This window comes from Salmo salar, chromosome ssa22 (assembly GCF_905237065.1).
Source record: "Salmo salar chromosome ssa22, Ssal_v3.1, whole genome shotgun sequence".
NCBI classification, from domain to species: Eukaryota; Metazoa; Chordata; class Actinopteri; order Salmoniformes; family Salmonidae; genus Salmo; species Salmo salar.
In genome coordinates, this window is record NC_059463.1 from 28,701,972 (window position 1) to 28,840,000 (window position 138,029).

Below are 138,029 nucleotides of genomic sequence, written 5' to 3' on the forward strand. Positions count from 1 at the left end.
ATGAATGAAAGATTAACAAGTAGGTGCACACTCTTGCCTGCATCTAGCTGATCTAGTCCAACAGCTTCAAACGGTATGTTTATTCCCGTTTCGTTCCGTTTGCTTCCGCTTAAGAAACGTTTTTCAACAGAGTCAGCAGAATGAATACACCACTGATCACAAAATATTTCTCTAATTTCTTCAAAAATGAGAGAATTTGTTCAAAACTGTTCAACTATTGCCTTTCTCGCTCTCTGAGTCAACTACTCACCACATTCCATGCACTGCAGTGCTAGATAGCTGTAGCTTATGCTTTCAGTGCTAGATTCATTCTCCGATCATTTGATTGGGTGGACAACATGTCAGTTCATGCTGCAAGAGCTCCGATAGGTGTCATAATTACTGTGTAAGTCTATGGAAGGGGGTTAGAACCACGAGCCTCCTAGGTTTTGTATTGAAGTCAATGTGCCCAGAGGAGGACGGAAGCTAGCTGTCCACCATGGTGCTACCCTAAACAGTGCTGTTGAGGCTACTGTAGACCTTCCTTGCAGTGTGTTTAATCAATTGTTTTGTATAGTTTTAGTTTTATCTAAAAAGGATCACATTAATGTTTCACAATAAAATAGAATAAATGAAATTCACTGAGGAGGATGGTCCTCCCCTTCCTCCTCTGAGGAGCCTCCACTAACATAGAGACACACTTCCTCACACACACAAACACACACCGTTAGTAATAATAAATTGCTCTCTGGCTGTACTCTGATTTATCCAGAGCTCTGCCCCACTGTAAATCTAAATACTCTACCTGACACTTACATTACACACTGCTTATCATGATTTTTCCATTCATGACACAGAACACTCATCAGCAACAACATTAAAGATGGGAGCAACACATTCAATACTAGTCTTGCCTTCCATACTGTTCAATATCTTCATTTTGCCAAACAACTACACCTCCATGACAAAAAAATATGTAATTACAGAGTATCGATACAGACATAAATTGGGCCAATAAATCACTGTTTGCTGGTGTGAAACGGTTTACTTGAGCGTGTCGGCAGAATTAGAACCTGAGAATTCAGTGAGAAACCCTCTCAGTATGCTTGACCATATTCCTCAGCTGAGGAGGAGGGAAGAGCAAGGAATGGGCAGCCAGAGAGGGAAAGAGAGAAGGGTGTAAGAGGAGAGAAAAATGAAGGGAGAGAAGGAAGGAGTGGATGAACTGGAAGAAGAGGAGAGTTGGTGTAGGATAGAATGGGATGAATGAACACAGAGACTAAGACTGAAGTAGAGAAGTAAAGTAGACATATTTGGTTGGAGAGAGGAGGCAAGACGTGAAGAGCAAGGGGATGGAGAGAGTTAGAGAGAAGGCGGGAGGGGGTGAAAGGGGGATGGAGGGAGTGGGGAGCATAGGCGGATGACAAATTGTGATTAATAGATGGTGTCCGGGGAAGCAGTGTAGAGCGTTGCTCATTAATAGAGAGAATTAGAGAGGCTATGTAACTCAATCTGCACACTGCCACTTGCAATCAGGGACCATAATCAGATATACACACAGGCAGAGGTGCATGCACACACACGTAGGCCTACGTGTGTGTGTGTGTGTGTGTGTGTGTGCGCAAGAGCTCCCAGGCACACGCAGATACATACAGTTGAAGTCGGAAGTTTACATGCACCTTAGCCAAATACATTTCAACTCAGTTTTTCACAATTCCTGACATTTAATCCTAGTAAAAAGTCCCTGTCTTAGGTCAGTTTGGATCACCACTTTATTTTCAGAAATGTCAGAATAATAATAGTTGGTCTGAAGTTTACATACACTCAATTAGTATTTGGTAGCATTGCCTTTAAATTGTTTAACTTGGTTCAAACATTTCGGGTAGCCTTCCACATGCTTCCTACAATAAGTTGGGTGAATTTTGGCCCATTCCTCCTGACAGGTGCTGCTGTAACTGAGTCAGGTTTGTAGGCCTCCTTGCTCACACACGCTTTTTCAGTTCTGCCCACAAATTTGTTACAGGATTGAGGTCAGGTCTTTGTGATGGCCACTCCAATACCTTGCCTTTGCTGTCCTTAAGCCATTTTGCCACAACTTTGGAAGTATGCGTGGGGTCATTGTCCATTTGGAAGACCCATTTGCGACCAAGCTTTAACTTCCTGACTGATGTCTTGAGATATTGCTTCAATATATCCACATAATTTTGCTTCCTCATGATGCCATCTATTTTGTGAAGTGCACCAGTCCCTCCTGCAGCAAAGCACCCCCACAACATGATGCTGCCACCCCTGTGCTTCATGGTTGGGATGGTGTTCTTCGGCTTGCAAGCCTCCCCCTTTTTCCTCCAAACATAACGATGGTCATTATGGCCAAACAGTTATATTTTTGTTTCATCAGAGCAGAGGACATTTCTCCAAAAAGTAATATCTTTGTCCCCATGTGCAGTTGCAAACCGTAGTCTGGCTTTTTTATGGCGGTTTTGGAGCAGTGGCTTCTTCCTTGCTGAGCGGCCTTTCAGTTTATGTCGATATAGGACTCGTTTTACTGTGGATATAGATTTTGTACCTGTTTCCTCCAGCATCTTCATAAAGTCCTTTGCTATTGTTCTGGGATTGATTTGCACTTTTCGCACCAAAGTACGCGTCTCCTTCCTGAGCGGTATGATGGCTGCGTGGTCCATGTGTTTATACTTGCGTACTATTGTTTGTACAGATGAACGTGGTACCTTCAGGCATTTGGAAATTGCTCCCAAGGATGAACCAGACTTGTGGCGGTCCACAATTATTTTCTGAGGTCTTGGCTGATTTCTTTTGATTTTCCCATGATGTCAAGCAAAGAGGCACTGACTTTGAAGATAGGCCTTGAAATACATCCACAGGTACACCTCCAATTGACTCAAATTATGTCAATTAGCCTATCAGAAGCTTCTAAAGCCATTACATCATTTTCTGGAATGTTCCAAGCTGTTTAAAGGCACAGTCAACTTAGTGTATGTAAACTTCTGACCCACTGGAATTGTGATACAGTGAATTCTAAGTGAAATAATCTGTTTGTAAACAATTGTTGGAAAAATGACTTGTGTCATGTACAAAGTAGATGTCCTAACCGATTTGCCAAAACTATAGGTTGTTAACAAGGAATTTGTGGAGTGGTTGAAAAACTATTTTTAATGACTCCAACCTAAGTTTATGTAAACTTCCGACTTCAACTGCACACGCACGCACGCACGCACGCACACACACACACACACACACATATAGAAACGCTTGGTCAGTCTAAAAAATATGTCAAAGCCTTGCTATAGACAACATGCCTGCACTGTATTTCAATCTCCCTCCCTCTCAATCCCTTTCTGTCTCTCAAGCTTTTGGTTCAGGTCAGGCCCTTTCCAAAGATAATCATTTAGCCTGGGTGCCATCTCTGCAACACACACAGTGGTAACTCCCAGATAACATGTTGGCTTCCTGTTCGAGACCTGATTGGTTTGTTGATTGTTTGTTTTTAAGAGGAGGTCGAAGACAACTCCACACACCTCAGGGGTCTCTCTCTCAACTTCCTATTCATCCTAATGACAATTTTGGAAAGTTACTGAACATCAATTTTGTACCAATAACTTGCTTAACATAATCTCTTTTATATCGAGCAATTCTAAAATGACAGTCTCAGTGTTAGGAGATACAGTACAGCCTACTCAGGCAGTTAAGGATGTTAGTCAATTGTACAAAAGAATGTCCCACCTGAGACTTGACCCAGCAGCCCTCTGGTGCTCCATCCATTCACCTGGCGGGAAGGCCATCCTATCAGTCATCACCAGTCAGACACGTGAAGGCCAGAGGATAAGTGGTGGAATCTAACGGTCATATTACAGGACAAACACCAGTGTCCCCCTATTCCAGCTAATCATGACCACACTGTAGGGTCCACTGACTTTCTGCACAACCTGTATTCCCTTAAATCGGTAAGACTCTCTTTGGTCTAGCTTTTAGGTGAATATTGAGAAAGGTATTATGAGTATCCATGTGTTGTCAGGTGTGTACACCTTAGAGCAGTTTATTATTTAATAATGACATAAAGAAGACTCAGAGGATTGCGATATGATTGTCGATATCCCCATCTAGAAATAGTATGATATTCAAACGTTTAGTTTTATCTGCTGTTGGAATGGACAGTTCTCCCTGAATGGTGAATGACTTCAATAATCATCAAAACAAGATTTATTTAGCATATTTAAACATTTTAACCATACTAACAGTTAGTGGTGCATGTAAGAGACACATATTACAAGATAAATATATAAATCACAGACTTCTTTATTCATCAGCTCAGTTCATATTTTATAAAGCTCTCAAAAAAGCGAATTCTCTGTCAATTGTCTTCGGCCTCCTGGCATCATTTAAACCTGGGGCAGTCAGTCAGGTCAGCAGCTACATACAGTGCCTTTGGAAAGTATTCAGAGCCCTTGATTTTTCCACATTTTGTTAGGTTACAGCCTTATTCTAAAATTGATTAAATCGTTTTTTTCCCCCTCATTAATCTACACACAATACCCAATAATAACAAAGCATTTTTGCTATTTCAAAAATAAATATCATATTAACATAAGTATTCAGATGCTTTACTCAAGACTTTGTTAAAGCATTTGGCAGCGATTACAGCCTCGATTCTTCTTGGGTATGATGCTACAAGCTTGGCACACCTGTATTTTGGGAGTTTCTCCCATTCTTCTCTGCAGATGCTCTCAAGCTCTGTCAGGTTGGATGGGGAATATTGCTGCACAGATCTTTTCAGGTCTCTCCAGAGATGTTTGATCGGACTCAAGTACGTGCTCTGACTGGGCCACTCAAGGACATTCAGAGACTTGTCCTGAAGCCACTCCTGTGTTGTCTTGGCTGTGTGCTTAGGGTCGTTGTCCTGTTGGAAGATCAACCCTCGCCGAGGTCTGAGGTCCTGAGTGTTCTGGAGCAGGTTTTGATCGAGGATCTCTCTGTACTTTGCTCCGTTCATCTTTACCTCGATCCTGACTAATCTCCCAGTCCTTGACACTGAAAAACATCCCCAAAGCATAATGTTTCCATACTTCACCAGTAGGGATGGTGTCAGGTTTCCTCCAGATGTGACGCTTGGCATTCAGGTCAAAGAGTTTAATCTTGGTTTCATCAGTCCAGAGAATCTTGTTTCTCATGGTCTGATAATCTTTAGGTGCCTTTTGGCAAACTCCAAGCGGGCTTTCATAGCCCTAATTGGTGTAGTGCTGCAGAGATGGTTGTCCTTCTGGAAGGTTCTCCCATCGCCACAAAGGAACTCTGGAGATCTGTCAGAGTGACCATCGGGTTCTTGGTCACCTCCCTGACCAAGGCCCTTCTCCCCCGATTGCTCAGTTTGGCCGGGCAGCCAGCTTTAGAAAGAGTCTAGGTTGTTCCAAACTTCTTCATTTAAGAATAATGGAGGCAATGGTGTTCTTGGAGACCTTCAATGCTGCAGACATTTTTTGGTACACTTCCCCAGATCTGTGCCTCGACACAATCCTGTCTCGGAGTTCTAAGGACAATTCCTTCGACCTCAAATCGGTAAGACTCTCTTGGCTTGTTTTTTGCTCTGACATGCACTGTCAACTGTGGGACCTCACATAGACAGGTGTGTGCCTTTCTAAATCATGTCCAATCAATTGAATTTACCACAGGTGGACTCCAATCAAGTTGTAGAAACATTTCAAGGATTATCAATGGAAACAGGATGCACCTGAGCTCAATTTCGAGTCTCATAGAAAAGGGTCGGAATACTTATGTAAATAAGGTATCTGTTTTTTGATTTTAATAAATTAGCAAAAATGTCTAAAAACCTGTTTTCACTTTGCCATTATGGCGTATTGTGTGTAGATTGCTGAGGAAATTGTTTTATTTAATAAATTTTAGAATAAGGCTGTAACGTAACAAAATGTGACAAAAGTCAAGGAGTCTGAATACTTTCAGAAGGCACAGCACATGCTCTGCATGTGCACACACCACACAAGAGTGCACACGCATGCGCACACACACAAAGGACCAGACATAATACTGAAACACTTTGTAAATCTGTCCTTAAACCTATGGAGACTAACATGTGTCACTCCCTTTATGAAGTTACACTCATACATGTCCTCTTATCTATGATATATTATCTATTTTATAATGCAGATGGATCTAGCATAGTTTTCTCTGGTTTACTCTCAGCTCTCTTGTTATTTGTCTAGAGCATGACCAATATATCGTTTCCCCGATATTATCGACTGGTATTGGTCTTTTACAGATATATTGATAACCAGTTTATAATTCCACCAATAACCGATATTTAATAAATAGGATGAAAAAAGGTTTCTCATTGCTTATCTGAACACTTGGGACCATTTTCATGTGTCATTATTGTCACAATGTATGAAATCAACATTTGAAGCATATTTCTTGGACAATTGCTCTTTTGGATAGCAATTTATGAGAATTCAGTATAGAAAATGTTTACATTTCCCATTTCCCAGCTGAAAACGGGAATATCGGCAGATATAGTGGAATCTGTATGTTTTGTCCCACCAACAAATCGTAATCGGACCCAAAAAACCCATATCGGTCATGCTCTAGTTTTTGTCTTCCTGCATATGCTAATGTGACCAGAGGCTTGTCTGGCGCCCAGCGGCTCAGGCAGCTGACAGTATGCATCCTGGGGAGTGATCTATTGATCCATATTCAATATGTGTTTCACTTTCTCCCTCACTAAAGTTGGCCGATGAATAACTAAAGTGTAGAACTGACAGTACATTCCACACTTAGGCCACAAAAGGCTGAAAACAGCCCAGATGCTAGTTTGGATTGTGTGTGAACGAAAGGCCTGAGGCCAGTCTTGTTAGATTTTCTCCACAAACAAATTTACTCAGACGTAATTATTTTCAATCAATTTCATTGGCAAACATGGTTTAATGGACTTTATTTATTTTTACAAAAATATGTTCTCTACATTAGAGGCTTTTTGAAAATGAAAATGTCCCGAAACAGTCAGAGTGTGAAGCAGGGTGATATGGCACAACGAAAAACTGTCAAGATTACAAAGAATAAAGAAGATTGTCCAGTTGCAATGATGTGCAGTCATGGTAGGCAGGCTAGGCAGTGTTTACCCTGTGATAATCCCCCATCAAAATTATTTTATGAAAAGCCAAATAAAAAAAATACAATTACTGTATATAAAAATTGTCATTGGTTTTTCTTTTATAATGTTTTTTTTCTTTTTTTGAAACGGGTGATTTTTATGCTCAAAATCAAAAAATGTGCCTAAACTGCATCAAAACCTTGGGAAAGGCGCCAGGGCATTCATGCCTTTTGTTCCATCCATTCAAATTGTTGATGCGCACGGCCATTCCTGACTCCAGTCACTGTTAATGGACAGAGTCAGATGCTTTGCCTAGCTTGAAGTAGCTTCATTCGTTGCATTGTGCCGATTTCATATTTTGCGCATGCATATTGCCTGAACATGTTGTATGGGTATTAAACTGGGGTAAGCTCTGCACATTTGGGCGTGTCCAATTTGGCGTTTGAATCCCTTGAACTGAAGGAAGCTAGCTGATGTAATGATGGCGACGGAGAGGATGGCTGCCGTTTTATTGGCTCTTAACCAACCGTGCTATTTGTTAGATTTTTCGTATTGTTTGTAACTTATTTTGTACATAATGTTGCTGCTACCGTCTCTTATGACCGAAAAGAGCTTCTGGACATCATAACAGTGATTACTCATCTCGAACTGGACAAAGAATTTTTCTTTAATGAGTCGGACGGGAAGGATATACTCCAAACACCCGAACAGGCCCTCATCCATGACATTCGCAGGAGAAAGAAACTGAGATTTCACGGAAAGAGATCGGGGTACCTTGTGAGGACCAGGCAACGAATGGCTAATCTGCCTTTGCCATCCGTACTGTTAGCCAATGTTCAATCGTTGGAAAATAAATGGGACAAACTAAAAGTACGTATATCCTACCAACGGGACATTAAAAACTGTAATATCTTATGTTTCACCGAGTCGTGGCTGAACGACGACATTAATAACATACAGCTGGCGGGTTATACACTGTATCGGCAGGATAAAACAGCAGCCTCTGGTAAGACACGGGGCAACGACCTATGTATATTTGTAAACAACAGCTGGAGTATGACATCTAGGGAATTCTCGAGGTTTTGCTCGCCTGAGGTAGAGTATCTCATGATAAGCTGTAGACAATACTATCTATCTAGAGAGTTTTCATCTGTATTTTTCGTAGCTGTCTACAAAACCACCACAGACCGATGCTGGCACTAAAACCCACACTCATTGAGCTGTATACCGCCATAAGCAAACAGGAAAACGCTTATCCAGAGGCGGCGCTCCTAGTGGCCGGGGACTTTCATGCAGGGAAACTTAAATCAGTTTTACCTAATATCTATCAGCATGTTAAATGTGCAACCAGAGATAAAAAAACTCAAGACCACCTTTACTCCACACACAAAGGCGTGTACAAAGGTCTCACTTGCACTGCATTTGGCAAATCTGACCATAATTCTATGCTCCTGATTCCTGCTTACAAGCAAAAATTAAAGCAGGAAGCACAAGTGACTCGATCTATAAAAAAGTGGTCAGATGAAGCAGATGCTCAGGTACAGACTGTTTTGATAGCACAGACTGGAATATGTTCCGGGATTCTTCCGATGGCATTGAGGAGTACACCACATCAGTCACTGGCTTCATCAATAATTGCATCGATGACGTCGTCCCCACAGTGACTGTACGTACATACCCCAACCAGAAGCGATGGATGAGGCAACATTCGCACTGAGCTAAAGGGTAGGGCTGCCGCTTTCAAGGAGCGGAACTCTAACCCGGAAGCTTACAAGAAATCCCACTATGTCTTTCGACGAACCATCAAACTGGCAAAGCGTCAATACAGGACTAAGATTGAATCGTACTACACCGGCTCCAACGCTCGTCGGATGTGGCGGGGCTTGCAAACTATTACAGACTACAAAGGGAAGCACACCCGAGAGCTGCCCAGTAACATGAGCCTACCAGATGAGCTAAATAACTTCTATCCTCGCTTCGAGGCAAGTAACACTGAAACATGCATGAGAGCATCAGCTGTTCCGGACGACTGTGTGATCACGCTTTCCGCAGCCAATGTGAGCAAGACTTTTAAACAGCTGAACATTCACAAGGCCGCAGGGCCAGACGGATTACCAGGACGTGTACTCTGAGCATGCGCTGACCAACTGGCAAGTGTATTCACTGACATTTTCAACCTCTCCCTGTCTGAGTCTGTAATACCAACATGTTTCAAGCAGACCACCATAGTCCCTGTGCCCAAGAACACTAAGGTAACCTGCCTAAATGACTACCGACGTGTAGCACTCACATCTGCAGCCATGAAATGCTTTGCAAGGCTGGTCATGGCTCACATCAATACCATTATCCCAGAAACCCTAGACCCACTCCAATTTGCATACCGCCCCAACAGATCCACAGATGATGCCATCTCTACTGCCCTTTCCCACCTGGACAAAAGGAACACCTATGTGAGAATGCTATTCATTGACTACAGCTCAGCGTTCAACACCATAGTGCCCACAAAGCTCATCACTAAGCTAAGGACCCTGGGACTAAACACCTCCCTCTGCAACTGGATCCTGGACTTCCTGACGGGCCTCCCCAGGTGGTAAGGGTAGGTAACAACACATCTGCCACGCTGATTCCCCCCCCCCCGTACTCCCTGTTCACTCATGACTGCACGGCCAGGCACGACTCCAACACCATCATTAAGTTTGCCAATGACAGAACAGTGGTAGGCCTGATCACTGACAACGATGAGACAGCCTATAGGGAGGAGGTCAGAGACCTCAGCATGTGATGCAAGGTCAACAACCTCTCCCTCAACGTGATCAAGACAAAGGAGATGATTGTGAACTACAAGAAAAGGAGGACAGAGCATGCCCCAATTCTTATTGACGTGGCTGTAGTGGAGCAGGTTGAGAGCTTCAAGTTCCTTGGCGTCTACATCACAGGTAGGTTTTACAGCTGCACCATCGAGAGCATCCTGACGGGTTGCATCAATGCCCGGTATGGCAACTGCTCTGCCTCCGACCGCAAGGCACTACAGAGGGTACTGGGTACGGCCCAGTACATCACTGGGGCCAAGCTTCCTGCCATTCAGGACCTCTATACCAGGCGGTGTCAGACGAAGGCCCTAAAAATTGTCAAAAACTCCAGCCACCCTAGTCATAGGCTGTTCTCTCTGCACCCACACGTAGCCAAGTCTAGGTCCAAGAGGCTTCTAAACAGCTTCTACTCCCAAACCATAAGACTCCTGAACATCTAATCAAATGGCTACCCAGACTATTTGCATTGCCCCCCCCTTTCTATGCTGCTGCTACACTCTTTTATTATTTATGCATAGTCACTTTAATAACTCTACCTACATGTACATATTACCTCAATTACCTCAACACCGGTGCCCCCGCACATTGACTCTGTACCGGTACCCCCTGTGTATAGCCACGGTGTTGTTATTTCACTGCTGCTCTTCAATTATTTGTTCTTTTTATCTTTTACTTTTTTTGTATTTTCTTAAAACTGCATTGTTGGTTAAAGGCTTGTAAGTAAGCAAATCACTCAGGTCTACACCTGTTGTATTCGGCGCATGTGACAAATAACATTTGACTTGAGCTAACGAGCAAAAACAACCTCACAAATGGACATTATACTGCATATTAAACATTTTCCAAGTTGGAATAATGGAATGCGCCGTTTGAAGGGTTTGAAGAGTGGAGCGTCAACTATAATGAAAGTTATAAGACCAGACAGAGGCAGCACACAGGAGCTCTACGTGAGGCAGCATACAGGAGCAGGCAACCACCATCTCCCTCATTGCTAGCTGTCGGCAGGCTAACTGTGAGTACTAGGGTGTATTCATTCTGCCAATTCTGTTGCAAAACGTTTCTTAAATGGAAGCAAAGGGGACGAATTGGGCCGGGACTTACCTAAATGTGTCTAATAGAAACTCTTGTTTTAGTCCAAAAAACGTTCAGTTTTGCAACAGAATCGGCTAAATGAAAACCCCCCCTGGACTGTCCACTTGTCAGAAATGTCATTACCAATTAATACTTTTTACCCAGTCTTTTACACATCTTGGAAATTTACTTGGCTTCGACAAGATGGATGTGACTAACTACAACGATTCAGTGTGCGTGGCTGCATGGGGGCGCACTAGAGCGGAAGGATTCTTCTCTCCGACTGGCTGGATGCCCTAATGGATGGAGCAGACTACCTGTGCTACCAGCTACTGTTTGTGTGTGTTTGTCTTTTTGTGTCAGTGTGAAAATGGAACCGAAGGAGGCCTTGGGGATGCGTCTCCCACACGACCGTGGTTCTTCTGTGTCCATGCATAATAAAATAATGGACATGGGGTTCTGTTGTGACTTCTGCAACACTGTCACCAAGATATTCAGCATGAAGGACAGACAAATAGACTTAATTTACAAGTTAAGGTAGGCCTAATACATTTTCCTTTGCAATTTGGGGATTAGACTACTGTTGAATGAACATGAGAATAGACAACATCCCTTTGATCAATCAATCAAATGTATTTATAAATCCCTTCTTACATCAGCTGATGTCACAAAGTGCGTAACAGAAACCCAGCCTAAAACCCCAAACAGCAAGCAATGCAGGTGTAGAAGCACTTCATTTATCAAGCTAGAATTGTGTTTTGATGAGACACTTTTCTGACGTTTTTAACGGAATTTTTCTCTAATTTCGATTGTTGATATCGTCATTTTGTTAGAATCTTATTTAATATATACACTCAGTATTCCAAACATTAAGAACACTTGCTCTCCTAACCCTGAGACTGACCAAGTGAATCCAGGTGAAAGCTATGATTCCTTATTGATGTCACTTGTTAAAATAAATCCACTTTAAATCAGTGTAGATGAAGGGGAGGAGACAGGTTAAAGAAGGATTTCTAAGCCTTGAGACAATTGAGACATGGATTGTGTATGTGTGCCATTCAGAGGGTGAATGGGCAAGAGAAAACATGTAAGTGCCTTTGAACGGGGTATGGTAGTAGGTGACAGGCGCAATGGTTTGTATCAAGAACTGCAGCGCTGTTGGGTTTTTCACTCTCAGCAGTTTCCCGTGTATATCAAGAATGGTCCACCACCCGAAAGGACATCCAGCCAATTTGACACAACTGTGGGAAGCATTGGAGTCAACATGGGCCAGCATCCCTGTGGAATGCATTCGAAACCTTGTAGAGTACATGCCCCAACAAATTTATTAGGAAGGTGTTCCTAAGGTTTGGTATACTCAGTGTATGTGTGTGTAATAATATTTCACATAATATTATTATTATTATTATTATTGTGTGTGTATATTAAGCGTGTGTATCTTGGCTACATTGGTATTTACATTTGGTGACATTTTTTTGTCAATTTCTTTTAATAGCCACTCAGGTTTTTGGAGCCATCTGTTGTATGGATGAACTTGGGCTTCATCAAGGTTTATTTGTGAATAAATCTGGCTTGGATAATAGCCAGTGCCTACCCAGCCACCGACTTCACTGCACGTCACTGGCCTGTTGACATTAACAGAGACATCTGAAGGGGCTAAAGGTATAGAATAGGTTGAGAAACAAAGAGAGAAGGAACGAATGAAAGAGTGCGAGAGAGCAAAAGAAAAACGGGAGGTTGTCAGTAGCAATGTGTCTTTCACCACTAATGAGATCTGAAAGCTGGAGAAACACAGAAGCACTGACAACAGCCCTGAGAACACCACTCTCCTCCTTTCACCCTCTCCGTCTCTCTCTCACACACATACACACACAGTTTGTCATTCTTCACACCGTGTCTCAGTCTCACATCAGTACATCTCCTATCCACATCACTCTCTTTTCACCTACCCACCCACCACCAAGAAAACTTAAAATGTAATACAAAGATATAGCCCTTGAACATGACTCTCAGTTCCATTACATTACACATAACAGTAATTGGATGAAGGCGTCTTCTGTAGGGGAACCTTTTGTTAAGATCTCAGATGCTTGGTCTGAACATTAACATGCATCGCTTGAGGTATGGTTTTGGAAGCATAATAACCTTATCTTTCATATCAGCAAGAAATATATTTTTTTAAACAAAAGGTTAACTTGATACACACCTTGATAGGGTTACGGTTAGTGTTCCCACATGGCCATATCTCCATGTTACAGTGCTTGTTTACGGAAAACAGACGGCAGATAAGCGGCGACCATCTGTGCTAATTAGCCATCTAGCATGCTCCGAACACCTGTGTGTATGCGTAACTCGGGAAGTGTAGCGGAAGTGTAGTATCGTCGGATGGAGCCACTCATAGCTGTATGGATCTGTGCAAAACTGCTACAGTAAGTGTTATCTTTTTTATTTGAAGGATTCTTTCTCACTGATGAAAGATCAGGGCCAAATGTTTCGAAAGCCTTATTGAAAGTGATTATTATTGACATTTGTAAACGTTAAAACACAGTGTTAGGATTGTAGTTCACATGAGACAGTCATGGGTGAAGCTAATGGCTGAAAACTGTAGGGAGAAGGCAGGATGCCGCCTAGAGTTAGAGCTAACAAAGATTCTGCTATGTATCTGCTCATATCTTTAACAAGAAATGGTTTCGAAAATGCACTAGGCAGAAAAAAAACACCTTGTAGAAAAAACACCATGAGAGGTTGGGTGAAATAAGACCTTGATAAAGGGATGTTTTAGTCATTACAATCCTGTGAAGTTATCATAATCATAATATAATCATTTGTATTCACACTACACACACTTTTCTTTTCTCCATGTGAAGTAAGACAAAATCTAAATGTCTCTATTGCGGTGATGACAAGAGGCGATAGGGGACATAATGGTTGCCTAAACAGTCATGTCACTAGTACGTGAGAGTTCTATTCAGGCCATTTGGCCACTCACCTGTAGCTGATTGCTGCTCGTGCCTCGTGGCTTTTGCCCCATGTGTGACGAGCCGGAAATAATATATACACGAACTACTGTGTATGCTAACATTTTTGTTTATTCTAGAGCTAAGATAAGTTATAACGCACTTATAAGATCATAATGACACAGAAAGGCTACTAAGGTCATACAGAATGGGACGATGTGTAAGAGCGGAAAGAGGGAACATTGTGCGAGAGGGCGGGGGAGCAGAGCGCGCGACTGTCAAGAGGAGAGAGGAGGAAATCTAACAAGTGAGAAAACTGTTGCATTTTAGTAACGACGCGTATCAGTGGATAAAAATATGAAAATCTACAATAATTATCTTTAGAATATCTTGGAGCATAGAAAGGAAGTGAAAAGTTAATTAGGTAAGTGGTAGCCTAAGTCACTATTTTGTTCCGTCTGTCTGCATTGGGTGTTGATGGCCAACGAGTGAGTGACCTGTTACCCACTGACTGGAAAAATAATAGTCGGCATGCATAACGAGGATTCATTGTATTAAGAGAAAAACAAAAGTGAATTTGCTGTTAGTTTTCGAGTTCGTCGGACTATTCCAGAGCTTGACAACTCACGGAGACGACGGTGAGGATGCGCTGTCTTCACTGTTTTCTCGACCACGTTGAAAGTCTGCCTGCGCGAAACTGATCGGTTTATCTTCCCACAGCGTATCTCAGATCATCGACACTTCTATTGTGCAGCGAGGAGCAAAAGGTGAGCGATATAAAAAATATATATTTTTAAAGATTTGTTTGAAATAGCCTCTATCTCTCGGAGATATTTATATTTTCACTAGGCCAACATAAGAAACATGTATGTTCACATTAAATATCGGAATGTGTGTAATTAAAAATGCTTGAATAAAGTTATAAAGTTACTGATAATTAATTGAATATCCCATATGCTTTGCATAGACTACTATGCAAAGCACATTTTTGGTTTCAAATAATTTTTTAGGCCTGGCTGTTATTCATAATTGTATTATTACAATTAGTTTTGTTATTATTACAAAGATTAAGTAGTCTCACATGTATCCATGTATTGCACAAATGTAACCATTTTAAGTCTACTAGTTTTGAATCAAGTTACTCTACAGTAGTCGTACACATCTTTCATTTTCACATAAAATGACGAATTTAAACTATTTGTATTGATACCAACATTTAAACTCTGCTTTGCAGTAATTGTGTAAGTGATTAGATTTGTGTTAATGGTTAGATATCATCTACACTTCATTGTATCTTATGCATATGGTTGAGCTATAGTAATCAATGCAATTAATATAGTGAATAATATACTCTATTCATTTAGTAGGCCTAAATGTACATCAATCTGAAAATATATTTCCTTCCCCCAATAGAATGCTCCTGGCACAAGATGTCTGATTTACAGGCGAGCAGTGGAACCTTAGATATTCTCTGCTACGACTTAAACTCACCACAAAAAAAAACAGAGAAGCAAGTTTTTATGAGGAACAGAACATTTTCTCAATACTGTTTCGATAAATACTGACTTTTGAAAAAAATCACCTTCAAACAACCATATCTGAGAGGGGAATTTATTAGTCTACCCAAGAGGAAAACAGACCCAGGATTAAGCGATGAAAAATACATAGAAAAAGAGAAGCATAAGGAAGGAGGAATAGGAACAAATACAAGAGATTTAAGCGCTCTTTCATTCCTCTCCACTCATCCTTGGACCAGACAAGTGAGTGCCCTTCACTGAATGCCGTGGGTGAGATGGACTCCTTTGGGAATACTGGAGCAGACCCCACCTGACAGCTCTCCAACTGAGAAATATAAGGACATTCCACCAGGAGATCCTGCTGCCATTCTGGCTGAAAAATATTTATATTTTTAGAGAACCCTTTAGAACAATCTACACTCCATCCCAGGGAAAAACCTTGCATTTATCCTTCCAAAGAACTGGATGTGTGACTTAGTCAGTTTCAACCCATGTCTGTAACACTGAGCACTGAGAAGGTGTCCACACTCAACTGGCTGGTTTCACCTCTAGCCCTCTGAAAGAAAATAACATACTACATTTGATATCAGTGAGATCTTTACTGAAAAGAAGGATGAAGAAAGTGAATAAATATTGTTTTGCGGATTAAACGTTTTACCTTAAAAAATAAATGTGGAGAAAAAGGTGTTGACAAATTAGAGGATAAACCTAGAAAAACATTTTAAAAAATGAACGGAATGAAAACATGTTTTGTATTCTCTTCCTGACATTTGACTTCAACGACTCCTGACTTTGCGACATTGAGCTTTGCTCTTCCTTAAGTGTCCTATAGCATCTCATTCCTGTCTTTACGTTGAAATCTACAATATTTATAGGCTTTCCTCACAACCCTCCTACCTTTTCACTCTCCCTCATTTACATCTTATTTCCCTGAGGTAAAATTAACTACTTCACCCCCTACTCCCAGTGTAGAACCTCTCTGTCCCATCGCCTTTCCCCCCTTAGCCCCTCTCTCACTATCTTTCCCCCTAGTCCTGGTTTTCCCAGAGTTCATTCTGGCTGGCACCACCATTCCGGCCAAGGGGGAGGAGGACTTCCTCACGCTGGCCGCCTCCCGGCTCAGCCGCAGGAAACGTGTCATCGGGGCAGGAGTGGGCGTGGCCATGGTGCTGGTGCTGCTGGTCGCCATCCCCTTATTGGTTCACACCACCAAAGGGGGGGCGTCTGGAGGCGGGAGCACCCATTATGAGATGCTCGGCAGCTGCAAGATGGTGTGCGACTCTTTCACCCCCCCACAGGGCAGCCACGAGCTGACCGCTGTCTCCCCCCAACCCCCAGACTTCACAGGGAGAAGGGGCAAGTCTGGGTTTCGTGGGAGCCCTGGCCCCCCAGGCCCCAGAGGTCCCACAGGAGAACCAGGCAAGCCAGGCCCCCCTGGTCCCCCTGGCCCTGGCCCAGGGGGCTATGTCCCCTCCTTCTACAGCCCCAAGATCGCCTTCTACGCTGGCCTCCGCAAACAGCATGAAGGGACTGAGGTGTTGAGGTTTGACGACGTAGTGACCAATGTGGGGAACTACTATGAACCCAGTACTGGCAAGTTCACCTGCCCCCTACCTGGCATCTACTTCTTCACCTACCATGTCCTGATGAGGGGCGGAGATGGGACCAGCATGTGGGCCGACCTAAAAAAGAATGGACAGGTGAGACAGAGAGGAGTGTGTGTTGTTGTGTGTGTGATGAGCTAGACAGATGAGCACACAATTAATCCTACACTAAAAGTCAACAGTTCAGCTGATTTAGTCTAAGAACCCCTGATACACCTATGCCTTCTTGTATCACTTCTACTTCCATTATCCCATAATATGTGTTTCTTCTTGTCAGAAGCCTCTCTGAAACAGAGAAAGGGTTGTAATCGGGGTTTGGAACCAAAATTATTTTACAATGGTTTCGTTCCGAACAGAACCCCTAATTCTTTCATTCCGTTCCAGTGTTCCGACCAGAAAAGAAAGTTCTGAACTGGTTCGAAACCAAAAAAGTAACTGTTCATATAGTTCCTTTTCATACTTTTTCATACTTTTTTAAACCTATCAAATTAACATATATTTTTTTACAAAAATAGCTCCTTAATTTACTTCACCAGTTAGCACAAACAGAGAAGCTTGCTATGGGATGCGTAAGTTAGTTGTTTACATGTTTGATTGGTCAGATAAGTGCAGGCACGAGATGCAAATGAACTTTCACCAGTGGGGAGAGGGCGAGAGTTAGGAGTAAACATGGAGGGGGCTTGGCTTGAAGCGCTGAACATCATGACATGACGTGAACTGGAATGTGTTTAGGTTATAATTGGCATGATAACTTCACATAATTATATACCAGACATTAGGAATGTAACAGGAATAATGACATTATTAACCAGTTCTAAAGATTTGAAAGTAACGGTTCTGTTCTGGAAGACTACAGATCTTTCCAGGCTACCCAGCCACATCACTCTGGCCAAACTGACGTTTCTTCTCCACGATGAGTCTGCATTTGCCTCCCTCCCCTACGATATCTAGAATGCTAACACATTCTGACCATTCTGATTGGTCCCAGAAACCAATGGGTTGGGCCAGACCCGGCCTACATGGTGACGTTATCAACTTTGATACTCTGATTGGTTCAATTTCTTAGAGACGATCCAATCGCTGATTAATTTGCTTTGTACAACGCCCCTCATTTTGAAGTCACACAAACAACTTCTAGGATGGCAGATTCATACTGAATGTATGTAGAGATCGATAGAGTGGAATTCAGAGTGAGTTATCAGGCACCTAAAGTTCACTTTCATTACCGGTTCTGTTTCCGTTCCTTGAACAATTTAATTATTTTTCGGTTTTCGTTTCTGTTCCCTGAACCGGTTCCAAGCTCTGATTATAATAGGTATTTTGGAGTTGTATGCTTATGTGTCTTCATGCTCAGTCAGTAAAGCATGGCGCTTAGGTCATGGGTTCGATTCCCGTTGGGGCCACCCATACGTAAAACTTAGGCTCGCATGACTGTAAGTCGCTTCGGATAAAGTGTCATATTATTATATTATTGAAGGAAAAGGCTGAGAAATTTGGTATATATTTGCCCATTATCTTTTGAGTCAAAGTTAATTTGCAAGGTTTGTTAAGAGATTTAGAAGCCAGTTTGCCTAATTGAATATCCAAGTACCTTGAGACAATTTTTGTCTGGTAGGAAGCTTAACCAGAGGACCTACATTTTACACAAGTATACTCAGAGTATTATTGTTTAAACATGAAAGAACAGAGAAGTAGAACAGTGTAACGCTCACATATTCCAATCAACTAGGAAGTATGTTATGCCCTCACGTTCTAAACCTTCAACACTAACCATTTAACTTTTAGCTAGGCCGAATGACATGGGTTGAATGTTTCCATTTGGTATTCTATTATTGGTAAGATTGTGGGATGGCCATAAATAACAATGGCACATGTTTGAAGGATGAATTAGCAAAGCAATCTAGATTAAACATAAACATTTAAAACAAGGGAAGTTGAGGTAAAATAGATTATTTTGCAGACAAAGTAGAATGAGAATAAAATAACTCATCCAACATTTGTATAAGAACAAGTAAGCCCTCACTTAATAATTCAACAATCCATTTTCACGGGATATCATCAAAAGGCTTTTAAAAAAGTTCCCTAAAGATATAGTGAATTGCTCCTGGAGGACACAGAGAAAATGAAGGCCTAAAGTGCCTGAACGGCAAACTGCACACACCAAACTGGAATGGAATAGAAGACAAAAAGTGTAACACTTTGCTAGGTTCCACCTCCTGATTTGGGCAGCAGGAGAGAGAGAAGGCAGTGACAGCTATGCGATCAAGAGGATAACGATCCTCCATATTTCTGTGGAGTGACGCCAAAACGCAACAGCTGGCTACTGTCCTCTGAGGATCTCCGGCTTTAACATCAATAAATAAACAAGCAAAAAAATTTAAATAAATAATAGCCATCTGGAGATGACAAGCTTGAAGAATTAAACCCTGACTCTATTGAGGTTTCATTTTGACGTGTGTGGTGTGGAACAGAAGAGCTACACAGAGGGATTACCATAGAGGAATAGAATACGACTCACTTTGCATTGTGTTTGATGAAACACTGGTGGTTGATTTCTTTACACATAATTTACAAGCTGTGTAGTCAGGCAGCGGTGTGTTGCTAAGTCGACCTTGACCCTGATAGCTACTGCTTATTCAGGACAGATTGGTAGGCATCAACAACTTGAACCAATCCATCATAAAATCTCTATAAAACTGTCTTCAGGGGAAACGCTAAGTTTAGTATTTCTTACCTTTAATAAATTAGTACAAACAATTACAACTAAGGTTAGTTACACTTACACTATCTTCATCAGACAATTTTTACTGGGTTGAATGTATACCCCCAACCAAAGAACTCAAGTCCAGTCAAGCCCTTATGCACTATAGCCATAAAGGAAGGATGTTAGGGGTTTTGCATCGTGGTCTGGTCAAATTTCAAGTGTTGGCCTTAATGTAATACTGTATCTCAATCATCTAACCATCTCCCTGTAAATATAGGCAGAGTACATCTTACCATCTCCATTATATAAATGTTACCTACCCAATTGGTGGTGGAATGGATCTGAAGGCCCATGAACGCACCCTAAGTTACCATTCATTTTTATCCATTCATTTTGATCCTGTACCACCCTGGCACTTCGCCCAGCTTTCCCAATACACCCATAACACAGGCTTTTTATTTGACCAGGTCTATTAAGAGGTAGATTCCGCTCTGCCTCCCCGCTCATTGATTTGACAGGGTGTGAATAAAGTGCACAGTAAAGAAGACGGACAGGAAAATGCCAGGGATAATTGGTAGACCTTGTTTGTTGCGTGCTGTCACTGAAATTGTCATTCCTGTCCTGTACCAGCGTTAAATAATTCATGGCCTTTAGATTAGATCCTCTCCACTCCACTCCACCCCACCCCCCCCATCGCTTCTGGCTTGTCTATTGGCTTGCCCATTAATTATCTTTTCCATCAACTAAATTATTTAACCCAATTCAGTGCCCATCCCCCTTTCACAGGCCCACTCCACTTCGTGGTCCCACTTTGCAATGAATAGACAAGAGCTCTTATAGGGGAGCTAACTGATGGGATCAATTACAAAAACACAACCCTGGGAGAACATTGCATAGCCAACACTAGAGACCAACAGATCAACGTCAAAGTTACAGCAAGGAGTACCAATATCAATGTCAATGTTTGGTATTTGCCGTGTGTAGGCATACTGTTTGGATTGTGTCAGAAATCGAAAAATGTGATTTGTCTGTTGTAGCTCCCCCTCCCATGTCCCATTTGAGTTGTTGTACCTGTCCATCTGAGTATCCAGTCAATAACTCTAGTTTTAAACAAGGCAACAGCAAACATGTCGTCCCCCACAAAAATCCATTATGGTTGACCTAATGGGTCCCTGAGGCATATTTGTTCCTTATGAGGAGAGGGACCCTATGTACAGTGCATTTGTAAAGTATTCAAACCCCTTGACTTTTTACACATTTTGTTACATTACAGCCTTATTCTAAAATTGATTTAAAAAATGCTTCCTCATCAATCTACACACAATACCCCATAATGACAAAGCGAAAACAGGTTTATAGACATTTTTTTGCAAACAGAAATACCTTATTTACATAAGTATTCAGACCCTTTGCTATGAGACTCAAAATTGAGCTCAGGTGCATCCTGTTTCCATTGATCATCCTTGAGATGTTTATACAACTTGGTTGGAGTCCACCTGTGGTAAATTCAATTGATTGGGCATGATTTGGAAAGGTACACACCTGTCTATATAAGATCCCACAGTCCACTGTGGATGTCAGAACAAAAACCAAGCCATGAGGTCTAAGGAATTTTCCGTAGATCACCAAAACAGGATTTTGTTGAGGAACAGATCTGGGGAATTCTATCCTCCTGATTCCTGCTTACAAGCAAAAATTAAAGCAGGAAGCTCCAGTGACTCGGTCAATAAAAAACTGGTCAGATTAAGCAGATGCTAAACTACAGGACTGTTTTGCTAGCACAGACTGGAATATGTTCCAAGATTCTTCTGATGGCATTGAGGAGTACATCACATCAGTTACTGGCTTCATCAATAAGTGCGTCGATGATGTCGTCACCACAGTGACTGTACGTACATACCCCAACCAGAAGCCATGGATTACAGGCAACATCCACACTGAGCTAAAAGGTAGAGCTGCCGCTTTCAAGGAGTAGAACTCTAACCCGGAAGGTTATAAGAAATCACGTTATGCCCTCCGGCAAACAAACAGGCAAAGCGTCAATACAGGACTAAGATCGAATCGTACTACACCGGCTCCGACGCTCGTTGGATGTGGCAGGGCTTGCAAACTCTTACAGACTACAAAGGGAAGCACAGCCGAGAGCTGCCCAGTGACAAGAGCCTACCAGACGAGCTAAATTACTTCTATGCTTGCTTCGAGGCAAGTAACACTGAAACATGCATGAGAGCAACAGCTGTGACGACTGTGTGATCACGCTCTCTGCAGCCAATGTGAGCAAGACCTTTAAACAGGTCAACATTCACAGACATTACCAGGACGAGTTCTCCGAGCATACGCTGACCATCTGTCAAGTGTCTTCACTGACATTTTCAACCTCTCCCTGTCTGAGTCTGTAATACCCTAGAAGAAAATAAATGCACACTATTAAGGCGAGGTGCTGGCTAGCGGAGTAGAAAACTTGAAAATAAGGGAGAGGAGGACACACTAGGAGGACACACTAGGAGCTCAGATGCAAAAATGTAATATCCAACGTTTCGACAGCCAAGCTGTCTTCATCAGGGTATGAGTCTGTAATAACAACATGTTTCAAGCAGACCACCATAGTCCTTGTGCCCAAAGAAGCGAAGACTACCGAACCGTAGCCCTCACGTCTGTAGCCATGAAGTGCTTTGAAAGGCTGGTCATGGCTCACATCAACACCATTATCCCAGAAACTCTAGACCCATTCCAATTTGCATACCGCCCCAACAGATCCACAGATGATGCCATCTCTATTGCACTCCACACTGCCCTTTCCCACCTGGACAAAATAACACCTATGTGAGAATGTTATTCATTGACTACAGCTCAGCGTTCAATACCATAGGGCCCTCAAAGCTCATCATTAAGCTAAGGGCCCTGGGACTAAACACCTCCCTCTGCAACTGGATCCTGGACTTCCTGACGGCCTCCCCACGCTGATCCTCAGCACAGACCCCTCGGGTGCTTACTCAGTCCACTCCTGTACTCCATATTCACTCATGACTGCACAGCCAGGCACGACTCCAACACCATCATTAAGTTTGCCGATGACACAACAGTGGTAGGCCTGATCACCGACAATGATGAGACAGCCTATAGGGAGGAGGTCAGAGAAATGACTGTGTGGTGCAAGGACAGCAACCTCTCCCTCAATGTGATCAAGACAAAGGAGATGATTGTGAACTACAGGAAAAGGAGGACCGAGCATGCCCCCATTCTCATTGACGGGGCTGTAGGTTGAGAGCTTCAAGTTCCTTGGCTTCCACATCACCAACAAACTAGCATGGTCCAAGGACACCAGGACAATCGTGAAAAGGGCACGACATAACCTATTCCCCCTCAGGAGACTGAAAAGATTTGGCATGGGCCCTCAGATCTTCAAAAGGTTCTATAGCTGCCCCATCGAGAGCATCCTGACGTGTTGCTTCACTGCCTGGTATGGCAACTGGTCGGCCTCTGACCGAAAGGTACTACAGAGGGTAGTGCATACGGCCCAGTACATCACTGGGGCCATGCTTCCATCCATCCAGGTGTCAGAGGAAGGCCCTAAAAATTGTCAAAGACTCCATCCACCCTAGTTATAGACTGTTCTCTCTGCTACCGCATGGGAAGTGGTACTGGAGCACCAAGTCTAGGTCCAAGAGACTTCTAAACAGCTTCTGCCCCCAAGCCATAAGACTCCTGGACATCTAATCAAATGGCTATCCAGACTATTTGCACTGCCCCCCCACCCCTTACGCTGCTGCTACTCTCTGTTATTATCTATGCATAGTCACTTTAATAACTCTTCCTGCTGTACATGTACATATTTCCTCAATTACCTCGACACAACTGGTGCCCCCACACATTGACTCTGTACCAGTACCCCCTGTATATAGCCTCTCTATTGTTACTTTACTGCTGCTCTTTAATTATTTGTTACTTAAATTTCTTATTTTTTTGTAGGTATTTTTCTTAAATCTGCATTGTTGGTTAAGTAAGTAAGCATTCTACACCTGTTGTATTCGATGCATGTGACAAATACAATTTGATTTGATTTTATTCTTAAATGGAAGAAGTTTGGAACCACCAAGGCTCTTCTAAGAGCTGGCCGCCCAGCCAAACTGAGCAATCGGGGGAGAAGGGCCTTGGTCAGGGAGGTGACCAAGAACCCGATGGTCACTCTGACAGAGCTCCAGAGTTCCTCTTTGGAGATGGGAGAACCTTCCAGATTGACAATCATCTCTGCAGCACTCCACCAATCAGGCCTTTATGGTAGAGTGGCCAGCCGGAAGCTACTCCTCAGTAAAAGGCACATGACAGCCCACTTGGAGTTTGCCAAAAGGCACCTAAAGGACTCAGACCATGAGAAACAAGATTCTCTGGTTTGATGAAACCAATATTGAACCCTTTGGCCTGAATGCCAAGCGTCACATCTAGAGGAAATCTGGCACCATCCCTACGGTGAAGCATGGTGGTGGCAGCATCATGTTGCGGGGATGTTTTTCAGCAGCAGGGACTGGGAGACTAGTCAGGATCAAAGGAAAGATGAACGGAGCAAAGTACAGAGTTATCCTTGATGAAAACCTGCTCCAGAGCGCTCAGGTCCTCAGACTGGGGTGAAGGTTCACCTCCCAACAGGACACAGCCAAGACAACGCAGAAGTGGCTTCGGGACAAGTCTCTGAATGTCCTTGAGTGCCCAGTCGGAGCCCGGACTTTAACCCGATCGAACATCTCCTGAAAATAGCTGTGCAGTGACGCTCCCCATCCAACCTGACAGAGCTTGAGAGGATCTGCAGAGAAGAATGGGAGAAACTCCCCAAATACAGTAGCGTCATAACCAAGAAGACTCGAGGCTGTATTCGCTGCCAAAAGGGCTTCAACAAAGTACTGAGTAAAGGGTCTGAATATTTATGTAAATGTAATTTCAGTTTTTTATTTTAGTAACATTTGCAAAAATATTCCAACAACCTGTTTTTGCTTTGCCATTGTGGGGTATTGGGTGTAGATTGATGAGGGAAAAAAACTATTTTAGAACAAGGCTGTGACGTAACAAAATGTGGAAAAAGTCAAGGGGTCTGAATACTTTCCGAATGCAATGTACCTTCATGACTTTAAATCGGGGTGAGGGGCGTGATGTTTCAAAGTTAGTATTTTCCATCTCTTGTTATAGCGCCATCATCTGGCCAATCAGTATCATTTTGCAAAATAACGGATCTCTTTGGCAAGATGTTTCGGAAAAATCGGGCCAGTGGTGTCTGAGATATCGTGTTGGTTAGCTAGACTCATATCCCTGAGCTTGTGTGCCAAATTTCATCACTCTGATACTCTTGACTTTTTCTGCCAACTTTACCATACCACCAACTTTTTTCCGTCCCTTTTCTTGTATCTGAAAGGTATTGCCGGTATCAAAGCTAAAACATTTATTTCCGCCTAATGACCTAGTAATCATTTTGGTACATTTCTGTCGACGGCTTAGTATGAAACATAGCCGTAATGCTGTGGCAGCATTGGCACACACTACGCTCTTAAACTCTTGATGGTTGCGAGGCAGTGCCAGTTAACCATCCTCCTGCCAGCTCCCTAACTTTGCGAGGCATGTCACTTCTCCCATCTCTTTGCATAGCCCACTATTTTCTTAACCACAGAAGAATTACTGTGTGAATAAATATCACTGAATGACAAAAATATTGGAAGAAAATAGGCTAATGCAATTGAAGGCATGTATCAAATTGTTTCTTACTGAAACTCCCAAAGTTATCCAATTATTGTAATACATTTGAAGCAATAGGCTACCCGCCTGTCGTCAATTAGATTATAATTTCAGCATCGTTTTTATTGGGACAGCACTATTGCCCTGCTTTGAGACAAGCGTGGGGACTCGTCTTGATAAATCAATCGATGTCAGATTTTTGTTTTACCTGATTCTCTGTTTGGATATCGGTTAGGCTACAATTAGGCTGGGGAAATGTTAGCTAAGTTGAGGTGAGGGCTGCTCATGGTCATCTTGTCTAGTTGGCTCATTTATTAGAACATTTTGCCAGCATGTTATGGAGTTTAACAAGTGGATTATTTTGCTCTTCACTCCCAGTCGCTTAGTATCCTAGGCCTACTCCTGACCAAAAGCCTGTGACTTCACTGACTTGTCTCAATTAATGTGATTTTGTTTCACAGAATCTCCGTCTGTAGGCTATTTGGTGAATTGGTTTCTGGCTGGGCCAGTAAGTGGAGGTGGTATAGCTCATCTATCACTGATCAGAAACATTTAGCATACTATAATGTACCAGAAACCAAGTGTTGGCCTATTATTTTGCTCGATTACATATAGGCAACTCCAAAAGTCTGCAGAAATTATGAAATATGAACACAAGACTCGCTTTTGAAAATAGGATTGCTATTATTTTCTATGGGTATCATGATGAAGATATTGTCAATGTAAGACCCTATGCCTGCACCCTAACAAAGTGGAGTGGGGGTAGGAAAGAGAGTAATTGTGGCTCTTTTTCAAAATATCACTTTTTTATAAGACAGCGGTTCCACACATTCCAGTGACACAAGTTGTGTGGGAAAAATATTATTTGTGTTTTATTCTGTTGTATTCCATTATATTCTTACTACAAAATATATGTGTGTTAACTGTGATTGGGGTATTAATGAACAAAATAATGAACTATTGATGTCATTAATTTGGACATAACATAATTAAACCCAAAATATACCATTCTATTGTTTTGAAAATACATGTTATTAGTCTTATAATATTTCTTAGGACCTGCCTAAACAAATTAATAATGAATGTCTTTTTGATGGTGTATATTACTGCTGATACCACTCGTTGCCGACATGTTCACGGGAGATATAAAATGTATATACAGGCAAGAATGTGGTAACAATGGGCCTGTTTGTAAGGGCGTCATATAAACATGGCCCAATACATTTTAAGGCCAAAATACAGTAAATCCTATGTGAAAGCAGTAAGAGTCAAACAGATCAAGAGATATAAACACGTGACCGTTATAGCGCCACAGTGTGGTCGATATGAATGTTCTTGCATATGTTGAGTCTTGACAGTGTTTGCAACATGTGTGTTACAATACGAATATCCTTGACTGATTTATATGCATTTAAGTGCCAGACCACACCCATGTAATTGCTTATTGGTCAATAGCGGTTGTGTTGTTTTGGGTACTAGTATGGAAAATATTGACTTGAGAGAACTTTGTCCATAGATGCCACATGTTAAGTTTCGTGCAGATCGGTCTTACCGTGCCAGAAAAGTTGCGTTTTAAGTGTTTTTCACAAAATTCTAAATGGTGGAAAATCCATCATGGTGGAGCTAATGAGTCCCTGAGGCATATTGGTTCCTTGTGAGGAGAGGGACCTATGTACCGAATTTCATGACTTTAGGTCAATCGGGGTGAGGGGCTTGGCCTTTCAAAGTTAGCATTTTCAATCTCTTGTTATAGCGCCACCATCTGGCCAATCAGTGTAATGTTGTAAATTCCGTTTCTCTATGGCAAGATGCATCATTCACCCAAGTTTCATCAAAATCGGGCCAGTGCTGTCTGAGATATCGCATGTGACTAACGTACGAATGTACTAACGGACGGAGACAGATACAGTTCCCTCCCCGATTTTCATCGTGGGGGAGAATTATTATGTACTGTAAGTGTGATTTACATTGATGATAACTCAGAGGGCAGATCTAGGTGTGTGTTTTAAATTGTGTCATATTGACACAGAGATGCAGTTTATCCGCGGCACGTCAAAGGGAGGTGGGATTAAGACACAGCCGGGGGAGAGATGACTGTAAAGGGAAGCAGGCTGCAGAGAAGTGGGGCGACAGAGAGATCAAGAGAGGAGAGAGATGGATGGATAAACAGAGGAAAGCGGACATAGGGGGATGAGAGACACAGCTACAGCATGGCCAACATGAGAGGGTAGGATCAGATCAACATAAAGAAGACAGATGGATAGAATGAACGAAAGAGGGGAGATGGAGTGAAAGAGAACAAGGCCAGTGTAAGGACAGAAAGGTGGAAGAAGTTAAATGAATCAAAGACCTTATTGACAGTCGTAGATCTCTGAATATCTGATATTGCTAAATGGATGATGAATCCTTCACGTGTTCCTTGACATCTTGTCCAGTGTACCTTTTAGACATCTATGATTAGGAGGGAAATTACGTCTGATCCTCACAACTGACAAGCCTGCATACCCTACTGAGCCGTCAGATCTCTACTCTCCATGTTTCTTAAGCCACCAAACGATTTTTGTTAAAGCAAGTGACCTTTCCTATGAATTTATAATTTACAACCAATATAGATTTTGCCCTTTTGCGATGATGAGCTGGGAGTGGGATTATCATGAATATTTATAGCCGGTGCATGGATTGGTCATTTTGGGAGTGTCTAGGCCCATCCCTCATGTTGGCCGCATATTTCTTCTATGACTAATAGTTTATGATGAGTCCAGTGCAGAGCTGCTGCTAACCGATTTAGACCCAACATGTCTGCTCAGAAGCTTTGTGCCACTTGTGACACCATGTCCCCATTATAGGACTGTGGCATTTAGTTTGATTTGACCTATTGGAAAAAGAGACCTGGAGGACAGACCGAGCACTAATTAAGCCCAACACAACATTGGAACCGCTGCCCTGATTCCTGCTCACATGGCTCAACTCTTTGCACTTCTTCTCACAGAGGACATACAACTGGAGAGTTAGTGTATTTTCCATTCAGTTGGATAGTGCAGTGTCAATATAGGACATAATATGTCCTCTGCTCTGTTGGACCGGATCCCTTCTGAAGTGAACATGACTGTGTTTTCGTATCAGTGTTTTTGATACGAAAACACAGTCATGTTCACTTCAGAAGGGATCCGGTCCAACATCAACTCAATTAGCTCATTAATTAAGGATGCTAGTAGCTAGTAGCTCATTTCTGGGCAACTGTGTGACACATTGTGTGAAGCGCTATATCTTATTTAGTGGGCTTGATGTGTCCGCTGTCAGGATTAGTAGCTACTAATCACTGGGTTTCAGTGGAGGTGTTAGTTTAGAACAGCCTTCCAGATACTGTCTGCTACACAGGAATTAATGACTACATTTGTTTGGCCTTTCCGTTACTTGTCATCCAGCTTTTGTAAGACATACAGGTGACTTTGAAACTGTAACAGCAAAGCTTATATTTAATTGCATATTTATTACTCTTCCTGTACATTTATTGTATAACCATAAAAAACACAACTTTGCATTACATCACTACGTTATATAGTAGGGCACATTTTCCAAACGATGGTTCTTTTCATCATGGTCTGTTTCATAAGTCAGGGTGGCAGGGAGCTTAGTGGTTAGAGCATGGATGGGCAACTTTGATGGGGGGCGGGGGCCACACAATATCTGAACTCATCACGATGGGCACAGCGGCTCGCGGGTCTGTGTATCCACATCCATACCCACACATGCATTCAGAGCTGGCCCTAGCCTTTTGGGGGTCCTAAGTGAAATTTTGTTGGGGGTCACCTTCTGAGCAAAACATTTTAGCAGCCTCCCTCTTGACAGCAGAGAGAAAGTAAGGTTTAGAGTTAAATGTACACACTTTGCCATGGGGCAGAGAGAAGATTTTGCAATTGTATAACTAATATCAGGCAATTGCAATTATACTCGTTTTGCCATGTGTCAGTGAGAAAAATGTGCAGTTTTACAGCTAATTTCCTGCAATTCTATACGTTTTGCCATAGGGTGGATGGTGATGTTGTCAGACGATTGCTAGGAGTGGTGGTAGGAGTCAGGCGCAGAGAGCAGAGGTACGGAACTGTGTGTTTATTTTAATCCAAAAAAACACAACACGAACAACGCCAACACAAACGGCGTGGAAAAAATGCCAAGTGCCCAAAACAGGTGCACAGCCAGCCTACAATATCACAGTCGTAAATCGCCAGCACATCCAATGAAAAAACACAACCTGACGCTAAAATAATCCCGCACAACACTGGGCGGGCTAACCAGGCTTAAATAACCCAAATCAAAAGACAAATGAGGAACAGGTGCAAACAATAAGACAAACCAAACGAAAAGGAAAAAAGGATCAGCGGCGGCTAGTAGGTCGGTGACGACGACCGCCGAGCGCCGCCCGAGCAGGCAGGGGAGCCACCTTCGGTGGGATTCGTGACAGATGTTTGCCGTTTTTAATATGATATCTGAGTGAGAGTGACTAACAAAATCAAAGGGGAGTGAGTGAGAGTCACTAAAAGTCAATGGGGGCACCCTGGTCAGTAATTCGACAATGATTTCTACACGTTTAGATCGTCTAGCCAGCTAACTTACCAATCTAAAACATGTTAGCTGACATGGGCGAATTGATTGACTGTCAGTGACTGACATAACAAGAGAAAAACTGCTGATGCACAACCACATCTCGAAATTGCACCTCTACTATTGTAACTCTTAACAATAAGTTGAGACCCCGTGGGCCTGCAAAAGGGGACCGCCAGTTGCCCATCCCTAACTTAGAGCGTTGCGCTAGTAATCGAATGCCCAAGCTGATGAGGTGAAAAATCTGTCGATGTGTCCTTGAGCAAGGCACTTAATTGTAATTGCTCCAGGGTCGCCGTTGATCATTTCCAGTTCACACATGCGTATTAATACACACTTGTACATTTGTGAAATAGGACAAATATAAGCACCCACCTTATTAATATTATTAAGTCGGTACACCACAAATGCAGTTTTTCCATCTCTCACTCACACACACAGCCATTATACTGTATTTACATTCATTTCTTTAATTATCACTGAGGCATTAATACAGTGCAGACTTAGGCCTCCCTTCTCTTTCTTTTTCCTTCTTTAGTTTCATCTATGTTTTCCTTCTCATTTTGCCTTGCACAGTCCTTCAAAAGTTCATCCCAAAGGTTGGGTTTTCTCATTGAGTAGTGTTCAAATGTCAGAATTGGTTTGATAAAGACCATTTTTTGTGTAAGGGGGGATAAAGAACATTTAGCCCTTAGAGATCATAGAAATGTATATGACATTAGAAATATAACATTTGCAAGAATAGACAGTAAAGGCTAATAGTATGGCATTACCCATGACTCATGGTATTATATAATGAGGGAACTAAAGGTAGCCAATTAAGAATTTCTCCCCACCATGACAGCTCGATCACTTTGTGAAAATGTCAGCAGTGTGCGATGTCTTAGAATTGGCTGAACATGTGAAGTAAATCAGTCACGAGATGTTTGCATGACCTGACCACACACATAAGTGGCATTGTAATCAGATGATATGGAGGAGAAAACGCTGGTTAGCAAGGCCCAAGAAAATATGCGTGTCTGAGGGCATGCATGCTTGTGTGTCTGCTTTCCTGCGTGCTTGTATTGGTAAATATCACAAGAATTCCAATATGAATATTTTCCAAATTGTAAATAGGGGCCAGCAAATGACCAGTCACTGACTAAGTGGCACATTACGTAATGTCATTGCACAACCTTTGGCTGCTTCATAGTTGATGCTCTGCAGGTAGAGCCGTCTGTAGCTGAAACCCCTTTACATCCAATTAAACTGTCTCCACCATTGGAACATTCCAAGCCAGAGCCAATTAGAGACTTTCTAATCAATGTCTTGACACCATAGGTCCAGAGTGTCATGGCAATATATTAGCATTTAGCATGCCAATTAGGGGTCAGACCCACACGGCTGCTAAAGGCTTCCACAACCACCACCCTAATGGTAAGAGCACACCTTAACACAGCACGGAGAGAGAGAGGAGAGAGAGAACCACAGCATTGTATAAACTGGATATTTCCATCAGTCCTCCATACCCCCTCCTCGACCCCTGCCTCTCTACCAATATATATAGTGGTCCCACAGGTGAGTTTAAGAGACCCCTCTCAATCGTCTCGCTCCGCTCTGAGAGGTCTGTACATCACGGTGAATGAATCCTGTCACTTTTATTACTAGAGGAGCAAGGCACCACTGCAAAACACCAAAATAACAGAGACTACACAGACCCCCAAGTCTCATTCCTGCCTTCCAGAAATAGGTTCACTTGATCAGTTTGTTATCCAACAGGCTCCCTCTCTCCCCATCCCTCCAGGCCCCCTCCAGTTTGGCTCCCCTCACCCCCGTCTTGTGCTTAGACTGTTAAAGTGCCACACAGCTGCTCTCTCCTATGTTCTCTCATTCTAAATCTCTCTCACTTCCTCTCTTTTTCATAGTCTCTCTCTTCTCTTGACCTCTTTCCCCTGTACTTGCCTCTACTTCTCTGCCTCCTGTTCTCCACAGCCTCTCTGCCTCCATCTCCACCTCCCGCTCTCCTTTCTGTGTCTTTTGCGCCCTTGCACCACCTCTCTCTCGCCTCTGTGTTTTTAGCTCCCTCTCGCCATACATCTCTCTCTCTCCCTCCCTCTCTCTCCTATTTAATGGTGCCCCTAATGAAAAGTGGAGGCAGTGTTATCCTCCCTGTCGTCCCGCGGGCTCTCGCTCTCCCCAGCATCAGCAGCAGCTGAAGTCGGCACGGCATTTGGCCAACAGACAGAAATTTACTCCCTTGTCGATATCAATCTCCACTGCAGTTGACAATAATCCTGATTTGCCTTCCTCTCTTTCACATTCCCACTGCACCCCCCTTCCTCCCCTCTTAAAGGAAACAAGGTTTCATTTTGATAGTTACTGAGAGACAAAAATGAGACTCACTGCTCTGGTTCTCTCAGACTGCTCTGCCTGTTCCTGTCGCCCCCCTGGCTTGACAAAATACAGTGTTTGGTAATGAAATCTTTGAAATTATGATTCATATTGACTTTTTTGCCACTACATAGTCATTTGATTTGAGCTTGTGGACTCAAAAACAGAACCATCTTTCATCTGTAATTGGTAGCCTATGCTCTGTTCAATTACACAAATTACTCTTTGCTGATTGACCATGCAATTACTTTAGAGTTGAGGGTAATATCATAAATAACACTCTACATATACGTGTACTCATTTTCATATATTGGTTTCACTAACATAGTTTTAAAATGTAATACAATGAAGGTTCATTGTTGGGAAGAATTGCTGTTGAGCCACTAGGTTATATAGGAAGTACAATGCAACCATACATTAATCATAAACATGACACATTAAATGTCAGCGACTGCATATATTTTCTGCTGTCTGAGCCTTAGTGAAGTAATGTCCCCTATGGACCCATGCCAGAAGAGTCATAAATAACCAGGCCTCCTTAGCAAATATAATTAACTGAATGACATGTTTAAAGGGTAATTGCAAGGAGGAGGGGTAAACACCAGCACTGTCATAGCTCTTGTTATGACCCTTTAACATGTGGGCTATTCAAATAGACAGAACGCTCATGGCATTTGCCCTTGAATTCAAGAGTGTGCAGTGTCACAGGTTAAATAAAAACTGGCCAATTTCTCTGAAAGTTTGAAAATTGGTTCTGTGAAAGTTCCCAGAGCATTTGTTAGGTTGCTGCAAATGTTTTCATAACACAAAAACTGTCCAGTTGTGCTAATGATTATACAATGTTTGTATAAAACATTCACCTGATGTTGCAAGATATTTTGTTGTGGCAGTATGTTCTAAAAACATTACTTGGAAATGTGTTTTATTACTTTACCTGGAAACCGAATGAGAACTTTTGGGGAATGTTCTGTGGTGGTTGTTACAGATGGTGTACACTATATTTTAGTGAATATTAGAACATTCCAAGGATATACAGTACCAGTCAAAATTTTGGACACACTCATTCAATGGTTTTCTAAAATGTTTTAATATTTTCTACATTGTAGAATAATAGTGAAGTCATCAAAACTATGAAATAACACATATGGAATCATGTAGTAACCAACAAAAAGTGTTAAACAAATCAAAATATATTTTTAAAGTAGCCACCCTTTGCCTTGATGACAGCTTTGCATCAGCTCTGGTGGATATTCCTGCAGTCAACTGCACACTCCCTCAAAACTTGAGGCCACTCTAAAAGGTACAGTTTTGTCACACAACACAATGCCCAAGCACAAGGTGCACATATGTAATGATCATGCTGTTTAATCAGCTTCTTGATATGTCACACCTGTCAGGTGGATGGATTATCTTGGCAAAGGAGAAATGCTCACTAACAGGGATGTAAACAAATTTGTGCACCACATTTTAGAGAAATAAGCTTTTTGTGTATATGGAAAGATTCTGGGATCTTTTATTTTTCAAATCAAATCACATTTTAGCTCATGAAACCATGGGACCAACACTTTACATTTATATCTTTGTTCAGTATATATCTACAGTCCACCTGAGATACATAAACTATGTAGACTACTAAGGAAAATAAAAACTACTAGTCCAGCAGCTTTTATAGACAAAAATAATGAATTTGTATTCTGACCTCCCACCACTGTTTCTTGAGCCCATCTGACCGCAGTAGCCTATTGTGTGTCCCATTTATTGTGATTGTATGGAGTTATTGAGGAGTGGGAGCTATTAGGGAGGGAGCTGGCATGGCTGTTCCACTACCAATTACCGAACCCTGTAGCCTGGCCTAACGCATCTGGGGGCTGGTGGAGGGGGTCCAGGGAGACCTGCCACAGCAACGCGCTGTTAATCAATCCGATTTAGAGCGGACAGGGACACGCTTAGCCGCAGCTCCCGCCAACACTGCCATGGCGGGGGAAGAAACTGTGAGCGTGACCTGCATCTCATTCTGGGGAAAGAAGGAAAAAAAGATGGATAGATGGGTCCAGAATGAAGAGATAGTGAGGGGGTGCGGATGGAGGAAGGATGATGGAGGAGATGTTAGATGGAGAGGGAGAGACAGAACAATTAATGGAGTAATGTGAGCAGAATTAAAAACAACAGGAATGTATTGATTAATTTGAGTCTTCGGGAAGATGAAAAAAAGACCAAAGCAACAAGCTGTACATGGAAACAGATAGCCTGGCTATTAGACTATAGGAAACTAATGAGTTAATTGTATGATATGTGCAAACAAAAACTCATTATTGCCAACAAGTTTGTGAAGAAATGGTTAGTTTAGTCTCGTCTGACAGGTTGAGATGATGGAACATATCCTCAGCCAGGCCTAAACCCTGGGAGAGAGACAAGGATGGAGTGAGGGTATCAGATTTGCAATCATTAATATGAATGCACTAGTGTATTTTATTTTTCCAGGATTAAATAGATCCCATGCTTGAGCAGTTGGCTATTTATCTGGTGATGGTACTATTCATTATAAGCAGCTTTAGTTATTAGGCCTACAAACATACAATTCATAAATGGCACAACTTAAGATGTAGTGCAACTCATTACAGGGCATTTGTGTACAAAAAATGTTATACCGTGAGCACTGTCTAAATGCAACAATTTCAGTGATTGACACTGGTGAAGCATGTCTTCCCTGACCCCAACTAAACCATCTAGGAGGCGATCTCTAGAATTGTCCCACTGCAACAGGTTGCTGAACATCCCAGTAAATCGATAGAGTGCAAGTTTGTGTTCTCAATGGAGATTCTGGGTCAAAGGTCAATGCACAGCTCATCTATTTGGAGCGATACATGCCCATTGGACAGGAAGGCCTTTGTACCTATGATGTTATACCAAGACCCCTGAGTGAAGGAGGAAATAATATTAGACGGCTCAGAGAGAAAGAATAGAGAAGGAGAGAGGGAGAGGGAGATTGGAGGAGAGCGAGAGGAATAGAGAGATTACTGATTAATAGAAAGGGAAGATTGGTGAGGGAAGCTGAGAGAGAGAGGTGAAAATAAAGGAAAGAGGAAAATACAGGAAAATATTACCAAGAGGATTTGGTGATATCTACAGTATATACCGATATACCTTCTTCTGGGCTATTACCAGTGAATATTTATGATTTATAGTATATGTGTGTTGGGGGAGATGATGCCATCTTGGAAAGGTAGTTGTAAATTAAGACAGGGATGAGCCATAATTCCCCCATGTGACTTCCTCCTCATCCTGGGAATTAACATTTAGATGACCATGATGAAGGCTCAACCTCAGGCTATGGGGCAGTAGGTATCCTAGTGGTTAAGAGCATTGGGCCAGTAACTGAAAGGTTCAGCTTTCAATCATCCACGTGGGTGTACTGTATACTCCTAAAAACCAACGAGGAGGTGGGAAAAGCAAGTTCTATTTTAGCGCCTGGCTACGCAGACATTTGTTAACACGTGCGAGCAGTTTGGCTGAAATGATTGTATAACATGTATGTGTAAAAACAAATGATTATGTGGTCAGCATGTTATTCACTTTCTTCAACCCCCCCCCCGTCTTTCTTTCACGCTATCTGCTTCTCTCTCTCTCTCTCAGGTGAGGGCCAGTGCCATTGCCCAGGATGCTGATCTGAACTATGACTATGCTTCCAACAGTGTCATCCTGCACCTGGATGTGGGGGACGAGGTGTGCGTGCAGCTCGACGGGGGCAAAGTTCACGGAGGAAACACCAACAAATACAGCACCTTCTCTGGCTTCCTCATCTACCCTGACTGAAGGCAGCCACATGTTACACACACAGACACACAACCATACACACACAACTACACACACACATTCTCCCAGGCAAACAAATACAGCACCTTCTCTGGCTTCCTCATCTACCCTGACTGAAGGCAGCCACATGTTACACACACAGACACACAACCATACACACACAACTACACACACACATTCTCCCAGGCAAACAAATACAGCAACTTTTTCAGGATCCTCATCCAACCTGATTCTCTCAACCACTCTCTCTTCTCTCTCTTTTTTTCCCTCTCTCTCTCCCTCGCACTCCATTGCTAAAACACACAGTATTTAGAGAAACCGATGCAATGGGAAAAGGACATGTATACATAATGTCTAGATAATGGTCATACCATAACATTCCAAACCAAGTGTAGTTGCAAGGCATCTAATGTGCATATAGACTGTGTATATAGACATTTTTATTTAATACACATACCCACACACCCATTTGTTTGTCATGTGTTTTGTCATTCTCGTGATATCAATGAATCACATATATGTAAATGAAACTAACATGTAAGTATGGGGTGACAAACAAGAATTATGTCAAGACAAAAACTTGTTTAAAGATCATCTTGATATCGTGTGTATTCTTAAAGTTACATATATATTCACTTCTGATGCGCACACATCTGTGTGTATGATCATGTATGTGGAAGCATACCTACATGACTCGCATACAACTCTTTCACACACAGTGATTCATTGAACTTCCCCTATCTAGGGTTGCATTGACACGAGCTGACCATTTCGGCCACCAATGTGGAATTTAGTCAAATGGTCTCAGATTGCAGACTGTAAATGGAAGACTTCGAGGTTGGTTGCGGGGCTTCCCGCCTCCCTTCTTCGCTCCAAGATGGATTTCCAATACGGCTGAAGACACCAAATGAGAAAAGTCATGAATATATTGATCGGAGCTGATAATACACCCAACACCACGAACATCATCCAGTGTGGTGTGTGTAAGATAAGTATCATGTTGTTAGTTTTACCTACATGGCCCCTGCCTATAGCTAAGGGGGGTGGGGAGGGGTGATGGTAGTCCCCTCACACACAGGATATCAATGATGAGGCTTATGGTAGACAGATACAGTATTTTTCCAGACCTTATGGTGGATGACAGAGCATCATCATGTTCCACTAATGAGTCCATCCTTTGTTTAAACCCTCAAACCCTATTCCTATATTCACTTTACATTCAATTGACAACAGAGCAATTTAAACTGGGTGTCGAACCCAGACATAATCAGAAATGGAGCTTTAGATCGTGGAGAGATGATGCTTTAGTTCATGGAGAGATGATGCTTTCGATCATGGAGAGATGGAGCTTTAGATCATGGAGAGATGATGCTTTAGATCATGGAGAGATGAGGCTTTAGATCATGGAGAGATAGAGCTTTAGATCATGGAGAGATGGAGCTTTAGATCATGGAGAGATGATGCTTTAGTTCATGGAGAGATGGAGCTTTAGATCATGGAGAGATGATGCTTTAGTTCATGGAAGAGATGAGGCTTTAGTTCATGGAGAGATGGAGCTTTAGATCATGGAGAGATGGAGCTTTAGATCATGGAGAGATGATGCTTTAGTTCATGGAGAGATGGAGCTTTAGTTCATGGAGAGATGGAGCTTTAGATCATGGAAGAGATGATGCTTTAGTTCATGGAAGAGATGAGGCTTTAGTTCATGGAGAGATGGAGCTTTAGTTCATGGAGAGATGGAGCTTTAGATCATGGAGAGATGATGCTTTAGTTCATGGAAGAGATGAGGCTTTAGTTCATGGAGAGATGGAGCTTTAGATCATGGAGAGATGATGCTTTAGTTCATGGAGAGATGATGCTTTAGATCATGGAGAGATGATGCTTTAGATCATGGAGCTTTAGACCATGGAGAGATGATGCTTTAGATCATAGAGAGATGGAGCTTTAGATCATGGAGAGATGGAGCTTTAGATCATGGAGCTTTAGATCATGGAGAGATGATGCTTTAGTTCATGGAGAGATGATGCTTTAGATCAGGGAGAGATGATGCTTTAGTTCATGGAGAGATTATGCTTTAGATCATGGCCAGTTGGTTATTTGTATAATGATGAGTCTTCTTTTCTTCTAAGGTAAAGCAGCCTGTTTGTTTACAGTGTGGATACGGACATTGAGGATTAATCTTGTACTCTGTACAGAACTAGTTTCACATTTTCAAATGTACGCTGCTACCGTAGAACTAGAAATGGACTGAGTGTCTTCAATGGAAATGTACATCTTTGTGTGTTATTGAATGTACCATACATCACTAATTGTGTAAATGCAATTCAAATATGCAGGTTCAGGTTGATGCTGTCTGTCAAATATGTTATGCAAACCCTTGACACGGTGGCAATGAGACTATATTGTGTCACTTGTGTTATCGATCAAGAATGGATTTCATGGACATTTTAGAGTGGGGGCATTATTACCTTGTCAGGCCATTAATATCTTTACATCAATGTGAATGCCCTGCCTAGACAATACCATGAAGAGCAGGTCCTTCTCCTGTAGTTCATAGCGTCATACATGTACCTAATGTAAGTAGTTGTACATGTTACAGGACTTCAGAGGAGGCCTCTATTGTAACATGTTGTTGTATTAGGAAAACCACTGAATAAATGCAGCTGCAGCAGGGATGACACTGCTACTCCATGTGTGTGCATTACTGTTGCAACACAGTATGGCCGGTGTGTGTGTCACATCTCAGGTCCAACTACAGGACAGAGCTTTGGGCTTGATCTAGAGACAGAACACCAGTTATTATCAAAATGCATCAGTCAGATGAAAACATTATTCCTGTACTATATCTTAACTGACAGTATTACAATAACCACCTACCATCTTATTTAAACCAACATAATGTACTGATTTGTTTGTCTGTACATGACTTCTCTCTGTGTCATGCTGCATTCTACTGTGTTCCCTGGCACTAAATAATGTTAAATAACTTACTGTTGAAAAGGAAACCTGGTCTTTGTTTATGAACAGTATGAATTGATTGTTGTCATTGTACCTTGTGTGTATATCTTATGTATAATATTATAAACAACAATTTAATCTACCCTAAGGTAATATATAAGACCTACAATAAAACAATGTGAAGACGCCTCTGAGTCACTGTCTGACTTACACTAAAGCTGTCATTATTTACAATCCCAAGAAACTTGATCAATTTATTACTGCAGTAATGTATTCTCTTTTGTTGATATGCGGTGGGTTGAGAAAACAAATTAAATGTTACAGACTTAAGGACTAATACTGCATTCATGTATGTACATCAGGAGCTAACAGGAACTGAATACTGGCTTCTACATTTTTCAGTACCGGCACCCAAAATGAGCACTGGCAGCTATGTCAGGCCAAGTCAAGCACTGATGTTCATTACATTCAGTCTACCATTGTTTTGGTAGAGGTGCTGACTAACAAAGAGTAAACTGTCTAAAAATAAGTAAAGAAAGTCGCTCACTCTATATATGCTCCCAACTATTTAATGGATAAACCTTAGGTGCCTTCAGAAAGTATTTACACCTCTTGACCTTTTCCATATTTTGTTGTGTTACAGCCCAAATTTAAAATGGATTAAATAAAAAAAAATTGTCACTGGCCTACACACAATAGCCCATAATGTCAAAGTGGAATTATGTAAAAAAAAAAATATATATATATAAAATCTAATTAATTCAAAATGAAAAGCTGAAATGTTTACAGTCAATACGAATTCAACCCATTTGTTAAAGCAAGCCTAAATAAGTTCAGGAGTAAAAATGTGCATAACAAGTCACATAAGTTGCATGGACTCACTCTGTGTGCAATCATAGTGATTAACATGATTGTTGAATGACTACCTCATCGCTGTACCCCACACATACAATTTCTGTAAGGTCCCTCAGTCGAGCAGTAAATTTCAAACGCAGATTCAACCACAAAGACCAGGGATGTTTTCCAATGCCTCGCAAAGAAGGGGACCTAGATGGCAGTGGTGTAAAGTACTTAATTAAAAATACATTAAAGTACAACTTAAGTAGTTTTTTGGGGTATCTGTACATTACTATTTCTATTTTTTCCAACTTTTACTTTTACTTCACTACATTCCTTAAGAAAATAATGTACTTTTTACTCCATGCATTTTCCCTGACACCCAACAGTACTCGTTACATTTTGACAGGAAAATTGTCCACTTCACACACTAATCAAGAGAACATCCCTGGTCATCCCTACTGCCTCTGATCTGGCGGACTCACTAAACAGAAATGCTTTGTTTGTAAATTATGTCTGAGTGTTGGAGCGTGCCCCTGGCTATCCAAAAGAGAAAAGAACATTGTGCCGTCTGGTTTGCTTAATATAAGGAATTTGAAACGGTTTATACTTTTACTTATGATACTTAAGTACATTTTAGCAATTCCATTTACACTTTGATACTTAAGTATATTTAAAACCAAATAGTTTTAGACTTTTACTCAAGTAGTATTTTACTAGGTGACTTTCACTTTTACTTGAGTTATTTTCTATTAAGGTATCTTTACTTTTACTCAAGTATGAAAATTGAGTACTTTTTCCACCACTGGTAGATGGGTAAAACAATTTAAAATAGTTTTATTCTGTACAGGCTTCCTTCTTTTCACTCTGTCAATTAGGTTAGTATTGTGGAGTAACTACAATGTTGTTGATCTATCCTCAGTTTTCTCCTATCACAGCCATCAAACTGTGTAACGGCTTTGCTTCATGGTGAAATCCCTGAGCAATTTCCTTTCTCTCCGGCAACTGACTTAGGAAGGACGCCTGTGTCTTTGTAGTGACTGGGTGTATTGATACACCATCCAAAGTGTAATTAATAACTTCACCATGCTCAAAGGGATATTCAATGTCTGCTTTTCTTATTTTTTTACCCATCTACCAATAGGTGCCCTTCTTTGTGAGGCATTGGAAAACATGCATCCTGTTTGCAACAAGGCAATAAAGTAATACTACAAAAAATGTGGCAAAGTAATTAACTTTTTGTCCTGAGTACATAGTGTTATGTTTATGGAAACTCTTAAACACATTACTGAGTCCCACTCTCCATATTTTCAAGCATAGTGGTGGCTGCATCATATTATGGGTATGCTTGTAATCATTAAGACTGGGGAGTTTTTCAGGATAAAAAAAATGGAATGGAGCTAAGCACAGGCAAAATCCTACAGGAGAACCTGGTTCGGTCTGCTTTCCACAAGACACAGGAGGATTAATTCACATTTCAGCAGGACAATAATCTAAAACACAAGGCCAAATCTACGCTGGAGTTGCTTACCAAGACGACAGTAAATGTTCCTGAGTGGCTGAGGGGCTGAGTTACAGTTATGACGTAAATCTACTTGAAAATCTATGGCAAGACCTGAAAATGGTTGTCTAGCAATGATCAACAACAAACTGACAGAGCATGAAGAATTTTTTAAAGAATCATGGGCAAATGTTGCACCATCCAGGTGTGGAAAGCTCTTAGAGACTTACCCAGAAAGACTCATAGCTGTAATCGCTGCCAAAGGTGATTCTACAAAGTATTGACTCAGGGGTGTGAATACTTATGTCAATTAGATATACATGTTTCTAAAAACATGTTTTCACTTTGTCATTATGGGGTACTGTGCATAGATGGGTGGGGAAAAAAATGTATTGAATACATTTTGAATTCAGGCTGTAACGAAACAAAATGTGGAATAAGTCAAGAGGTATGAATACTTTCTGAGTTTGCAACTTCTTACATTTTTTTATCTCACTATTACCACAGTTAGCTAGGTGATAGAGAAATCCCTTCCTCATATAAAATGGCAGTATCCCATCTCTTAATCCCTGAAACCACAAGCAATACTCTAGAATCAAAGAATAGACCCATGTCCTGCTCCCACCCTCAGTGAACCAGTCTGTGGTCTCATCTTGTCAGAGTGAAAACAAGCAGACAGATATTTAATTAAAGGTGAGAGGTAATAGTATTCTGGATGCTGAATTTGTTTCCTATGGGAGACTGGAGGGATAGTGGTGGTGGAAGGGAGGGGGGATACCTCGGCAGTCTCCCCTCCTCCTCACACTCTATCCTGGCAGATTCCAGTGTAAAGTTAATTGGACAGGGAGCGAGGGCATAGGAGGGAAGCGTTCGTGCCCATTAGCAATCCCCCTGTGGAAGGCTGAGCCGAGAGGATCACAGACTCACAAATAGGAGGATTAAAATAATCAATAGGCTTCACTCTCCTCTCCAGCACCACACACACACACACACACACACACACACACACACACACACACACACACACACACACACACACACACACACACACACACAGAGACAGAAATACATACATTCTGCCTGGTCACATGCACACCCCCGTACACTCAAGACATACAGGCACATGTAGACTTTCAATTACTCACACATTTCCATGCATAAACACTGATTTGTATGAACCCATACACACAAAAGTAATGATTCCGCACACACACACACACTCACACCACACAAACATATACATCTATCTTAGTGCTAATGAGGGGTATGCGGAGACTGGCGGAGATGGAGAATAGGAGCAAAAGGTCAAAGAGAAGAATTCACCAGACAGCCGCATTTCTGTCTTTGGAACAATGTGAAATGGATGTTTCTGGGATATATTATTAAAGGAATAGCTTAGATTTTGGCAATGAGACCTTTATTTATTTCCCGAGAGTCAGAGGAACTTGTGGATACCATTTCTGCGTGCAGTTTGAAGGAAGTTAATAACTAGCGCAATTGCTAACTAGCAGTAGCGCAATGACTGGAAGTCTATGGGTATCTGCTAACATGCGCAATGACTGGAATTCTATGCTAGCAGATACCCTAGACTTCCAGTCATTGCACTAATGCTAGTTAGCATTGGCTCGCAAAACTAACTCTAAGGCTGCGTTTCAAACACATAAAAGTCACACCCTCCTCCACTTAGCCTCACCTAATGCACTTGGCTGAATCCCCGCGGCCATCTTTGTAGACGGTCCAAATGATTAGCCAAGCATGGGAAGTTGGCAACACAAGCCCCTCAGCCCTCGTTTTTGATCGAGTTTGCGAGTGTACAATTATGTTCACTCCGGTGCCTGAAACGCTGCATAATTTAATTTGCGATGATTGTACATCTGCTAAGAAAAGTCAGCCAAAACTTAAAACCAATATTAATATAGAGAAATCAACATACAAGTGTAAGTAAAAAATAATGTAAATAAGTTAGAAATTGTGCTACTAACGCACATGACAGCTCAAACACTATCACTTTCCCTGACATCACACTTATAGATTGTAATTTTCGATTTACCTGATATAGTCGGATGGCTAACATTCGACGTCTGCGGAGGCTTTGTCTTCTAGCCAACATATGAAATGCAATTACAATTGACTGTAGCGCATATAATGCACACACAACAGCTACCAGTGGTTTCATGATGACTGAAAACACATCCGTGGATTAACGAGTAACAAATTTCCAGGCAAGAAAATGTAAAATTCATGTATTCTTCTTTCGCCCCTTGCTCTGCAATTGTCAACTCGTCAGAGGTCATGATATGTCATCAGAAGTGTCCACTTAATTTGAGGGCTGAAGGGAGATGGTGTGTCTTTTAAGTGTTTGGAATGCAGCCTAACTTCCTTCACACTGACAGAGACATAACAATGGTATCCACAAGTTAATCTAACTCTGGGGAAGTGAATAAAGGGCCTCATTGCCAAAATCCCAAGTATCCCTTCATTCTTTTAATCCTTTGCTTATTTGTGCAGAATTTTGTTTTTTTACCAGGGGGCTGCAGGTAGCCTAATGGTTAGAACGTTGGGCCAGTAACCGAAGCTGACAGGGTAAAAATCTGTCGTTCTGCCCCTGAAGAAGGCAGTTAACCCACTGTTCCCTGGTAGGCCGTCATTGTAAATAAGAATTTGTTGTTAACTGACTTGCCTAGTTAAATAAAGGTTAAATACATTTTTTTAAAACATGGAGACCACAAGATGGACATCTCTTTTTCAAGTGAGCCCTGGCGAAATACAACTCGGAGACAGGACTGCTATAATAGTGAGCAAGGACATTTGGGTAATGAGAGCAGAATGTCTGAAACCTAACGAACCTAATCAAATAGCAATAAATACCAGGCATAGATAATGCTTGTTTTTATGTAGAAAATACATATTTATAATCTGGTAATGATTTCTCTCATCCCATGTCAAAACATAATTTAGAAAGGCAGGCCTACATTACATTCAATGTGCGCTCTCTGGTGTTCGTGTTTAAAACGATGCAGACATTATTACGCATTGCATTATCTTTATGCAATGACGCCACCTATTGTATATTTACTGCAACTACATTGGCAGTAATGGGCCCACCGACTGCAGTATCTTCTTTCCACCACCAGGTCGCTGTCATTCTGCAGACAAAGATGGCGGTGCGGAAGAAAGACGGCGGCCCGAACGTAAAATATTTCGAAACGTCTGATACCGTCTCGCAATTCGACAATGTCCGCGTTTGGTTGGGCAAGAATTATAAAAAGGTACTGCCTGTTTTTTTTGCTAAAGTAATAAATACACGCATTCATATTATCATAAATGAAGGAGGGCAATCTTAACAGCAAAACGAGTGAGCAAAGAGAAAGGAGAAGGAGGGTGTGAGGTGAGATGAGATGGGTTGCAGGATAGTTCAGCGGTTTAATCCACACATTCACGAGACGGAAACAAAAGGATGCTGAGATAACGTTTTGGGGAAATGACGCGTGGCAAATTATGAACATAAGTCCATGTTTCTACCCCCTTTTAGTTAGAGGGGAATGAATGGCCTGTGTTGCAGAATTTTGTTGAAGGGGAGGAAACCTAACTAGCTATCTAACGGTAATTTCATTGATTGCAGATGTCTATACTCCGGCCACCGCACCGGCAGCGCAAGTGCACAAATCCAGATGTTGAGCTGTCTTTTTACCGGCGCTTTCGGTTTTATCTTTCACCCCATTGCACGCCATGTTCTTTTAGGGCAATATATGCGCCTTGAGTTTTAATGATCCGCCCCCTTTTACCCCCTCCCAGATGGTGTGCAGAATTTTCTCATTATAGTGTTGCCAAAAAGCCCTGTCTATTGTCTCAGAGCATGCGCTCAGCCCTACCATTCTCAACCTGGCCCAGACAGAAAGAATGCAAAGATTCACGTAAAGAAACCTGTAGTTTCTTTTACCATCAAATTAATTCTGTGTTTGTTAATTGTAGTGTTCAGACTGTCAAAGTTCTATGATGGATATATATAAAAAAATCCTATTCTTTCTCTTTCTCACTATCGCACATGCACACACAAACTAAACTTAAGTTACAATGCCTATCTACTCTGACATTTCCATGTAAATCCTCTCTCTCTCTCTCTCTCTCTCTCTCTCTCTCTCTCATCCCTCAGTACATCCAGGCGGAGCCCCCCACCAACAAGTCTCTGTCCAGCCTGGTGGTCCAGCTACTGCAGTTTCAGGAGGAGGTGTTCGGACGACATGTCAGCAACCCACCTCTCACCAGGCTGCCGGTACAAACATACACACACACAATTTGGTATTGTGCTTCCCCTATTACACTATTCTAGGGCTCGCGAGTGGTTCAGCGGTCTAAGGCACTGCATCTCAGTGCTAGAAGCATCAGTACAGACCCTGGTTTGATTCCAGGCTGTATCACAACCGCCTGTGATTGGGAGTCCCATAGGGCAGCGCACAATTGGCCCAGCGTCGTCCGGGTTTGGCCGGGGTAGGCCGTCATTGTAAATAAGAATTAGTTAGTTAAATAAAGGTTAAATATATATATATATTTAAGAATAGTGTATCTAACCCTCTGTCTTTCTGTTCAGATGAAGAGTTTCCTGGACTTTAAGTCTGGCGGGGCTCTCTGTCACATTCTGGCAGCAGCCTACAAGTTCAAGAGTGATCAGGGCTGGTAAGAGTTTCATTAAAGCCATCAGATTTTGTTTGGCTCACTGCACTTACATTCCCCTCAAATTAATTGAACCCAGTTGTATAGTTGAAAAGTTCTGTTTAAGATTCAACAAAATAGATTGATCCTTGAGATGTTTTCATTTTGACAATGATGTATTTTTATTGAAATATTTGACGAGGTTCTGTGAGATTTTTTACTCCTGTCTGTCTTCATGGCAGGCGCAGGTTTGACTTTCAGAATCCTTCTCGGATGGACCGCAATGTGGAGATGTTCATGACTATTGAGAAATCCCTGGTACAGGTCAGTCTTCCATGTTCTTCTTTGGAAAACTATTTTATTTATTTATTGATCTGTGTCCCTCTTTCTTATTCACCCTCTCTCTCTCTTTCTTGCCATCTGTCGATTAGAACAACTGTCTGAGTCGACCAGTGATCTACCTGAGCTCTGACATTGAGGCCAAGCTGCTGGGAAAACTGAAGGACATAATCAAGAGGCACCAGGTAGGCTTGTCTTCACTGACCTAATGATGAAGCTGTATATGGAGTACACATACAGTGCAATACAATACAACACAACATACAAACACAGTTAAGCAGAGTTTGTTTGCTGCCAGCAGGGCTCAGTGACTGAAGACAAGACATGCAGCTCCCATGTGGTGGTCCCCATCCCTGCCAGTCTGGAGGAGGGTGAGTCAGTCTAACATTATGGATCAAACGTGCCCTTTTGCAAGGCACTTAACCTTAATTGCTCTGTATAAAATCATCTGCTAAATGACAAAAATGTAGTGGCTTGAATTTATGCCTGGAAAGGGAATTGGTCTAGTAGCTGACAATGGACTGATAGATACATTATATTCCAGATCCATTGTGTTCTATTTAATTCTGTGGATCTGACCCCCTCTCTCTCTCTCTCTCACCAATCCCCTGGTTGGTTCAGAGGAGTGGGTGCGTCCGGTGATGAAGAGAGACAAGCAGGTGCTGCTCCACTGGGGATACTCTCCTGACAGGTAGGTACTGTCCATACTGGGGCCTCAGCCTGACACAGTCAACTCAACCTTAGCTTTTAGCAGCACAGCATGCTTTAACACCGGCGACACTGACACTATCGAGTAAAGTCACACAGTGAATGTACACTAACATGCTCTCTAACCCATACCCACATCTCCGTTACCTATTCATACACCATCACAAAAGCAAACAGTTTCACACTGTTTTTTCAGCCTGTGTTATAGCACCATGTTGTGACATGTAGTGCACTAGACTGACACTAGTCTCTGACCGCAATCTGACCTCTGTCCCCTGCTGCTCAGCTATGACACCTGGATCTCAGCCAGTGAGGTGGAGGCAGCTGTGGAAGATCCGCCCAGCCCAGAGAAACCCAGGAAGGTCAGCACACATAGCTTTCTTCCTCTCTTTCTGTCTGTGTAAGGGCTGTGTACTAACCATACTATGTACTAACCATACTATGTAGCCTACTATTTAGAACATACTGATAGTACCCGCCATTCATTCCTTTTGGACAGCTCACCTCGTCCCCTTGTCAAACACACTTGGGTCTGAAATAGACGACTCTCTTCCTCAATAGCATGCAGCTAATTCGTATTAGATGAAGAGCAGAAATGAATATGACATCCTTACATTTAAAGCATACAACATTTTTGAAATCTCATATACCATAAAACGTACTATTTTCGCATATATACTGTAATCAGCGTACTATTTATTATGCAAGTACCAGTATCCGTACACGGCTCTCTCATCAAATCAAATGTATTTATATAGCCCTTCTTACCTCAGCTAATATCTCAAAGTGCTGTACAGAAACCCAGCCTAAAACCCCAAACAGCAAGCAATGCAGGTGTAGAAGCACGGTGGCTAGGAAAAACTCCCTAGAAAGGCCAAAATCTAGGAAGAAACCTAGAGAGGAACCAGGCTATGAGGGGTGGCCAGTCCTCTTCTGGCTGTGCCGGGTGGAGATTATAACAGAACATGGCCAAGATGTTCAAATGTTCATAAATGACCAGCATGGTCAAATAATAATAATCACAGTAGTTGTCGAGGGTGCAACAAGTCAGCACCTCAAGAGTAAATGTCAGTTGGCTTTTCATAGCCGATCATTGAGAGTATCTCTACCGCTCCTGCTGTCTCTAGAGAGTTGAAAACAGCAGGTCTGGGACAGGTAGCACGTCCGGTGAACAGGTCAGGGTTCCATAGCCGCAGGCAGAACAGTTGAAACTGGAGCAGCAGCATGGCCAGGTGAACTGAGGCATGGCCTCCGAGAGAGAGAAAGAAAGAAAGAGAAAAAAGAGAATTAGAGAGAGCATACTTAAATTCACACAGGACACCGGATAAGACAGGATAAATACTCCAGATATAACAGACTGACCCTAGTCCCCGACACATAAACTACTGCAGCATAAATACTGGAGGCTGAGACAGGAGGGGTCAGGAGACACTGTGGCCCCATCCGAAGATACCCCCGGACAGGGCCAAACAGGTAGGATATAACCCCACCCACTTTGCCAAAGCACAGCCTCCACACCACTGGAGGGATATCTCCAACCACCAACATACCATCCCGGGACAAGGCCGAGTATAGCCCACAAAGATCTCCGCCACGGCACAGCCCAAGGGGGGGCGCCAACCCAGACAGGAAGACCACGTCAGTGACTCAACCCACTCAAGTGACGCACCCCTCCCAGGGACGGCATGGAAGAACACCAGTAAGCCAGTGACTCAGGCCCCGTAATAGGGGTAGAGGCAGAGAATCCCAGTGGAAAGAGGGGAAACCGGCCAGGCAGAGACAGCAAGGGCGGTTCGTTGCTCCAGAGCCTTTCCGTTCACCTTCACACCCCTGGGCCAGACTACACTCAATCATAGGACCTACTGAAGAGATGAGTCTTCAGTAAAGACTTAAAGGTTGAGACCGAGTCTGCGTCTCTCACATGGGTAGGCAGACCATTCCATAAAAATAGAGCTCTATAGGAGAAAGCCCTGCCTCCAGCTGTTTGCTTAGAAATTCTAGGGACAATTAGGAGGCCTGCGTCTTGTGACCGTAGCGTACGTGTAGGTATGTACAGCAGGACCAGATCGGAAAGATAGGTAGGAGCAAGCCCATGTAATGCTTTGTAGGTTAGCAGTAAAACCTTGAAATCAGCCCTTGCCTTAACAGGGAGCCAGTGTAGGGAGGCTAGCACTGGAGTAATATGATCAAATTGTTTGGTTCTAGTCAGGATTCTAGCAGCCGTATTTAGCACTAACTGAAGTTTATTTAGTGCTTTATCCGGGTAGCCGGAAAGTAGAGCATTGCAGTAGTCCAACCTAGAAGCAACTAAAGCATGGATACATTTTTCTGCATAATTTTTGGACAGAAAGTTTCAGATTTTTGCAATGTTACGTAGATGGAAAAAAGCTGTCCTTGAAACAGTCTTGATATGTTCTTCAAAAGAGAGATCAGGGTCCAGAGTAACGCCGAGGTCCTTCACAGTTTTATTTGAGACGACTGTACAACCGTCAAGATTAATTGTCAGATTCAACAGAAGATCTCTTTGTTTCTTGGGACCTAGAACAAGCATCTCTGTTTTGTCCGAGTTTAAAAGTAGAAAGTTTGCAGCCATCCACTTCCTTATGTCTGAAACACAGGCTTCTAGCGAGGGCAATTTTGGGGCTTCACCATGTTTCATTGAAATGTACAGCTGTGTGTCATCCGCATAGCAGTGAAATTTAACATTATGTTTTCGAATGACATCCCCAAGAGGTAAAATATATAGTGAAAACCGAAATTTACAGTTGATTTTTCACAGAGACAAACTGATATCTTTCCGACAGATAAGATCTAAACCAGGCCAGAACTTGTCCGTGTAGACCAATTTGGGTTTCCAATCTCTCCAAAAGAATGTGGTGATCGATGGTATCAAAAGCAGCACTAAGATCTAGGAGCACGAGGACAGATGCAGAGCCTCGGTCTGACGCCATTAAAAGGTAATTTACCACCTTCACAATTGCAGTCTCAGTGCTATGATGGGGTCTAAAACCAGACTGAAGCGTTTCGTATACATTGTTTGTCTTCAGGAAGGCAGTGAGTTGCTGCGCAACAGCTTTTTCAATTTTTTTTGAGAAGAATGAAAGATTCGATATAGGCCGATAGTTTTTTATATTTTCTGGGTCAAGATTTGGCTTTTTCAAGAGAGGCTTTATTACTGCCACTTTTAGTGAGTTTGGTACACATCCGGTGAATAGAGAGACGTTTATTATGTTCAACATAGGAGGGCCAAGCACAGGAAGCAGCTCTTTCAGTAGTTTAGTTGGAATAGGGTCCAGTATGCAGCTTGAAGGTTTAGAGGCCATGATTATTTTCATCAATGTGTAAAGAGATATAGTACTAAAACACTTGAGTGTTTCCCTTGATCCTAGGTCCTGGCAGAGTTGTGTAGACTCAGGACAACGGAGCTTTGGAGGAATACGCAGATTTAAAGAGGAGTCCGTAATTTGCTTTCTAATGATCATGATCTTTTCCTCAAAGAAGTTAATGAATTTATCACTGCTGAAGTGAGAGCCATCCTCTCTTGGGGAATGCTGCTTTTTAGTTAACTTTGCGACAGTATCAAAAATACATTTCGGATTGTTCTTATTTTCCTCAATTAAGTTGGAAAAATAGGATGATCGAGCAGCAGTGAGGGCTCTTCGATACTGCACGGTACTGTCTTTCCAAGCTAGTCGGAAGACTTCCAGTTTGGTGTGGCGCCATATCCGTTCCAATTTTCTAGAAGCTTGCTTCAGAGCTCGGGTATTTTCTGTATACCAGGGAGCTAGTTTCTTATGACAAATGTTTTTTGTTTTTAGGGTTGCGACTGCATCTAGGGTATTGCGCAAGGTTAAATTGAGTTCCTCAGTTAGGTGGTTAACTGATTTGTGTACTCTGACGTCCTTGGGTAGGCGGAGGGAGTCTGGAAGGGCAACTAGGAATCTTTGGGTTGGCCGAGAACTTATAAAAATAGGATGATCGAGCAGCAGTGACACCATGATATTTGGGGGGGGGGGGTCTCTATATGAATTTGTTTTATGGGCCTAATAATAAAGATATAATTTAATGGTAAAAATGAAATACCTTTCAATGTGGCATGAGCACAACCAGTCACGGTGTTTTCATCTGTTTGTCAAACAAATCACTTAAAAAAAGTCGGCTACCTATGCATGTTCAACCACTCCAAAACAATCGAAACAGTGCATTGCATGTACACTTACGCCATTACAAAACACCAAACAGTGTGCCTAATGACATTCAGCCATTGATAAGACCTACAATTGATGTATCTTGCTGATAAATGTAACTTTTTTGTAGGCTGAAAAGTTAGGACACATGAAATGGGGCTGAAACGGTTCCGGGGAAAACGGGAAGGGTCACCCTAATACACACGCTCAATTTACTACTCTACCATGAACTTCTAATAGGCCTACCCGGGAGCCAGTGATGTAGTGGTATTTGGATGCTTTTATTGTCATATTTACCACTGTAAAACACATTTACTACAGCATATTAAACAAATAGTATAATATTAAATTAGCATTATTTAGAAACCCCCCAAAGTTGGACTTTTGTTGCATTTAGGAGAGCTAATGTCTCATTCAGAGGAGCTGAGCCCCTCTTGGCTCCCCTGTAATTCACACCCTGTTTATGACATCATATTAAAAACTGTGTTTCTTCAGGTCCATGCCAAGTGGATCCTGGACCTGGACCAGTTTAATGAGTGGATGAATGAGGAGGACTATGAGGTGGGAGAGGGGGGCCCCAAGAGGAAGAGGATCTCAGCCAAGACCCTGACGGACGAGGTGACCACCCCGGGGGACGAGCGCCGGGACAAGAAGCCCGGCAGCGCCAAGAAGAGGAAGCGCTCCCCCTCCCCCTCGCCCACTCCACCATCCCAGGAGAGCAAGAAGAAGAACACCAAGAAAGGGTATGTGTGTGTGTGCTACCCTACTACCCTTTGTTTACTACTGTATAGGCCAGCCCAGGATGATGCCCTTTGTAGAGGTGTCATTGGGAGATCTGTAGATTGCTGACACACACTATGACTAAGAAATACTAGCCTTTAGATGCTATACAGTATGACTGACTTTGTGTGTGTGTGTGTGTGTGTGTGTGTGTGTGTGTGTGTGTGTGTGTGTGTGTGTGTGTGTGTGTGTGTGTGTGTGTGTGTGTGTGTGTGTGTGTGTAGGCCCACCACCCCGAACACTAAGTCTAAGCGAGGCCAGAGAGAGGAGGAGCCGGAGGATCTGACTAAAGATCTGGATGAACCATCACCTGTACCTGCAGTGGAGGAGGTCACCCTACCTAAGACAGGTACACAACACACACACATGTACAGTACATATGACATTTTGTTAGTGAACATTCTAACTCACACATACACTTTATTATGTAAGATTTGGACTCAGCCCATTGGCTTATCCTCTTGATATTTACGCTGGTTGAAACATCAGTATCATCATTGTGACTGAAGGTCAGGGGTTGAACTAAAGTCTTGTGTCTCTCTGTAGCCAACACTAAGAAAGACTCTGAGTTGACACCAGTGAAAGGAGGTACCATGACAGACCTGGGTGAGTTCCCTGAACTACTTCATCAATACAATACTTTCTGTATTGGTCCATATGCACAGATTATTTCAATGTTTTGCTGTCACAGTATCCAACCTGATGCACAACACACACATCACATCCTAACTTTACATCTCAGTGTATACACTGTCTGCAGGGTGAGGTCACTATATTCTAGCTTAATCTATCCATTATGTTCCCTGATCTGTATGTTCATTATCTCCCCTTTTATCTCTTGAACAGATGAGCAAGAGGATGAATCCATGGAAACTGCAGAAAAGGAGGAGGAGGAGGGCTCTCCGAGTGTGAAAGGAGAGCCGGTGAAAGGGTCGGACCTTCACGAGGACAACGTGACTGAGCAGACTCACCACATCATCATTCCCAGCTACGCTGCCTGGTTCGACTACAACAGGTAGGCTACACCCCCCACCCCCCACCCACCACATCATCATTCCCAGCTACGCTGCATGGTTCGACTACAACAGGTAGGCTACACCCCCTGACATAACAAGAAGAAAGCTGAGGATGAAATTGAACCTTGTGTATTCTACTATTCCCTGACTGGGGATATTGATCCGAGGGTGCGAGCTGCCAGTTGCCCATCCCTGTTCTAAAGAGATGTTCTTAAATGGTATAGCTAGTCTACTGTATGTTAACCTCGTTCTCTCTTTCCCAGTGTCCATGCTATTGAGCGCAGAGCCCTCCCAGAGTTTTTCAATGGCAAGAACAAATCCAAAACCCCTGAGATGTGAGTAAACCCATGCTAACATATTATTATTACACATGCCTAGCTTATGCACTCCTCTGTGTTATGCATAAAACAACAGCTTTCACACAGCTTTCAGGTTTGGAGTGACTTAACTGTATATTCACTGACAAAAATCTCTATCTCTCCTCACAGTTACCTAGCCTACAGGAACTTCATGATTGACACTTACAGGCTGAACCCGCAGGAGTACCTCACCTCCACTGCCTGTCGTAGGAACCTGGCCGGAGACGTGTGTGCCATCATGAGGTTAGGAGGACTCGGTGCACACAGGACATTTACAACAGTCGCATTACAGTTTACTCCGTTTTGTAATTCTTATAAGAAGAGTATAATACTAGCTTCGTGAAACCAGACCGCTGCGCTCAGATCAGGCTGGTTTAACACTGTAGAACAAGGGTGCCAAACTAATTTTGCCCCGGGGGCCGCATTCGGTCTTCAACGAGGTCCGGAGGGCCACACTGAAAATTGATTAAATTTCCTCGCCGTCAAAATTTGCAAAATGTAGTCCTCTGGCCATCGTTTTTGGAATTTTCAAAGCTGCCTGGCTGTCTAGCTTTCATTTGGGTGATTAGAGAGATGGACACGGTCAAGATACTGTATGAATGTAGGTCCATTATCATTTCTACACAGTTTCCATTTGGTTTTAGACATTTGAAAGTATACTGAGTTTAATTTTTTTTTTACTCAAACCACATTTAGGCCAGATTTGACACCCCTACTATGTAGTACATTGTGTACACACTGTCATTGTTGTGTATTCTTGTCTTCTACTTCCTGCAGTAATATTTACCTCCTCCTCTCCTCAGGGTGCATGCATTCCTGGAGCAGTGGGGTCTGATCAACTACCAGGTGGACTCAGAGAGCCGGCCCACCCCCATGGGCCCCCCGCCCACCTCCCACTTCCACGTCCTGGCTGACACCCCTTCCAGCCTGGTGCCCCTGCAGCCCAAGGCATCCCAGGTATATATATATACACACACACACACACACACACACACACACACACACACACACACACACACACACACACACACACACACACACACACACACACACAAATTGTATCTATATTTAGGTTCTAGATGTCTCTATTTGACTGTAGCTTCACTCCACTTCTCTCTGTCCCCTCCAGACTCCGGCAGCCCAGCAGATTCTGTCATTCCCAGACAAGGTGAAGGAGAAGCAGCCAGCCGACCTGCAGAACTTTGGCCTGAGGACAGACATGTACAGCAAGAAGACTGGGCCTCCTAAGGTATAGCTCACAACACTGCAGGACTGTTGAGGATCATAGTGCACTGTATAGCTAATTATTAAAGAGTAGTGATGTGTTTCAGTGATATTACTTCTTCCTGTCTGCAGAGTAAGACTGCTGCCAGCGCCATGCGAGACTGGACCGAGCAGGAGACACTACTGCTGCTAGAGGTAACTAACAACTGTCTCCTCCACTTTATTACCATTCAACAGAATGGTTCAACAAAATGCCCTTTAAATCCAAATAAACTTCAAATTGAAAAAGTGTTGAGAGGAACAACAACAAAAACACACAAAGCACTTATCTGAAAACAAAATCTAAGGCTTAATATAACATTATGATTATTAATATCAATCATATCATCCCTCCCCTTTCAGGGTCTGGAGATGTACAAGGATGACTGGAACAAGGTGTCAGAGCACGTGGGCTCACGTACCCAGGACGAGTGTATCCTGCACTTCCTGCGTCTGCCCATTGAGGACCCATACCTGGAGGACACGTCCTCGTCCCTGGGCCCCCTGGCCTACCAGCCCGTCCCCTTCAGCCAGGCAGGCAACCCCGTCATGAGCACCGTGGCCTTCCTGGCCTCCGTGGTGGACCCCCGCGTGGCCTCCGCAGCCGCCAAGTCTGCCCTGGGTGAGAGGTCAACTCACTAACTAACCATCGGTCGGATCACACAGAGTAAAGACTGGCCGGATTTGTGTCAGATAATTGTTTAGTTACCCGTTATTTACCAGGAGGTGTCTTGAGGTTTTGGATTTTTTTCTCTCAAGAGAGACATTTTAGAGGTGGATTGTGTATTGGGCGTAGCATTCAGCGGTTTCTCTCTCTTTCTCTCTCTCTCTCTCTCTTCCTCAGAGGAGTTTTCCCGTATGAAGGAGGAGGTCCCAGCAGCACTGGTGGAGGCCCATGTGAGGAGGGTGGAGGAGGCAGCGCGGGCCAGTGGCAGACAGGACCCCCTCTACGGCCTGGAGGGCAGCGGCATCGCAGGCACCAGCCTGGAGGAAGGAGACAAACCTGGTACAGCTTCCATCTACTATTATCTCAAACTATAGTTGTCTTTGGTCATATTTACACATAAGTATGTATGTCAATAGTTTATCGATCTGAATTGAAAAACGAGTTGCAGGTGGGGTAGACGTAAGGCTTGCTGACAACTCATCTGTCTTTTCTCTGCCTCCAGAAGAGAGCAGTGAGGAGAGTAAGAGTGACAGCCAATCCAGTGAGGAGAAGAGGGAGACCAAGGTATGGTGTCTGTTTGGACTTCTACTGTACCTGTGTTTGCGTGGTCCAGTCTTCTGGCAAACCAGTTCTGAATTGTCTATGTTGTGATGATTGATGCTCAAGTATCAGTAAGGACGGCCTCCCGAGTGGCACGGTCGTCCGGGTTAGGGGAGGGTTTGGCCGGCAGGGATGTTCTTGTCCCATTGCGCACTAGCGACTCCTGTAGTGGGCCGGACGCAATGCACGCTGACTTGGTTGCCAGGTGCACAGTGTTTCCTCCGACACATTGGTGTGGCTGGCTTCCGGGTTAAGCGAGCATTGTGACAAGAAGCAGTGCGGCTTGGCTGGGTTGTGTTTCGGAGGACGCACGACTCTCAACCTTCGTCTCTCCCGAGTCTGTACGGGAGTTGCAGCGATGAGACAAGACTGTAACTACCAATTGGATACCAGGAAAAAGGGGTAAAAAAAAATCAAGTATCAGTAAAGAGCTGACCGTGTTGGCCTTATCCCCATGGTGATAACAGGAGAATAAAGATAGAGCCATGGAAGAGGATGAGAAGCAAGGAGAAAATGGGAAGAAGGAGGAGGAGAGAGGGAGAGAGGGAGAAGGAGAGAGAGACCGAGAGGCTGAGAAGACAGAGACAGAGATGGGTAATGTTTATGTCTGTGACTGAATTTGAATGTCTCTGTAAAATAGTGGATTCTGTCTCTCTTGCTCAGACACTAAATTAAGTGTGCCTTCTATGTTTCCCACTCTGCATTAGGTGAGAGAGAGAAGGAGAAGGAAGGGAAGGAGGCCTTGGAGGAGGGCCAGAGAGAAGGAGAGAGCGAGGGCGAAAGGAAGGCGAAGGTGGAGCGGGATGTGGGAGAGGGGAACCTGGCTACCGCTGCTGCCTCCGCCCTGGCTGCTGCTGCCGTCAAAGCCAAGGTCTGACTTCTGACCCTTGTTTAGCATGATGCCCCTAACCACAGATCTAGGATCAGATGCTGTATGTATCAAGCTTCTCAGAGTAGGAGTGCTGATCTATGATCAGTTTTGCTATAGTTCATAGGATTACATTAGGAGGCACCTGATTCAAAATCAGCTCTCCTAGACAACCCACAGGAATTCAGAAATAGGCAGAGACTGCGGATCCAGAGGTAACCACCCCGTCCCGCCCACCAGGATCCCTTTTCCCCAGAGCTGAAGATCTGAATCACATTCTGATTCTGAAACGTCCATGCAGCGTCTGCATACCAATCATTTGATCTCAATCAGTTTCATGGGATGTGCATTTAGATCTTATTGAGTTATACAGTGTTGTTTCCATGTAGCCTACAAGTAGCCTGTTCTGAATTATATACAGTGGAGCAATTGTTTTTGCAGATAGTGTTAAACTGCATAGCTTACCTGTGTTTAGTTTCAATCAAAGCACATATTTAGCCTAACACGCTGTTGAGGCTACATGAGAGAAAAATGTGACCATTCGTACAATCATCCTAAAATCTCATTAGAAATTAGGTGGTATTTTTTGTCTTCCAGTAACGTTATACAGTGCATTCGGAAAGTATTCAGACCCCTTGACTTTTTCCACATTTTTGTTATGTTACAGCCTTATTCAAAAATGTATTAAATTGTTGTATTTTTCATCAATATACACACAGTACCCCATAATGACAAAGCAAAAACAGGTTTTTAAGGAAATATAATATTCACATTTACATAAGTATTCAGACCCTTTACTCAATACTTTGTTGAAACACCGTTGGCAGCGATTACAGCCTCGAGGCTTCTTAGGTATGACGCTACAAGCTTGGCACACCTTTATGGTTCGGATCCAGGCTGTGTCACATCCGACGGTGATTGGGAGTCCCATAGGGCGGCGCACAATTGGCCCAGCGTCGTCGGGGTTTGGCCGGGGTAGGCCGTCATTGTATATAAAAATGTGTTCTTAACTGACTTGCCTAGTTAAATAAAGGTTACATTTCTCTTCAGATCCTCTCAAGCTCTGTCAGATTGGATGGGGAGCGTTGCTGCACAGCTATTTTCAAGTCACTCCAGAGATGTTCAATTGGGTTCAAGTCCGGGCTCTGGCTGGGCCACTCAAGGACATTAAGACTTATCCCGAAGCCACTCCTGCGTTGTCTTGGCTGTGTGCTTATGGTCGTTGTCCAGTTGGAAGGTGAACCTTCACCCCAGTCCTTTAGGTGCCTTTTGGCAAACTCCAAGCGGGCTGTCATGTGCCTTTTACTGAGGAGTGGCTTCCGTCTGGCCACTCTACCATAAAGGCCTGATTGGTGGAGTGCTGCAGATGGAAGGTTCTCCCATCGCCACAAAGGAACTCTGGAGCTCTGTCAGAGTGAACATCGGGTTCTTGATCACCTCCCTGACCAAGGCCCTTCTCCCCCGACTGCTCAGTTTGGCTCGGAGGCCAGCTCTAGGAAGAGTCTTGGTGGTTCGAAACTTCTTCCATTTAAGAATGATGGAGGCCACTGTGTTCTTGGGGACCTTCAATGCTGCAGACATGTTTTGGTACCCTTCCCCAGATCTGTGCCATGACACAATCCTGTCTCGGAGCTCTACGGACAATTCCTTCGACCTCATGGCTTGGTTTTTGCTCTGACATGCACTGTCAACTGTGGGACCTTATATAGACAGGTGTGTGCATTTCCAAATCATGTTCAATCAATTGAATATTCCACAGGTGAACTCCAATCAAGTTGTAGAAACTTCTCAAGTATGATCAATGGAAACAGGATGCACCTGAGCTCAATTTCGAGTTTCATATGAAAGGGTCTGAATACTTATGTAAATAAGGTTTTTCTGTTTAGTATATTTTTTTCAATGTGCAAGAAAATACAAAAAACTGTTTTTGCTTTGTCATTATGGGGTATTGTGTGTAGATTCATGAGGAAAAATGTTGATTTAATACATTTTAGAGTAAGGCTGTAACTTAGTCAAGGGGTCTGAATACTTTCCGAATGCACTTCAGTTCTGTTATGTAGTCGGATCCGCAGCCAGTCTGTAAAACATATCAGGCCCTGGATCAGTGATTAGGGACAACTTCTACTATCTCAGTTACTCATTCTGATGATCAACCATGGATTGTTCAGTATATGTCTGTGCTATTTTCACATACTAAAGATGATTTTTCTCTACCCTCTCTCTCCCCCATACTTCTCTCTTTCTTCCTCTCCATCCCCCTCTCCCTCCCTCCTCTCTGTCTGTCTCTCTCCATAGCACCTGGCTGCGGTGGAGGAGAGGAAGATCAAGTCTCTGGTGGCTCTGCTGGTGGAGACTCAGATGAAGAAGCTGGAGATCAAACTGAGACACTTTGAAGAGCTGGAGACTATCATGGACCGAGAGAGGGAGGCTGTGAGTCAGGCAGTAGCGAAGCATTATGGGGGATGTAGTTTAAGTGGACTTGATGGTTTTGTTAGTTGGTTTTGTGTTGTTGGTTGGACTGCGCATTTACGTGTGTGTGTGTGTGTGTGTGTGTGTGTGTGTGTGTGTGTGTGTGTGTGTGTGTGTGTGTGTGTGTGTGTGTGTGTGTGTGTGTGTGTGTGTGTGTGTGTGTGTGTGTGTGTGTGTGTGTGTGTGTGTGTGTGTGTGTGTGTGTGTGTAGTTGGAGTACCAGAGGCAGCAGCTGCTGGCAGACCGTCAGTCGTTCCACATGGAGCAGTTGAAGTATGCAGAGATGAGGGCGCGTCAGCAGCACTTCCAACAGATCCAGCACCAGCAGCATAGCCAGACTGGAGGCCCACACCCCGCCCTGGCCCCCACGGGCCCCCCACCCCAGGGCCCCTCAGCCACCCAGTCCCAGCCGGCCCCCAGTATCCCTGCACCACAGCCAGCTCCCAGCCCAGCACCCTCTGCCTCCTCCGTCCCCATGACTGGCCCCTCCTCTGCCCAGGCCCAGCCCACTGAGCCCCAGCCGCCACCCAGTGGTCCTCACACCTCACCTCCCCGCCCGCCATGCCACTCCAGCACCAACACCACCCCAACACTCCACGGTGAGTCACACTTTGTATTGACCAACTGTGAATTTTCAGTAATGACCTAATACTGTACGAAGGTGATCATGTGACCCATTGGAATTAACTTGAACTGTACTGTTGAATGTTTTTGCACTATGTTTGCATGTTTGTGTTACACATCTCAAATTCTTCTCCTCTTTTTGAACCCAGAGTCCAGCGCCCCTGGGGATACACTCCACTCCTCAACCCCTGCTCCCACTCCACAGTGAAAAGAGAGAACGAAAGAGAGAGAGGTAGGGAGAGGAGGGAAAAGAGAGAGGGAAGAAGAGAGAGAGGGACAGGAAAAAGGTCTTGGCAAACTGAATGACATTGACCACTTTGTACCTATGAATTTTGCCTGTATCATCTGAAAATGAAGAAGTCAAACTGAAGGAGATACAACAAACTTTGATCATGTTTAACATTTGGACTGGACGATTGACATGAGAAAGAAAAACAAAAGAAAAACATTCCCTACCGGAATTAATATTAGGTGGAAACAAACCCCTCAAAATTACTCCCAACTAAAAAGAAAACGCCAATGAAGAGTTTTCAAACGAACAGTCCCCTCGTCATTTTTACAGACATAAGCTGCTTAATTACTTTCACCCTTCACATCAGACCCAAGGTTAAACCAAGAGAGTATTGTCATGTAAATACGCCACCTGACCTGAGAATATGAAGAGAGCTAAAGGACTCTTGTCTTAGCAGTCCTCTGAAGAGTGGTGCTTTTGTTTTCTTCTATAGTGTACTGAGGGTCAGATGTTCCCAGACGTACCTACCTACCTATTCTCCCAAGGTACCCTAGAAGGTACTTAGAATTTAAAGAAGATTAAAAAAAAAAGATTTGCACTTTGAAAATATGTTTCTCTGGCGGCCATATCTGAAGACAAATCACATATAACTAAGGGCTCTATTCAATCAGATCTGCTTTAGACAACATCCGCAAAGCTGTGGCTGTGTCAGAGGTGGAACTGCGTTAGAGCTGTCAAATACCACAAGTGGCTCCTAGCATTATACCTAAAGCGTACATTGCCATTGGCTGCATGAAGTAGCATTAAGGGCTCCATTCAATCCGCATCGCTGAAGATCAGCTTTCCACCATGATTGAAATTTAAAGGTAGTGTTCCCGCATTAGCGGAGACTGTGTTCACGGTAAACGCTGCATATGTCGGCTCAATCGGAAAATACCATTACATTTCTATCCTGGAATCTGTAACACTTTAGCTTTACAGATTGAATAGAGCCCTACGAGAATACCATGCAGTCTTGTTTACAAGTTTGAATACTGGAATGTGTGATGTAATCTACAACTCGATTAGACTGATAGAAAACTTCATTATTTAGTTGAATGATTTTCATTTTGAGCGTCATTATTTCTATATAGCCTACATTTTCTCGTTCTGAACTTCTAATGTGAGACGGATATGGCTACCTGACAATGATCAAGAGCAGCTGCTCACCGATTTGACAGTTCCACCTCCAACACTGCCAAAACATCAGCTATGTGGTTGTTGGCTATCGCCGGTTAACGCTTGATCTGATTGAATCTAGGCCTAAATTGACCTGAAGCACATAACTGTTTTCTTCTTTTTAACTTTTACTAGGATGTCATAGTTTCCAAATATGAGATCATCAATTGAACAAGTCACTGTATTACATTGGATTGTTTGCTTGTTGTCCTATGTTAGTGAATGTGGCGTTATAGAGCTTGGGGTTGGCCTGTTGGTTAGATGTATCCTAAACTAAAAAGTATGTGTGAGGGCAATGAAAACGAATGGTATTACTCTTTGTAATAATATGTATTCCACTTGAAAACTGTCTCATCTTGCCCTACTGCCATTTCAGTTAGTAACACTATGTACTGTTAACTGGATTTTCTGTTACAATGTTGACAAATGATTCACTCCAATTTGAAGGGACAAAATCCCTATATGACTGAGCTTTAGATGAAGGGCAACATACTCCCAGAGTCACAGTGCCCCCGAGGACCCACAAGGACCAGGTCACAATGTCCTAAAAGTCCTCATTTTAAAGAGACAGTGCAGTCAAAAACTTTATTTTCCCTGTGTTTTATATATGTTTCCAAACTATGAGGTTGGAATAATACTGTAAAATTGTGAAAATTATGATAATGCCCTTTAGGGTAAGAGCTGTTTGAAAATTTCAGCTTGTTTTGCAAGGGTGGGGTTTTGGACTACATGGTAACATCACCAGGCGGTTTAAGTTAATAGACCAATAACAAAGAGTTTGCCCTCCTCTCTGCCAACAATAGCTAGTTTTCAGGTTACATGTCCCTCCCATTAGGCTCCTCCAATTAGTCCTCTCACTCAGACGACTCCGACAGTCCTAGCAACATTTTTGCTTGAGAAATTGCTTTTAGCTAAGAAGCTATTTTTGTTTGTTTTCAATTAAAATGGTCTAAAATAATCAGGTACTTTATTGTTATCCAGAAATGATTTGATATTGAGATAAAAGCATCTTCATTGGCCCTTCAACTCTATTTTGTTTTTGAACATTCATATCTGAAACACTTATGAAACAGTTGGGCTTTCATAGAGCAGATCGTAATCATAAGACAAGCAGTAACTATACAGAGATGAATTGTATTCATGGAGGGTCATATTTGGTTTCTGTCAGTATGTCCAGTATGTCTGGTCAGTATCAGTGAATCATACCATTGTAAAGATTATACTCTACAGTAATGACTGGATGTAGGCTCCAGAAGAAACCTGTTAACTTCAGATATAAGACTTCACCGTCACAGCTCTTCCTTCATTCATAAACCAACATCCTTTTTTATCATGTTTGCCAATTTCTCCATATAATTCAGTGAGGTGAAGCCAGAGTTGTGGATGTTTGGGAAATCCAGATTTTTATAGTTTGTGTTTTTCCAATGACAGGTCCAACTCACATGAAGTGATTACTATGTAATGGAAGTGGCTTTAATGTTACAAAGGAACTGTGCAAGTCAATGGATCTCAGAAGTCAGTTCAGTTTAGAGAGAATTCTGTCCATTAATATTTGTAACAATATCTTCATGTATCCTATCTATTTTTATATTTTTTGACTGTCAGGTTTTCCATCTTGTTTCTTTGATATTACTGTTTGCATTTAATTGCTGTATTTTTGTAACCTCCCTCATTGTCATGTGCGTGGTCCTAATAGGTCACAATGACCTGTCAGTCAGTGTGGCTGTGAGCATGGGTGTGAATGCATGCCATGAAGATCTGTTTTCCCTAAGAGTTCCTTCAGGTCCATCCCCCCCCCATTGTTTTGATATGTTATAAGGGCTGAGGAATTGTGATGCTCAGTTTGGTATGTCTGTATGAGAACAATCACACACCAGCACATCACACACATTCTGAAAGTGTCATATATACTCTGATGAAACTTGTCCAGATAGCCAGTGTTAACACTTCACTAGTCGTGACCATGGATGGACTGCTTTGTTCTCCATTGTTACATTGTGTGGATCTCGTGATATGAAACACATCTGTTCAGTTTGTTTTTCATTGCATCGATTACAGTAGAAATGAACCTTTCCCCAGTCAAATCGTTAGCCAATTAGTGGCAGTTGCTCTGCAGTTCGTATACAAAAAGATGCTAAGGTTTTACTTACAAAAAATGTAATAAATGTGATGTGTACGGTTTGTTCATTGTTGCCATCTTGTACTGTACCATGGCAAACTTCAAGCTATGACAATTGTCTTCAGTCAGGCTGTAGTTCACTAAGAATTTTTGGCAGTATGACTATGGCTCTAAACACAACCCTTACGTGAAGGAAGACATCACCGGTTTGTGTTACATTAGGCCTACAGAAATAATCCAACGCTTCGTCTGCACTGCAGTCACCGCAAGAGGGCAGGCTGTGCGTGTCGTCTTCCGTACAGGGTCCCCCTACCCTATGCATGGGACAACTGCGTCTTGAACATTATGGTTTCTTATTTTCCACTGAACTGTCACCTAGTACTAACACTCTGCAGACTACTGAGACCAAGCAATCACCTTACCATACAAGGCCTGCCGCCTCAGGGCAGCTAGTGCTCATACCCGCATTACCATAAAAAGGGCTAGTGTAAGTACTGCAAATACCTTAGAGGGCCACTGCAATAAAACATACCCATCTTACCATAGGACTACTGCAAAAAAGACACTGACAATGCCGAGTAGGCCTTACATTATAGCCCTGTTGAATAATATTCAAATAACCTTTACATTTGAGAGAAAGCCAGCATAGTTCACTGAAATCAAATGGATATACTCTATTTGAATACCACTTCCTAGATTCCATGGTGTCAACTCAAAACACATGCATTCTAATAGCCAGAATGTCTAGGTATTTGGACCATCCCAAACACCAGAATGGTTTAGAATGGTCTAGTAAGTGAAGTATCCATTTTTATATTACTGTAATGGAATTCCACTGACATCTGTTAAACTAAATGAAGGATGGTTCTTCATAACACCACCATTGTATTAAAAAGATAAACACCATTTGTTTTCAGAAATTGGGGACTTTTATTAAATATCATTTGATACAACATATACATGACAGTAAATCTACCATTTCATAATTGGCCTGGTAAAATACACATTACAGCTGGTCTCAGCCAATGAACATGCATCTCCTCTGTATAAAAACACAGCTGTTGGGCGACAGGGCCGACACGGGGGTTGAGTGACAGGGTGGGAGATGGGAACGTATGGAATAATCAAGGGAATGTTATTGCCGATTCTGTCAACGAGCCAGGCATGATAGCATGCACCTCTGTGGCTTGATGATATTTTGAAGTGAAATGAAAAAGGGGCTCTTCAACTCAAGACACAGAAAAGGCACTTCTGGGAAGAAAAAAAAAATATGTAAAAAAATGAGGGCAAACAAGACTTGGATGGGGCGAGACAGACGTTACATATGATAGAAAAAAATATTTGGGAATAAAATTAACCGGTTGGGTTCTTGAAATCTTCAACCACTCATCACCATCCGGACGAGTTCTGAGGGAGAAAAACAAAGCAGCAGCATGCTTGGTTATCAGTGAGAAGAAATGTCTAGAGCAACTCCACCTCCAGCCAGCAGTGCTACAGCCTCCACGCTCTCCAATAGCCTTGTGCTCACTATCAAGTATAGATTTAGAGGGCCTTATTGTCTATAGGAATTTATACTGACTCATTACTGTGACTTGGTTTGAGATGGATTGGCTTGTATAGCCTAAAATCAGTTATGGGGGGGTATATTCCATCCAAAATATACATTTTGACAAACGCTCAGAGGACGTCACAGCCCAGACACCACATTGAGACAAATTCAATGAATCAGAGAGGTAAGTCCACTTAGTGACTTGCTCCCACATGGTTCTCTAGGTGTTTTCATCACCAACATGAGCACAGCTCTGCTGGAGCTGCAGCCTGATCCAGAGACTCTACACGTCAGTCAGAAGAGAGAATCTGCATTAAAGAGGAGAACATTAGAGGCAGGAGCGAGGGATTAGAGGGGGAAACTCAGAAGATCCATCTCCTAGCGAGCCAGAACAGCCAAGGGTTTGCTCAGCCAGGCCTCAGAACCTGGAATGCGTTAGGATTAGCAACCACCTCTTTATTTGGGCTGTTCTAACAGTGGAAAAAGGAGGAGCGAGGGATCTGGCAGAAAGGGAGGGGAAAAACTCGCACACCTACAGTACCAGCAGCAGCTTCCATGGGGAGAGGGGATGGAGGGAGGAGATGTTAACAGCCAAGGAAATGCAATTCTGCATTAGCAGGAAGTGACTATAGTAAAGAGGACAATAGTTTAACACTTAGGCTTTATTTTACGGCACTTCATCCAAAACACCCTTAAACACACCCCTACGCATTCAAATTTGAGGAGTCACCCCTCTAGTCTAACAGACCCCTCCCCTCATCAGTGTCCTGCCCTCGTCAGGATGGAGAGTCAGTGTCCATGGGGGGGGGGGGTCACTCAGGAGCCACATGCAGAGGCTACATGCAGACTATAGCCAGATGAGGGGGAAGGGCAGGAGAGGGAGAAGTGCTCTGCAGGAGAGAAAGTTAAATAAAAGAACAGATCAAACCATAAATTCAAACCAGACTCCACCACAGGAATCCAGTAGCGTCAGAAAACCATCACGGCACAGAGAGATGTCCTACTCTACATACGCCATCAGTATCATAGCCTTCACTACACCTCTTCAATAGGAGCCATCTTTTAAATGACTGTGTTTGAGCAAGAACACCCCCACACGCAATCAGAAACAAGAGTAACCTGCTTGTTAACTACTAGCTTAAATATACATCTGTGGTATCAGTAGCTAGGAGTAGGAGCATTCTGTGCAGTGATGGTTGGAGAGGGGGCCCCCCCCTCACCACATCTCCCAGAGCAGGTGAGAGCCCACTGCTGGGGTAGGTGCTGACAGAGGGGGGCTTTAGGGGGTCTGCTCATACCCGCCGCTCAGCCAGACATGATGTGGCGGACAAAGACTGTGGGAGAGGAACAGGGGAGGTCAGTGAAGGGGGGAAGAAAAAACAAGGGACACACACACTCATCTGAAATCAAATGCGCACAACCTCCACCCAATCAAACACAATCCTTATTAGTAACCACAAATCACAGGAATTTGTGTTTACATGATACATGAGTACATCCCAGTCAAGACAATTGCCATTTTATTTTGTTACAATTCACATTTATCCACATGATTCTTCCATTATTCCAACACTGTGAAATGGTCATTCCTAAAGCATTGTGATATATTCTACTGTACAAGTACAAGTCCAGTGTTCTCCCTTTACACCCATATGCATCCAGTTCCCCACGCTGCTTTACCTTCGTAATTGATGCAGCCGTTGGCGTCTTCGTGTCCCGCTAAGAGAGTCTCCACCTCCTCTTCTGTCATTTTCTCACCTGCAACAAAAAATGAAACTTACATTCTCATAACAGATAGACAAGACACTGTATAGGAAGGAATCCCATCTTTCCTATACCTTAGACAGGTGCAACTCTAAAAAAGCTAAACCCCACTACCAAGCAGACATTCCCAGAGGCATACTGATACAGTTCACAAGTGAGACCATCAAAGCCATGTCTTTTGAGTTGCTCAATCGTCTCACAAGACAGATGTTCTGGATGCAAATGAAGAGGATCAATATGGGTAAGGTAGGGCATTGAATCACTAGTTTAAGAGGTGATATCCAGAATGTAATCAGTTTAGTGACAGAAAGGACCTTCATTCCCCAGTCAGGTTGACAAGGAAAAGAGGTCAACTATCAGGACCATGCAGTTTAAGCTTTTCTCTTGGTCCAAATTAAAATTCAGGTAAAACCGTCAAGCGCTGAATGTCAATGAGTTACGTCGCCAACATTTTCACAAGGCCGGTTCCAGTACTGTTTGTCTGGAATGTTAAGCTGAAGTAGAGCTCTCAAGCACAAGAAAGAAATTGTTGGCTAATATACTGTAATATTAACCATTGACTTAAACAAGAAATAAACAGTGACTGCAGTTGGATGAAAATGAACTCTTCATGAGGAGAGATGTAAACAGTCATCGGGGGGTTGTGAGGTATTACCAAGTGTTGTGAGGACATGGCGCAGCTCAGCACCCATCACTGTGCCATTGCCCTCCTTGTCGAAGACACGCAGACCCTCCACAAAATCCTCAAAGGAGCCCTGGTCCTTGTTCTTAGCGATGGCCTGGAGCATGGGCAGGAACTGCTCAAAGTCTAGCATCTTGTGGTTCATCTCTGGGGAAGGATGAAAAGAGTTCTTTTTTTAAACATGTCTCACTCTGCTAAAAACTCACTAGCTGTTACTTTGCTAGAAGACAGCCCGAATAACCTAACTTCTTGGTGACAGGGGGCAGTATTCAGAAAATACGTGCCAAAATTAAACTGCCTGCTTCTCAGGCTCAGAAGGTAGGATATGCATATTATTAGTAGATTTGGATAGAAAACACAAGTTTCTAAAACTGTTTGAATGATGTCTGAGTATAACAGAACTCATATGGCAGGCAAAAACCTGAAGAAAAAAAATCCAACCAGGAAGTGACTTGTAGTTTTTCTATCTAATCCCTATTCAAACTACAGTGTCTGGGGACATTTTGCACTTCCATTGGCTGTCAACAGCCTTTAGAAACTTGTTTCATGCGTCTGTTACTGGGCAGAGAATAGGAGCTCAGTCAGTGGACTGCCTGGGACCAGTGAGTTGTTTACTGCGGAGGCACGCTGGCGCACCGCTCCTTTTTCCTCTAATGAATATGCCATTGTCCGGTTGGAATATTATCGAAGTCTTGTTAAAAAGACCCTAAGGATTGATTGTAAACATCATTTGACATGTTTCTACGAGCGGTAATGGAACTGACTTAGTCTCTGGTTTTGCGCTCTCGCGTTATGCCTTTGGATAAGTGATCTGAATGAGAACAAAACTGAGGTATTGGACATAAATATGGAGTTTCTCAAACAAAAACAAAAAACGTTTGTGGAGGTGGGAGTCCATTCTGACGAAGATCAGCAAAGGTAAGGGAAGATCTAATACTAATTCTGAGTTTAGTTGACTCCAGAACTTGGCGGGTAACTGTATAGCTTGCTTTGATGGCTGAGCTCTGCACTCAGAATATTGAAAAATGTGCTTTCGCCGTAAAGCTATTTTAAAATCTGAGAGAAGTGCATCTATAATTCTTTCAATAACTGTTGTAAATTTTATCAACGTTTATGATGAGTATTTTTGTAAATTGATGTGCTCATTCACCGGAAGTTTGAGGGAATACATTTTCTGAACATCACGCGCCAATGTAAAAAAAAAAATGGGGTTTATGGATATAAATATGAAGTTCATCGAACAAAACATACATGCATTTTGTAACATTGAGTCCTGGGAGTGTCATCTGATGAAGATCAAAGGTTAGTGATTAATTTTAGCTGTATTTCTGGTTTTTGTGACACCTCTCCTTGCTTGGAAAATGGCTGTGGTTTCTTGTCTCGGTGCTGTCCTAACATAATCTAATGTTATGCTTTCGCCATAAAGCCTTTTTGAAATCGGACACTGTGTTAGATTAAGGAGAATCTTATCTTTAAAGTGGTGTATAACACTTGTATGTTTGAGAAATTTGAATTATGAGTTTTGAATTTGCCGCCCTGCTATTTCACTGGTTGTTGATAGTGTGTACCGCGGGTGGGACGCTAGCGTCCCAGAGAGAGGTTAAACAACTTAAACTGAACAAAAATATAAAATGCAACGACTTCAAAGAATTTACTGAGTTACAGTTCCTAAGGAAATCAGTCAATTGAAATAAATTCATTAATCAATGGATTTCACATGGCTGGGAATAGATGTATCGTTGGTCACAGATAACTTTATTATTTTTTTTTTGAAGGTAAGGGCGTGGATCAGAAAGCCAGTCAGTAGCTGGTGTGACCACCATTTGCCTCACGCAACATCTCCTTTGCATAGAGTTGATCAGGCTGTTGATTGTGGCCTGTGAAATGTTGTCCCACTCTAAGGCTGTGCGAAGATGCTGGATATCATACACATTGATCCAGAGCATCCCAAACATGCTCAACAAGTATGCAGGCCATGGAACTGGGAAATGGTTCAGCTTCCAGGAATTGTGTACAGACCCTTGTGACATGGGGCCGAGCATCATCATGCTGAAACATGTGATTGTGGTGGATGAATGGCACAAGAATGGTACTCAGAATCTCTTCACGGTATCTGATTTCAAATTGCCATCGATAAGATGCAATTGTATTCGTTGTCCGTAGCTTATGATTGCCCATACCATAACCCTACCATGGGGCACTGTTCACAATGTTGATGTCAGCAAACCACACCCATGCAACACCATACATGTGGTCTGAGGTTGAGAGGCCGGTTTGACTTACTGCCAAAATCTGTCAAAGACGTTGAAGGCGGCTTATGGTAGAGAAATTAACATTCAATTCTCTGGTGGACAATCCTGCAGTCAGAATGCTAATCGCACTCAACTTGAGACATCCTTAACTCAATGTGACAACTGCACATTTTAGAGTGGCTTTTTGTCCCCAGCACAAGGCGCACCTGTGTAATGATCATGCCATTTAAACATCTTCTTGATAATCCAACTGGCTGACAGGTGTGGCATATCTTGGCAAAGGAAAAACACTCACCAGATGTAACCAAATGTGTGCACAACATTTGAGAAATAAGCTTTTTGTGCATTTGGAACATTTTATTTCAGCTCATGAAACCAACATGTTTAATATTTTTTGTTCAGTGTACACAAAACAACTGCATCTGCTCCATTTAAAACTAGACCTGCATACTGAGAGTAAACATAGCATGAAATGTATTTTACTCCCAAGAGTCAATTGACAAAAGTAGTAAAAATCTCTCCGTTTTTTGGTTGTTGCATTGGACAAGTCAATTAATGTCGCACTCCTGCATCTGCAGTGAAAGGTGGCAGAGCTAGAGCGGTGTTAATCAGACCATGAGACATCCCGAAAATCAGTCTTCGTTGACATCTAGCGTCTGACTGGTTTGGCCTACAAACTATGACCACTATGGAAAGAGACACAAACATGGTTTTCCTCTACGGCCCCCATTAGTGTCACGGGATTCCACTGAAGGAAAGCAGTACAGGTTGAGAAACTAACGTAGTTATGTGCCAACTCAGGGGTTATGTAAGAAAAATATTGTACACACGTTTGGACACACCTAACACCTTATTTTTTACTATTTTCTACATTGTACAATAGTGAAGACATCAAAACTATGAAACACATGGAGTCACATGGTAACCAAAAAAGGTGCTAAACAAATAAAAAATAAAATGTAAGATTCTTCAAAGTAGCCACCCTTTGCCTTGATGACAGCATTGCACACTCCTAGCATTCTCTCAACCAGCTGAGGTAGTCACCTGGAATGCTTCTTCAACACTAGGAGTTCCCACTTATGCTAAGCACTTGTTTGCTGCTTTTCCTTCACTCCACAGTCCAACTCATCCAAAACCATCACAATAGGGTTGAAGTCAGGTGATTGTGGAGGCCTGGTCATCTGATGCAGCACTCCATCACCCTCCTTTGTCAAATAGCCCTTACACAGCCTGGAGGTGTTTTGGGTCATTGTCCTGTTGAAAGTAATTATAGTGGGACTTAGTGCAAACCAGATGGGATGGCGTATCGCTGCAGAATGCTGAGGTAGCCATGCTGGTTAAGCATGCCTTGAATTCTAACTAAATCAGACAGCCTCCCCAGCAAAGCAACCCCACACCACCTCCATGCTTCACGATGGGAACCACACATGCCGAGATCATCCGTTCACCTACTCTGCGTCTCAAAGACGCAGCAGTTGCAATTTAATATCTCAAATTTGGAATCAGACCAAAGGACAGATTTCCACAGGTCTAATGTCCACTGCTTGTGTTTCTTGGCCCAAGCAAGTCTTATTATTATTGGTGTCCTTTAGTAGTGGTTTCTCTGCAGCCATTTGACCACAAAGGCCTGATTCACGCAGTCTCCTCTGAACAGTTGATGTTGAGATGAGTCTTACTTGACTCTGAAGCATTTATTTGGGCTGCAATTTGTGAGGCTGGTAACTCTAATGAACTTATCCCCTGCAGCAGAGGCACCTCTGGGTCTTCCATTCCTGTGGCGGTCCTCATGAGAGCCAGTTTCATCATAGCGCATGATGGCTTTTGCAACTGCACTTGAAGAAACTTTAAAAGTTCTTGATATTTTCTGGATTGACTGCCGTTCATGTCTTAAATTAGTAACGGACAACATTTCACAGGCCACAATCAACAGCCTGATCAACTCTATGCAAAGGAGATGTTGCGTGAGGCAATGCATATTCATCAATGGAGCGAGCAGTCGCACCACGCTTCGCTCCACAGGCCATACAAACGCTCCACACCGCGTGGCCGCTGCCACTCTAACCTGGTGGTCCCAGCGCGCACGACCCACGTGGAGTTCCAGGTCTCCGGCAGCCTCTGGAACTGCCGGTCTGCGGCCAACAAGGCTGAGTTCATCTCAGCCTATGCTACCCTCCAGTCCCTAGACTTCCTGGCGCTGACGGAAACATGGATCACCACAGATAACACTGCTACTCCTACTGCTCTCTCCTCGTCTGACTACGTGTTCTCGCATACCCCTAGAGCATCGAGCCAGCGGGGTGGTGGCACTGGAATCCTCATCTCTCCCAAGTGGACATTCTCTCTTTCTCCCCTGACCCATCTGTCTATCTCCTCATTTGAATTCCATGCTGTCACAGTTACCAGCCCTTTCAAGCTTAACATCCTTATCATTTATCGCCCTCCAGGTTCCCTTGGAGAGTTCATCAATGAGCTTGACGCCTTGATAAGTTCCTTTCCTGAGGATGGCTCACCTCTCACAGTTCTGGGTGACTTTAACCTCCCCACGTCTACCTTCGACTCATTCCTCTCTGCCTCCTTCTTTCCACTCCTCTCCTCTTTCGACCTCACCCTCTCACCCTCCCCCCCCTACTCACAAGGCAGGCAATACGCTTGACCTCATCTTTACTAGATGCTGTTCTTCCACTAATCTCATTGCAACTCCCCTCCAAGTCTCCGACCACTACCTTGTATCCTTTTCCCTCTCGCTCTCATCCAACACTTCTCACTCTCCCCCTACTCGGATGGTATTGCGCCGTCCCAACCTTCGCTCTCTCTCCTCTTCCATCCTATCATCTCTTCCCTCTGCTCAAACCTTCTCCAACCTATCTCCTGATTCTGCCTCCTCAACCCTCCTCTCCTCCCTCTCTGCATCCTTTGATTTCCTCTGTCCCCTATCCTCCAGGCCGGCTCGGTCCTCCCCTCCTGCTCCGTGGCTCGACGACTCACTGCGAGCTCACAGAACAGGGCTCCGGGCAGCCGAGCGGAAATGGAGGAAAACTTCGCCTCCCTGCGGACCTGGCATCCTTTCACTCCCTCCTCTCTACATTTTCCTCTTCTGTCTCTGCTGCTAAAGCCACTTTCTACCACTCTAAACTCCAAGCATCTGCCTCTAACCCTAGGAAGCTCTTTGCTACCTTCTCCTCCCTCCTGAATCCTCCTCCCCCCTCCTCCCTCTCTGCGGATGACTTCGTCAACCATTTTGAAAAGAAGGTTGACGACATCCGATCCTCGTTGCTAAGTCAAACGACACTGCTGGTCCTGCTCACACTGCCCTACCCTGTGCTTTGACCTCCTTCTCCCCTCTCTCTCCAGATGAAATCTCGCGTCTTGTGACGGCCGGCCGCCCAACAACCTGCCCACTTGACCCTATCCCCTCCTCTCTTCTCCAGACCATTTCCGGAGACCTTCTCCCCTACCTCACCTCGCTCATCAACGCATCCTTGACCGCTGGCTACGTCCCTTCCGTCTTCAAGAGAGCGAGAGTTGCACCCCTTCTGAAAAAACCTACACTCGATCCCTCCGATGTCAACAACTACAGACCAGTATCCCTTCTTTCCTTTCTCTCCAAAACTCTTGAACGCGCCGTCCTTGGCCAGCTCTCTTGCTATCTCTCTCAGAATGACCTTCTTGATCCTAATCAGTCAGGTTTCAAGACTGGGCATTCAACTGAGACTGCTCTTCTCTGTGTCACGGAGGCTCTCCGCACTGCTAAAGCTAACTCTCTCTCCTCTGCTCTCATCCTTCTAGACCTATCTGCTGCCTTTGATACCGTGAACCATCAGATCCTCCTCTCCACCCTCTCCGAGCTGGGCATCTCCGGCGCCGCCCACGCTTGGATTGCGTCCTACCTGACAGGTCGCTCCTACCAGGTGGCGTGGCGAGAATCTGTCTCCGCACCACGTGCTCTCACCACTGGTGTCCCCCAGGGCTCTGTTCTTGGCCCACTCCTATTCTCCCTATACACCAAGTCACTTGGCTCTGTCATATCCTCACATGGTCTCTCATATCATTGCTATGCAGATGACACACAATTAATCTTCTCCTTTCCCCCTTCTGACAACCAGGTGGCGAATCGCATCTCTGCATGTCTGGCAGACATATCAGTGTGGATGACGGATCACCACCTCAAGCTGAACCTCGGCAAGACGGAGCTGCTCTTCCTCCCGGGGAAGGACTGCCCGTTCCATGATCTCGCCATCACGGTTGACAACTCCCTTGTGTCCTCCTCCCAGAGTGCTAAGAGCCTTGGCGTGACCCTGGACAACACCCTGTCGTTCTCCACCAACATCAAGGCGGTGACCCGATCCTGTAGGTTCATGCTCTACAACATTCGCAGAGTACGACCCTGCCTCACACAGGAAGCGGCGCAGGTCCTAATCCAGGCACTTGTCATCTCCCGTCTGGATTACTGCAACTCGCTGTTGGCTGGGCTCCCTGCCAGTGCCATTAAACCCCTACAACTCATCCAGAACGCCGCAGCCCGTCTGGTGTTCAACCTTCCCAAGTTCTCTCACGTCACCCCGCTCCTCCGCCCTCTCCACTGGCTTCCAGTCGAAGCTCGCATCCGCTACAAGACCATGGTGCTTGCCTACGGAGCTGTGAGGGGAACGGCACCTCCGTACCTTCAGGCTCTGATCAGGCCCTACACCCAAACAAGGGCACTCCGTTCATCCACCTCTGGCCTGCTGGCCCCCCTACCTCTGAGGAAGCACAGTTCCCGCTCAGCCCAGTCAAAACTGTTCGCTGCTCTGGCACCCCAATGGTGGAACAAGCTCCCTCAAGACGCCAGGACAGCGGAGTCAATCACCACCTTCCGGAGACACCTGAAACCCCACCTCTTCAAGGAACACCTGGGATAGGATAAAGTAATCCTTCTAACCCCCCCCTTAAAAGATTTAGATGCACTATTGTAAAGTGGTTGTTCCACTGGATATTATAAGGTGAATGCACCAATTTGTAAGTCGCTCTGGATAAGAGCGTCTGCTAAATGACTTAAATGTAAAATGTAAAATGTAAATTTCTCTTTGCTTATTTGAGCTGTTCTTTCCATAATATGGACTTGGTCTTTTACCAAATAGGGCTCTTCTGTATACCCCCCTGCCTTGTCACAACAACTGATTGGCTCAAACACATTAAGGATAGAAATTCCACAAATTAAGGCAGACCTGTTAATTGAAATGCATTCCAGGTGACTACCTCATGAAGCTGGTTGAGAGAATGCCAAGCAGGTGCAAAGCTATAGTCAAGGCAAAGGGTGGCTATTTTAAGAGTCAAATATATTTTGATTTGTTTAACACTTTTGGTTACTACATGACTCCATACGTGTCATTTCATAGTTGATGTATTTACTATAATTCTAGAATGTAGAAAGTAGTAAAAATAAAGAAAAACCCTGGTATGAGTAGGTGTCCAAACACGTCACTGGTACTGTATTTTTTAAATATGTTTTTGGGGATACCTAAAGGGGTCCTGAAATTCAAAAATCAAATAGCAAAATGATCCATAGTATGACCATCTTAATTCCATATGTCAGCTTAGCACCTCCCCCCAATGTCTTAGAAGACCAAAGCCAAAAGAGATTTGATACGCATTCCTAAATACATAAACTACTGTACTCAAGCCCAGTATGTGTAGCCTTACAAATTCAAAGTACGTGCTGCTCTTACACATTTCGCAAAAAAATGAATATTTACAAATTCCTCCAAGAGGAATGCTTGTGTTTCTCTTTAAGTTGATTATCAGCTTTACATTATCAGATCTTGTTGACATGAGCTGCATATCTGAGATGCATGTGTTCTGTTTAAAACTTAAGGCTAGGGGGCAGTATTTTGACATCCGGATGAAAAGTGTGCCCAAAGTAAACTGCCTGCTACTCAGGCCCAGAAGCTAGGATACGCATATCATTAGTAGATTCGGATAGAAAACACTGAAGTTTCTAAAACTGAATAATGTCGGAGTATAACAGAACTGATTTGGCAGGCGAAACCAAGCACAATCCATCCAGGGAATTTTTATTTGAGGTCAATCTGTTTCCCATTAGTTTATGGGAAGCCTTTTTTCATAGGGATATGGTTGCAGTTCCTATGGCTTCCACTAGATGTCAGTCTTTAGAAATTGGTTGACGTTTTTCTTTTGAGAAATGACGAAGTAGTCCTGTTCTTTCCATGTGTCACTCAGTGACTCAAGTCTTCTGTTGCGCGTGACCAGGAACACGCTTCACTTTGTTTTCGTCCTAAACACAGTATATCCCGTCTTAAATTTTTTTGATTATTTACGTTTTAGGGTACCTAAATTTGGATTAGGAAAGTTGTTTGAAATGTTTGAACCAAGTTTACAGCTAACTTGGATACTTTGTAGGCATGTTGGGCGAGTTGAAACCGGTGTATTTTTTAATCAAACACCCCAAATAAATTGACATTTGGTGATATAACGAAGGAATTTACCAAACAAAAAGGACCATTTGTGATGTTTCTGGGACATTTTGGAGTGCCAACAGAAGATCTTCAAAGGTAAGGCATGAATTATATCATTATTTCTGACTTTTGTGTCGCACCTGGCTGGTTGAAATATGACTTTCATGTGTTTGTATGCGGGGTGCTGTTCTCAGATAATCGCATGGCCTGCTTTCGCCATAAAGCCTTTTTGAAATCTGACACTGCGGCTGGATTAACAAGTTAAACTGTATTTTGACGTATAACACTTGTATGTTTCATGAATTCTTATGAGTATTTCTGTTTTTGAATTTGGCGCACTGCAATTTCACTGGATGTTGTCAAAGCAATCCCGTTAACGGGATTCGAGCGGGAATGGGATCCTAAGAGGTTTTAACACATGTAAGAACGGAACAGGGATTGTTTGGAGAGTGAACCCACACAATGAGTGCTGTTACATGTACACAATGTGATTATTGTGGATAGTCAGATTAATATAATAGTTCAATTAAAATGTGTACATGCTGTGCAAGAAGAACAATTTCCCTAATAATCCTGTTTACATAGACACATCTGAAATCAGACTACCTGATGGCACTAAATATTCAGAAAACCGGCAATCAAAATAAATGTTCTACAACAGTGAACATGTTATTTTGGGGAGCGTATTTGATTGAGTTCAGACAAAATTCAGTTGTTTACGAACACATTTCATTCGCGCTAAAGAGGGAGGCTCGCTCGGTCAGCTGGAACACCGATTAACCTCTTGGGTAGGGGGCAGTATTTTCACAGCCGGACGAAAAACGTACCCAAATTAAACAGCCTACGACATGGGCCCAGGAACTAGAATATGCATATTATTAGTAGATTTGGATAGAAAACACTGAAGTTTCTAAAACTGTTTGAATGATGTCTGTGAGTATAACAGAACTCATATGCCAGGCAAAAACCTGAGAAAAAAATCCAACCAGGAAGAGGATCTGAGGCTGTAGTTAAGTGATTGCCTATCCAACACAGTGACTTAGGGTTCATTTTGCACTTCCTATGGCCTCCACTAGATGTCAAGTCTTTAGAAAGTTGTTTGAGGCGTCTATGGTGAACAGAACGCCAACTCAGGAAAGCACATGAGTTCATTGGCACGCATTCACATGAGGGGTAGCTGTGTTCCAAAACGTTTTTCAAGACATTGGAATTGTCCGGTTGGAATATTATTGAAGTTAAAAAGGCTTTAAGGGTTGATGCTATACAACGTTTGACATGTTTGAACGAACGTAAATATAACTTTTTTTACTTTTCGTCATGACATTTTGGCCACGCTTCCTCCACTTGGAGTAGCTAACCGAACGCTCAAACAACGAGGTATTTGGACATAATCGAACAAAACATTTGTGGACCTGGGATTCCTGGAAGTGCCTTCTTATGAAGATCAAAGGTAAGTGAATACTTCTATTTCTGAAATTAGATGAGTCCAAAATGGCAGGTATATGTATTGCTTGATGTCTTTTTCTGAGCGCAGTACTCAGATTATTGGCCGGTATCTGTCACAGCAGTTGCATAAAGGAGATGTTCATCTATAATTCTTTGAATAACAGTTTAATATTTTATCGTTTATGATAAGTAGTTTTGTAAATTGTTGTGCTGATTCACCGGCAGTATTGGAGGCAAAATATTTTCTGAACATCACACGCCAATGTAAAATGCTGTTTTTGGATATAAATATCAACTTGATCGAACAAAGAATGCATGTATTGTGTAACATGATGTCCTAGGAGTGTCATCTAATGAAGATCGTCAAAGGTTAGTGATTCATTTTAGCTGGTTTTCGTGACGCCTGTCCTTGCTAGGAAAATGGCTGTGTGGTTTTTCTTGTGTTGGAACTGTCCTAACAATGTTACTTTATGCTTTCGCTGTAAAGTCTTTGAAAATTGGACAAGGTGGTTACATTAAGGAGCTAGCGTCTCGCCTCCCCAAGAGAGGTTAAGGTGTTTACATGTCCTAATAATTTCAAAGATTGCTCAGAAAACCAGGCGTTTTAATCAGCGTATGCTTACTTTGATTTTGATCTTATGCCAAATAAGATAAGCAGAGTAAGGTGTTTATGACTATTGCATAATCTGCCTACTGCTATAATCAGTTTAATATCAACATTTGTATGCATACTTTCAATGCCTCAGTTCCTTGACTGATAAGGGACAGGCAGCACAAGCACAACAGAAACTGAGTTTCACCCTCTTGATAGGTTAGGACAATGCCTGTGTGCCACTGTGGTACTTGACAATTGCAGATTACAAACAAAGTTCACACACCATAGGATAGTTATGTCATACCCAGAAGAACATAGTTTCAGTTATATCCTTGGATGCTTAAATCACATTAGTTGACACCTTACAAATAACTCAAAACTGATTTGGTTAAGTTTACGGCAAACCGTAAACAGGCCCAAAAACACCAACCCTAAGCGTTGAAAGATATGCCCAAATCAAACTGAACACAAAACTACTGTTTGCCTGAATAAAATCTCATTAATTTGTTAACTGAAGCATGTAGTACTTGTATAGGTTTGATCCAGACAGTGGATACTAATGTCAATGTTCAGTAAGCATCTAGAAGCAGGGCTGACCTTCTGACTTGGGGTTGCCCAGGACCTTGAGGACCTCAGCGTTGACAGGGTTCTGGCCAAGGGCCCGCATGACATCACCACACTGGCTGTAACTGATCTTCCCATCGCCTGTCCTGTCAAACAGCAGGAAGGCCTCCTTGAACTCTGACAGACAGGGAGAAGGGTGTTAAAAAAAAGCAGAGTTGGATTGAAAGAGAGAGTGAGGGGGGCTGTAAATGTAGAAACAGGTTGAAAAGAATGGGCAAAAAGTCTGATTAATTTCTTAAAGAGTTACTACATAAGCCATTAAATGTGTTATCTACAGTAAGTTCGGTGGCCTCTAATGGAACGCTTTCTGACATTGGGTAACTTCCACGGTCCATTGTTATGGTGCTTGCCTCCCATCGCTGGTATGCGGCGCATTCCGAGACCGTCCGTCTAAAACCACACAGCAGCCACTCATTTACCCATATATGGCATTGACAGCAAGCGCTGGCCGTGTAATCTTTCAACCAAACAAACGAGCAAATTATATCGACCGTGGAACAAAATTCAAAACAGCCCATTGAGCGAGGGAAAAGCCACATGCGATAGGCGAGCACAGTAACATTACTATATGGATACATTATGTTTAGCGAACTTTATTTCAAAGAGTATATCTGAGGTTAATTTGGGCCACGCCTTCCAACATGTAGAACTCAAGAAGTGGTTGAGTCATTTCCCTTTGCTATCTATACAATGTCTATGAGTCAACACCGGTGTAGGACCGAAAACAAATTACAATAGTGGCTTGACTTCCGCTATAATATATTGACATTTTAAACAGTTCTGGCACCCACGTAGCTAGCTGAACTAGGCGACATCACAACAAACGGAACAGATTAATACCAAAATTGGTGTTGGCAACAAACACAAAAACGTTAAATGTTTTATCCAAGTACCTAGGCTTTTAAACACTAATGACCAACTATGTCATGACATGTTTAAATATGGCCCTTCCATTTCTGCATGCATGATTATTTTTTATATCAGCACGCAGTGCAAAATTAGTTTGTCATCCATTCAACACAAAACCTTAATCTGTTTAAACACCATTCAATCAAACCCGCAGTGGGGATCAAACACATATGGGTTTGACTAAGCCAATAGAGACCCGTGAATCAATATTTTAGTAAATGTATGACTATTCGTTGCTGGTTGTTTGTCTGATGACAATTCCACCATTCATGCATGGTACGAAAACGTATGCACTCACACGTTAGTCACTCTGCATAAGAGCGTCTGCTGTGCTAATTGACACAAATGAAAACGTAATAATGTTTCCCAAGATGGTTAGCCAAAACAAAACCTGGACCATCAAACTCACCATAGGCTCCAGTTTTAAATCAACTTGTCAGTAGGGAAACTGCTTCTCACAACAAGACAAACATGAGGACAGGAGAGAAGAAATACAGCTATTCCACATTCAAAGAATGACGACAGTGAAGCAAGGGATAGTCTAGTAGCTAACAGTTTAGCTAGGTAGCTAACTGGCTAGCCTTCAAATAGCTTTACTGTCACAAAACTCACCGATGATCTGGTCTTCTGAGAAGTCAGACTGGTTGAGAAGTACGGCAAATATGAAAATAGAGAAAACACATCCATTAATATGATTATCGAAGATGAAGAAAACAGGTAACGTTAGCCAGCAAACATTGCCCAGCCATGTTTGGAAAATCCAGCCCTGCAATGTACTCGTTGGATCAGTTTACTGGCTTAGTCTACACGAATTTAAAATGACATTTGGCTAGGCTAACATTCTACATTTCACGTCGCATACAAATATCTTTCAAACAGAACAGAGTAAAGGCATTTACCATTTCTGGGCTTGCTTGGAGTCCCGTCTGCGGTCGGAGGTCAGGCGAATGTGAACCGACAGGGGCGAACGTTGACAAGAAAGACTAGGCTCATGACGTCATCCTTCTTAATTAATGCACTGCACAGGCCAATCACATCTCGCAGGCGTTGGCTCTTCGAATTATTTACCGTCATTCGGGAAGATAAGCGCAAAACACTGTCTTAACATTAATTGATTGGAATCTTGACCATTCTTTAAAAGCGAATAAATGAATATCGGTGTATGTATGCTGTGCTGGGGGAAAAACAGAAATGATAATAGTTTTGCCAATTCCATTGAAGCTTTCATGTGGACGATTGTTATGAGCCATATGTATTACTGAGCATGTGCGCCATCGTGTGGTATGAAAATGCAAACTGTAGCTAGAGACATGATCTTGTGAGAAATTAGTGAGATAAGATCATCATAAATATACAGCAGACATGGTAATGAGCTTCAAATATATTTATTGCTGGGGGGATAAGGTGTTCCTAATGTTTTGTATACTCAGTGTATATTAGGCTTCACGTACAGCATTTAAACATGAGACACTGAAATTGGTTGAGTACATTTGCATGACACCGACTGAGCGTCGGCACTGGGACATAATTCAGAAACAACAAAAAAGGCAGATAACAAAACATGTAAGGTCTCTGAGATGCTCTCCTCTCCCTTTCAGTATGCCCCATCACTGCCCGCCTCCCAACACTAAAAGCGAACAAAGTCCAGAACTCGAGCTCCCTGCTGTGTCAGGTACTGGGCAACTGTCCTACTGGGGTCAGGGAGGAAGGATTGGGGCAACAGGCGTGTCCCCGTGTCCCGACAGGGCAGCTCATCCGTGCTGCCCAGGCATATGGGGGCCTCTCCCACAACAGGCTGCCCCAGCTTCCTCCCCAGGGTGTCCTGCGCCCCGTCCTTGCCCCCCTGGAACACCACGAAGGCGCCGTATCGCCCATGGCCATGTCAGACTGGCCTGCCACGCCACTGTGGATGTAGTAGCTGATGTGCAGCCCACCATCACCGCCCGCCTCACTGACATGTTCTTACCCAGACAACCTGACAGGGGACGGGGCAGGAAATCACAGGAAATCACAACTTCACTAGCAGAGCAGTCTTCCATTTCCAAGCACTTTCAATCAAGAAATAATGCTGGAGATAGAGGCTCTCAAAGTTCAAATCAAGTAAACCCTCTTTGATACATTTAAAATCATATTTGAAAATGTTTGGGCTACTTTTATTAGTCACTCACTTACGGTAAGAGCTAGCTGATCAGCCAGAGAAGCACCTTCACCCAAGTTCAGTTTAGAGAGGTCTTCTGCTGCCAGGAGACACTGGAACAAACAAAGATAAATGCAATTTTACATATTCCAACAGGCATACTAGGGTGATGTGGCTACTGAGTGGGGGTGGTCTGGTGATGTGTCATACCTTCACGTATCCAGTCTGACTCTGGTTTTTACTGCGGTGGTGAGCCATGGTGGCAAACACCACATCCTTCACCAGCTGCTGGAACTTCTCATTACGGGCAACAAAGTCTGTTTCACAGTTCACCTACAGCACACACAGACATGGAGGACATTGAGATACAGATACTTCTGATCACAGTGGAACTACTACTATATTTAAGTTTACACAAAAGCCTTTATCAAACTAAACAAAGTAAGATGACTGTCAAACTTCATAACATTCAACTTAAATTGCATGCAGACAGCATTGAGGAGGATGAGTGATAGGATCTCATTGAGTGAATGAGATCTGCTTACCTCCACCATGACAGCAGCTTTGTCTCCTACAAACAGACTGATCAGCCTCTCCTTGGCCCTCCTCCCCTCCAGCTTGTTGGCTTTGCGCCAGCCTTCCCCCTCAGGCCTCCTCATCTAACCATCTCTCTGCCTTTGTTGGAGAAAAAGTGGGCATTACACACACTATCCTAAATATACATTACATTTAAGTCAGGGGTTGCCCATTCCTGGTCCATGAGGCATGCAGTATGTGCAGGCCCTGCAGGGCAGGCTTTTGTTCCAGCCTAGCACTAAATCATAACATACTACTAACAACATTTTTCATTACTGTTGGACTGGAACAAAATCTTGCACATTCACCACCTCTCCAGGACAAAGTTTGGACATCCATCCCTGCCATGCTTAGCCAGGGAGACTGTGCAGACAGAAGACATGTTTACCTGTGTGATGTCATTATGACATTTTCCAATGATTTCTTGCAGTTAATGAACAGTGCTTTTGCGTAGTTTCATAAGGAGAGCTTTCTCTGCAGCATGAAATGGACATCCTGTGTGTAAAGACTGTACATGCTGAATGGTGCAGATCTTGGGGGGGGGGGGGTTGTGTTCAGAAAGCAAAACCATCAATAGGATGCTGGGTTCGGGATGCCAGGGAACACTGTTCTCGCCTACCTTTGAGAACTGTTCTGGTAGATCTGAAAACATAAGTTAATGCCATTCTGGGAGATTTTTACAAATCAAAGCTCAACATTTCTCTTTATGAAAGACGGAATGTTATTGAACCACGCTGGGTACTACAACGAAGGTTACATATGTAACCACGGTTATGTGAGCTATATGGATCACTCCAATATATTGGTATCACTCCGCGATGGAGGAATTACATCCGAGGTGAGGATTTACAGATTTACTCCTGTGTACACCTGTGTCACGGCTTGGGTCCGCCCCTATATATACTGTAGACCCCATGACCGCGACACACGTTCTCTACATCATTTGAGGCGCCTCTAGCACCATAGAGGATTGGCGTGATCAATATAGCTCACATAACCGTGGTTACAAACGTAACCTTCGTTATGTTTCACTATATTGGACCACTCTAATATATTGGTATACCCATACCAGATTTAGTCGGTGCTAGAGGGACCTGGCTTGCCAGTGGCAAAGTTCCAGTGAGGGACCGAAACGCAAAGGCCGTCAATGTGGAAGGGGAGTCCCGGCACAGTCCCCAGAAGGGGAGGTGACATCCAGGACCGCTGAACCAACCGCAGACGGAGGTGCCACATTTACCCGATAGTCCCTCGTAAAGGTGCAAGAGGAAGCCTAGCTGACTGCAGCACAGATATCAGCGAGGGGCACTCCATTAGAGCCCAGGACACAGCCACACCTCGTGTTGAATGTGCCACCACAGATCGCAAGCACTGGCCTGCCAGCCAGGTGGTATGCTGTCGTAATCGTGTCCACAATCCAGTGAGAGCCTCTGTTTTGATAGCCCAGCCCCCAGGACTCACCATAGTAGACAAAGAGCTGGTCTGTCGTTCTCACTGACCGTGTCCGCTCCACATAGGCAGCCAGTGCACACACAGGGCACAGCATGCCGGAGGGAGGCCCAGACTCCCCCGCCACTGCCGGGGGTTCATAAACAGACAGGATAAAAGGGATGTTCACATGCTTGTCTGACAGAACCTTTGGGAGGAATGAAGGGTTGGGACGGAGAAATATACTCCTCCCACCAGGGTCCATCCAGTAGCACTCAGAACTTACCGAAAGAGCATGGAGCTCACCCATCCTCTTCATGGAAGTAATCGCTACCAAAAAAGCCACCTTCATCGAGAGGTGTTTCAGGGAGGCAGACTCCATCGGTTCGAAAGGCGGCTTTTCCAAAGCTGCCAAGACCACATCCAGATCCCAGCTCTCCATTGAGTGGGTCCTAGCTGGACGCAGGCGACAAACCCCCTTCATAAACCTGGAGACCAAGGGATGGCGCCCCACTGGCCTGTCCAACCACCCCACATGGCAGGCAGATATAGCGGCCAAATACCCTCTCAGTGTAGAGGCTGTCAAGCCCTCATCCATGCGAGACTGCAGGTATTGGAGGACATACTGCACCCCACATGACTCAGGCACAACCTCAATACCAGTGCAACAAGAGCAGAACAACCGCCAGCGCAACTGGTATGCTGAGGTTGTAGCCGGTGCCCTTGCGCTCTGCATGGTGTTCATTACATTCTCCTGTTGTCCTAACATGGACCATTGGTGCCGTTCAGCGGCCAAGCCCATAGACTGAGGCGGTGCGGTCTCGGATGCCACAGAGTTCCCCCGGCCTGCGTCAGCAATCGTGAGCCAGAGCATCCAAGCCCAGAGGCCCTGGTGGCTCCGACATGGAGTACCACTGGGGGCAGTGTGCATTGTCCAGGGAGGCAAACAGGTCCACCTGCGCCCTCCCGAACTGCTGCACCACCTGGGGATGTAGGCTCTAGTCCAAAGGTGGTGGGCCGTCCCTCGACAGCATATCCGCTGCCACATTCAGGATGCCAGGTGCGTGCGCTGCGCTTAGAGAAACTAGACGTCTCTGAGCACAGAGAAGGAGCTCCCATGCCATAAGATGGAGGCGGTGGGACCTCAGTCCACCCTGATGGTTGATGTAAGCCACCACTGTGGTGTTGTCCATTCTCACCAGGACATGTCTTCCCTTCAGATATGGAAGGAAAGACCGCAGGGCCAGCAGTACAGCTCAGAGCTCTAGTGTAGTGATGTGCCTGCCGCTCCAAGGGGGTAGCCAACAGCTGCTGGCTGACCTGCCCTTGGTCACACCCCCCAGCCGATCTGGGAGGTGTCTGTGTTGACCAGATCCCTTCGGCACATCCACAGCATCTCCACCCCACCTGAGAGAAAAGAGCGACAGCGCCACCTCAACAATGCCCTGAGGCACTGAGCGTTCACCCGCACCTGGCGGTGACGGTGGTACTTTCGGATGCAGCCGGTGGGAGTTGAACCACTGTTGAAGAGGCCAGAGATGGTGCAGGCCCAGGGGAATTAGCAATGAGGCCACCATCAGCAAGCCCAACAGGCGTTGGCAGGTCAGGGCGGATACCACCCGCACCTGACGAAAGTGGTCGAGGCAAGATAAGATCGTCTGAACCCTTCTGGTGGGCAGGCGTGCTCTTGTGAGGACTGAGTCCAGTTCCATGCCATTGACTCTTCTTGTCGTTTACAGTAATGCCCAGCCTGCCGATGTGGGTCAGGAGCATGTCTCTGTTTGACAGGACCTGGGTCCTGGTTGGGGCACAAATCAGCCAATCGTCCAGGTAATTCAGGATTAACAATCCTTGGGACGTGAGAGGGGCCAGGACAGTGTCCATGCACTTTGTGAAAGTGTGGGGTGCCAAGGAGAGGCCAAAGGGAAGAACCATGAATTCATAAGCCGTCCCTTCGAAAGTGAATTGGAGGTACTGCCAATGAGCTGGGTGAACAGGAACATGGAAGTACGCATCCCTCAGGTCCAGCACCACAAACCACTGGTCCCTGGACATGGCCTGCAACATGCAGGCTTGGGACAGCATGTGGAACCTCAGTACCTTCAAATACCCATTGAGGTTGTGGAGGTCCAGAACCGGTTGAAACCCTCCGTCTCTTTTTGGGATCACAAAATAAGTGTAGTAGAACCCACCTAGCTGTTCTCATGTCTCGATCCTGTGGATGGCACCCTTGTCCAGGAGTGAGGAGATCTCCAGCCGCAGGGTTTTCTTCCAATTCACTTTTCTTCAGGCCCCTGAAGGACAGGGGCCACCACCAGAATTGGTGTCGGTACCCCTCAAGTATTGTGGACAACACCCAGGGGGACTCCACACCCTCCTCCCACTTTGCCCTTTGAGACCGGGTGAAGCGGCGGGGAAAGGGTGTGTCAGGGATCTTGCCGGGGCCTGCCTCTCCTCTGGTGCCCAGAGCGCCTGGGTCTCCCAGGCACATCCCTATGGCGGTGACGGTTGACAGGTTGTTCCTCCACAGCATGCTGTGCACCTCCCCGCTGTCGTCCCCCCAGCTCTCCTGCAAGGCCTCGCGGAACTCAGCAGAGATGGGGACAGATGGAGAGTCATCACTGTCCACCAGTTTGATGTCCAGTGCAGTGGCTACCTGAGTGAGTAGGCAACTCATAGCCTCTCGAGCCACTGGGGACGATGAAGCCCCGCTGCCAGCTTCTGATGGCCTGTCAGCCTGGTAGCCCAGCTCACGGTGGTGAACAGTGCCAGCATCGTTCCCCAGGAACAGCCTATCACTGGCCAACAGGGAACAGCTGTCGTCGCCATCGAAGCTATCAACCTCCTGACGCAGGGCATGCGCCCTCCATTCAAGGTGGTCCCAGCAGAGCCATCTCCTGCCCCCATCCAGGACTGGCAGCAGATGGGCTCTGCCTGCGGTGGCTCCGGCCACATTTCCTGGGAGGGGTACTGGGACCAGTACAGGGACTAACAGCTCGCTGGCACACCACTCCTGAGGCAGGGAGCTCGTCCCCAGCCTGAGCCTGGCCGACCCACTCAAGCCAACAAGGCCACGGAGCAGGGGTCCAACGCCCTGGGAGAGCTTATGCCGTGACCCGCTTGGAGGAATAGGAACCCGGTGTGGGATAAATTACCCAGTACCTCTGCAAAAACGAGGAAGACCCGTGTGGGAAAAGCAGGCAGACAAAAAAACAGCAACTGGGTAATGGATTTGATTTATTTGTTTTACGCCAACTGCAATATTACCTAGCCGGTTTAATATCCAAGCAGTAAAAACAGCACCATATGATGGAGTAACTCCATTAAGGAACTCCAAAGTTAATGTCTCAACGTAGTGGAAGCCCACCACGATACTCTTACACTCTGCAAGGGAAAGAACAAGAAAAAAACCCTGCAGGGTAATTAGCAGAGAACCCGTGCCTACGTCGCGGGGAGCAGCATGTTAAAGCAATTCACAACACACACATAGAACAAGCCAGTCGGCAAGTTGTGTAAGGTAAATACAGTTTGTGGCAGCAAGAGCCACCATACTAATGGATGCACACAGAGTCGTAGTGTAACGCTAACGAAACACAAGTACGACAAACTACGGGCGGAAGACATAGATCAACTGCGCAGCGAGTGGAGCACTCAAGAGGAGGGGCTGGCCATGAAAGTTTGTACCTCAAACCATACGGACGTCCGCCGAGAAAATGAAAGAGAACGTGTGTCGCGGCCATGAGGTCTATATATGTGGGCGGACCCCAGCCGTGAACCAGGTGTACACGGGAGTAAATCTGTAAATCCTCACCTCGGATGTATCCCTCCGCCGCGGAGTGATACCAATATATTGGGGTGATACAATATAGTGAAATATAACATGGCATGGCCAAACTTACTGTTAGAAAACACATTTTTCATTGAGCTGGGAAATGTCGCTATAGTGTTTGTTTAGCGCCATCTAATGTACTGGAATGCATATCACACTTAGCACACAGGGCAGCACTTCTTTGGGATACAGTTTGATGGTACGAATCTGGTCTATTATTTTGTTTATTACATATTTTTTTACTTGTACTGTAGGTTTTTTATTTTGAGAGATACTGTTTCACACATTGGCCTATACTGCTATGAAGGGCAAGTTGTTTACATACAGTGGGGCTCCTTCTACACAGTGACAGGCCCCAACATCACAACATCAACCATTACATTGCACAGTATTTCCAAGGGCAAGATATGGCTGTGTCCCACTTACATTGACCCCTGTTGTAAGGCACGTGCCTATGGAGCTGAATGCTGAAACAGTTTTCCACTATGACATTGCACAATGGCAGCAGGTGTTCTGGATGTGCAACAGGCTGTACTGCAGAAACCATGGGAAGTGAACTACACCAGATGGCTAACGACCGAATATAACTGGCCCATTTCAGACTTTGAGTGGAAAGGTCCAGGAAAAGGAGTAGAGCATTGTTTGCAGAAATATGTAGAAAGTGAGAGATCCACACAATATGTCAGTATCTATGCATTATTATGCCTAATTATGCCTAATTATGCCATAGTACCACATTTGAAATGGTTCAGACTTTTATATCATGATACAGTAATCCATTTATGCAGTTTATTAATATGCAATATGCATGAACGCAGACAAAAAATATGGCAGGTGTTTCTATAACACAACAGAATCTGATAAGATGCTATTTTAAAAACTAGACGTGTTCAACAGGTGTGAGTGTGTGAAATTTCTCTGTGCCTGTAGTATTCATTAACTTCGTCCCTCCTACAAGTTAATACAAGTCCACTCTATATTTTTTTAGGAACGTTATAAACAACTCCGTTCTCCAATTCCCATGTCACCTCAGCATATTTGCACCATGTCAAACCTTTGTGTATGGATGCATCTCTAGCGTCCTTCCACATCAACCACTGAATAAGTCATAGTCATATGTTTTACAAAAAGCTTTCGTAACAAATGGGTTACAAAAGAGGACACATTGGAAACACATTTGTGAACAGTACGTTCAAACTGGGTCTAACTAGTACAAACGCTATCCTCAATATGTAGTAGCTGCCAATGCTAACCCCAGATTACTGTACTTAACATGATTGGAAGACTGACTACAGGGAGGAGCTTTCATGGATGCTGAAACTTCTGTTTGGCTCGGCTAGCTTGCTATATAAGGAAATCCATCTTTGGGACAGTGCACCTAGTTATTGGATCTTTGCTGGGCCATAATGAAGATCATTCTGCTTGTTGTTCTGCTTGTGACCCTGTTCTTTCAGGGGTACAGCAGTAAGTATGAGCCCTCCTCGGGGTGTTATGGGGCAAAGGATAATCTACTAGATAATTATTATTTGTTAACTTCATTAGTATCACTTGAAATTAAATGTAATATACCTGTTAGAATATAATATTATCATTGTGAGTAGGGCAGACCCTAACAAAACCTGTCAGTGTAACACAGCCTGTGAGTGCTATGGAGACTGTTGGTCTGACTATGAAAGCCTCTGCAAATGTCAGTTACAGTAGCAACCGTCTCTGTAAGTTTATTTTAATTTTTTATGAGTTAACTCCTTCAAAGCTTTCCTGAAAGATATGTGTCATAGAATGATCAATAAATTAGTGTCCAACCGCATTCTAAGCGCTCCACCTTGAAAGTCAGATAGTTAGAATAGTTTATCATCCATTAGGAAATTATTGATTTGTTAATTGGCTCAATGCCTAGTTAAAATGTGTATGAACTTTACCAAAATAGCCAAAACAAAGCATAGCTTAGTCTTTACATGTCAACAGAAGCAGGGTGTGAACTTTTCACTTTTGTTCCTTTTCTCCAGCTGGATCCACATCCTGCCAGGGCCGCTGTGACGAGAAGTACAACTCTCAGAACAAGTGCCACTGCAACTCCAAGTGCTCCCAGTATGACAACTGCTGCAGTGACTACGAAGCCCTCTGTAATGGTGAGAGGGGCCTGTGTCATTCTGATCTGGAGGCATGCAAACAAAACCATGTCCCTGAAACATATCCCACGGTCTACTACACCTAGGCACAGTTAGTTATTCATCTGTTATCTGTTTGAGCTGCCCTTCTTTCCATCTCGGAAAATTAATCACAACACCTGGTGAAATTCACATAGTGGTCGAGGTCAATCACAGTGCACCATTCAGATACTCCTGCATCATACATGAAAGAGTCTTCACTACACAACCTTTGTGAACTAAGTAAAAATCAACATACTACATGTAGCTCAATATTAGACAATAGTCAGTCATTGGCCTTTCTGATGGCCACGGTGGCAAGATGGCTCACCACCAGTGTTTGAATCAGGGTGCCCTCAGTCTTTTTACAGCTTGAGAATGCATTGGTGTGCTTGGCCAGTAGAGGTCATTGGTGTGCAATGTAAAGTGTTGCTCATCAAGCACAGCACAACAATCTTCAATCGGCTCCTTATGTGAAACACAGTACTCCAGTTCGAAGTCCTAGCTTACACATTAATGTTACAATGTCAATTTAAGCTAAAACATAATAATAATGACTTCTCCACTTAGCACCCGCTCCAGGATTGTCCTGCCAGGGACGCTGTGGGGAGAAATACAACTCTCAGAACAAGTGCCACTGCAACACCAAGTGTGGAGACCACAACAACTGCTGCAGCGACTACACCTCCCTCTGTGGAAGTGAGTTAACTGTTACTCAAACTGTTACACCAAAAGTATTATATCCTTGGTATTTGTCCTGACGTACACTACCGTTCAAAAGTTTGGGGTCACTTAGAAATGTCCGTGTTTTTAAATAACATCATTAAATAACATCAAATTGATCAGAAATACAGTGTAGACATTGTTCATGTTGTAAATTACTATTGTAGCTGGAAACGGCAGATTTTTCATGGAATATCTACATAGGCGTACAGAGGCCCATTAACTGCAACCATCCCTCCTGTGTTCCAATGGCACGTTGTGTTAGCTAATCCAAGTTTATAATTTTAAAAGCTAATTGATCATTAGAAAACCCTTTTGCAACAGCGAAAACTGTCTCTAACCAGAATAAAAAGAGGAGTGGGAGACCATGGTGCACAACTGAGCAAGAGGACAAGTACATTAGAGTGTCTAGTTTGAGAAACAGATGCCTCACAAGTCCTCAACTGGCAGCTTCATTAAATTGTAGCCGCAAAACACCAGTCTCAACGTCAACAGTGAAGAGGCGACTCCAGGATGCTGGCCTTCTAGGCAGAGTTGCAAAGAAAAAGCCATATCTCAGACTGGCCAATAAAAATAAAAGATTAAGATGGGCAAAATAACACAGACACTGGACAGAGGAACTCTGCCTAGAAGGCCAGTATCCCAGAGTCGCCTCTTCACTGTTGACGTTGAGACTGGTGTTTTGCGGGTACTATTTAATGAAGCTCCCAGTTGAGGACTTGTGAGGCATCTGTTTCTCAAACTAGACACTCTAATGTGGTTGTCCTCTTGCTCAGTTGTGCACCGGAGCCTCCCACTCCTCTTTCTATTCTGGTTAGAGCCAGATTGTGCTGTTCTGTGAAGGGAGTGGTACACGGCGTTGTACGAGATCTTCAGTTTCTTGGCAATTTCTCACATGGAATAGCCTTCATTTCTCAGAACAAGAATAGACTGACAAGTTTCAGAAGAAAGTTCTTTGTTTCTGTCCATTTTGAGCCTGTAATTGAAATGCTGATGCTCCAGATACTCAACTAGTCTAAAGAAGGCCAGTTGTATTGCTTCTTTAATCAGGACAACAGTTATCAGCTGTGGAGACATAATTGCAAAAGGGTTTTCTTTTTTTTAAACAATATTTTTATAGATCTTTCTTCTTTAACAAGACATCCAGTATATAAGCAGAAATATTACATGAAAAAAATAACAGCAAAAACCACATCAAAAGTTAACAGCAACAAAAAGCAAAAGGGTTTAATGATCAATTAGCCTTTTAAAATTATAAACTTGGATTAGCTAACACAACGTGCCATTGGAACACAGGAGTGATGGTTGCTGATAATGGTCCTCTGTACGCCTATGTAGATATTCCATGAAAAATCTGCCGTTTCCAGCTACAATAGCCATTTAAAACATTAACAATGTCTACACTGTATTTCTGATCAGTCTTCCCTGTGGCTCAGTTGGTAGAGCATGGTGTTTGCAACGCCAGCATGGTGTGTGCAACACCAGGGTTGTGGGTTTGATTCCCACGGGGGGCCAGTACAAGAAAAAAAAGAAATGAAATGTATGCGTTCACTACTGTAAGTCGCTCTGGATAAGAGCGTCTGCTAAATGACGTAACTGTAATGTTATATTAATTGACAACATTTTTATTTTTTTTGCTTTTCTTTTAAAAACAAGGACATTTCTAAGTGACCCCAAACTTTTGAACGGTAGTGTACAAAATAACAAGTTTATGAGCCACAACAGCACTAAATGCCCTATATATTATTAAAGCGATGCCACTACTTCTCTATGTTACAGCAGTACAATGATTATTAATGTAAACTGTTCCCCATGTCTCTGATACTGTTTGTCCATGGGTGGTAGGCTATTATAGGTTCTATAGGTTCTATGGTGGCAGTACCTAAAATAAAGTGTTCCTTTCATGTGTCTGTTAGGCTCTGGTGGTGGAGATGGAGGCAGTGACATCACTGATGCTGAGATCAAGTCTATGTCTGAGACTCTGTATGCTCTGGACTCCAACAAGCCCTCTGCGTCAGAGCTGATCATTGACTCCCAGGCCAGAGTGCCCAACTCCGAGACCAGCTCCCAGAATGACCTGTCCCCACGCCCGTGAGATACTTGCCTGAAAAAACCTGTTATATTTTGTTTCTCTTTTCTCTTTCATTCTCTACTTCTTCATTTCCAACCACCTCTTTGTTCTATTATTCCTCTCTTCTTCTGTCTCTCTCTTATATTATTTTTCTCTCTCTTTCTCCCTCCTTATATCTTCATCCCTCTTTCCCTGTCACTGTCCAACCTCTCCCTACTCTCTGCCCCCTGCTCTATCTCTTTCTCTCTCTCTGACCCACAGTATAGATATACAGTACCAGTCAAAGGTTTGGACACACCTACTCATTCAAGGGTTTTTCTTTATTTTTACTATTTTCTACATTGTAGAATAACAGTGAAGACATCAAAACTATGAAATAACACATATGGAATCATGTAGTAACCAAAAAAGTGTTACACAAATATATTTTATATTTGAGATTCTTCAAAGTAGCCACCCTTTGCCTTGATGACAGCTTTGCACACTCTTGGCATTCTCTCAACCAGCTTCATGAGGCAGTCACCTGGAATGCATTTCAAATAACAGGTGTGCCTTGTTAAATGTTAATTTGTGTAATTTCTTTCCTTCTTAATGCATTTGAGACAGTCAGTTGTGTTGTGACAAGGTAGGGGTGGTATACAGAAGATAGCCCTATTTGGTCAAAGACCAAGTCCATATTAGGGCAAGAACAGCTCAAATAAGCAAAGAGAAATCACAGACCATCATTAATTTAAGACATGGTCAGTCTTTGAAAGTTTCTTGAAGTACAGTCGCAAAAACCATCAATCGCTATGATGAAATTAGCTCTCATGATGACCGCCACAGGAAAGGAAGACCCAGAGTTACCTCTACTGCAGAGGATATGTTCATTAGAGTTAACTGCACCTCAGATTGCAGCCCAAATAAATGCTTCACAGAGTTCAAGTAACAGACACATGTCAACATCAACTGTTCAGAGGAGACTGCGTGAATCAGGCTTTCATGGTTGAATTGCTGCAAAGAAACCACTACTAAAGGACACCAATAATAAGAAGAGACTTGCTTGGGCAAGAAACATGAACAATGGACACTAGACCGGTGGAAATCTGTTCTTTGGTCTGATGAGTCCAAATTTGACATTTTTGGTTCCAACCGCCGTGTCTTTGTGAGACGCAGAGTAGGTGAATGGATGATCGCTGCATGTGTGGTTCCCACCATGAAGCATGGAGGATGAGGTGTGAGGGTGCATTGCTGGTGACATGGAGGAGGTGTGGAGGTGTGAGGGTGCTTTGCTGGAGGAGGTGTGAGGGTGCTTTGCTGGTGACATTGTCTGTGATTTATTTAGCATTCAAGGCATACTTAACCAGCATGGCTACCACAGTATTCTGCAGCGATTCGCTTTCCCATCTGGTTTGCGCTTAGTGGGACTTTAATTAGTTTTTCAACAGGACAATGATCCAACACACCTCCAGGCTGTGTAAGGGCTATTTGATCAAGAAGGAGAGTGATGGGAGTGCTGCATCAGATGACCTGGCCTCCACAATCACCCGGCCTCAACCAAATTGAGATGGTTTGGGATGAGTTGGACTGCGGAGTGAAGGAAAAGCAGGCAACAGGTGCTCGGCATATGTGGAAACTCCTTCAAGACTGTTGGAAAAGCATTCCTCATGAAGCTGGTTGAGAGAATGCCAAGAGTGTGCAATGCAGTCATCAAGGCAAAGGGTGGCTACTTTGAAGAATCTCAAATATAAAATATATTTGTGTAACACTCTTTTGGTTACTACATGATTCCATATGTGTTATTTCATAGTTTTGATGTCTTCACTATTATTCTACAATGTAGAAAATAGTAAAAATAAAGAAAAACCCTTGAATGAGTAGGTGTGTCCAAACTTTTGACTGGTAATGTGTGTCCTGACTGTGTTTTCTTCCATCCAGTTTGTTCAAGTACCTGGACGAGGCGTCTCTGTTCTCCAAGCCATCGTATGCTGCCTTCATGGCCCTGCTGGACAACTACGAGAGAAAGACAGGCACCACAGAGGACTTCACCCCCCAGCAGCTGGCTGAGCAGGAGACCTTCCTCAGGGAGGCCATGTCCAACACCGAGCTGGGCAGAGAGCTCTACGCCTTCCTCTTCACCAAGGGTATGGTAGTATAGACATCCACTCTGTGGCCTACTGAGATAGCATAAGCCAGTCTTTATATCATCATCATGTCTCTAAGAGCCCATCTATCATTAATATGCCATACTTATCACATACAGTACCTTCCTAGCTTACACCTACAGTTCATGTTACAGTATATCTATGATACCACCCCTTCATATTTCTATCTCAATATTGCTCACTATCTCCGATGATGTCCAAACATCTATCTCCATGTAAAGAAGGTGTACCCAACTGCACTTCAGCCCAGCTTGAACAAAAAAGGGAATCAGGTGCTCGACTGAGGGACTTGAAAATCCCCAATACATTCCATACTCCTGGAGTAAGGAATGTTGTTTGGATCTATCTCCATGTGTAATGTGTCAGTTTGCTGTTCACTCTTCCCCAGGACGCTACAGCTCAGAGGAGGAGTTCCTCTATGACCTGAAGATGATGTGGTTCGGCCTCTACTCCCGCTACGCTGGCAAGATGGACTCCAGCGGCTTTGAGCACATTTTTGCAGGTATGATATGTGTGTGTGTGTGTGTGTGTGTGTCTGTGCTTGTCTGTGTGTAAAAGTGTGGTGCGTATCTAGTTTTGTTAGTGTGCAAACATGTGTGTGTGTGTTTATAAAGTGTATCTGTGTTATTCTAGGTGAGATTAAAGGTGGGAAGATATCTGGCTTCCACAACTGGCTTCAGTTCTACCGGCTGGAGAAACAGGGTCTAATTGACTACTACAGCCACAGCTTCGATGGACCTGTAAGCACCAAACAAACCATCACATTCACAACATAACTCTGTAATCATAACATAATCATAACACAAAGTCTCCAAAAATGGAGATTTGACTGAGACCTCTCTCTCTCTCTGTCATTCTCTCTCTCTCTCAGTGGACTTCCCACCCTGATGTTCTGGGGATGCAGTTTATGTGGGATGGCTACTTCAAGCAGGTTGGTTCTTCCATCATTGGCTGCAGTCCTGAGTTCGACTTGGCCGTGTACAGTCTCTGCTACATCACCCGTCCAGGAAAACAGTGAGTACTCCATTCATGTGTGTGTGTGTGGTTCATTCCTTTTTCATGATCTACCAAAGGTGATGCACACACCTCCATAGCCATTGCTGTTCTGCACTTCCATCCATTTTGGAATGTGTGTCACATGATCGCTCATTATGTGAGTGTGTGCTTGTTGCCATTGTATGTTATGTTTTCATCTGGTTTTCTGTGTGCAGGTGTAAACTGAGCCTTGGAGGGAAGCCACTGGTGATCCAGACCTACACCTGGGATAAATCCTCCTATGGGAATGGGAAGAAGTACATCGGCTCCGCCTTCCCTGCCACGCCCTAGAACTGAAGCACACAGTGGCCACTCAGCATTCAACAAGCTACCAACAGTCTGTCATCACATCCCTCATCAAACTAAACAAAGTCCACTTTTAGTCCTGACACGCAGGAGCATTTCAATCAGAACTTGTATTTGTGAAGGAGTCACATTTTGGTCAATGGGACAATTCATCCTAATTGAAATTAATATAGTATGAATGTATTGTCTCACTATAAATGTAGGTGCAAAACATAGATGTTGTAATTTTACAATTTACAATTTGGTAATTTAGCAGACGCTCTTATCAAGAGCAGCTTACAGTAGTGAGTGCATACATTTTGTAGTAATAAAGCAAAGGTGACATACCATTCAATATTGGGACTCTTGACATTTCTGCTCATGATTATTTGTACAATTGGGATTATTTTATTCTCAAAGAATGAAGATTCTAATAAATCAGGTGAACCCAAAAACAAGTTCAGGTTGTAATGTTTTACAATCACATTTGCCAGAACTTGTCCAAGATGATCAAGAATAGTCCAACACCAAGCAGTTAGTCAAGCAATGAAAACATGTGTAGGGTATGAGAATCCTATGCACTTCTGAGGGCATGCTCAAACTATGCCCAACGGGGCTGAAAATGGGCATTTACACGCCCCTAGAGCCGGCACAATGGTGACAGCCCACCACTAAAGCATGTGTGTATATGACACAATCGCTTACTGTCTTACCCAAACAAAAACCAAATGCGGTCTCCTGCACCCCTCACCAACAAAAAAATGTAAACGAATAGAAACAAAAACAGGTTTAGCAGATCCTATTCTGCTTGACCTACTCAAACAGTACCCACTAGCTAAACCTTTTCCTATCAGCTGTCCCACCCCAGCTGGGTGTGTGGATCTGCCTGTGTGTAAGGCTGCTTCCAGCTGGGATGGGGAGATCGAGTTTACCCTTTCACTCATCCAGGGTGACTAACGGGATAAACTCTGGGTCTGCCGACAGGACAGGGACACACGCTTGCACCCCTGTTTAAAGAAAGTATTAGAGGAGATGGATCTGCTTTAGATCCCATTGTCCCTCGGTATGTTAGTGTCCGTGCCAAGCGAGAACACAAGGCCAGTGACTTCATGCTAAAAACACCACCTTTCAGGAATTCATCTGATTTGGGCCTCCACAAACAGTCTCAGTCTCACATCAATTTGACAAGACAGATATGCTCTGTGAGGAATTTCTCCAGGTCAGTTTTGTCAGACCATATTACATTTTCTGGGCCGGTGACTGAAAATTAGAAGAGTAAATGTCCTCTCTTTTTGAACCCAAGATGGAATCAAATTAAACCACACTGGGGCAAGAGAGAGAAAAATATTCAATTGTTTCTTTTGTCGCTCTTAAAACTTCATAATCTAATTATAGCTGGCCACCCGCCAACCCCTCCACACATAGCCCCCCAAATGGGCTCCCCCTGGCAGAACTACTAGCCACCTGACTTTTGTTTTGTAATTATATTATCCCGCTCTCTTTAGCGTGTCGTGGCTAATGGCTGAGCGGGATGGTCCAGCTGCCCACGCAGAAACAAAGCAGCTTACTGGGCCAGACAATGGGCCCGTGGAAAAGGGACGCCTGAAGGCGGTCGGCCAATGAGCATGCACTGCAGGGGGCCAAGGGAGGGTTAAGGGAAGGGTTAAGGGGGTTTGGGGTGTAGCTGGGGGGTATCTATTTTTGTGGCCCTGTGGAGCGGCCTCATCAATGGGATGGTTGGTATAAGGACACATGGTCCAGATCACCAGAATGTTTAGGGCTTGAGTTGGAGAGAGGTTCAAGTGTTGCTTAGTGGAACTTCCAAGCTGATCAGGGACCATGAAACTCAGAGTAACTTTCATTCTCTGGAGGTCTGTTTGTCTTTCTGAATGCTCTATAATTAACAATATGATGAGCCTATTGTCGTTCCTATTCAGAACATTAAAAGTGTTTGAAGAGAATTTAGGTGATGGGACAGTGAGGGCCACAAGTATTATGTGAAGTGGTGATTGTGATATGTTATTGTCAAATAAAATGTAAAAGAAAATCAATTTTACACATAGCATAATTGTAATAGCATAATTTCTGATACGTGATATTGTGAATAAAAGCATTTAAAACTTAGGCCTAATTATAATTACACATGCAGTCTTTCCAGACCAATCATGACCCCCAATAACCAACCCTCCACCAACAAACACACACGCACGCACACACACGCACACACACACACGCACAAACGTGCTCTCTCCTCCTGCCTCACTGGGGTATTGGGATCTCTCATAGGACTCCCAGTCTGACAGATGGACACAGCCCCCTCTCCCCACTGTAATTGTAAACAGGACTGCTGGGGATTCAGGAAGAGGTCGTGTGCCTAGGGGGGTGTATGTGTGTGTGTTTGTGTGTTTGTGTGTTAGAGAGTGAGGATTGTGTTCTGCTTTCTGCAGCTGAAGCCACTGCTCTCTCAAGCAAACATACAAACATACCTACACAAGGTGAGTAGAGAGGGTCCTTAGGGATCAATGTTAGGTCAGATGAGAAGTGCTGAGCCACTATCAGATAGTTAATGAGAGAAAAGGGGGGAGAGGAAGGAAGTATGAGCCATCTGTCAGAGAAGTTCATAGTGCATGACCAACACTAAGGGGACCAGGGGACATGACAGCAATCATAGCTACATTTTTACCACTTGTGACATAGGGATATTTATCCTGCTTTATTTTGCTCCAGCTTTATTCTGCTCCAGATAAATGATGTCTTTATTTTCTCTTAATCTGTGTTACCCATCGTTTTCTCAGGTGTCTGCCAAAGTGAGGCTATTTGGAAGTGTGAGCCCTCAGATAGGATATTTCCAGGTTATTCCCACTCTGGGGAAGAGCAAGGCCTGGCTAAATTATTCCCATTCTGGGCTGCAGGTGTGGAGTAGGACAGGCGGGACCCAGGGGGACGTGAGGGAGATTGGGGGTGTCGGCTTGGGAGTGTGAGACACATCCATTGGGTGCACAGACAGTCCCCCCATGCAACCCCTCACTCCCCACCTCTCCAACATGAGCACATGTGATTCTTTCTCTCATGGGATGGTAGCACTTCCCTCAATGTCTTTCTATCTGTCCCTCACACAATCACACGCTGTATCTATTGAATGTAAAGTCTATACAGAGACAGTAGCGTGTATTCATGGATGCCAAGGGAAGCCAGGCCTCCCCAAAAAATGGATGAAGAAAAACGAAAAAAAATACATACTAAATAATTTATCTTTCGTCTGTCTCTCTGTGTTTCATAAATGTCCTTCAATTCTCAAGAGGCTGAATGTACACTACCGTTCAAAAGTTTGGTGTCACTTAGAAATGTCCTTGTTTTTTAAAGAAAAACATTTTTTTTTGTCCATTAAAGTAACATCAAATTGATCAGAAATAAAGTGTAGACATTGTTAATTTTGTAAATGACTATTGTAGCTGGAAATGTCTCATTTTTAATGGAATATCTACAAAGGTTACAGAGGCCCATTATCACTCCTGTGTTCCAATGGCACGTTGTGTTAGCTAATCCAAGTTTATCATTTTAAAAGGATAATTGATCATTAGAAAACCCTTTTGCAATTATGTTAGCACAGATGAAAACTGCTGTGTTGATTAAAGAAGCAATAAAACTGGCCTTCTTTAGACTAGTTGAGTTTCTGGAGCATCAGCATTTGTGGGTTCAATTACAGGCTCAAAATGGCCAGAAACAAAGAACTTGCTCCTTTAATCGACACAACAGTTTTCATCTGTGCTAACATAATTGCAAAAGGGTTTTCTAATGATCAATTAGCCTTCTAAAATGATAAACTTGGATTAGCTAACACAATGTGCCATTGGAACACAGGAGTGATGGTTGCTGATAATGGGCCTCTGTACGCATATGTAGATATTCCATAAAGAAATCTGCCGTTTCAAGCTATAATAGTCATTTACAACATTAGCAATGTCTACACTGTATTTCTGATCAATTTGATGTTATTTTAATGGACAAAAAAAAAGTGTTTTTCTTTCAAAAACAAGGACATTTCTAAGTGACCCCAAATTTTTGAACGGGAGTGTATCTCACCGGAGAAAGCACCCTCTGTCGCAGTACTTTAGGTGTAGCCCAACTATCTGATGCTGTCTGGTCAAAAAGTGTACGACATTGTTGCCGCACATAACTAGCATTGAATGCAAGGGAAGCCAGCGAGCATTTGGCGTCCCTTGATTAAAAAAAAGTATTAAAAAATTGCCAATCAGCGTTGAGCTAAACTGAGTGAGCTCAGCTGTGAATGGTCCTGGCTCACCAAAAGAAAGTGTCATGGGAAGTCAGTTTGGATTTGGCTTCACACCAATCACATCACCAGAATCCAATCGTCATTGAAATAAAAAAAATGTATTGTTGCATCTCATTGTGTTGTTATCCTCTCTGGGCTAGGCGGGACGAATTCGTCCCACCTACGTAACAGCCACTTTAAGCCTGTGGCGCGATTTTCAAAACCTTAAAAATCCTATTACTTCAATTTCTCAAACATATGACTATTTTACAGCTATTTAAAGACAAGACTCTCGTTAATCTAACCACACTGTCCGATTTCAAAAAGGCTTTACAACGAAAGCAAAACATTAGATTATGTCAACAGAGTACCAAGCCAGAAATAATCAGACACCCATTTTTCAAGCCAGCATATAATGTCACCAAAACCCAGAAGACAGCTAAATGCAGCACTCACCTTTGATGATCTTCATCAGATGACAACCCTAGGACATTATGTTATACAATACATGCATGTTTTGTTCAATCAAGTTCATATTTATATCAAAAACCAGCTTTTTACATTAGCATGTGACGTTCAGAACTAGCATACCCCCGCAAACTTCCGGGGAATTCGCTAACATTTTACTAAATTACTCACGATAAACGTTCACAAAAAGCATAAGAATTATTTTAAGAATTATAGATACAGACCTCCTCTATGCACTCGATATGTCCGATTTTAAAATAGCTTTTTGGTGAAAGCACATTTTGCAATATTCTAAGTACATAGCCCAGGCATCACGGGCTCGCTATTTAGACACCCGGCAAGTTTAGCACTCACCATAATCATATTTACTATTATAAAAGTTTGATTACCTTTTGTTGTCTTCGTCAGAATGCACTCCCAGGACTGCTACTTCAATAACAAATGTTGGTTTGGTCCAAAATAATCCATCGTTATATCCGAATAGCGGCGTTTTGTTCGTGCGTTCCAGACACTATCCGAAATGGTAAAGAAGGGTCGTGCGCATGGTGCAATTCGTGACAAAAAAATTCTAAATATTCCATTACCGTACTTCAAAGCATGTCAACCGCTGTTTAAAATCAATTTTTACGCCATTTTTCTCGTAGAAAAGCGATAATATTCCGACAGGGAATCTCCTTTTCGGCAAACAGAGGAAAAAATCACAAAGGCAGGGGCGGTCGGGTCACACGCCTAAGCCCAGTGTCCCTTGATCGGCCACTTGAGAAAGGCGATAATGTGTTTCAGCCTGGGGCTGGGATGATGACATTCTGTTTTTTCCCGGGCTCTGAGCGCCTATGGACGACGTAGGAAGTGTCACGTTAGAGCAGAGATCCTTAGTAAAAGATAGAGATGGAAAAGAAGTTCAAGAAATGGTCAGACAGGCCACTTCCTGTAAAGGAATCTCTCAGGTTTTGACCTGCCATTTGAGTTCTGTTATACTCACAGACACCATTCAAACAGTTTTAGAAACTTTAGGGTGTTTTCTATCCATATGTAATAAGTATATGCATATTCTAGTTACTGGGTAGGAGTGGTAACCAGATTAAATCGGGTATGTTTTTTATCCAGCCGTGTCAATACTGCCCCCTAGCCCTAACAGGATTTATCCTCCGGTGGCTAGCATTCCTAAATCAGCCATGGACGGAGATAGGGATTTGGACTTGAGATTTTTCTTAATTCTCCGTACTGGCCAATGATTATAAAGGTGATTCTGATCCAACCATAAATTCATACATTGTGCCCCTGGACTGAGAGGATGGAAGTTCAACATGTAGCTAGATGTAGTAGGCTGATGTTAACTAGCTGGCCTGGCGCATCATTGCCCATGTAAGGAAGTCAGGCTAGCAAGCAAGCATTTTTGCCAGGTAGCCTAGGATACTAAAAACTAAAATTATGTACTGTATGACAGTATCATAGACCATTTAGGCAACATGAAAGGGGAGTATGGATTTGCTGGCATTTCTCTACAACTAGTGTGAGTCAGCATGTTTTTGTTCTACTTCTAAGCACACACACGTACACACAGAAATCAGTACCATGGACAGGCACAACATATTTAGCTATTGATGATTGGACTAAATATTTTTTTGTCTTCTTATTGCCACTTTATTAGACTAAGCAGAGGTGATTACATGATGTTGAAGTTGAAATGGTGCTGGATAAGTGGAGGCAGCGCATGTTTTCTTTGTGACTTGTGGTAACTCTCCTTTGTTTTAAATCAATAGTTTAGCAGTCCAAAAATATTGGAAAAATTTACTTGTTTGACGATGCTGTAGGTCATGTAACTGTTTGTTACATGCAATATGCTTTGTGGACTTCAGGAAGGTTGTTGAATTTATTCTGCCACTTTGTCTTCTTATTGTCTCGGCCTTAGGCCTGCCTAAATACAGTATCATGGTGCCAAGGCATTTGAACTAACAGGTTACAGAGCAAACAACGCAATTATCACAACACATAGTTCCTCTTATAGAATATTAGCTCAAACATATTATGGAGCTCCTGCACCTAAATATAAACAGTATCAGTGTTGTGCCGAAAATCTCCCCCCTGCCAGAATCCCCCCCTTTGCGTTCTTCATTGCTGCGACTTGCTTGCTAGTTGAGATTTCTGCTCTTCACTCCATTGTCAGTTTACCCTACATTTCACAGATCCTAATAGCAGAAAGCATTTTGGTCTGCAGTTTTCGGTTTGGCTATTTGTTTCAAGTGTATGTGGCGGTTCTAGCTTGTATGGCGCCTGGGCGAAACCCCCCTTCAGCGCCCTCCCCCCACTAGCGGTTCTGGGGGGGTGGGGGCAGTGCCCCTGTGACAACAATTTTGGACCCCCTTGTGGCCCACCTAAATGTGGAGTATGAAATCATTTTTACATAACAAATTTTTGCTATCTTTCTTTTTTTACAGCCATTATTAGACAATGGCAACGCGGAACATGGTCTTTTGCCTGCTAATGTCTGCAATGCAGTGAAGAAAACGATATGACAACAATAACGTCTAATGTAACTGGCCCCTCTAACAGTACAACTGGCCCCAGCTTGGCCCCCCCAGTTGAAATGGTCTAGAACCGCCACTGCCTCCCCCGTCCGCACCCGGGGGCGCCCCGTGCCCATGTCGCCCGTACCTAAATCTGCTACTGATTTTGCATTAGTCTATAAATAATTCTCTTTGCCAAAATTATTCATCTCTCCCATGTCTTATTCGACTAGTATTTTTGAAAGTGTAAGGACAATAATTCAGCCATAGCTGAAATGTTTATTGCTTGCCGACATTTTACTCCGTCCTCTATGTTTAATATAACACACATACATTAATTATTAATTTCGGTTGCCTATCCTGACGTGAAGTTTGTTCTATGGAAAGTATTTCACTCTGATGTGTGTCACAGAAAGTATTTGACTCGAGCCACAAAATTAAGGAAATTAGAAGGGGGGTAGGGGGTTCTGTCAGGTGGGAGATTTTTGGCACAACACTGGCACCCAAAACGAGTAGGCACCTATTTCAGTCCAAGTTAAGCAATGTGCACAAGTAATAGCCCACTTGTAGCGAGATAGCCTGTCTCCATTCGGTTAGTTTGCGCTGTCCTTCACTTCAGGGACATCACTAAGGCACAGCGCATGTCCCGTCTCGTGAGGGGTGTCTCTAGAGCCCTATTTAATGAGCGTAATTGGGTGCAATGAGCGCACGCCGGACACCCGGATGTATGAATGGACGGGGAATGGCGCGAACACCTGCTCATGCGCAACCGCAAACTCTAATAATCGATTAAACTCATAATACGGAGCGTGCCGCTCCATCTCTCTATGCAAAAGTTGCGCTGCTTATTTGTCGAAACAGACTGATGATACAAACAATACAAAACTAAAAACGATTGCAACTATGAAAATAGTCTAATTTAGATTTGTCACGAGCTATAAGAGTTTAGGCCTACAGGCTATCAATCTAATCAAAACGTGTTTGTATCACACACACAAAGCTGGTTAACTTTTTAACGACCACGGGCCGCCCACGCGCACTCTCGAGCGCAGATGAATTGGATGAGAGAGGATAAGAGAGTTGGAGGAGGAGCCTGTGTATGGTCGGAGCCTTAAACCCCGGACCCCCTCCCCGTGACCCGCAGAGATGCGAAACTCTGGGCTGGAACGCTGACAACAACTGTGTATGAGACGCAGGGGAGAAAGTTAATAAAGACTGAGTGCTTTAGGCTAGTTGATGGATAGACGGTTTTACTCCCTGTAGAAAGGTGAGACAGTAGTAACCTATAGGCTACGCCTGCTCAACAGCCAACAAGAACTCACAGGAGGTCCTTAGGAGCGTTATTTCAAACAGCAGGTAGGCCAACCTCATCTTTCTCATTTGAATTAATGTCAATGTTTTACTCTCATAGGATAATCGTGTGATTTGAATAGCATAGGCCTATTGAATATTCAATTATTTTGCTAATGTTTATGTGAAGTTGTCCGTTTATACATTGGTAGGGTAATTGGTTATGATTTGACATTTTTCGAAATGTTGGGTTAGGTTATGCTAAATAACAGGAATGAGGCATACAGCTGCAACTGTATTAAGGCGTTATAGGCTACAGACATGAATACATTGTTATAATCGATTATCTAATTTAGTATTCCAAAAACTGTGACATGATTATTAGACACTAGGTTTACTGCGCTTAAAATGTGCCCGGCATAATCTTAACGGGAACATTTTATCAGGTGTAAGCCTATACTTAAATCCGTAAAGCTAAATTATGGTCTGGAATAAAAATCTATGACACACACAGTTGTGGACAAATTTCTTAAAACCAATAAATACTTTCAAATAGGCCTATAGGGAGCATCTAATAGGTTCAATAATACAATTCATTTTCCAGAAGGTTCAAAATATGGTCAAACCTACAATGAAAACTGCTAATGAACGAGGAATCCTGAATCCTAATGAATAGCCTATCATTACCATAACCATAAACACAGAACACAATCAGCCGAGTACAATTTGTCGCAGAGTTATACTGTACATGAATTATTCTGCGTTCCCTGTCACTGATCCGGGAATGTAGTCTAACCTTGAGTTAATCCCATGTTGCCGCTTCATCCACGGAGGGAGCAAATCCCGCAATGGCCCAGATTGAGAGTCCATCCCGGCGCCCGTCGCGAACTAAAAGCCTGGAATTACAGAGTTTAGAAGTCCCCCGAGATCAAGTCTCCCCTCGGATTAAAACCCTCTAAAACCTTTTTAGGGGGGAGGGTACGGTTTTGATTCGGGGTACATTTGTTTTTAATGGTTTAAACGCTCATAGGCAGACTGCAACTGTGTATCCTACAGGCTCATAGCCATTCAGTAACATGTTGATCCTCATGTGCAGTATAATCCCTTCATTAGAGGTGATTGACACCTGAAGCACGCGAGCGGCAGAACCTGCAAGGGAGAGAGTAGCACTATAGGAGCTGTCCACGTGACCATGGTGCTGAATTGTTTTATTCGTCACTTGCTTCGTAACAACAGGTGTGGGCTAACAGTGAAATGCTTACTTAAGGCAACAATGCATAGAGAAAGAAAATTGAGAAATAATAGAAAAATGAATCACTAATCCTTGTAGGCTAATCAAATCAAATCAAATTTTATTGGTCCATACATATATTTAGCAGATGTTATTGCAGGTGTAGCGAAATGCTTGTGTTCCTAGCTCCAACAGTGCAGTAATATTTAACAATACACAACAATACACATCAATTGTAAAAGTCAAAAAAAGTAAAAGAATGGAATTAAGAAATATGAAATATTAGGATGAGCAATGTCGGAGTCCGGAGTATCTATCTATCTATCTATCTATCTATCTATCTATCTATCTATCTATCTATCTATCTATCTATCTATCTATCTATCTATCTATCTATCTATCTATCTATCTATCTATCTATCTATCTATCTATCTATCTATCTATCTATCTATCTATCTATCTATCTATCTATCTATCTATCTATCTATCTATCTATCTATCTATCTATCTATCTATCTATCTATATATATATATATATATATCTAGATTATGTGATGGGATGGGATGTATAGTCAATATGGACAGTATATGGATAGAATATGTAGTATATCTGAAGTATTACATATGACAGCAGCTTGATTCAGGAGAATCATCAAACTAAAAATCCCTAAAATATTCAAAGAACCCCCAAAGTACTGTTACAAACTGGTAATTAAAGCCTTAGCTTAGATAATTGATCACGGTCTTAAGTAGATTGTAGAGTAAGCAGGCTGAGGCTATAGTCCTGACCTAATCTCATGGACAGACTAGTAAACATAAAACCAAATTACCCAAGATTTTAGTTCTGGGTTAACGTAGATCAGTCATGACCTAGCTCTCATCTTGAGACTACTACAGTAGGCCACACAAGGTCAGTAGAACTCATTAGGCTGCGGGATAAGACTGCTATAAATAGACTGGTCCTGGTCTGGTCCTCAAAACCAGCTAGGGTCAATGTCCCAGCATCAGTCGGTCTACACAGTCAGAGAAAACCTACTCTCAATTCACTCAGTTTTGGAAAGGATAGACAAAACATGTAAAAGGGTAAAGTTGTGATGAGCCTCATTTGGCCTCAAAATCTTCATAAAAAATGGTATATGTTAAGGTCAGAACTATTGCTAATGTTAGCGTGTTTTCGTTTCCAGGAGACCATGATGGCCAAGTCGTACGGGAGGCCCAGCGAGGGGGCGGAGCTAGTCAGTTCTCTGGAGTGGATGGATGATGACGTGAGCTCCCCAGATGGAGACGAGCCAATCACAGCACACCGCTACAGACCGGGTGGAATGGGCCACCTGGGCAGGGAGCTGGGCAGTGAGGACATGGAGGAGGATGAAGAGGAAGGGGAAGAGGAGGGCCATGGAGACGGGATTGCTCCCAAACGCAGAGGGCCCAAGAGGAAGAGGATGACCAAGGCCCGGCAGGAGCGCTTCAAGGCGCGGCGTGTGAAGGCTAACGCCCGGGAGCGCTCGAGGATGCACGGGCTGAATGACGCTCTGGAAAACCTGCGCAGCATCATGCCCTGCCACTCTAAGACCCAGAAACTGTCTAAGATCGAGACCCTGCGGCTGGCCCGCAACTACATATGTGCCCTGTCTGAAGCCCTGGAGGGGGACCAGTCCACGGAGAGCAGGGCCTTTATGGAGACCCTGTGCAAAGACCTCTCCCAGCCTACCAGCAACCTGCTGGCTGGCTGTCTGCAGCTGGGGCCTGGGGGGCCTATCGAGGAGAGACCTGAAGACAGGCATGGGGGGAGAGGAGGGCCCACAATCCTGGGAGGGGTGGGGATGGCCGTTGGACCAATCAGCTACTCCTCCCCCGGTCTGCCCAGCCCGCCTTACGGCACACTGGACTCCGCCCACCTACTCCACCTGAGAGGGATGAAGGGAGGGGCTTACGAGAGCCACTCCCCTAACGACTGTAACAGTGGGGTAGGCACCCCTCCCTACGATGGCCCCCCCACGCCCCCGCTCAGCATTGGCAGTAACCTAGTGCTCAAGCAGGAGTCCTCGCCCCACTATCTCCCCCCTCACCACTACCCCCCCTCCTCCATCGGCCTGACAGGCCCCCAGGGACAGGTCTTGTACCAGAGCGCCCGCTACCAGGTGCCCCTGGAGATGCCCTATGATTCATACCGCCCTCCTCACATGGCACCCCCACAGATGGGCACCGTCTATGGGGATTAAGGGGTAGAGAGGACAGATGAGACAGATGATACTCTCCCCAACAACACACTTCCCCAACTGGCTCCATCTTGACCAATGACTGAGATGTTGGGAGAAATCTGACTTTGATATGAGAGACCCATCTTAGTACTAAACACTGTGAAACCAGCCCATCGTTGTGAACAACTGGGCAGTTACTTAGTAAAAAGTAGAACGTGGATTGTTGTTTACATTTGTGTACTGTAAAGGTTAGTGCTCAACACTGTCAAAATCAGCTCACGATTGACTTTAAACCGCTTGTTTGCTGTGGTTGTTTCTGAACACCAATTAAGCTAAAAGGCACTTCACTACTTGACCATTTCCAATGGGTTCACAAGAGGAGTGGGTCCTATAGGTGGAAAGGCTGACTTGAAGAAAGACCTCAGCTTGAGCACTTCTGACCAGCACTCGGAACATGCAACACATCATTCACTTGAATGAATAATAATGCATTTATTTATTCTCTAATTTAATATTTATATGAACTGCTGTTAGTAATTTTGTGTTTATCCTTTATATATGTGTTTGGTCTTGGCCTTCTCTACTTGTGCTGTCCCTGTTACATCATTGACTGACTCTGATAGTGTATCTATTTTCTCTCTTCTGTGTCCATTTCTCTTTTGTGGTCAGTTGTTCCCTGTTTCACGTGGAACAATATTCTCATGTATATTGCTAGCGTAGCTGAGGACCAGAGAGAAAACTGTCCATGAGGAAGTGACAAATGTCTGCTGTTGTAATGACAAGAACAAATATCAATTACAAAATCTGATCAAGGTGTAACTTGTTATTAGAGATATCATTCTGTTCAGACACTTTCTCCATTGCCAAATATAAAAAAAATGCAAAAATGTTCCTCAAGATGAATACTTTTGGATTGAATTTTTTATCCATTAAAACCATTTAAACTAAGTTTTTCTGTTTGAAATTCTAAAAGTGGGTTTGCTTTAATGAATCAGTCTTGCTATGTCGAAAGACAGTCAAGGACCAACTGCTGCAATTAGGGTGTTTGTGGGTAGTGGGTGGAAGTGATATGTAAGAGGTTGTGAGACACAATGAGAGAGGTGAGAGGGAGCAGAGAAGATGACAGGAAGGGAGTATATTTCTAATGAGAGTACTTCAGTGACCACTGTGATTATGCTACCACCCCCTGACACGCACGCACGCACGCACACACACACACACACACACACACACACACACACACACACACACACACACACACACACACAAAGGGCACCTGAACAGCTTCTACCCAAAGCCATAAGACTGCTGATCAGTTAATCAAATGGCTTCCTGGAATGTTTACATTGACCCCCTTTATTATTTAATTCTTTATCTGAATGTTTGCACTACCTCCCTTGCACTGGCTCTATGCACACTCACTTCTACCCACACACTCATACATACAGTACTACTCTGACACTCCAACACACACACACACACACACACACACACACACACACACACACACACACACACACACACACACACACACACACACACACACACACACACACACACACACACACACACACACACACACACACACACACACACACACACACACACACAAAACATAGACTAGTGGAAGATGGTGATGCAGCAAGTGTTGTTCTCATTTGACAAGGGTTTGTGTGTATTTATTGGGGGTGTGTTGCTGGGCATACATTATTCAGAATCTGACTGACATTTAAAAAATTGAATCCTCTAAAAAGCTGTGCGTTTCTCAAGAAGACAATAGAGGTTATCGTGGGTTCCACTGTTGGTTATCTTTTCTAGCTGCATTCAACATTCAAAACCGTAAGCTGATGAATGGAACTAAAACCTGACAACAGTATTAGAGAAGATGGAAATAAATAGTCATGCCTAGTCCAAGAGTCATTTACTACGTCCAGACATACAGTATATAGTTGAATCAAATCAAATCAAATGTATTTATATAGCCCTTCTTACATCAGCTGATATCTCAAAGTGCTGTACAGAAACCCAGCCTAAAACCCCAAACAGCAAGCAATGCAGGTGTAGAAGCACGGTGGCTAGGAAAAACTCCCTAGAAAGGCCAAAAACTAGGAAGAAACCTAGAGAGGAACCAGGCTATGAGGGGTGGCCAGTCCTCTTCTGGCTGTGCCGGGTGGAGATTATAACAGCACATGGCCTAGATGTTCAAATGTTCATAAATGACCAGCATTGTCAAATAATAATAATCATAGTAGATGTCGAGGGTGCAACAAGTCAGTAACACAAGAGTAAATGTCAGTTGGCTTTTTCATAGCCGATCTTTGAGAGTATCTCTACCGCTCCTGCTGTCTCTAGAGAGTTGAAAACAGCAGGTCTGGGACAGGTAGCACGTCCGGTGAATAGGTCAGGGTTCCAGCAGGTCTGGGACAACAGGTCTGGGACAGGTAGCACGTCCGGTGAACAGGTCAGGGTTCCATAGCTGCAGGCAGAACAGTTGGAACTGGAGCAGCAGCACGGCCAAGTGAACTGGGGACAGCAAGGAGTCATCAAGCCAGGTAGTCCTGAGGCATGGTCCTAGGGCTCAGGTCCTCCGAGAGAGAGAAAGAAAGAAAGAGAAAGAGAGAATTAGAGAGAGCATATTTAAATTCACACAGGACACCGGAAAAGACAAGAGAAATACTCCAGATGTGACAGACTGACCCTAGCCCCCCGACACATAAACTACTGCAGCATAAATACTGGACGCTGAGACAGGAGGGGTCAGGAGACACTGTGGCCCCATCCGATGAAACCCCCGGACAGGGCCAAACAGGTAGGATATAACCCCACCCACTTTGCCAAAGCACAGCCTCCACACCACTGGAGGGATATCTCCAACCACCAACATACCATCACGGGACAAGGCCGAGTATAGCCCACAAAGATCTCCGCCACGGCACAGCCCAAGGGGGGGTGCCAACCCAGACAGGAAGACCACGTCAGTGACTCAACCCACTCAAGTGACGCACCCCTCCCAGGGACGGCATGGAAGAACACCAGTAAGCCAGTGACTCAGGCCCCGTAATAGGGGTAGAGGCAGAGAATCCCAGTGGAAAGAGGGGAAACCGGCCAGGCAGAGACAGCAAGGGCGGTTTGTTGCTCCAGCCTTTCCGTTCACCTTCACACCCCTGGGCCAGACTACACTTAATCATAGGACCTACTGAAGAGATATGTCTTCAGTAAAGACTTAAAGGTTGAGACTGAGTCTGCGTCTCTCACATGGGTAGGCAGACTATTCCATAAAAATGGAGCTCTATAGGAGAAAGCCCTGCCTCCAGCTGTTTGCTTAGAAATTCTAGGAACAATTAGGAGGCCCGCGTCTTGTGACCGTAGCGTACGTGTAGGTATGTACGGCAGGACCAAATCGGAAAGATAGGTAGGAGCAAGCCCATGTAATGCTTTGTAGGTTAGCAGTAAAACCTTGAAATCAGCCCTTGCCTTAACAGGAAGCCAGTGTAGGGAGGCTAGCACTGGAGTAATATGATCCAATTTTTTGGTTCTAGTCAGATTCTAGCAGCCGTATTTAGCACTAACTGAAGTTTATTTAGTGCTTTATCCGGGTAGCCGGAAAGTAGAGCATTGCAGTAGTCCAACCTAGAAGTAACAAAGGCATGGATTAATTTTTCTGCGTCATTTTTGGACAGAAAGTTTCTGATTTTTGCAATGTTACGTAGATGGACAAAAGCTGTCCTTGAAACAGTCTTGATATGTTCTTCAAAAGAGAGATCAGAGTCCAGAGTAACGGCGAGGTCCTTCACAGTTTTATTTGAGACGACTGTACAACCATCCAGATTAATTGTCAGATTCAACAGAAGATCTCTTTGTTTCTTGGGACCTAGAACAAGCATCTCTGTTTTGTCCAAGTTTAAGAGTAGAAAGTTTGCAGCCATCCACTTCCTTATGTCTGAGACACAGGCTTCTAGCGAGGGCAATTTTGGGGCTTCGCCATGTTTCATTGAAATGTACAGCTGTGTGTCATCCGCATAGCAGTGAAATGTAACATTATGTTTTTGAATGACATCCCCAAGAGGTAAAATATATAGTGAAAACAATAGTGGTCCTAAAACGGAACCTTGAGGAACACCGAAATGTACAGTTGATTTGTCAGAGAACAAACCATTCACAGAGACAAACTGATATCTTTCCGACAGATAAGACCTAAACCAGGCCAGAACTTGTCCATGTAGACCAATTTGGGTTTCCAATCTCTCCAAAAGAATGTGGTGATCGATGGTATCAAAAGCAGCACTAAGATCTAGGAGCACGAGGACAGACGCAGAACCTCGGTCTGACGTCATTAAAAGGTCATTTACCACCTTCACAAGTGCAGTCTCAGTGCTATGATGGGGTCTAAAACCAGACTGAAGCATTTCGTGTACATTGTTTGTCTTCAGGAAGGAAGTGAGCTGCTGCGCAACAGCTTTTTCAAAATTGTTTGAGAGGAATGGAAGATTCGATATAGGCCCATAGTTTTTTATAATTTCTGGGTCAAGATTTGGCTTTTTCAAGAGAGGCTTTATTACTGCCACTTTTAGTGAGTTTGGTACACATCCGGTGGATAGAGAGCTGTTTATTATGTTCAACATAGGAGGGCCAAGCACAGAAAACAGCTCTTTCAGTAGTTTAGTTGGAATAGGGTCCAGTATGCAGCTTGAAGGTTTAGAGGCCATGATTATTTTAATCATTGTGTCAAGAGATATAGTACTAAAACACTTTAGTGTCTCCCTTGATCCTAGGTCCTGGCAGAGTTGTGCAGACTCAGGACAACGGAGCTTTGGAGGAATACGCAGATTTAAAGAGGATGTCCGTAATTTGCTTTCTAATGTCCATGAACTTTTCCTCAAAGAAGTTCATGAATTCATCACTGCTGAAGTGAGAGCCATCCTCTCTTGGGGAATGCTGCTTTTTAGTTAACTTTGCGACAGTATCAAAAATACATTTCGGATTGTTCTTATTTTCCTCAATTAAGTTGGAAAAATAGGATGATCGAGCAGCAGTGAGGGCTCTTCGATACTGCACGGTACTGTCTTTCCAAGCTAGTCGGAAGACTTCCAGTTTGGTGTGGCGCCATTTCCGTTCCAATTTTCTGGAAGCTTGCTTCAGAGCTCGTGTATTTTCTGTATACCAGGGAGCTAGTTTCTTATGACAAATGTTTTTAGTTTTTAAGAGTGCAGCCAGGGAAGGTTTAGCATCATACCCCAGTTAATCACACCCACCATGACTGGAATGGAATACGTGGAATGGTATCAAATACTGGTGTTTGATGCCATTCCATTTGCTCTGTTCTGGCCATTATAATGAGCTGTTCTCCCCTCAGCAGCCTCCTGTGAATTGCACTCTATTTTAGCTTACAGTAGCTGAGTATGTCTAATTCCATGATAATGTCCAGGCTTTATCACAGGACTGTCATGTAGAGGCACATGTGCTCTGATTCAGCCTCAGGGTGTGTGACCTGTAGCTACCCCCCAAGAGAGATGGAGAGATGGAGAAAGGGTGAGAGGTAGAGAGAGAGAAAAACAAAGAGAGAGAGAGTCCCTGCTCACTCTTCCCTGAGAGACATGATGTCACTATCACTAACAGTGGAGTCCATCTGCCCTCACACTCAGTGTATAGAGATCACAGACCTCTAGTGAGCAAATATTTTATTCAGAGCAGACAAAATATATTATACTATACCTTTATTGTTTGTCTCACTGATGGGCAGTGAAGGTTATGAATGGTTACTTTACAGAGAAATATCAACAGACAAGCCAAGTTTCCCTCCTTTATTTTCTTTCACCTGTTCAACACTCCAACTCTCCCCCTATCCTCTCTTCCTACCCTCCTCCCTCAACTTCATCTCTCATCTCTTTCTCCATCTTTTGTTTTAGCTACACTAATCCATCGGCTGGCTCTTAATGAAAGAGTGGATGTGTGGAGGCTGGATTGTAGTAGGATAAAGGTTGGTGATTAAGGTGGCTGGCCTCATAGGGCAGGCAGGCTTTCCTCACTGAGTCGCTGTTGTAATAATCCTGTACAATTCAACTGGGCTCAGTTCTCTCTCTTTCCCACACACACACACACACACACACACACACACACACACACACACACACACACACACACACACACACACACACACACACACACACACACACACACACACACACACACACACACACAAGCAAGCAGGCACGCCCGTAAGCACGCACACACGCGCACACGCGCACACACACAAACACACAAACACACACACACACACACACGAACACACACACACACACACACACACTGGGCGGGTGATGTAGCAGAGGCTGATGATGATCAAGGCTATTTGGAAAGACTAGCGGATGAAGGGAAGGGGTGGGGACAACACAACACAGGGATGAGGCAGGAGAGGGGAGGGATGATGTGTATGTGGGGTGAGAGGTTTTAGTGATGGGTTGTGGCAGCGGGGCGTGTTGACTCTGACCCTGGTAACCCCCTCCACCCCACAGTTCCTCCACTGTAGCAGTGACAGAAAATGGAACAGGAGAGGAGGGACAGAGGGGCTCTTTTACTAGAGGAGAGCAATGGAGAGACATGAGAAGACCCAAGAGAGAGGTCAAGTTAACATGAGCACTGTGGGGATGAGAAAGAGAGAGATGAGTAAAAGGGAGATAGAAGAGAGACAAAAAGAAGAGAGAGAAAGTGAAAGAGAAAGTGAGAGAAAGAGAAAGAAAGAATGGAACAGAGGGAAAGAGTGGGTAAAGTCTATATATTTACAGTAGCGGTGTGTGGGTAAAATCCCTGGGGAAGCCAAGCCCTCCACCCCAAAAAAAGCCATATTACAAACTATGTGTTGTGATAATTGCGTTGTTTGCTCTATTACCTGTTAGTACATATGCCTTGCCACCGTGATATATAAGTCGAAGGCTGAGACAATAAGAAGGTACAGTGGCAGAATAAATTCAACCACACCTTTGTTTCATCACACAACCGGAGAGCAACATCTGTCTGGTGAAGTCCACAAAGCATATTGTGTGTAACAAACAGTTACATGACCTACAGAATGGTCAAGCAAGTTAATGTTTCCAACATTTTCGGATTACTAAATAACAATTAATTTAGAACCACGGAGAGTTAGGCTACCGCAAGTCAAAGAAAACAGATGCTGCCTCCACTATTCCAGCACCATTTCAACTTTAACATTTCAACATCATCAAATCACCTCTGCAGAATACAGAACCACTAAAATATACCCAAAACGATTATTCCAATCTAAGCTCAATATGATGTGAATGTCCATGGTTCTGATTTCCCTGTGCGTGTGTGTGCGTGTGTGTGCGTGTGCGTGCATGCATTCGTGCAAGTAGAAAAACATGTTGACTCACCCGACTTGTAGAAAAACACCAATGCCATCCTCCTCTCTTTGATATTGACAAAATGGTCTATGACTCTGTCATACAGTACACTCTTTTATTTTTGTTGTCCTATAGGCTACCTGGCTAAAATGCTCAACACTGACTGGCTATTATTTTATACTTTTTATTTTCAAGTTAGGCCAAATGCTCGCTGGCTTCCCTTGCATTCAATGCTAGCTGTGTGTGGTAACAATGTCATACTCTTTTTGACCAGACAGCATCAGATAGATGGCCTACACATACAGAGACAGAGGGGCGCTGTATTACTCGGTCTGATACTTTCTTCGGTGAGATGCATTCAGCTTCTTGCAAATTTAAGGAAAATTATGAAACACAGAGAGACGAAAGATAAATGATTTTATATTTATTTTCTTTTTTTCTTTGTATACTGTATATTTTGGGGAAGCCTGGCTTCCCTTGGAATCCATGAATACACACCACTGTATATTTCTGTCCAATAGCCGGCCCATGTTCTGTCTGTCTATCTGTCTATCCACCCTCTGTACTGGCCCATTGAGAAGTCAGTTTACTGTGGTCATTAGATCATCTGGGGTCAGGGGTCAGAGGTGGTAGGGGTCTAAGAGCTCCTTGGTGGTCAGTTGCCTCACATCATCCACTAGTACCAACAACTTGTGCTGCTACACAATGTTCACACCAAATGTGCACCCAGTCCAATATAAATGTCAGTTCAGTATTAGGTTGTTCCACCAAATGAGTGCATTTTGCGCCCCTTTCATATTTTAAGTAGAAATAGTGCACCAATATTGAATTATAAAAGCCTGTTTCATTAAATGAAGTGCCCTTTAATATAGACCACATAGAGAATTAAATCGATCAGATTTTTTATATCAATAAAGAATTGCTAAAGTCCCAAAATTCCACACGTTGACATTTCCCTCCGTACACCCGCCGTGACTTCTAGGAAGATTTTAACCCACTTAACCCTAACATTTCTCCAAGTTTTCACCATCATGGTAAAGGTCTAGTTATTTTGTTGCTTTGACAAAGTCATTTATGAAGATTATTATTCACTTAATGTGATTAGTTATTAATTTACCTCCGTACCTCATTTTAAGCTCAACAACGTTACGTGAACGGAACTCTTGTTTTAATATGGTAAAACTATTCCTTTTGAAAAAAACGTTTTTTCAAAAGAAACAAATATAAATAATTACATTGAATATTTAAATCATTGTGTAAAAGCAGGTGAGCTGAATCTAGGCTTCTTGGCTAGTTGCTGGTGTTTTGTGGTGGAAACAGAACAGGTCGATTATAACACGTCAACCTTGTTACTCACAGATTGACAGGCTAGAAATGTTTTAACAATTTAAATGTTATGCAGCTTGCATTCAACTGCCACTCCCTGTTGAACACAACAAGCTTCCATTCCCCTTTCAGAAGGGGATTTATGGCTAATTTAAAATTAAATTGTCAACCCTGTTATGGTCAACCCTGTTACTTTATTTGTCACTTAAAAGTGTCATGTCCTGACCATAGAGAGCTCTTATTTTCTATGGTAGAGTAGGTCAGGGCGTGACTGTTTTTTTTCTAGTTATTATTTTCTATGTGGGGTTCTAGTTTAGTTTTTCTATGTTTGGGTGTTTGGTATGATTAACAATTAGAGGCAGCTGGCTATCGTTGTCTCTAATTGGGGATCATACTTATGTAGCATTTTTTCCACCTGTGGGTTATGGGATATTGTTTTGAGTTAGTGCACGTAGCAGCTCTGTAGTCACGGTTCGTTTATTCATTTATTGTTTGTTTTGTATTTTGCTAAGTTTCACTTCATAATAAAGATGTAGAACGCTACTCACGCTGCGCCTTGGTCCGTCTATACACATGAACGTGACAGAATATCCCATCAAACCAGGACCAAGCAGCGTGCCCAGGAGGAGCAGGGATCCTGGGCCTGGGAGGAAAGCCAGGAGTGGAGGACATCCTGGATGTGGGACGAAATCATGGCAGGAGACAGAAGCCTGCCATGGAAGCAGGTGGAGGCAGCGAAGGAACAACAGCGACGACACCAGGGTTTGCGGCCACAGAGAAAGCCCCAAACAGTTTTTTTGGGGGGACACATGGTCGGCGGAGCCGAGGAGTGGTCGGCGGAGCCGAGGAGTGTGTCAGAGACCGTCGGAGTTATTGGATAAATTGGAGGAGAGTGAACGGAGGGGTGAGTTAGAGTCCTTCGAGGAGTTGTTGGATAAATTGGAGGAGAGTGAAGCGAGAGAGCTGTTGGTTTGGCGTAGTATGCACGGCATTCTCCCTGAGGAGCGTGTTAGCCGTCCGATGCCACCTGATTCAGCTCCCCGTACTCGTCCTGAGAAGTGTGTTAAAGTTCCGGTACAATTGATGCCGGCTATACACACCAGGTCACCAGTACGTCTCCACAGCCCGGTACGTCCTGTGCCTGCTCCTCGCACTCTCTCTCAAGTGCGCCTTCCCAGTCAGGTGCGTCCTGTGCCTGTTCCTTGCACTCTCCCTGAAGTGCGTGTTCCCAGTTCGGTACGTCCTGTGCCTGCTCCTCGCACTCTTCCTCAAGTGCGCCTTCCCAGTCCGGTACGTCCTGTGCCTGCTCCTCGCACTCTCCCTCAAGCGCGCCTTCCCAGTCAGGTACGTCCTGTGCCTGCTCCTCGCACTCTCCCTGAAGTGCGTGTCACCAGTCTGGTGCCACCTGTCCCGGCTCCACGCACCAGGCCTCCAGTGCGCCTTCCCAGTCCAGAGCTTCCGGCAACAGTACCCAGTCCAGAGCTTCCGGCAACAGTACCCAGTCCAGAGCTTCCGGCAACAGTACCCAGTCCAGAGCTTCCGGCGACAGTACCCAGTTCCGGAACTTCCGGCGACAGTACCCAAGTCCGGAACCTCCGGCAACAGTACCCAAGTCCGGAACCTCCGGCGACAGTACCCAAGTCCGGAACCTCCGACAACAGTTCCCAAGTCCGCAACCTCCGAAGACAGTTCCCAGGTCCGGGACCTCCGGCGACAGTTCCCAGGTCCGGGACCTCCGGCGACAGTTCCCAGGTCCGGGACCTCCGGCGACAGTTCCCAGGTCCAGAACCTCCTGAGACGGTCAACGGTTCGGGACCTCCAGCGTCAAGGCCAGAGTCTTCTTCTGCATTGGTGCCCAGTCCAGGCACAGCGTCCAGTCCCGCTCCATGGCCGGAGCCTTCCCCTGTGCTGATGCCCAGTCTAAGCACGGCGTCCAGTCCAGCTCCAAGGCCAGAGTCTTCTTCTGCGTTGGTGCCCAGTCCAGGCAGTGTTCAGCCTGGGTCCATGGCTGGACCCGCAGGATGAGCGGGTTCTTCGGCCCGCACCAGAGCCGCCACCAAAGCTGGCGGATCCGTGGGATGAGCAGGTTCTTCGTCCCGCACAAGAGCTGCCCCCGATGCTGGTGGATCTGTGGGATGAGTGGGTACTTCGCCCCGCACCAGAGCCGCCACCGACACTAGACACCCCCCCAACCCTTCCTTTTTGTTTCAGGTTTTGCGGTCGGAGTCTGCACCTTTGGGGGGGGGGGACGGACTGTCACATCCTGACCATAGAGAGCTCTTATTTTCTATGGTAAAGTAGGTCAGGGCGGGACTCAGGTTTTTTCTTGTTATTATTTTTTATGTGGGGTTCTAGTATAGTTTTTCTATGTTTGGGTGTTTGGTATGATTAACAATGAGAGGCAGCTGGCTATCATTGTCTCTAATTGGGGATCATACTTAAGTAGCATTTTTTCCACCTGTGGGTTATGGGATATTGTTTTGAGTTAGTGCACGTAGCATCTCTGTAGTCACGTTCGTTTATTCATTTATTGTTTTGTATTTTACTAAGTTTCACTTTATAATAAAGATGTGGAACGCTACTCGCACTGCGCCTTGGTCTGTCTATACACACGAACGTGACAAAAAGGCACTTACTATAGTGTTTTTTTTAATGGGTTGAACAACAACTCTTTATGACAGAATGTTAAAATTAGGAGAAATCAAACGTTTATTATTATAATTTCTTTTTACCAAATTACACTTCTCAAAAGGCACCGAATTGGTGGATCGACCCATTAGATAATGTTGGAGATATATTTGAAAATGAACCTGTAATCCTGATGTAAATGCTGATGGACATTCCACGCTTGATTTATACAAAGGAAATATATTGCTTTGTTTTTACAAGGATTAACATAATCCATGGTGTGTGTGTGTGTTTTTGGTTTTACTATACTTGCGGGGACCAGAAGTCCTCACAAAGATAGTAAAACAAGGTTGATTTGGAAAAGTGGTGACATTTCACCTGTCCCCACAAGGAAAAAGGGTATTTTAGGTTTAGGTTTGTCTTGCCCCTCAACGTGAGCAAGACAAAGGAGCTTATTGTAGACTACAGGAAACGAGGGGGCGAACGAGGGGAGAGAACAGGGGGGTGAACTAGCAAGTTAATGTTCCTGACATTTTCTGACTACTAAACAACTATTGATTTAAAACCACAGAGCGTTACCGCAGAGCTGCCTCCACTATTCCAGCACCACTTCAACATTTCAACATCATCAAATCACCTCTGCTTAGTCTAATACAGTGACAACTAAAAGATACCAAAAACAATTTAGTCCAATCAACGTAAGTTAAATATGATGTGGATGTCCACGGTTTTGATGTGTGTTTGTGTTCATGCTACTAGAAAAAACATGTTGACTAACTCTACTTGTAGAGAAATTCCAATGCCATCCTCAAGTCCAAATCCTTATCTCCATTCATGGCTAATTTAGGAAAGGGACAATTTTAGCTAGCTAGCCACCGGAGGACAACAACACAATGAGATGCAACAATTCAAGTATTTTCTTTCAATGACGAATTTCTCTTGATGCGATGTGATAGGAGTGAAGCCAAATCCAAACTAGCTTCCCTTGACAGTTTTTTTCTTTGGTGCACCAGGACAATTCACAGTTGAGCTCACTCAGTTTAGCTCAATGCTGATTGGCTACTATTCTATACTTTTTTTATCAAGGGAGGCCAAATGCTCGCTGGCTTCCCTTGCATTCAATGCTACAGGCTGCAACAATGGCATACTCTTTATGACCAGACAGCATCAGACAGATGGCCAACTCATACAGAGACAGAGGAGAGCTGTTTTACTCGCTCGGCTGCTTTCTCTGGTGAGAGACATTCAGCCTCTTGAGAATTTAAGGAAAATTACGAAAATACAGAGAGGCAAAACATAAATTATTTTATATGTCTTTGTCTTTTTTTCTTGGTAAATGTTCTGGGGAAGCCTGGCTTCCTTCGGCATCCATGAATGCACACCACTGGTCAGCAGTGGCAATAAATCAATAAAACCAAAAGCTTACCTTGACTTGGAAAAGTTCCAGTGTTGGATAGCCATAGCCAGCTAGCTAACATAGCGTCCCTCTCTGTTTGAGCCAGGTGTTTGAGTAGGCTAAACTACTGTAGCAAACTGCATTTGCTAGCTAAGAAATTGAAAGTGAAAAAAATATACAACTACATATAGCTAGTTCTCTCTCTCTCTCTTTCTCTCTGGCTTCTCCTTCATTTCTGAAGAAATGAATTTGTTCAAAACTGTTCAACTATTGTATTTTTCTATTTTAGTCAACTACTCACCACATTTTATGAACTGCACTGCAGTGCTAGCTAGCTGTAGCTTATGTATTCAGTACTAGATTAATTCTCTGATCATTTGATTGGGAGGACAACATCTCAGTTCATGCTGCAAGAGCATTGATAGTTTGGAGGACATTCTCCAGAAGTTGTCATAATTACTGTGTGAACAGAGGGGTGAAAGGGGGTTAGAACCACAAGCCTCCAAGGTTTTTTATTGAAATCAATGTACCCAGAGAAGGACGGAAACTAGCTGTCCTCTGGCTACACCATGGTGCTACCCTACAGAGTGCTGCTGAGGCTACTGTAGACCTTCATTGCAAAACAGTGTGTTTTAATCAATTATTTGGTGATGTGAATATATTTAGTATAGTTCTATCTAAAAAGGATAACTTTTTTCATATTTCACTATTTTTATTTTTAGGAAATTCACTGAGGAGGATGATCCTCCTCTTCCTCCTCTGAGGAGCCTCCACTGGTCCAAACACACCAACACAGTCGTGAAGAAGCCACAACAAAACCTCTTCCACCTCAGAAGGCTGAAAAGATTTGTCATGGGCCCTCAGATCCTCAAAAAGTTCTACAGTTGCACCATAGAGAGCATCTTGACTTGCTGCATCACCGTCTGGTATGGCAACTGCTCGGCATCTGACCTCAAGGCACTACAGAGGGTAGTGGGCCGAATTCCCTGCCATCCAGCACCTCTATAACAGGCGGTGTCAGAGGAATGCCCTAAAATTTTCAAAGACTCCAGCCACCCAAGTCATAGACTGCTCTTTCTGCTACCGCACAGGAAGCGGTACCAATGCACCAAGTCTGTGACCAAAAGCCACCTGAACAGCTTCTAACCAAAGCCATAAGACTGCTGATCAGTTAATCAAATGGCTTCCTGGAATGTTTACATTGACCCCCTTTATTATTTCATTCTTTATCTGAATGTTTGCACTAACTCCCTTGCACTGGCTCTATGCACACTCACTTCTACCCACACACTCATACATACAGTACTACTCTGACACTCCAACACACACACACACACACACACACACACACACACACACACACACACACACACACACACACACACACACACACACACACACACACACACACACACACACACACACACACACACACACACACACACATATTGATGCCACACACACACACACTTTCACACTCTTCACATATGCTACTGCTACTCTGTTTATTATATATCCTGATTGCCTAGTCACTTTTACCCCTACCTACATGTACATACTGTATTACCTCAACAACCTCGTACCCCTGCACATTGACTCGGTACTGGTACTCCTTGTATATAGCCTCATTATTGTTTTTTTTATTACCATTTCCTTTTTATTTAGCAAGATTTTTTTTAAACTGTATTGTTGGGAATGGGCTCATAAGTAAGCATTTCACTGTAAAGTCTATAGCTGTTGTATTCGGCGCATGTGACCAAAGACATTTGATTTGATTTGATTTTAGGGTTAGGGTTACAATTAGGGTTAGTATTAGAATTAGAGTTAGTAGTTAGGGCTTTGAATGGGAATCAATTGTTTGTTCCCACATGGATAGTAAAACAAACTTGTGTGTGTGTCTGCGTTTGTAGGTGTGTGTGTTTGTGTGTGTGTATGTGCAAGTGTGTGCATAGATGCAATTCAGGAACTTGTAGAGTATTTGGTTTTTAATAAGGTTTCTGAAGATTGTAATTTCCCGATTTGATTTTGCCTAAAAACTAAATGTCCATTAATTATAATCCACATCATAATTCAAATTTTCTGATGCTGCAGGATTTTTTCTGCTGTGTATATGTTCCTTCATGTGTACGTGTGCTAGCTCTGATGCTTGTTCTGAACTTCAAGCACATACTGAAACACATACATGGTCAACATTGACTACTGGTCGCTCTGAGCAGAGAGAGAGTGGCTGATCAGTATGTGAGAAAATAGGGGGAGAGCAGGGTGGAGTGATAGAGAGGTGAACGTGGGGAAATTAAGTTCAATTGGTGTAAACAGGGTCTAGGTGCAACCGATGGAGCAGGCCCATTGTTATAGAGGTTCTGTATTCATAATTCTCTGTGTGAAATATTGGCTGGCGACATCTGTCATGCTTTGTGTATTTAAATATGACATGGCATGATAAGTCTGAATACAGGCTACTGTACATCTATGAGAGTCTGTCTGTCTGTCTGTCTGTCTGTCTGTCTGTCTGTCTGTCTGTCTGTCTGTCTGTCTGTCTGTCTGTCTGTCTGTCTGTCTGTCTGTCTGTCTGTCTGTCTGTCTGTCTGTCTGTCTGTCTGTCTGTCTGTCTGTCGTTGGGAGGGATAAAGCAGTATTAACCAGCTGATCAGAGCTCAGTGTCTGAATCGTTGCATTTACACACTAATCCTGACAGAGGAAAGAGGGGTATGGGAGGAAACTCCTCATCCCCTCTCATGGACTACACCGCACTATGTTACATACTTACTCATTGTGCAATAATACAGCTTTGCACAATCCTCATCTCACACACACACACACACACACACACACACACACACACACACACACACACACACACACACACACACACACACTTTTCACATATTTGTTCACCACAACAACAAAAAGCTTGAAAAATAGACGGTATGACAAAGCCTGCAGATTAAGCCATTATGACTACACATTATGAGTTCAAACTGGTCAACATCTAAACATCCCTAACAGTTACAGGATTATACAGTCTTTCAAAATGTACTATAACCTAAAGTAGCAGCACTGACCTTTTCTCACTGCCAAACTTGAGAAAATGCATTGCCAATACAATGTCTGATCAGTTCTCATATCGTCCATGTAGTGTATAGCTGAGAGTTACAATAATAGAGTCACAGTGCCACCTAGCATGAGACTGCAGTCCTACAGTATTTTTACGGGGTACAGTGCGTAGACCAGAGCTGAGGCTGTTCATCAGTCCCGCCACAAGATGGCCTTAGGAGTGTGAAATGCATGGTGTTACTGGTGATGTGAAAGAGAGATTTCTGACTGTGGAGACTCTCCTTGCATGAGGAAATGTTTCCTTTAAATGACATCATTCAGATTAATGATGAAATTGGGACAATAAGACAACATGATATGGTTCTAACATTTAATAATCAATGCGATAAGACTATTTTAATCTAATGCGGTAGCCTAAGTGCAATGACCTTGGTTTGCACTAGGAAATAGGAGTTCCTTTTTATTGTCCATCAAACGTTGATCTATCACACATGTCAAACTCATTCCACGGAGATCTTGATTGATGAATTAAGGTCACTGATTAGCAAGGAACTCCTCTCACCTGGTTGTCTTGGTCTTAATTGAAAGGCAAACCAAAAACCAGCAGACACTAATAATCATGGCATGAGTTTGACACCCCTGATGTAACATGACAACTCTTTTAGACAGAACACAGCACAGCAGGACAACATGAAGAGGCGTACTGCTGACCCACTAAGCACGTACCAATGCCAGCGTCTTTTGGACGTCTTTTTTTGGTCCTGTCTGAACCGGTTCTACTTTGGGGTATTTTGTTGGTGTGGTCTGAACCGGTTCTACTTTGGGGTATTTTGTTGGTGTGGTCTGAACCGGTTCTACTTTGGGGTATTTTGTTGGTATGGTCTGAACCGGTTCTACTTTGGGGTATTTTGTTGGTGTCGTCTGAACCGGCCTTGATTTCAACATACACGGACATGCAATTTTTTAACCAATCATCGACATCTATGTCTGGTTCAGATTTGGTCTGGTCTGGAATGGAGATCTATGTTTCACAAGTTTGAACAGCACATTACAGCACAGTACAGTACAGTAGAGCACAGCAGCATACAGTACATTACAGAACAGTACAGTTAAGAAAAGTACAGTAGAGTAGAGTCCAATACAATACAGTAGAGTACAGAACAGTAGAGTATAGTTCAGTACAGTAGAGTACAGAACAGTATAGTACAGTATAATGTAGTGTATTAGACCCTACTTTACTCTAATGCACTCTACTCTACTGAACTAAACTGTAATGCACGCAACTGAATTAAACTGTACTATACTGAATTAAACTCTACTGTAGTGTACTGTAATCTAATTTATAAAACTCTACTGCCCTGTTCCATACCGTATCATACCATACTCTACTGTACTCTACTGTCCTCTACTGTACTGAACTGTACCATACTGTACTGTGCTGTTCAAATGTCTATGATTCGTTCAGATTTTAGTAGAATAATACCCAGCATGCTTTGTGTTTGTTTTAGCATTTATATTTTTGTCATTCAGCAGACGCGTTTATCTAGAGCAATTTACAGTTAGTGCATTCAACTAAGGTAGATAAACAACAACATATCACAGTCATAGCAAGAAATATTATATTTCTGTAAGCTTTAATGAGAATGTTGTTGTAGTTGAAGTGGTGTGTTGTTTATTATTTAGGTCGGACTACTTTGAGCATCATCGCTACCAGTTTTAAAGCTTTTACGAAAGTGACAGATGCAAGTGCATGTGACAGATGGAGGCAATAATAAACATTTTGCAATCTTCAGTTCGCTCCTCTTTGCAATAGTAAATGGATCGAGAGATTATTATTGTGATATAATGCTTACTTCATTGAGAATGTATGTGCAGTTGAAACTTGGCCATAGAATCAATGACCTACAAATCTGTATTTTAAACTACACATTTTAAACTTCCATTCAGAACTGAAAATGAACCCAACGTGAACATCTGGAAAATATGTCTTTTAGATGTCTTTTCAACATCATTTTTCTTACTGGTGATTCATATTCACAACCACTTTCAAAGTTCTTCTACTGTGACCATGAGGAGTGAAAACAGTGGGAGTAGAGAGAGGGGGAACAGAGGAAGGAGTATGAGGGAATCTCAGAATCTCATCTATTAGACATAAGACTACCATATGGTCTCTACTGTAGGAGTGGCGCAGCTAATCCATTTGCATGTAGACTCAGTGAATAAGTGAGCTTCTTCTCATATGAAATAATTAGGCTAATGAATCTAGCAGGGGAATTGGTTCTGTCAGAAATTGCTATCGTCAGAATCTATAATTAATTACCATCGTCAGACAAGAAAAACGATGTATCAAGAAATCACACTGGTTACATCTTCAAAGGAAACGTTAAAAGAAAACCGAGAGAGAATATGGTATATGTATCCTCCAGGACAAGTTTCTATGCTTTACAGTTTACACAGAAATCGATTCCTGTTTAAAATAGACTGTATAAATAATCAAATCAAATCACATGTTATTGGTCACATGCACGTGTTTAGTAGATGTTACTGCAGGTGTAGGGAAATGCTTGTGTTTCTGGCTCCAACAGTGCAGTAATATCTAACAAGTAATATCTAACAATTTCAAAACATATACCCAATACACACAAATCTAAGTTAAGGAATGGAGTTAAGAATATATAAATATATGGACGAGCGATGTCAGAGCGGCATAGACTAAGGTACAGTAGAATAGTATAGAATACAGTATATAAACTACCGTTCAAAAGTTTGGGCTCACTTAGAAATGTCATTGTTTTTGAAAGAAAAGCACATTTTTTGTCCATTAAAATAACACCAAATTGATCAGAAATACAGTGTAGACATTGTTAATGTTGTAAATGACTATTGTAGCTGGAAACGGACGGTTTTTATGGAATATCTACATTTCTAAGAGAGGCCAAACTTTGAACGGTAGTGTACATATGAGATGGGTAATGCAAAATATGTAAACATTATTAAAGTGACTAGTGTTCCATTTATTAAAGTGGCCAATGATTTCAAGTCTATGTATATAGGCCTCTAATGGGCTAGTGATGGCTATTTAACAGTCTGATGGCCTTGAGATAGAAGCTGTTTCTCAGTCTCTCAGTCCCAGCTTTGATGCACCTGTACTAAACCTCAACTTCTGGATGATAGCGGGGTGAACAGGCAGTGGCTCGGGTGGTTGTTGTCCTTGATGATCTTTTTGGCCTTCCTGTGACATCAGGTGCTGTAGGTGTCCTGGAGGGCAGGTAGTTTGCCGCCGGTGATGCATTGGGCAGACTGCACCACCCTCTGGAGAACCCTGCAGTTGCGAGCGGTGCAATTGCCATACCAAGTGGTGATACAGTCAGACAGGATACTCTCAATTGTGCATCTGTAAAAGTTTGTGAGGGTTTTAGGTGCCAAGCCAAATTTCTTCAGCCTCGGCACTGAATGTATAATTTTTGCAAAACCAAAGCTTAAATTTCATAATAAAAAGTGCTAAGACTTCCTGAACATGTTTTGGACAAAATATTGGATTACATAGACCACCAAACTTGTTTTCCTACATGTATGGTCATTTCCTGCTATAAGGATTGCACTTTAAAACTTCAGTTACCAATTTCATTACAAAGAGAAGAGAAGGCTACTTTCAAAATGGAAGAAATAACCATCTTGGGCCTTTGGCATGCTGGTACATATAAAAGACATATGTTAAGGAACAGATATAGATCAGAGTCATGGAAAACTAAGACGTCCTTCGTTAAGTTGCCATATTTAATGGCCACCACTGTTCTTGTAAACATTTTATTAGAGACAGGCAGCGGACAAGAGAGCTGTGTGGGCTAGAGAGGAAGGGGAGGGAGAGATAGAGAGTGTGTGCCCCTGTAACTCTATCCTAACGCTCTCCCACGGTGTAATGTACTGTTCCAGTTTGATGGCCTTCCTTACTGTCCCGCAACCCTACCCCTCCATGGAAGGTGGCCAGAGTCTGGCCCAGGGGTGAGGGGCAATTGTATATGTGTGTGTGACTTATGTGTGCCTCCGAATAAAACTGTGTGTCCATAGGTAAGGATAATCTTTGCAGTGGACAGCTGTCTGAACATAGGAGTTTACATGGACATTCTCCTGCTCAGTATTGACACTGTGCCAAGCCTAACAGGACAGACGCAGTACAGCTTTTACTGCCTCCATCAAACACTCAGACATAATCCTGGACTATACATGTACATAAATACCCCATTACTTAATACTAAGTAATTCCATAGGCAACTAAATAACTAACAATACAAATAATACTAATACCCATACTGTCACGCCCTGATCAGTTTCACCTGTCCTTGTGCTTGTCTCCACCCCCTCCAGGTGTCGCTCATCATCCCCGGTGTATATATCCCTGTGTTTTCTGTCTCTCTGTGCCAGTTTGTCTTGTTTGCCAAGTCAACCAATGTTTATCTCCTAGCTCCTATTTTTCCACAGTCTCTGTTTTTCCTAGTCCTCCTGGTTTTGACCCTTGCCTGTTCTGACACCGAACCAGCCTGCCTGACCATTCTTCCTGCCCTGACCTCGAGCCTTTCTAACGCCTTGTACTGTTTGGACTCGGACCTGGTTACTGAACCCCTGCCTGTCCTGACCTCGAGACTGTCTAACGCCCTGTACTGTTTGGACTCTGACTTGGTTGATGAAATCTTGCCTGTCCCCGACCTGCCTTTTGCCTACCCCTTGTGTTATAATAAATATCAGAGCTCTACCATCTGCCTCCTGTGTCTGCATATGGTTCTCGCCTTGTGCCCTTATAGTACGAACTGGTCATGACAGACCCAGCAGACTTGGACCAGCTCCGTTACGATGTCTCCCTGCAGGGAGCCACCGTTGGGAGGCATGAGGAGCTACTGCGAGACCTTTTGGAAGGGCTTCGTTCTCTGGTGGAACGCCATGACCAAGGGTTCAAGGCGGTAACGGAACAAATCTGTAAATTAGCTCATAGGGCAGCACGCCACATCTGAAACCTCCCAACCACTCAGTAACCTTCCTACTAGTGGTGGACTGGTTCAACCTACCCCGGCTCCCCAAGAACCCCGTTTTCCTCCTCCGGAGCGTGATGCAAGCAATTCTGGTACCTGCCGGGCGTTCCTTTCCCAGTGCTCTCTCATTTTCGAACTTCAGCCCTCTTCGTTCCCGTCGGACCGATCGAAGATAGCGTATTAAATTACGCTAATATCCGGAAGGGTGCTCTCCTGTGCGACGGCTATGTGGGAGCAGCAATCCACTGTGTGCCATAGCCTGGAGGAATTTATGACAGAGGTGAGGAAGGTTTTTGATTCTCCGGTGCCTGGGAGAGAGGCAGCTCGAAAACTACTGCAGGTACATCAGAACTCCCGTAGTGTGGCAGACTACGCAGTAGAGTCTAACGCCCTGTACTGTTTGGACTCTGACCTGGTTGATGAACTCTCACCTGTACCCGACCTGCCTTTTGCCTACCCCTTGTGTTATAATAAATATCAGAGCTCAACCATCTGCCTGCTGTGTCTGCATATGGTTCTCGCCTTGTGCCCTTATACATACATACATACATACATACAGTACATACAGACAGTACATGCACGATTCATTCTTGAACTCAACTCAAAACTCAAAAGTACTACCTCACTGGTCACACACTGGTTGAATCAACATTGATTCCACGCCATTTAAATGAAATTACGTTGAACCAATATGGAATAGACATTTAATTGTTGCCTGTGCCCAGTGGGACTATTCTGATATATTTAGGGACGGTTTTTCGGGACACAGTTTAATCCTAGTCCTGAGGTAAAAAGCTATTTCAAAGGAGATTTTCCACTAAGCAGAAATTTTTGTCTAGGACTAGGCCTAATCTGTATCCGGGAAACTGGCCCCCAATGTCTAATATGTCACTTAAACATCTTATAATAAATAACAAGATATTCAATACCCAGTTATCTAATGCCAGTCAATCCACATGTTATTTCACTGGCAAGGTAAAAGACACTGAAGGGTAGAGGGGAAGAACTGACTTCTAAGGTCATTTAGCACATTAGAATTAGATTGACATTTACTCGACATTACACCTTACGTCAATCTCACTCCCTCCCCACACTCCTCCAGCCACCTCCACCCCCACCTCCCTTACCTCTCTTATATGACACCCTGCAAGCACATTTGCCGATATCGGATCTACATTTCCTGTCAAACTACTGTCAATGCAGTAGCAGGAGTCAACTTTTTAGGGACCAGGAGTCCCGTGTGTGTCTCTATATCAGCGTATCATACCATATGACATAAGCTAATAAAAACTTCAGGTGATCCAGTAATATTACAGTAACTCTACCCTTTAGATAAATGAACTACAACCCAAAAAGAGTCAACAAAAGGATCAGCATAAATTATGAGCAGATCAGAGTGTGAAAGTGTGAGAGTGTCAAAAATACTCTTCCGTGGATTGGTATTTGCATTGCCTGTTCTCTCTTCATGGTGTTCAATGAATTATAGTGACGATGGATGTGAGTAAACTCTAGTTCTGTAGCACAGGCCGTGATGGAGCCACAGCCATTCACAACATCTAGTGTGGCTGACACAGGAGCTCATTGGATACGCAGTTAAAACCAGTGTTTCAAACAAAACAAGACAAACTTTCCCTGTGTTATGATTTAATCTGCCAATCTCACTTCCCTCACTCCCTCAAAAGTCTCTCTCTCTCTCTCTTTCTCTCTCCACTCCTCTCTCCTTTGAATTTCATTTTCCATCCTTCGTTCTGTGCCTGCTCCCTCCTTCCCCCTCCTTCTCGCTCTATCCTCCGCCCTCACAGTTGTCCTCACATATTAAGTTCCATGTCTTAACAAGCAGAATTAGCTGCTTGAATTTTGTGCACTTGTTCCGTTCTCTCGACGGGGGTGTAAAAGCAAGGAAGGGTTGAAGAAGAAAGAGTGTGAGAAAAAGAGAGCAATATAAAAGGAAATGAAGAGTAAAAGAGGGGAGGAAAAGAAAAGGTGAGTGAGCGAGTTATGGCAAGACGAGAGAAAACTGGAGAGAAAACTGGTGTTTGATCTCTGCTTTACGGTGGGCACGTGACTGGGTGCTCACATCTCTCTCTCATCTCTCTCTCTCTCTCTCTCTCTCACTCACTCTCGCTCACTCACTTTCTCAGTTTGTGTTTTTGCGTTTGCTCTCTGTAGTATTTTGATTGGCACGTTTTCTTCATGTAATTCTAAAGGATCTGCTCTCATCCCTCTGTGTACAAAAGGACATATAGTGTTTTCTCTCATTTATACTGGTTGATACACATTTCTTCTGGGAAATCTGTTCAAGTTCTGGATCCATTCAACGGAAGAGGAGAGGAGCTGCCAATGTGGGGCTCAGGTAAGGACACTTAAGGGTCAATATTGTCATAGAAAATATCCCAATGTGTCACAACACATGCTAATATCTGTGTCATAACATTGCCATAAGTCATGACAAGATTTGACGCATGCTATAAAGTTTCGAGACATGTTTATGACATCGTAATGAAGTGATTATGGTGAAGATTTAAAGTAAAATGTTACCTAAGAATGTTTATGATGCCACATTTTCTAACCTCTGTTACACTGTTGAGCCCTGTTACAAGCAATTCCAAGTGAGGTAACTATTTTGAGTACTATGGTTAGATTGCTGTAATGTTGGCTGTTCTGACTATCAATTGAAATAACTGCAATACTACATTCACCACAACACTGTTGTTTGTCAATACTACATTTACCACAATACAGACAACTATGTGTCAGTACTACATTCATCACAAGAATGACACTTAGCAACAGGGTGATTCATTTACATTTTAGCAGACACTCTTATCCAGAGTGACTTACAGTAGTGAGTGCGTACATTTTCATACTTTTTTCCCGTACTGGTCCATCATGGGAATCAAACCCACAACCTTGGCATTGCAAGCACCATTCTCTACCAATTGAGCCACATGCTACCTCACCATGAAGGCCTGAAAATATTTTTGGTATCTCAGATTGTTCTGACAAATTTCACATAAAAGCCATTTTCGAGTAAATCGTGATGAAAGTGGCCATTTTAGGCCCTTTTTTAGACCTATACATGCCTCTTGTAAGACCCTATGATCTGTGAACAGTACATGATACAGACAACATCTTGATGTCATCATACTTCTTATAGTGTGCTCTAACATATGGAGTTAGTCTAGATTCTGAAAAAAATTGTTCACATTAGTTTATTCAACATAAAAGAATATAATATCTCAAAAGTACCCTTTTTGATTGAGTTTATTTTTAGACATATTGTTGTAAACAAGACACTCTACAAGTACATCACATTTCCAGATTGGCTGCTCTGCTACTTTTGAAGTTATGGCCAATTTTAAGAGCATCACCAACATAGTGAATGGGAAAATGGATTCAAAGGGAAATCACTCTGCTGGTAATTTGCTGAATGTGATTGGTTAATGACCTATAAAGTTTCTATGCATAAAATGGGTCATATCATTAAAGTAGATCACCCACTCTGGAAATTGTATGTCATTGAAGAGTTCTTTTGCGATTTTCATATGAACAACTCATTTTTCAGAATCTAGACTAACTCCATATGTTAGAGCCCACTATAAGAAGTATGATGACATCAAGATGTTGTCTGTATCATGTACTGTTCACAGATCGTAGGGTCTTACAAGAAGCATATTTAAGTTTACAGCCTAAAATTGTCACTTTCAACATGATTTTCTCAAAAATGGTTTGTGATACAAATGTAAAAAGCACACCAAACATCCTTCTTCCCAATTAGGTTTCTATGTAAGATTTGCCAGAACAATCTGAGATTGTTGGAGGAATTATGGTCCAGGCAATGGCCCGTCTGTGACGATATGGATATGTGAACATAATATCCAACTTTTACATTCTGTATGTAGGCTATAGGGTCAAATATATAGCGTCGGCTCATATAGTCTATAGAATCAGGAGTGAGACATTTCTGTGAGCAGTGAGTTGTTTTTCTAAGTCTCTGGAAACTGTGGCAGTGCTACTCACGAGCAGAGGACCATGTGTGTTTTTACAGTAGTAGCTTCAATATAAACCCCAAAGCATTTTTTACAAAAATACTTCTAGTAAGTTAAACTCAGTCAATGAAAAGTCATTATTACTTCAAATGTTTACATGAAACTGACTCAAAGCTAAATGAGAAGTCACATCAACATTTTTAAAAGTTATGATAACAAAATAATTTTCCCAGCATGCTCTATTGCAGGTGGATGCTTGTATTGTTTTTAATATCTGTGTTTTTGCATGCACATTGAGTGATTGATTGATCTTATGCAATACAAAGATAAATAACATACATTTTTCTAAACTAATCCAATAATTTAGTTGGATTTTTTTTTCACCTGTTACTGAAATGGTTGTTCCAGTTTAAATGGCTTTGTCACGGCTATCGTCCGTGAAGGAGGACCAAAATGCAGCAGGACTGTGTTTGTTCATTTTGAACATTTATTCAATCAAAACGAACACAAAAACAACAAGAGAACGAACGATCCACTGACAGTCTGGCAAGGCACAAGGCTAAACACAGAACAATCTCCCACAAATACAAGACAAAACACACCCAACTAATATAGGACTTCCAATTGAAGGCAGCTGTTTGGTGTTGCCTTTGATTGGAAGTCCACCCCAATTAACTCAACATAGAAACACTCACTAGACTACACATAGAAATACATAAACATAGATCATAACTCAAAACCCGGAAATAATAAATCAAAACGCCCTCCTAACTAACACACCACCCTGAACCACATAAAACAAATACCCTCTGCCACGTCCTGACCAAACTGCAATAACAATTAACCCTTTTACTGGCCAGGACGTGACAGTACCCCCCCCTTAAAGGTGCTAACCCCGGAAGCACCTTCAAAAAACAAACTAAACAAAAAAAAACACAACCCCAAACAAAACAAAATTTCCCCTCTACTAAAAGGGAGTGAAGGGAGGGTGGCTGCCGTCAACGACGGCACTGTGCTTCACCCCGCCTCCCCAACCCACCTATATTAGGAGGTGGCTCCGGTTCTGGCCGTTCCAGGCAGTCGGGCCACTCTGGCGGCTCGGGGCAGTCTGGCGGCTCGGGGCAGTCTGGCGGCTCGGGGCAGTCTGGCGGCTCGGGGCAGTCTGGCGGCTCGGGGCAGTCTGGGCAGTCCGGCGGCTCTGGCGACTGGCGGGCGGCTCTGGCGACTGGCGGGCGGCTCTGGCGACTGGCGGGCGGCTCTGGCGACTGGCGGGCGGCTCTGGCGACTGTCGACTGGCGGGCGGCTCTGGCGACTGTCGACTGGCGGGCGGCTCTGGCGACTGTCGACTGGCGGGCGGCTCTGGCGACTGTCGACTGGCGGGCGGCTCTGGCGACTGGCGAGGCTGGGTTTACGCACTTGAAGCCTGGTGCGTGGTGCTGGTACTGGGCGTACCAGATTGGGAACACGCACCTCCAGGCTAGTGCGGGGAGCGGGAACAGGACGAGTCGGACTGGGTTGACACACTTCCGTGTCCGCACGAGAGACAGGAGCTGGAAACCCAGGGCTATGGAGGAGCACAGTCGGTCTTGATCTTACCTCCTGCACAACCCGTCTTGGCTGGATGGAACTAGTAGCCCTGTATGAGCGGGGTGCTTGTACAGGGCAGACTGGGCTGTGCAGGGGCCTAATGGTAGTGCGTAGAGCGGGAGTTGGGTAGCCTGGTCCTCGGAGGCGTACCGGCGACCAGATGCGCCAGGCTGGATGCCCGCTCTAGCACGGCACCTGCGAGGGGCTGGACTAACGCGCACCGGACTGTGCGTGCGTATGGGTGAGATAGTGCGCTCCTCAGCGAAACATGGCGCTCTCCACCTCATACGCTCCTCCATATAACCACGGGTAGCTGGCTTCCGGCTCTTCCTAGGCCTAGCCAAACTACCCGTGTGCCCCCCCCCAAAAAATTCTTGGGGGTGCCTCTCGTGCTTCTCCCTCAGCGCGTCCAAGGCCTCGTACCTCCGCCTCTCTGCCTTGGCTGCCTCAATTTCCTCCCGTGGGCGACGGTACTCCCCAGCCTGGTGCCAAGGTCCAGCCCTGTCCAGAACTTCCTCCCAAGTCCATCTCTCCCGCCAGTCCAACTCAAAGTCCCTTTTCTGCTGCTTGGTCCTAGTTGGTGGGAGATTCTGTCACGGCTATCGTCGGTGAAGGAGGACCAAAATGCAGCAGGACTGTTTGTTCATTTTGAACATTTATTAAATCAAAACGAACACAAAAACAACAAACAAGAGAACGACCGATCCACTGACAGTCTGGCAAGGCACAAGGCTAAACACAGAACAATTTCCCACAAACACACAGACAAACACACCCAACTAATATAGGACTTCCAATCAAAGGCAACACCAAACAGCTGCCTTCAATTGGAAGTCCACCCCAATTAACTCAACATAGAAACACACTCACTAGACTACACATAGAAATACATAAACATAGATCATAACTCAAAACCCGGAAATAATAAATCAAACGCCCTCCTAACTAACACACCACCCTGAACCACATAAAACAAATACCCTCTGCCACGTCCTGACCAAACTACAATAACAATTAACCCTTTTACTGGCCAGGACGTGACAGGCTTAGGTAGTCTCCTCACACTGTTCCTAACTCTGGCAGTCATTATAAATACAGGGGGTAGGTAAATAAAATGTCCAACTGTTGGATATCCTAACTCTGGCTGGATTTCTGTAGGAATTACAAATAACTTTGCTAGCCAGCATAATGTGACTTGCAAGTATGGCTGGTAAATTTCCCAGGTTTTCCAGAAATCCCTGTTGGAAGATTCCTGGAAATCATTCAACCAGGATTTTTTGAATATCAGGGAATTTTGGAAACATTTTTGCTAGGCCTCAAACTAAGGCCTTATGAGATATGTAATGTCATGAAGATATTCATTATAAAGATAATGTCATGAAGATATTCATTATAAAGATAAGATTAGGCTAGGAACGCACTTGGTGAAGGACACAAGGATTGAAAATTAATGTATTCAACAAACATGTCTCTGTTACTTAAAAACACAGTCATGGGTGGTAACTCTACAATTCACTCAAAAAGACAAGGCACACTGGGAAATGATATTGCAGGCGTGGCTTAGTGGGAGTGTTACTCAACATTTTCAAGCTGATACAACTCAAATCTGGATCCCCTACAGCAGTGGTATTCAAAGTTGTGGGGAAATGCAGTAGGGTCGCCAAAGTTATACAAAAAATGAAGACTACAGATTATTCTATGGGACAAAGTATAAATGTTTTTGAGAAAGATTTTACCGAGTAAATGTTTTTATTGGTTTCTTTTCATTTTGAAAAGAGTTTAAAATGTAATGAATTGAAGGTTATTTGCTGGTGTAAAAATAGAAATTAGATTTGGGGTGGGGTTGGGTAATGAGAAATTCTTGAAAAATAAATGTGGTCTCCACAAATTCTGTTGGGTCACAGTGTCACAGTGACTTCCGGTTTGAGTAACGACTAGAAAATCCCTTTAAGTAAGTGTACTCAGATACATGAATTGCAATTGGTTTCTTCAACATTTTGAATAATGACAGCATATTGAGGTTTATACTGTGTAAGAGTTTGTTTGTGTGTGTGTGTGTGTGTGTGTGTGTGTGTGTGTGTGTGTGTGTGTGTGTGTGTGTGTGTGTGTGCGCGCGTGGCTTCGCGCGTGTGTGTGTGTGTGTGTGTGCGTGTGTGTGTGTGTGTGCATGCTTGTTTGTGTTTGATTTCTGAGAATGTCGATCTTTCATGAAACAAAAGCAACCCTGTATGGCTGAACCTTCCCATTACACCTACCTGCACTCTGACCTTTCCCTAGCAGTCTCTACATTCATCACCACAGTGAGATAAGGAGTGCAGGGAGGAAAGTAAAGAGAGGGGAATGAAAAGGAGGACAGTGATGCCACTGTTTTGGATAGACCACCTTATAGTCCTAAGAAACACATCCCTTAATAACAAGTCACAGAGAAGAGGATTCTGTGGTTGACAGGGATATGACTAAAACATATGGAGAGGGATTAATGGGAGAGAGAATTTGAGAGAAAGAGAGATTATGACCACAATTAGATGTACAGGACCCACTGCCCCAATCCCCCCTTCCCCAATACACGTGTCAATATGGGACTATAGATTATGCCTTCCTGTGTTATACTGATGCTAAAACATTTATTCTATTCTACTGAGCCATTTACTTTATGTTTGTATTCTTAACTTTTGTTATTTCTTATTGCTGTTGCATTGTGGAGAGGGAACCTGGAAGTAAGCATTTGGTTGGATGATGTCTACCATGCGTATCCCGTACATACCACTAATAAAACCTGAAACTTTAAGAGGATGAATGGCAGTGAGAAAGAGATGTGTAGATGGTAGAACATGTAATAGTGCGTAGCCTGATTCACAGCAAAGTAGGAGAACCTACTGTAAATCAAGCCACACAATATCACAAAGTTGTGGCCTTACCAACACTATCTACACTATATACTATGAATACATTAGCTGTAGTATTGTTCCCGTTTGGTGTTATCTACACAGCAGGTCTGAGAGCACTGTTCAAGGAGACATAACGTGTCTGTGTGAAAGCAGACATTACAGAGGGGGTTGAATGAGAGGGAACAGTAGATGTACTGTACAGTATGAAAAGCAACTTATCATTTTCACATAAACTGATGACATTCTTAGAGGGTCAGAAGTTCAAAGGCATCGCTATGATTGACTTACTTTGCATTAGCACACTTTGGTCTGGCTCAGACCGGTTAAAAGACATGTTGTGGGGGCGTTGTGCCGTAGGCTCTCACTGGAATTGCAAGTTTTTAGTTGTCAGGTGAGGTCTTGACTAAGCCTAGGTCGGCTTCTGAACCAACTCTTAACGATCAGGGTTAAAATTCGAGTTAGATGTTGACATAGTTATGGTTTTCATACTGCATTCGGAGAGAGGGATA

General features: G+C 43.4%; 5 protein-coding genes and 1 pseudogene across 11 annotated transcripts; 4 read left to right on the plus strand and 2 right to left on the minus strand.

Annotated features, from left to right (window-relative positions):
• Positions 1–13,036: 13,036 nt before the first annotated feature.
• On the plus strand, positions 13,037–39,404 carry LOC106583241 (complement C1q-like protein 4). Of its 3 annotated transcripts, none has more exons than XM_014167183.2 (4): positions 13,037–13,403; positions 14,652–14,698; positions 15,345–17,148; positions 36,080–39,404. In XM_014167183.2, the coding sequence occupies exons 3-4, from the start codon at positions 16,612–16,614 to the stop codon at positions 36,257–36,259; spliced, it is 717 nt and encodes a 238-aa protein (XP_014022658.1). In that variant the 5' UTR covers positions 13,037–13,403; positions 14,652–14,698; positions 15,345–16,611; the 3' UTR covers positions 36,260–39,404. The 3 variants fall into 3 exon arrangements, with proteins under 3 accessions (XP_014022658.1, XP_014022659.1, XP_045561694.1); XM_014167184.2 differs by lacking the exon at positions 13,037–13,403 and adding an exon at positions 13,976–14,355; XM_045705738.1 differs by lacking the exon at positions 13,037–13,403 and having other exon boundaries at positions 13,976–14,698.
• A 5,264-nt stretch (positions 39,405–44,668) lies between these two features.
• LOC106583239 (SWI/SNF complex subunit SMARCC2) lies at positions 44,669–63,716 on the plus strand. 4 transcript variants are annotated; one of them, XM_045705745.1, is made up of 25 exons: positions 44,669–44,824; positions 45,709–45,828; positions 46,144–46,229; positions 46,454–46,529; positions 46,637–46,729; positions 46,843–46,915; positions 47,166–47,235; positions 47,539–47,614; positions 51,935–52,182; positions 52,444–52,568; positions 52,766–52,825; positions 53,066–53,234; positions 53,499–53,570; positions 53,724–53,837; positions 54,398–54,551; positions 54,724–54,843; positions 54,951–55,013; positions 55,221–55,479; positions 55,702–55,863; positions 56,027–56,088; positions 56,592–56,718; positions 56,832–56,995; positions 59,288–59,422; positions 59,673–60,060; positions 60,235–63,716. In XM_045705745.1, the coding sequence occupies exons 1-25, from the start codon at positions 44,714–44,716 to the stop codon at positions 60,291–60,293; spliced, it is 3,186 nt and encodes a 1,061-aa protein (XP_045561701.1). In that variant the 5' UTR covers positions 44,669–44,713; the 3' UTR covers positions 60,294–63,716. The 4 variants fall into 4 exon arrangements, with proteins under 4 accessions (XP_045561701.1, XP_045561699.1, XP_045561702.1 ...); XM_045705743.1 differs by having other exon boundaries at positions 44,670–44,824; positions 46,448–46,529; XM_045705746.1 differs by having other exon boundaries at positions 44,670–44,824; positions 46,846–46,915.
• Positions 63,717–64,560: 844 nt separating this feature from the next.
• LOC106583240 (myosin light polypeptide 6) lies at positions 64,561–81,006 on the minus strand. Of its 2 annotated transcripts, XM_014167181.2 has the most exons (7): positions 80,827–81,006; positions 80,540–80,567; positions 78,992–79,135; positions 67,623–67,796; positions 66,884–66,961; positions 66,502–66,537; positions 64,561–65,061 (listed from the first exon to the last, which is right to left on the minus strand). In XM_014167181.2, exons 1-6 carry the CDS (start codon positions 80,827–80,829, stop codon positions 66,509–66,511), a joined length of 456 nt encoding a protein of 151 aa, XP_014022656.1. In that variant the 5' UTR covers positions 80,830–81,006; the 3' UTR covers positions 64,561–65,061; positions 66,502–66,508. The 2 variants fall into 2 exon arrangements, with proteins under 2 accessions (XP_014022656.1, XP_014022655.1); XM_014167180.2 differs by lacking the exon at positions 66,502–66,537.
• Positions 81,007–81,307: 301 nt separating this feature from the next.
• Positions 81,308–84,384, minus strand: LOC106583238 (elongation factor Ts, mitochondrial-like; annotated as a pseudogene).
• A 4,722-nt stretch (positions 84,385–89,106) lies between these two features.
• LOC106583236 (endonuclease, polyU-specific) lies at positions 89,107–96,654 on the plus strand. Its single transcript, XM_014167174.2, has 9 exons — positions 89,107–89,358; positions 89,901–90,023; positions 90,612–90,740; positions 92,681–92,855; positions 94,753–94,958; positions 95,368–95,481; positions 95,613–95,719; positions 95,851–95,993; positions 96,191–96,654. The coding sequence occupies exons 1-9, from the start codon at positions 89,301–89,303 to the stop codon at positions 96,303–96,305; spliced, it is 1,170 nt and encodes a 389-aa protein (XP_014022649.1). The 5' UTR covers positions 89,107–89,300; the 3' UTR covers positions 96,306–96,654.
• Positions 96,655–104,701: 8,047 nt separating this feature from the next.
• Positions 104,702–109,218, plus strand: LOC106583237 (neurogenic differentiation factor 4). Its single transcript, XM_014167175.2, has 2 exons — positions 104,702–104,903; positions 107,254–109,218. Exon 2 carries the CDS (start codon positions 107,260–107,262, stop codon positions 108,289–108,291), a length of 1,032 nt encoding a protein of 343 aa, XP_014022650.1. The 5' UTR covers positions 104,702–104,903; positions 107,254–107,259; the 3' UTR covers positions 108,292–109,218.
• The last annotated feature ends 28,811 nt before the right edge of the window (positions 109,219–138,029 follow it).

What these genes read in the sequence shown, in the direction of transcription:
- LOC106583236 (XM_014167174.2), top strand. Translation starts at nt 89,301, where the DNA reads ATGAAGATCATTCTGCTTGTTGTTCTGCTTGTGACCCTGTTCTTTCAG. An exon ending in GTTCTTTCAGGGGTACAGCA is followed by an intron (nt 89,359 to 89,900) that starts GTAAGTATGAGC and finishes CCTTTTCTCCAG; the next exon opens with CTGGATCCACATCCTGCCAG. An exon ending in CTTTGAGCACATTTTTGCAG is followed by an intron (nt 95,482 to 95,612) that starts GTATGATATGTG and finishes GTGTTATTCTAG; the next exon opens with GTGAGATTAAAGGTGGGAAG.
- LOC106583239 (XM_045705743.1), top strand. Translation starts at nt 44,714, where the DNA reads ATGGCGGTGCGGAAGAAAGACGGCGGCCCGAACGTAAAATATTTCGAA. An exon ending in AAGAAGAACACCAAGAAAGG is followed by an intron (nt 52,183 to 52,443) that starts GTATGTGTGTGT and finishes GTGTGTGTGTAG; the next exon opens with GCCCACCACCCCGAACACTA. An exon ending in TGCAGCCCAAGGCATCCCAG is followed by an intron (nt 54,552 to 54,723) that starts GTATATATATAT and finishes TGTCCCCTCCAG; the next exon opens with ACTCCGGCAGCCCAGCAGAT.
- LOC106583240 (XM_014167180.2), bottom strand. An exon ending in CTCAGAAGACCAGATCATCG is followed by an intron (nt 79,136 to 80,539) that starts GTGAGTTTTGTG and finishes CCTGTCTGTCAG; the next exon opens with AGTTCAAGGAGGCCTTCCTG. An exon ending in CGGCTGCATCAATTACGAAG is followed by an intron (nt 65,062 to 66,883) that starts GTAAAGCAGCGT and finishes TTTCTCCCTCAG; the next exon opens with AACTCGTCCGGATGGTGATG.
- LOC106583237 (XM_014167175.2), top strand. Translation starts at nt 107,260, where the DNA reads ATGATGGCCAAGTCGTACGGGAGGCCCAGCGAGGGGGCGGAGCTAGTC.
- LOC106583241 (XM_014167183.2), top strand. Translation starts at nt 16,612, where the DNA reads ATGGTGCTGGTGCTGCTGGTCGCCATCCCCTTATTGGTTCACACCACC. An exon ending in ACCTAAAAAAGAATGGACAG is followed by an intron (nt 17,149 to 36,079) that starts GTGAGACAGAGA and finishes TCTCTCTCTCAG; the next exon opens with GTGAGGGCCAGTGCCATTGC.